We start from the raw sequence: 144,179 nt of genomic DNA, 5'->3' as shown, positions 1-144,179 counted from the left end.
GAAGGATCCCAAGAAGTACAAGAAGAAGGCCATGATGGCTACTTGGAATGGAAGTGATGAGTCAAGCTCTGAAGAGGAAGACTCAAAAGAATAAGCCAACTTGTGCCTTATGGCATATGAAAATGAGGTAAACTCTGAAACTCCTGTTGACTTTACCTTTGAAGAACTTCATGAAGCCTTCTATGATTTAATTGATGAACTAAAGAAACAAGGAGTAAGGAACAAAGAGTTAAAATCAAATAATCAATCTTTACTGAAACAAAATGAGAGCATTTCAAATGAAAAATCTATCCTGCTTCAAGAAAATCTGAACTTAAAGAATAAAATTGCCAAGCTAAAATCAATAGTTAAAAAATTTACTTTAAGTTCTAATAAACTTAATATGATTCTTGAAAATTAAAAGGCTATTTATGATAAGGCTGGTCTTGGTTACAACCCCTTAAAGAAATAAAAGTTTCTAAAAAATATCTATGTAAACTCTTCAAACAATAAGTTTTCAAATATTATTTGCTTCAAATGTGGTAAAGTAGGTCACAAGTCATACACTTGTCTCTCTAACAATTTCTTAAATTCTAATGCAAAGAAAATATGAGTTCCAAAGGGAACCATTGTGACTAACTAAAAATGACCCAAGAAAGCTTGGGTACCTAAAGTAAAAACTTGACTTTTGCTTGCAGGTGTGTCTAGCATCCCAAGGAGCAAACCAAAAATGGTATCTTGATAGCGGATGCTCGAGACACATGACTGGTGATGAATCCCAATTCATCACACTTGATGCTAAAAATGGAGGGATGGTCACCTTTGGAGACAATGGCAAAGGAAAGATCATCGATATAGGTAACATTGGTATCACTCCCTCCAAGTATATTGAAAATATTTTATTAGTAGATGGTTTAAAATATAATTTATTAAGCGTCAGTCAATTTTGTGATAAAGGATACAAAGTTATTTTTGAATCTTCTATATGCATTGTAACTAGTCCTGCTAATGAAGGCATTAAATTTGTTGGGCATAGACATGGCAACATTTATATGGTAGATTTGAATGATCTATCCAAAATAAACATGCAATGCTTAGTATCCTTAAATGCCAAGATTAATAAGACTAGTTGGCTTTGGCATCGTAGGCTTGCACATATTAGCATGCACTCACTTTCAAAACTCATTAAAAAGGAATTGGTTATTGGTTTACCCAAATTAAACTTTGAAAAGGATAGAATTTGTGATGCATGCCAACTAGGTAAACAAACAAGAGCTTCATTCAAATCCAAAAATATTGTTTCAACTTCTAGGCCATTAGAACTATTGCATATGGATTTATTTGGACCTACTAGAACTACTAGTCTAGGAGGAAAATGATATGATTTTGTAATTATTGATGATTTCTCTCGTTTTACATAAGTTTTCTTTTTGGCACACAAGGATGAAACTTTTCAAGTTTTTTCTAAATTTTATCGAAAAGTCACAAATGAAAAAAATTTTTCAATTCAAAATATTCGAAGTGATCATGGAACCGAATTTAAAAATCATGATTTTGAAAAATTTTGTGATGAAAAAAAAATAGGACATAATTTTTCGGCACCCAGGATACTCCAACAAAATGGAGTAGTAGAAAGAAAAAATAGAACTCTTGAAGAAATGGCCCATACCATGCTATGTGAAAGCAATCTTCCAAGATACTTTTAGGTGAAAGCAATTAACACAGCATGTTACATATTAAATCGTGCTTTAATTAGATAAATTTTAAAGAAAACTCCCTATGAGCTTTGGAAAGGAAGAAAACCAAACATTGCATATTTTCATGTTTTTGGTTACCGATGTTTTGTGTTAAATAATGGTAAAGAAAGACTAAAAAAAATTGATGTAAAATCCGATGAAGCAATTTTTCTTGGTTACTCCTCTTCTAGTAAAGCCTTTAGAGTTTTCAATAAAAGAACCTTAGTAGTAGAGGAGTCAATACATGTTGTCTTTGATGAAATTAACGATCTTCCTTCAAGGAAGAATGAAGGTTTTGATGATGCAGATCCTCTAATAGAAGGAATAAAGGAGATCAATCTAAAAGATTCAACAATTCAAGATGATGAAGAACTTGAAGACAAACAAAATAAGGAAGGTGAAGAACGACAAGAACAACCTCAAGGTACAAACAATCTACCCAAAGAATGGAGGTATGATCATAATCACCCCAAGAAACTAATCATTGGTGATCCTACACATGGTGTAAGAACTCATTCCTCACTTAAAGATGCACTCAATCATTTTGCTTTTGTCTCTCATCTTGAACCTAAAATTATAGACGAAGCTGAAAAAGATTATAATTGGATCAATGCAATACAAGAAGAACTTAATCAATTTGAAAGAAATAATGTATGGACCTTAGTATCAAGACCTAAAAACTACTCAATAATTGGCACAAAATGGATCTATAGGAATAAATTGGATGAACATGGAAATGTGATAAGAAATAAAGCAAGATTAGTTGCAAAAGGTTATAATCAAGAAGAATGAATTGATTTTGATAAGACTTTTGCAGCCGTTGCTAGATTAGAGGCAATTAGACTTCTACTTGCTTATGCTTGCTTTATGAAATTTAAATTATTCCAAATGGATGTCAAAAGTACCTTTTTGAATGGATATATCGCTGAAGAAGTTTATGTAGAACAACCCCCAGGTTTTAAAAATCATACTTTTTCTAATCACATTTTTAAATTAAATAAAGCTCTATATGGTTTGAAACAAGCACCCAGGGCTTGGTATGAAAGGCTAAGCAAATTTCTACTTAATAATGGTTTTTCAAGAGAAAATGTAGACACAACTCTTTTCATTAAAAGAAATCAAAATGATATATTAGTTATACAAATATATGTGATGACATTATTTTTGGGTCTATTAATGAAACTCTTTGTCAAGATTTTGCAAAGCTCATGCAGGGGGAGTTCGAGATGAGCATGATGGGAGAACTCACATTCTTCCTCGGACTCCAAATCAAACAAATGAAGGAAGAAATCTCCATCATTCAAATCAAGTACACAAGAGAATTACTCAAAAGATTTGGAATGGAGAACTCCAAAGCAATTGGCACACCCATGAGCCCATCATGTAAGCTTGACAAGAATGAAGAAGGTAAAAGTGTAGACTTAAAATTTTATAGAGGCATGATTGGTTCTCTATTATATTTAACTGCTAGTAGACCTGATATTATGTTTAGTGTTTGCCTATGTGCTCGTTTTCAATCAAATCCAAAAGAATCACACTTGAATGCAGTTAAAAGAATCCTTAGATATTTAAATGGTACATAAATTCTAGGATTATGGTATTCTAAGAACTCATTAATTGACTTAATAGGATATTCTGATGTCGATTTTGCTGGATGTAAATTAGATAGAAAAAGTACTAGTGGAACTTGCCAATTTTTTGAAATTAACCTAATCTCTTGGTTTAGCAAGAAACAAAATTCGATAGTTCTGTCTACAGCCGAGGCTGAATACATTGCAGCCGAAAGTTGTTGTGCTCAAATCTTGTGGATTAAGTAACAACTCGAAGACTTTGGTATCAAACTTAATGAAACTCCTATAAGATGTGATAACACTAGTGCTATAAATCTCACTAAAAATCCAATTCAACATTCTAGGTCAAAACATATTGAAATCAGGCATCATTTCATAAGAAAACATGTCCAAAATAAAGACATAATTCTTGACTATGTTTGCACTGAAAAATAATTAGCTGACATCTTTACCAAGGCCTTAAGTGAAGATAGATTTTGCGAAATTAAGAGAGAACTATGAATCCTTGATCCATCTACTTAGGTGTCTCTCTGATTCTAAGATATTAATGCCAAAAATTCTTTTAGCTTAATTCTCATCTTTTCTTTTGAGCTCAAAAGCCCAAAAGTATCATTTTCATAATCAATTTTTGGGTAAACATCCTTCTCCTAATATTTCAAATTTTTTCGAAACTGTTTCATCATTTTTCTGAATTTCTCTGTGCCATGAGTCGACCCCTAGGGTCGACCCTAGGGTAAACTTGTAATATTGACTAAATCCTTCGGGCGCTTTCTTTTTGTTGGAAAACCTCCCTTGAGCCGACCCAACTCCTCATCTTCTTCCTTCCACCAAGCCAAAAGACTCCCTCTCTTCTTCCTCAAATCCAAGTTTTTCCCAAAAACTCTTCTCCCACCATCTCTCACCCTCTAAATCGCCCTCTTGGAACCCAGCTCCTCCCTTTTCTCCTTCTTCATTTGGAGCGAGTCGAGCTTGCCCTAGACTCTACCCGTCTTCTCCAAATCGACACTCCTCTTCTCCAAAATCATTATCCTTCCCCTAAAAACCTTTTATCTCTCCACATATTTTGCTCTCCTAAGTTCCTTGCTAGCTCTGGTTGTGCAAGTGGCTCTGAAAATGAAGCTTCCACAGAGGAGAAAATCAGTTCGTGGGTTGGAATAAAGTGTGCGGCGGAAGAGACAAACAATCGAGACCACGTCAGCTTCAATCCCTGCTCCTGCATCTGCTCCTGCTACAACTCAGTCTCCAATCAGCTCCAGTAAGGTACCCCTTTCCGATAGGAAGGTAGAAACTGGCAAAAACATTGATTTAAGATTTTTTGAAAAGGAAGGGTTCTCTATCAGATCAAAAATTAAGAACCAAGGTTGGGAATTCTACTGCTCCCTAAAAGAAAATACCTATGTGGATCTTGTTAGAGAATTTTATCTGAATTTGGGATACAGCAATGAAACAGTAAAATCCACAGTAAAGGGTATAGAAATTAACCTTGATCCTATGCTTTTGGAGAAAATTCTTCATTTACCCTGTGAGGGATACACAAACATGGAACTCCCAGTTAAGGAGGAGGGAATAAATGCTATTCTAGGAAGAACCTTCACTGGAAGCCTAAACAAATTAGAGGCTAAGATTCTTTCCATTAAGATGAGGCTGCTACACCAAATGGTAACTAAGTTATTCTTCCCTAGAAGTGGTAGACATGATCTCCTCTCTGATCGGGATATCTGCATTATGTATCATGTTATTACTCAAACCCCCCTGAAGCTCCCGGCATTGATGATTGAGGCTATGAGAGAGACCTTGAATAGGTCCAAGCCACATTTGCCTTTCGATATGGCTCTCACTTTAGTATTTAGGAGGTTTGGAGTTAGCTTTGAGGGGGAGGCAGTAGCTAGACTTTCTCACTCCGACACTATCAACTGCCATACTCTACACTGCATGAGATTTTCCAAGACTGATGGTGGTTGGACAAAGGGTGTGGAAGAGAGAGCTGAGGACAGAGCAGAGGAGGAAGGACCATCATCACCTCTCCGTGATCACAGGGCTGTATCTCCAGATATTCAGTTTGTTTCTGACCATGAGGTTGGGCCGTCAGAGTCTGCGAGGAGGTACACTTCAGTTCAGCAGCCGGATAGCAGAGCACATCCTTCAGAGATCAGATTGGCTGATGATCAGATAGAGATGATATCTCAGTGTGTAGCTTCCATAGAATCTCGTCAGATAGGTACTTCAGCTTTTGCTCAGGGATCGACATCTCATGATGTATCTGATCAGACACTGATCCCCCACATCTCCACTATGTTCCAGATGATTTCTGATCAGTCAGTATGCATCGAACAACTTGAGAGTTGTATAGTGAGACTGACTGGCAGAGTATTTGACTTGCAAAGGCAAGTGCTAGCTCTGGCCCATCCACAGCCACATGAGGACATCACTGAGGTCTCAGACCTATCTGCGGAGGCAGCCAGACTGCGAGGAGTCTTAGAGAGTGATTTTGACTTTCTGAGGAGAGAGATCAAGGGCTCTAGTGAGCATGCTTCCACTCAGTTCACTGCACAGCTACAATCTGTTTCGAGAGCTTTGAACCTTCTGGACACCATCAGACTCTCTCTTGTAGCTCAGTCCTTTGCATCTCAGGCTTCAGGATCTTCTCACCCCTCCACTCGTGCTGGCACCTCTACCCGTGGCAGAGGCAGATGCGGTCAAGGTCGAGCTCGTGGATATGATCCTTCATCTCCTCATCCCATCTCTGATTCATCAGACTCCGATCCATCCAGTCATGATATCTATTAGATCCAGTGTAGTCTGTCTTTTCCTTAGTTTTTGTCTAGGATCTATCTTATGGGCCATGTAATGTAATGATGACTGATTGACTCTTGGATAGCTTCTATCCATGTCTTTTGTACTCTAAGTCAACACTTATGTATTGAAACATCTATGTTTTCAGTCATCTTTTGGAAATATATATATATATACACTTTGACTTTTAATGAATATCTCTGATCACATGAAGTTACTTTTAAATTCTGAAATACTTGAATAGCAATATCTTTTCAATGAGCAAATTGATATATATTTTTACGATTGCTATATTGAGGAGGAGTAAAACAATAAGCAATAAAGAAGGAAGCTAAAAATGTAAAATTGATTCCATCAAAAGGAAGGAATAGAGAAAATATATTCAAAAAAAAAAGAGGGAGTAGAGAATCTCAATTGATGCTGTCAAAAAGGGGGAGTAGAGAATCAAGATTGAGATTGAGCAAAGCAATAAGAGCAATAAAGATTGCACATTAAGCACCAATTCAAAAATCGAGAAGAGGATTTTGATTAAGCAATAAGAGCATTAAAGAATAAACAACACATGTGTCATATGCCAAAGAATCAAAATCAGTTTTTTCTTTCCAGGCAAATGCACTTATAAACAAATTTCAGATTTACAGCAAATTTCAAATTTATTCCTTAAACTACTTATGATGCATCTTGTTCCAATACTTGGTTATAATATCTAAGTGATGCATCTTCATAAATTTGAAATTAATGTTCAATGCTTTCTATATACTTTTGCTCAAATATTTTGTCATCATCAAAAAGGGAGAGATTGTTGCTCTTTGAATTGATTTTGATGATTACAAAGTATTTGAGGGGATTACTAATGATTCTGACTTAGAAAAATACTTATTGCATTTCAGAAGCAAAATCATAATTTTATCAAGACCTGATTCTGAAGCCTCAAGAGCAAGAACTGAAGACGTACAATCCATTGGAGGAAATTTCAATATTTTTGGAAGTATATTTTGTAAGAAAATCAGAATTTTATTTTTGAGTCGACCCCATGAGTCGACTCATGGCTTAAAGGGCTGAACGGCACGCTGAAATTTTGGCTGGCACTCTTTGTGAGTCGATCCCATGGGTCGACCCCTTGGCATGAGTCGACCCTATGAGTCGACCTCTGCTGCTTTGCAGGCCAAAATTACAGAACAATCATTTTCTGTTCTATTCCACAGAGGTCGACCCTATGAGTCGACCCATGAGCATGAGTCGACCCTATGAGTCGACCCCTGTGACGGGAAAGTTTCGCAACGGCTAGTTTTTAACCCGTTTCAATTACATTTAATGCTCATTTAATATGCTCTAACGGCTCTATTTCAGCCCAGATTACTCTCCACCATTATTTGAAGTTATATAAAGAGACTTAAAAGAGGGAATCAAACATAAGAAGAAAGAGAGAAGGATTTTAAAGAGGATTTCAAGCATTCTTTTCAACCCTAAGCAAGAGCCCACTTAAAGCATTCAAGAAGCTTTTAATTCAAGTTCACCAACTCCTCAAGTGCTCATTCAAGTCTCCAACTACCTTGAAAAAATCAGAAAAAACTTCTTTCAAATTATGTAAAGTGTATTTAATACCTTATTCGCTTATTCAAGGAGCTTCTTTTGTATTTCTGTGCTGTTAATTGTAATACTCTTTTTGAGTCATTATTTTTATTTTGGAAGGGTTCCAAAATATGGGAAGGTAGATCCAAACCTTGAATCGGATTGTATTTGGTTGGTTTGTATCCAAGAATCAAGTGGACTAGCTTGGGATAGCTAGAGTTGGAGTTTTCGATGAATGTATTCAAGTTGAATACAAGTTAGTGGATTGAAATTCTCAAGTAGGACCTTGGGGAGTGGATGTAGGTGCAAGGTTGGCACCGAACCACTATAAATCCTCTTGTTTGTGTTGTGCTTAATTGCTCTCCTTTTTAACTTCTTTATTCTCTTGCATTTCTGCATCCAACCATTACCCGTGCATCAATTACACTCTCCTTACTTATCTTGCTTTTGTTAAATATTCTTCATAAGCTGTAAGTTAAGTTTAAATTTTTAGAAACCCAATTCACCCCCCCTCTTGGGTTGCATAGCTGGGCAACACCTGATCTCTCTTCTCAAAAAGTCAAATCCACTCTCTAAAACTCCTTGAAGTCTAGCCGCCTCTGTAGATAGGTCTGAGACCTCCGTGATATTCTCTTGCGGCTGGGGATGGGCTAAGGCTAAAACTTGCCTCTGTAAATCTAGAAGTCTGCCCGTCAGTCTCAGAACACATCTCTCAAGCTCCTCAAGTCATACGGACTGAACTGTGAGCATCTAAAAAATAGTAGAGATATGAGAGATCAAAGTCTGATCTGAGTCATCCTGAGATGTCGACCTCTGAGCAAAGACTGAGGTGGCAAACTGCTGAGATAAAATAAAGATAACACGCTAGGACATCAGCTCAATCTGATCATCTGCAAGTCTGAACTCTGAAGGATGTACCCTGCTCCCTGATTATGAAATTGAAGCATGCCTCCTCACTGACTCTGAGGGACCAGCCTCGTGATCAGATACGAACTGAATATCAGGAGATGCTCTGTGATCACGAGGAGGTGAAGACGGTCTCTCCTCCTCTGCTCTCTCCTCAGCTGGCTCCTCTGCTCTTTCCTCGACACCCTTTGACCAACCGCCATCAGTCTTTGAAAAACCCATGCGGTACAGTGTGTAGTTGTTGATGGTGTCAGAATGAGACAACCTAGTAACTGTCTCCCCCTCAAAACTAACTCCGAACCTCCTAAAGACCAGGGTGAGTGCCATAACATAAGGCAAGTGAGCCTTAGACCTGTTCAGGGTCTCTCTCATGGCCTCAAACATCAAAGCAGGAAGATTCAAGGGGGTCTGGGTGATCATATGGTACATGATGCAAATATTCCTACCAGATAAGAGGTCTTGTCTGCCACTCCTAGGGACAAACAGTTTGGTTACCATGTAATGTAACAGCCTTATCTCAACAAAAAGAATTTTTGCTTCTAATTTATTCAAACTTTCAATAAAAATTCTTCCTAAGATAATATTAATTTCTTCTTTAATTGGGAGATCCATATTAGTATAGCCTTCATAAGGCAAGTGCAGGATTTATCTCAAATACACTGGATCAAGAATAATATCAACACCTTTTACTGTAGACTTTACTGTTCCATTGCAATAACTCAAATTTAAGTAAAATTCTCTAACCAAATCAACATAAATATTTTTCTTTAATAAATGGTAAAACTCCCATCCTTGATTTTTAATCTTCAATCCAATAGCGAACCCTTCTTTTTTAAAAAATTTGAAATCTATATTCTTTCCGAATTTTACTTTTCGATCAGAAAGAGGTACCTTGCTTGGACTGATTGGGGACTGTGTAGAAGCTGAAGCAGGACCTGGAGCTGGGATTAGAGCAGGAGAGGGCTCGACTGCTATTTTTTTTCTACGCACCTCTCTTCCAACCTGCGGACAGATTTTTTTCTTTGCAGTAGCTTCATTTTGGGAGCCATTTGGACAAAAGAGACTTGCAAGGAGCTTAGGAGACTAAATAAGAGGTAGAGAGGAAAAGATTTTAGAAGAAAAAGCAAGAATTTTGGAGAGGTAAACCCTCAGTTTGGAGAAGAGAGGTAGAATCTAGGGCAAGCTCGAATCGCCCAAATGAGAAAGAAAGAGGAGACGAAGTTGGTTCCTAAACGGACGATTTAAAGGGTGAAAATCGATGGGAAGAGAGATTTGAGAGAAATCTTTGGTTTGAGGGAGAAGAGAGGGAGAGCTTTTGGTTCGGTGGGAGGAAGAAGAAGAAGGGCTGAGTCGGCTCAAAAAAAATTTCTCAATAAAAAGAGAGCGCCCGAAGGGTTTTGACAGAATTACAAGTTTACCCTAGGATCGATCTTGGGGGTCGACTCATGGCACAGAAAAATTCATAAGAATAATAAAAAAATTTGAAAAAATCTAAAACTTTGAGAGAAAAGTGTCTACCTAGAGATTGATCATGTGAAGTATAGTTTTGAGCATTTAAGAGAAAAGAAGAGATGAGAATTGAGCTCAATAAATTTGGTTCAATGAATTTTTGGCATTAAGAACTTAGAATTAAAGAGATACTTAAGCTGATGGATCAAGGATTCCTAGTTCTCTTCTAATTTCACAAAATCTATCTTCACTTAAGGCCTTGGTAAAAATGTCAGCTAATTATTTCTCAGTATATACATAGTCAAGAATTATATTATTATTTTGAATATGTTCTCTTATGAAATGATGTCTAATTTCAATATATTTTGATCTAGAGTGCTAAATTGGATTTTTAATAACATTGATAGCACTAGTGTTATCACATTTTATGAGAGTTTTATTGAGTTTGATGTCAAAGTCCTCAAGTTGTTGCTTAATCCATAAGATTTGAGGATAACAACTTCCGACTGCAATGTATTCAGCCTCGGCCATAGACAGTGCCACCAAATTTTACTTCTTGCTAAACTAAGAGATTAAATTAACTCCAAGAAATTGACAAGTTTCACTAGTACTTTTTCTATCTAATCTACATCCAGTAAAATCGGTATCTGAATATCCTATTAAGTCAATTGATGAGTCTTTAGAATACCATAGTCCTAGAGTTTGTGTACCATTTAAATATCTAAGAATTCTTTTAACTGCATTCAAATATGATTCTTTTGGATTTGATTGAAAACGAGCACAAAAACATACACTAAACATAATATCTGATCTACTAGCAGTTAAATACAATAGAGAACCAATCATGCCTCTATAAAATTTTAAGTCTACATTTTTACCTCCTTCATCCTTGTCAAGCTTACATGATGAGCTCATGGGTGTACCAATTACTTTGGAACCCTCCATTCCAAATCTTTTGAGTAGTTCTCTTGTATATTTGCTTTGAGTGATGGAGATTTCTTTCTTTGTTTGTTTGATTTGAAGTCCAAGGAAGAATATAAGTTCTTCCATCATGCTCATCTCGAACTCTTCCTGCATGAGCTTAGCAAAATCTTGACAAAGAATTTCATTAGTAGATCCAAAAATATGTCATTAACGTATATTTGTATAACTAAGATATCATCTTAATTTCTTTTAATGAAAAAGGTTGTGTCTATATTTTCTCTTGAAAAATCATTATTAAGCAAAAATTTACTTAGCCTTTCATACCAAGTCCTAGATGCTTGTTTCAAACCATATAATGCTTTATTTAATTTAAAAACATGATTAAGAAAAGTATGATTTTCAAAATCAGGAGGTTGTTCTACATAAACTTCTTCAGCAATATATCCATTTAGAAAAGCACTTTTGACATTCATTTGGAATAACTTAAAATTCATAAAACAAGCATATGCAAGTAAAAGTCTAATTGCTTCTAATCTAGCAACAGGTGCAAAGGTCTCATCAAAATCAATTCCCTCTTCTTGATTATAACCCTTTGCAATCAATCTTGCTTTATTCCTAATTATATTTCCATGTTCACCCAGTTTATTTCTATATACCCATTTTGTGCCAATTACTGGATAATTTTTAGATCTTAATACTAAAATCCATATATTATTTCTTTTAATTTGATTAAGTTCTTCTTGTATTGCATTTATCCAATTGTAATCTTTTTCAGCTTCATCTATAGTTTTAGGTTCAAAATGAGAAATAAATGCAAAATGATTGTATGCATCTCTAAGAGAGAAACGAGTTCTTACTCCATGTGTAGGATCACCAATGATCAATTTTTTAGGGTGATTGTGATCATACCTCCATTCTTTAAGTAGATCATTTGAGCCTTGAGGTTGTTCTTGTTGTTCTTCACCTTCATCTTCTTGTTTGTTTTCATGTTCTTCTTCATTTTGAATTATTGAGTCTTTTTGGGTGATCTCCTTCATCCTTTCTATAAGAGGATCTGCATCATCAATACCTTCATTCTTCCTTGAAGGAAGATCGTTAGTTTCATCAAAAACAACATGTATTGACTCCTCTACTACCAAAGTTCTTTTGTTGAAAACTCTAAAAGCTTTGCTAGAAAAGAAGTAACCAAGAAAAATAGCTTCATCGGATTTTGCATTAAATTTTTTAGTCTTTCTTTACCATTGTTCAAAATAAAATATCAGCAACCAAAAATATGAAAATATGCAATGTTTGATTTTTTTCCTTTCCAAAGCTCATAGAAAGTTTTCTTTAAAATTGGTTTAATTAAAGTACGTTTTAATATGTAACATACCGTGTTAATTGCTTCTGCCCAAAAATATCTTGGGAGGTTACTTTCACATAGCATGGTACGGGCCATTTTTTCAAAGATTCTATTTTTTTTTTTACTACCCCATTTTGTTGGGGTGTCCTAGGTACTGAAAAATTATGGTCAATACCTTTTTCATCACAAAACTTTTCAAAATCTTGATTTTCAAATTCGGTTCCATGATCACTTCGAATATTTTGAATTAAAAAATCTTTTTCATTGATGACCTTTCGATAAAATTTTGAGAACACATGAAAAATTTTATACTTATGTGCCATAAAGAAGATCCATGTAAAACAAGAAAAATCATCAATAATCACAAAGCCATATCATTTTCCACCCAGACTAGTAGTTCTAGTGGATCTAAATAAATCCATGTGCAATAGTTCTAATGGCCTAGAAGTTGAAATAATATTTTTATATTTGAATGAGACTCTTGCTTGTTTACCGAGTTGGCATGCATCACAAATTCTATCCTTTTCAAAATTTAATTTGGGTAAGCTGATAACCAATTCTTTTTTAATAAGTTTTGAAAGTGAATGCATGCTAATATGTGCAAGCCTACGATGCCAAAGCCAATTAGTCTCATTAATCTTGGCATTCAAGGCTACTAGACATTGCATGTTTATTTTGGAAAGATCATTCAAATCTATCATATAGACATTACCATGTCTATGCCCAATAAATTTAATACCTTCATCAATAGGACTAGTTACTATGCATAATAAAGATTCAAAAATGATGTTGTATCCTTTATCACAAAATTGACTGATGCTTAATAGATTATATTTCAAGCCATCTACTAATAAAATATTTTCAATATACTTAGAGAGAGTGATACCAATGTTACCTATATCGATGATCTTTCTTTTGTCATTGTCTCCAAAAGTGACCTTCCCTCCATCTTTAGCATCAAGTGTGATGAATTGGGATTCATCACCAGTCATGTGTCTTGAGCACCCGCTATCAAGATACCATTTTCGATTTGTTCCTTGGGATGCAAGACACACCTACATACAAAAATCAAGTTTTGACTTTAGGTATCCAAGTTTTCTTGGGTCCTCTTTGGTCAGTCACAATGGTTCTTTTTGGAACCCATATTTTCTTCACATTAAAATTTTTAGATTTGTTAGAAAAATATGTATAGGATTTGTGTCTTACTTTACCATATTTAAAGCAAGTAATATTTAAAAATTTATTGTATGATGAGTTTACAAAGATATTTTTCAGAAGTTTTTATTTCTTTAAAGGGTTATATCCAAGACCGGCTTTATCATAAATGACCTTTTGATTGTCAAGTATCATTTGAAGTTTATTTAAACTTAAAGTATACTTTTCAACCATTGATTTTAACTTGACAATCTCATTTTTTAAGTTCAGATTTTTTTGAGACAAGATTAATTTTTTATTTAAAATAAACTCATTTTTTTTAATAAAGATTGATTCTTTAATTTTAATTCTTTATTCTTTACCCCTAGTTTCTTTAGTTCATCAATTAGATCATAAAATGCTTCATGAAGTTATTCAAAGGTAAAGTCATTAGGAGTTTCAGTGTTTACCTCATTTCATGTGCCATAAGGCACAAGTTGGCTTGTTCATTTGAATCTTCTTCTTCGAAGCTTGACTCATCACTTTCACTCCATGTAGCCATCATAGCCTTTTTCTTGTACTTCTTGAGACCCTTCTTAAGTTATGGATATTCAGACTTAAAGTATCCCGGCTTCTTACATTCATAACAAATAAGGGGTTGCTCCTTATCCTTCTCTTTGCTATGTTTTCTTTTTGTAGGTGGCCTCTTCCTCATTCTTTGTCTTCTTTTCTTCAAAAACTTCTTAAACTTTCTAGTAATGAAGGCCATTTCTTCATCCTGCTCTTCATTTTTCGTATCATCAGATTTCTCATCAAGTTGAGCAGTAGATTTGAGGGCGATTATCCTCTTCTTCTTGATGTTGTTTCATGCTTAGCTCGTGTGTCATTAGCGATCCTAGAAGCTCCTCCAAGGATAAGATATTCAGATCTTTAGCTTCTTAGATTGTGGTCACTTTGGCCTCTCAAGTCCTTGGTAAAGACCTAAGAATCTTTCTCATGAGATCACTGTTAGAATAAGACTTATCAAGATTTTTTAGACCATTAATAATATCAGTAAAATAAGTAAATATTTCAGTTATTGATTCATCATGCTCTATTTTAAAGAGTTCATATTTATGCACAAGCATGTTAATTTTTGATTCCTTCACTTGATTAGTTCCTTCATGAGTTACTTCTAATCTATCTCATATTTTTTTAGCTAACATGCATGTTGAAATACGATTGAATTCATTAGCATCTAGAGCACAATATAAAATATTCATGGCTTTTGCATTAAGTTGAGTCATTTTCTTGTCAACCTCATCCCATTCTTTTTCGGATTTGGTTGATTCCACACCATCAATTATTTTAGTGGGTGTGTGTAGTCCATTTACTATGATACTCCACATATCATAGTCAAGTGCTTGAATAAAGATTTTCATCCAAGCTTTTCAATAGATATAATTTGATCCATTGAAAAGTGGAGGTCAGTTTATGGACTGCCCCTCGGTTAGTGAAGCACCAACTTGAGTTGCCATAGATCTTTAGCTCTTTGATGGTTAAATCAAAGTAGGGCTAGAGCACCGAGCTCTGATACCACTTGTTGCCCAGCTATGCAATCTAAGAGGAGGGGTGAATTGAGTTTTTAAAAATTTAAAATTAATCTAGAACCACAAGGATTAAGTAATAAAAGGCAAGTTAGTTGAAGTGAGTGATTTAAGCAAAGTGAAGATATTAGATGCAAGAGTGTCAGAAGAAAAAAAAAATAAGATAGAGAACAAGTAAGCACACCATAAATAATCAAGATTTATAGTGGTTTGGTGCCAACCTTGCATCTATATCCACTCTCCAAGCTCCTACTTGGGAATTCAAATCCATTAAACTGTATTCAACAAGAATACAACGTCGATACCTCCAACTCTAGCTATCCCAAGCTAGAACACTTATTTTTCAGGTACAAGCCAATCCAATACAATCCGATTCAAGGTTTGGATCAATATTTTCATATTTTAAAACCCTTCCAAAACTAAAGATCAATTCAAAAATAGAGTATAACAGTTAATCATACAAAAATATAAATATAGCTCCTTTAATGAGCAAATAAAGCTTTAAATATACTTTACACAACAATGAAGAAGCTTTTCTAATTCTCCTCAAGGTTGTTGAAGACTTGAATGAGCTCTTGAGGGGTTGGTGAACTTGAAATGAAAGCTTCTTTAACTTCAAGAAGGCTCTTTGCTTAGGACTGAAATGAATGCTTGAAAAATCTTATTTATTCCCTCCTTTAAGTGCCTTTTATAGCTTCAAATGATGGTGGAGAGTGATCTGGATAGTTTTCAAGCCATTGGAGATCATTAAATGAGCATTAAATGTATCAAAACGAGCTGAAAAACTAGCCGTTATGGAGTTTTTTCGTCGCAGGGGTCGACTCATAGGGTCGACTCATACACATGAGTCGACTCATGCGGTCGACTACTGTAGCACAGAACAAAAAATGATTATTCTATAATTTTGGTGTGATCGACTCATAGGGTCGACTCATGCACAGGGGTCGACTAATGGGGTCGACTCAATTGGGTGTGCCAGCCAAAAAACAGCATACCGTTCAGCCCCATTTGACATGAGTCGACTCATGGGGTCGACTCAATTTTATAAACATTATTTTCTTTCAAAATATACATCCAAAAATTATAAATTTTTTTTAATAGATCATAAATCTTCTGTTCTTGCTCTTGAGGCTTTCGAATTAGGACTTGATAAAATTATGATTTTGCCCCTGAAAAATAATAATCTTTTTTCAAGTCAAAATCATTAGTAACCTCCTCAAATACTTTGTAATCATCAAAATCAATTCAAGGAGCAATAGAGGACATAGGTCCTCTATTCCATGAAAAAAAAAGAAAAAGAAGAAAAAAAAAGAAGAGAGAATTTTTCTCTCTTCCCTCTCTTTCTTTTTGGAGCTTGAATCCTCACTTTATCTAGAAGTTTTACTTTCTCTTCTAAAATTTTCTCTTTCTAGATTATGTGTCTCTTTTGATGAATTTCTCTCTCTAGAATTATGTCTCTCTAGAAATCATCTCTTTAAGATTGATTGAGTAACAAGATTTCTTTCAATGATAACCATGGAGAGTCCTAGTCCACGGTTATCAGATAGCATGTCAGTGCCCACTTTGATCTGATTTGAATACCATTAGATTCGATTATCTATAATTTTTATTGAATCATTTATATACCAATTCAACTATGACTTGATTGAATCATCTTGATTGGATCGATCAGGACATCGGGCAGTATCGTCTGATTGATCATATTTCATCTTGTCAACTTTTTTCTCCTCTGATATTCTCTCTCTATGTGATTTATAAATTGAGTGAATCTATGAGACACCCAATTTTTGATTCCATCCTAAGTGAGATTTTAATTTAAGATTTTATTTTGATTCAGTTATGAATTAAAATCAATATAAGAATATAATTTTGAATAATAGATTTTGAAGAATCTTCTTAAAGTTAATCGATCCATTCATTCAGTGTTCTAAGAAAAGTAAGTAATAAACTATTTTTTTGAGATATTGTATGATTTATTTTAAAAATAAATAATTATTCTTTGAATTATACAAAATTTATAAAACTATGCTTTGAATGAAAAATAATTTTTGAAATATCATAGTTTATTGATTTATTAAGGAATATGCATATGTTCAGTGAAATTATGATATCTATATGTTATATTGAATTAGTGCTTGATATGGATTGGATTTATGCTCTTAGTCTAACTATATTTCAATGGATCTTGTCGATGGAGATTATACATTGGTAATCAATGGGCCCCACCAATGGGATTATATATTGGTGCTTAATGGATCCTGTCAGTTGGGGCCGTGTGTTAGTACTCAGTGGATCTCATTAATAGAGATTATACATTGGTATTCAGTGGATCCTATCAGTAGGATTGTGCATTGGTATTTAGTAGACTTTACTAGTGGAGGTTGTGCACTGATGTTCAGTGGATCCTGTCAATAAGGGTTAAATATTGGTTATAATCAAAGACTGTCGAGTTATATATATTTTTGATTCGAATCGGATTTATGATTACACATCCATATGAGTATTAAAATTATTTGACTTATTTAAGTAAGCATAAAATATGTTCTTATGTTTATCCATAGCATTATTTTTGAATATTATATCTTATGATAATATCTAAAATATGTAGTTGAGATATTCATTACTTACTAGACTGTCTAACTCATTACCTCTCTCTTTTATTATTCAGATTCAGATTCTTAATTGCAGACATTGGTACTATTTTGAGAGTGAGCTAGAAGAGAGAGTCGACAATATAGATTTATTATGATATTTTTATAAAATTTTTATTTGAGATGTAATTGATATAAGATCGTCAAGTATTATTAAGATTTTGTGAGAGACTAAAATTGATTTTGGTTAGTTAGATTTTGGACTAAATTTATTATGAATTCCACTGTGATGTATTGATATTATTTTTGAAATGCCTTGCATACTTATGGAAAAAATTCTTCATAAGTATATGGCTGTTGCCATAACTCCTACACTCACAATCTCGGATCAGGGGCATGACAATTAATATGATATCAGAATATAAGTGGATAGGTATGACACATAGAATTCGATATGACATGAGTGTAGGTGGGTAAATACTAGAGACATTGGGATGTTAACTTATATTGATAGTGAAAACTTAGAAACTTAAATTTGGTACATAAGTACATTGATGGATTTAAATCAGAGTGCTAAGTGAAAATATAGTGGTTTGAATTATTTTCAAACTGATCAAAATAGTAATTTAATTAAAAAAATATTATGATGAAAGATTTGATTTTAAAATTAGAGGATAGCATGATTTAAGGTAAAAGTAACCTTGGATTATTGAGGACTTAGGTAAAAAAAAATCAAGGATGAAATTTCTTCTTAGAAGGGAGAATATGGTATCCCCAAATCTTTCACAAATCTTAAAGTATGGAACTAAAAAAAAAAAGATAAGCTAGCACATGCAATGCATGTGTTGGAAAAGATGCTAGGGAAGCCACGGGCATGAACTAAAACTCCTGAAAGAGTTTTGTTCTCCATTTGAAACTCCTAATTTGGATGAGAGTTAGTTTTTTCTGACCTCTAACTCCTTTGATCAACCCTCTATTTAAAGGACTAACCTCTCCCTTGAAGCAACCACCAAAAACACCATCGAGTTTTATCGGACCCTCTTTCCCTTCCGTTTTGTGCTACTTGTCATTGTCTTCTTTGCCAAAAATAAGAGACAAAGCTCACTGGAAACAAGGTAAACAGCCTTTCAATCCCTTATTGATCTTCTTCTCTACTATTATTAGCCATTAAATCACTATTTCTGACTGGCAATCATCGGATTTTTTTGAAAACTATGTTCTAAAATTTCTCCTATTTTTTTGTGCCTAGTTTTTGATCTTTCGGCACCATTTTACCACTGCCAATCACCAGACCTTCATCGTGGTCGCCACCGAGGTTTGCCCTTCTAACCATGAGTGCCACCAACCGGCTGGGAGACTCCCTCATGTCGGGAACTAAGGAGATCAAAGGATCTCCTGTTCCATTAAGGAGAGAGGAACAAGAAAGAGGACATAGGTCTTCTATTCCATGAAAAAAAAAGGAAGAAAAAGAAGAAATAGAAAAGAAAGAAGAGAGAGAGTTTTTCTCTCTTTCCTCTCTCTCTTTTCTGAGTTTGAATCTCCACTTTCTCTAGAAGTTTTATTTTCTCTCTCTAAAATTTTTTCTCTCTAGATTGCATCTCTCTTTTGATGGATTTCTCTAGCTAGAATTGTCTCTCTCTATAAAACTCATCTCTTTAAGATTGATAGAGTAAAAAGATTTTTTTCAGTGATTCTGATTTAATCTTAGTGAAGAGAGTCCTAATCTATGGTCACCAGACAGCATGTCGGCGTCCACCTGATCTGATCTGGATACCATTAGATTCGATCATCTATGATTTTTATTGAATCATCTATATACTAATTCAACCATGATTTGATTGAATCATCTTGATTAGATCAATCAAGACATCGGACAATGTCGTCTGACTGGTCACATGCCACCTCATCAATTTTTCTCTCCTTTGATATTCTCTCTCTACATAATTTATGAACCCAATGAATCCGTGAGACACTCAATTTTTGATTCAATCCTAAGTGGAGTTTTGATTTAGGATTTTATTTTGATTTAGTTATAAATTAAATTAATGTAAGAATATAATTTTAAATAATAAGTTCTAAAGAATCTTCTCAAGGCTAATCGATCTGTTCATTTAGCATTCTATGAAAGGTGAATAATGAACCATCTTCTCGAGATATTTTATAATTTATTTTGAAAGTAAATAATTATTCTTTCAATTATGCATGATTTATAAAACTATGCTTTGAACGAAAAGTATTTTTTAAAATATCATAATTTATTGATTTATTAAAGAATATGCATATGTTCAATGAAATTATGATATTTATATGTTATATTGAATAAATACTTGATATGGTTCAGATTTGTACTCTTAGCCAACTATGTTTCAGTACTTTCCATCAATAGAGATTATATGTTGGTAATCAGTAGGTCTCATCAATGGAGATTATACATTGGTACTTAGTGGAAGCATCAGTAGAAGATATGCACTAGTACTCAGTGGACCACATCAATAGGGGTTATGTGTTGGTGCTCAATAAATCCTATCAGTAGAGATTGTATGCTAGTATTTAGTGGATCTTGTCAGTGGAGGTTGTGTACTGGTGTTCAGTAAACCCCACCAATGAGGGTTAAACATTGGTCATAGTCAAAGGTTGTTAAGTTATATATATTTTTTATTCGAATCGGATTTATAATTATGCATGCATATGAATATTGAAATTATTTGACTTATTTAAGTAAGCATGAAATATATTCTTATATTTATTCATAGTATTATTTTTAAATATTATATTTTATGATATTATCTAAAATATCTACTTAAGATATTTATTACTTATTGGGCTGTCAAGCTCATTTTTTCTCTCTCTTTTATTTTTAAGATTCAGATTCTTAATTATAGATATGGATACTGTTTTAAGAATGAGCTAGAAGTGAGAGTCAATAACATAGATTTATTATGATATTTTTATAAAATTTTTATTTGAAGTATAATTGATGTAAGATCTTTGAATATTATTAAAATTTTGTGAGAGACTAAAATTGATTAATTTTGGTTAGTTAAATTTTGGACTAAATTTATTATGATTCTGCTGTGATGTATTAGTATCATTTTTGGAATATCTTGCATGCTTATGGAGAGTTCTTCATAAATATACGGTAGCTGTCATGACTTCTAGACTCATGATCTCAAGTCAGACACATGACACCTGCTAACTTGAACATCGAAGGGTCTCCCATCGAAACACCCTCGATGAGTGCGGGCTTTTCTTGTAGGTTCTCCTGACATCCTGGATCCTAGATGGTGCCCTACTCCAACCACACAATGCTCTTCCAAATTCTTGTAGTAACAAATTAGTGCTAGAGGAAGGGTCCAATCTCTTTTTAAGAGAGAGAAGAGAATATAGTGCGGACGAGAGCATAGAACTCCATCGCATCCCATCAGCAATCCATCAGTTATAGCAGGAGCAGTGCTGCCCAAAGATTCATTGTGGTACAATATTCTCCAGCCAGGATAGATCCATTGGTGCTCGACGTCCTAATTCATCAAATCTAGATGTTGACCAACACTGTGCAGTGACTCCAAGTGATGGCAATGATAGTGCAAGGAACCAGACCCCCAAGTTGCTCCCTCCCATCATGATCGGTGATTTCACTCTTAGAGCCTGAGAATTGCCTCCTAATGGCATTCTTATCATTCTCCTACCTTCGCAGCTCGCTCCTCCTCCCCTCGAAGCTTGAGGGAAGAGGTATGTTCAAGGAGCTCTTCCTCCGCTAGTGATTCGGCCTGGGCCTACTCTCCTAGGCCTAGAAAATCTCGACAAAAAGAGGAGCTCAAGCAGAGAATCCAAGACATTGAGTGTCACCTTGGTGAAGTCTAGAATAGGCCTCATCGAAGCAATGATGGCCTTAGCTTCAATCCTCAGCTACCATTCTCCTAGATTATTCTGGATGAACTGATTCCAAGTCGATTCAAGGTATGTCAACTTGAGCCACATGATGCCTTCATGGGTCTCTTAGATCATCCACAAGACAACAGAATTTTAATGATGCTGCAGGGTACTTTAGATGCCCTCATTTGCCTCATCTTCCTGGCCACCCTTAGAAATTCGTTACGGACATGGTATTCAGGACTCCAACCTGGGTCCATCCATTTGTTTGAGCAATTTGAAAAGTTATTCATTGCCTATTTTGACAACAATCGAGTTCAACCAAGAAACTCTGACCTCTTCTTCTGCTAGCAAGAGAAGGGTGAGTTGCTGTGCGACTATATTATGCGATTCAATACTGCCATGCTCGACATGCATAATCTTGATGAGTTGGTGGCAATGTCAAGGGCTACGAAATGAGTGCCTCATCTTCTCTCTTGATAAGAATTTTTTAAAGGATTATACTAATTTACTAGTCCAAGTCCAAAAGTATATCCAAATGGAAGAAGCTTAGGTAGTGCGCAAGTAAGGAGGAAAGAAGACCTCTAGCAAGAAGAGGGGTCAAAAAGACCCTCAAGCACTCTTAGTCGAAAGGGAGTCTTCCCAACCACCAAGAGCTATAGATCCAAGAGCCTATCTCACTGGTTCGATAGCTACATCCTATTGTCCATCCCTCAATCCCAAATTCTGATGGAAATCAATGATCAAAGATATATGTGGCAGCCCGAGCTAATGAAATCTCCTTCGAAAAGGAGAAGCAAAAGAAAGTACTACTGCTTCCATCATGATGACCGCCATGATACCGAGCAATGCCACCATCTTAAGGATGACATTGAGACATTGATCCAGAGAGGTTATCTCGGTGAGTACATATGAGAACATCGAAATCAAACTTCCTATAAGAAAAAACAATGACAATCGATCGACCATTGGTGTCATCAACACCATCTCCACCTCTACCACCAGCATTGGGGGTAGGAGACCAGATTAAGGAAGAATAAGAGATAGTGTTTGAGGGGTATCATTTTCTTTTCTAATCTTTGAGGGAAGTACATTCTCTGTAATGGCACTATCATCGCACTATTGACGATGACCAACCATAATGTAAATACAACTTTAGTTTATAATAAAATTTGACTGACATTTCACAATGCTCTCTGAAGGATAATACTACCAGTTGACCCAAGAGAGGCAAGGATAGAGTTGGAGCGGAGTCAAATGAGGCTCGGCCCCAATGACAGTGCCTTTGGGGCAATTGCAAAAAGCTCATAGGGCTCGCGATGACCCAACCAAGAAAATTAGGTCCTTTGCTAGACCCCTTGTGCGGACAAACCCTCAAAACTCTAGAGGCTCGAGGACTGAAAGTGACTTGGCATCCAAGAAAGAACAAAAAGCTCTCTGAGGCTTTCCAAAATTTGGATCCAATCGACGGAAAGATCTGAGGACACCCAAACCAATGCTTTATCCTTCCAAGCCATATGGCACTTCTTATCCATGGGTAGGTTGAAGTGGAGGCCACCACAATGAAGATGAAGAAGCCAACCTTCTGAGCACCCTGCTAGGCCATACGGCGCTCTTTGTCCATGGGCAAGTCGAAGCAGAGGCAACCATAATGAAGATGAAGGGGCCAATCCTATAGGGACCCAGCCAGGCCACATATCACTCCTTGTCTATGGATAGAGGTCGAGGCAGAGGCCACCATAATGAAGATGAAGGGGCCAGCCCTTTGGGGACCCTGCCAAGCCACACATCACTCCTTGTACATGGGTAGGTCCAAATGAAGTCCACCATAATGAAGATGAAGGGGCCAACTCTTCGAAGATCTCATTCGATCCACTATAGCTGACATAGCCTATTGAAGCCAACTGGAGTTAACACTCCAGGAACCCCACTCGGCTCACTGTAGCCGACACGGCCTACTATAGCTGACATGGCCCATTGAAGTCAATCGGAGCTAACCCTTCGGAGACCCCACTCAGCCTATTATAGCTGATATGACCCACTAAAATCAATCAAGACTAACTCTATGGGGACTCCACTCAACCCACTATAGCCAACATGGCCCACTAAAACCAATCAGGGCTAACCCTTCAAGGATCCCACTTAGCTTACTATAGCCAACACGATCTACTGTAGCCGACATGACTCATTATAGCCAACATGGTCCACTGAAGCCAATCAGAACTAACCTTCCAAAGATCTCACTTGGTGCACTATAGCCGACATGGTCCACTATAGACAATAAGGCCACTAAAGCCAACCGAGGCTAGCTAGGGATCCATTCAGCTCATTGTAACCAATACAACCCACTGAAGCTGATGGGGCCCACTAAAGCCAACCAAAGCTAACCCTCCAAGGACCCACTCAGTCCACTGTAGCCGACATGGTCCACTGAAACCAACAAGGGTAACCCTCTAAGGACCCCACACTACTAGCAAAAGCTAGCATCAATGATTGTAGAGGATCACACCCACCTGAGATCCTGCCTCAAAGAAAGAGAGACCTTAGAAGATGCATGAAGAAGACATTGATAAAGGAGATACTTCATTCAAGAGGTTTGTGCATATTTCAGAAGAGTTCTATTACAAGTCAATCTCATTTGAGTAAAGCCCGTTAGAATAAAGGAAAAGAAGATACAAGGTTAAAGCTAAACTGGCATCATCGAATAGAGGACCGAGCACCATTTAAATCAACCTCGATGATCCACACAAAGTGGAGCCCTTTCTTGATGATCATCGACCCCCTCCAAAGGATCTAGGATGGTATAATTGATTTTCTTTCAAAAAACCATCCACCTTCAGGATATTCTTTCGAGGAGGGTTAGAAGGCTACATTGAAGAGACAAAAGATGGCCCCCTAGAAAGGTCAAAGGCCTTTCTATAGAGGACAAAGCATTAGCAGCCTCTAGGTGACTACCATCACGGCCCTGTAGCTGGAGCTATGGAACTTTCCAACACCTCCCATGACACGACTGAATGCTCACTGTTGCATTCATTCGAAGCACTCTATGATTGGCCAGAGGAGGAAGAAGACTCCTTCAGATGGAGAAGAGCTCCGACATTCCCTTGATGCCAGATAAGATGATGCCACCATGCCATTGCAGAAGATAAATAGGACAAGATCAACTTTGAGCAATAGAGGTCCTATTTATAAAGGAGAGACGAGCCCAAGCACATTCAAATGTCCCATTGATTGCATGACAAGTGTCACCACCCAAAAGATCCCAGAGACTATGCTTCCTGAAGAAAGGAGCTCCAAAAGTCCTTTCTTACCTACTATCCTTATTAGATGGTATAGTATTAAAGGCAAAGTCCCATCGAGTCTCTAGACCAAGCAGATTTCTCATATGTAATCCCTAAGACAGATCATCTTTCTTGATCCACGGAAAGCAATACAACACCCATCAATATCCAATGCTTGGCATGAAAACAAACTTGCAATTTTCAAAAGCTCACTCATCCCATACTGATGAAGTAGATGAATCTAGCAAGGTCAAGGGAGATCTTGGATTAAGCACAAGAACCAACCCGGCCAATCCATTTGAACCATTCGAGCCCTCAACCTTAACAAGAGCTAATCAACACAAACATCATAGAGAAACAGGAGACTTCATATGAAAAGTAATTTCAATGAAAAAGTATTTTTTTATTAAATAAAAATTTATTTATAGAATGATGCCAAAAAGAATGCACCAAAAATAAGTACAAAAAAGGAAAGAAGGCTTAGTTTTCATCCGAAAAAAATGCCCCAACTTCTTCATCACTATTCTCGGGGTGAAGATGTCTCAAGTCTAGCTTCGAGATTATCCACTATAAGCATACCTTACAGTTCTGGAACCCTAGATGAAGGTGGCTGAAGATGTCTCAATGAGCTCATCCTCAAAATACCGAAGCCTTGTACTCCATGATGCACTTGTACCTGACCTCAACAGGAATCTTTATTGCAGCCTCGACAAACCCTCCTCTACTTCTGAGCAAAGAAGGGTCTACTCTGAGCCTGGCCAATCCTCCAGAGAGAGGTTGGGCCTAGCTTGATAGAAAAGGAGCCTACAGTAACTTCAATGCAACTGACTTAGCTGCCCGTGGTGGTCCGACTACAATCGACTTGTCCCTAGTCTCCACCAAGGATTGCGATAGGTCAAGAATAGGAAACTTAGATTGCATACTTCTTGTCCTCTTGGATGAAGACTCCCCATCCGAGGAGCTCATCTTCTTCTTCACTGCTAGCTTAATGGACGATGGCGACAACTTTATGGCTATAAAACAAAGAAAAGAGAATCTTGTCTTGGTGGTTACAACGACAAAAGAGCGACTAATGGTGGGATGATAGAAAACTAGTCGAATGGCTAGTCTATTTATACAGATCACTGATAGTGCAGATTTAGTCATCAAATCATCAAATTTTGCCACTTGACCAACGTTAGAAGCAATGGATCTCATGACTCTTCATCGCACCTTTCCCCAATCGAGCTACGTGAAGCAACCTACGAAGTGCGCCACAGAACTTGCCATCACCTGACATGCGGCGAGTCTCGGCAAGTCTAAAGGATAATCCCTAGATTTTTTTTTTGGGGCATCACCCCACAGCTCCTCAAACTCCTTCCATAGTTATGGTAGAGCTGGTAGCAAAATGAGGCAACATTAGTTCTCAGAAGCTCCTTCCTTCAAAGCACAATGAAGCGAACACACCCATGGGGTAACCAAGTTGGTGATTCTACTATTAAGGCAATAACTTCCTTCACTTGAAGAAACTTGAAAGTGGGGGATATCTATTGGGGAAGTGACCCACTGACCAGATCAACCATCCTATAAGAGATGCTCAAAATGACTTGATGAAGCCACCCTAGATGCGAGCTCAGATCCCATACCCATTTCAAATCACCAACTCTATCAATCATCTAGGAGAAGCTTGCAGACTAGTGGAAAGATTTTTTTCCAATGCGAATGGCCAGAATGTGGCCTAATAGCCTAGAGAATCAAGCCCAATAAACCTACAGATTCCAGCTAATAGCCTACAGGCATAACCTCCATGTAAAGAGGTACCATAGAGACCCTTAGGTAAGGGACAAGCTAACTTAGAAAAATAAATAGGAGTGGAGAGGAAAAGGCACTGTTCTTGACCACCACCACCTCTCTCTCTTTCTCTCTTTTCGGCTATTCCCAAGCTCCAACTAACTAAAGCACCAAAGGATCCCTTGTCGAAACATCCCTGATGAGTGCGGACTTTCCTTGTAAGTTTTTCTGATATCCTGAATCTCAGACAGTACCCTACTCTAGCCATATCAATACTCCTCTAGAGTCTTATGGCAATAGTGGGTCACATCACCTCAATCTTTATTATCGACATTATCCTCGGCTAGTAATTGACGATGTCATCGGACTGTACCGATCCCATGGTCGGATTCCAGACGAAGTCTTGGAAATATTGAAGCTGTTACAAGAAGAACATGGATTGGTGTCATCTCTCTTAAATTTTGAATGGTTATGATGAAACCCCTAATGGTAACAACAAATATGGCATACAAATTAATTCCACTAATTGACCACCACCCACAATGACGTTATGGACCATGATTCTCCATGGCAGTTATTGGTTATCAAGGTCACATATTTTTTCTCCTCCATAAAAGAAAAACACAAAAGGCCCTTCGATAAGTTCTTTTTGAAACATAAAAAGGACATTCCCTTATCATCTCTCTCTCTCTATATTTTCAAAGTTTCAGCTAACTTAAGCATCGGAGATTCCTCCACCAGAGAATCTCCATGACCAAACTTTTTTTAGGGACAAAGAGTGTCCAACCATCCTCAGATTTTCTCTAATCACTGAGCTCCACTTCAGACACGTGCCGACCTCGGCTACTCCTCAGACCGGAGCCTTATAGCAACGCCAACCATTATTTTGATGCACTTTCTTCTCTATAATATGCTCCAAGTTAACTCCAATTATTATTTTTTGACTCCACCATGTTATTGATAGTATTTTGTAGTCTCTAGATTTTTAAATTAATTATGTTAAGAGTTTGCGCATCCACCACCTTCCAGTTTATTTCATTCAATAAAAATTTTGTGATAGCTAGTTATAGCAGCACTCAAGCTTAGAATTTCTTTCATGCTATGAAGACATGGATCGCACTATTTAGACCTTGTTGTAGGGATGTCAAGCTCAACATAGAATAAAACGCATCAAGCTTAAACTTGATTCATAGGCTTGAAATCGTTTGTAGCTAGGGCTAAAATTACTTGGCTTGATCAACAAAAAAAATTAGTAAAATAATAACGAATTCAACTTTATCAATATTACTATTAGAAGGTTCATGTTTGTGTTAACAGAAAAGTAAAGATATTAGAATGTTGGTTATTTTGTCACCTCCATTTAGCTGTATTAAGGATGTAAATGAGTCGAACTAGTCGCAAACTACTTGAGCTCACGACGAGTTGAAGTCAAAATTGTGCAGCTCGAATAATTTTTTGAGTTGAGCTTGAGTAGTGGGATACTCACCTCAAAAGCGTATAATCTATTCAAGTTTATATATATTGCTAACAATATTATTTTTATTTCTAATATATATACATTATTAGTAGGCTAAGACTCGAATTTGAGCTCAATATGATTCGGTTGATACTCGAGTCGAATCAAATCAATCTCGAGTTTTATTTTTTTCATTGAGCTGAGCTCGAGATTGAGATATTAAAGCTCGATCAATCTCAAATCAAGTTTCAAGCCTAAATATTTTGAATCAAGTCGAGCTCGAGCTCCTAACTACTCGGCTCGACTCAGCTCAATTACATCCCTAAGCTATACAATTTAGATAATCAAGTTATATTTTAATGATCCAATGATTAAATTTTCTAGTGTAACAAAATGATGCAAACATTTTCTATCTTAAAAATAAGAATTTATTTGTAGTAAAAGTTTGAAAAAATTCATTATTTATAGTAAAAATTTGAAACTCCATTCTTTTCTAAGATATCCATGCTAAATCCTTTTCAAAAGAAAATATTCATGGCACAAATATTTTCTTGATCTAAACATAAGCACTTTATTTTTTAAAAGCATCTATAAAATCCCCTCCGTGTGATCTATATCCTCAAAATTACTAAAACCTCCATAAGCCCCAAGATGCATTCACATTAAATGCATTTAGTTATGAAACTTCTATTTTCTTTTAAAATAATATTAGAAATATAGGGAATTAAGCATCCTACAAATTTCTAAATATCGATGAATAATATAAAATCCACAAATAAGTTAATCACCTATTTCCTTATGCTTAAGATTATGTCTTTATTTTCTACTGTAAAGAACTTACTAGGTCTTGGATATTTATTTTTATTTTTATATCTTACAAATTCATTTCCTTTATTTACTCATGTTATAAGGCTATTCCACTTGTTTCTACATTTGTGTAATTTATTTTTCTTATTTATTATTCTTAAGGCTACCATCTATCTAAAATCTAAGCAAACAATTAGTATTACATCATTATCTTAGTGGTACCATTATAATAATAAATAAATATGATGGAATAATAATAAGATGGTCAAAATGTTATAATAAAACTATCCTCGAATTACGATATACACATACCATTATTCGTCATTATAAATTTCCAAAAACATATTGCAAGTCATATCAGCAAAATAATAATTTACAAACTACTTAACAACAAGTAATAGTATGTGCAGTTAAATAGTAGTATTAATACATTATGATGACCTTTTATAACCCATCAATTTTAGAAAAATAAAAATCATTCAAAATGACCAACCCAAACAATCCATCATTTTTTCATATTTACTTGTATTTATTAGCCAATATACAACAAAAAGATGATTTTTCTCTATCATTGTCTGCCTTATCATTCGCTAAAGCTGTCATGATAGAAAAATATGAGATCCTAGAAATTTTTGAAATTTTTTCTTGGACATTATTGGAGGTGGAGCAAAATGATATGTAGCTAAAATTAACAAGGAGGATGGGGAAACGAGATAAGGTCCGATTAGAGATCTAAAACTCATTTTAGATGCCTTTACTGGGGAAGAGGAAGGAGGAGCATTGGGCGAACTTGATGAGGAGGATGAGGAAATGAGGAATAAATAGGTTGAGAAGCATGGCAATGGGGATCTATATTGTCTAATTGCATATCAAATTAAAAACTTCCAAGTTTATACTAAAATCAACAACATAATATTTTAAAATATAAGTATACATGCTAGTTAGGTGGAAACTATCTTGCCTCAATTAAATTAATGGGCAAATATAATTATATACTAGTGGAAATTATGTCATCCCTTAAATTAATTGGTTGTCAGGGTCTCCGCCCGATGCTATTTTAGAGTCTATTTTAATGTCTTTAGTTTGGCTAGTGAGTAGACGTTATGCTCTATAGCCTACTCCTTCCTCATTTCCTCATCCTCCCTCTAGTTTGGCTAGTAAACTTTTTCGTATACTAACAAAGTGGTATTTTAAAGATGAGATGTGTTCAAAGGCAAAATCATCTTTTTCATAGTACAATGGGCGAAGGTGCAAGTAAATATTAGAAAAAGTCGATTACCAAAAAAAAATATTAGAAAAAATCTATTTGGTAAATAAGATATTTTGGTGATTTGTTACATAACTTTTCTATAAATTTTATGTGACTTTCTTCATTGGAGAAAGGAAAAAAATAGAAGAAACCTTCATTAGGCATTCTTTTTGTTTTTTTTTTTGATAATACTTAGGCATTCTTCATTATCATTTTCTTTCTATTTATTCAAAAATTAATAATTTTTTAAGCTCAATCAATACTGAACCACATTCTTAAACATAATTATTGTGAGTCGTCGTTGTATAACATTTAAGCATTATAAGACAAAATTCTTACTTTTGAATATTATAATTGTTTGGTTATAAAGGCTACTTTTACACAGCATAATTGTATATAATGGTATGAACAATAAAAATTAATGCCATGAATATCTCATATTTAATGCATAAGTAACATTAAAGCCCTTTTTTTAATTATTTACTAGTGGAGTTGCCAACTTTTCAATTGCAGATGTTATGTCCTATATGGTATCACTTTACATGATTACCATCTTGTGGATACTAATTTGTATGCATATCAATTGCTCTAAAGTTGTAGCTTCTCTTAAAGGTGCATCATTTCTATTAGGGATGTCACTTGTTAGTTATACACTTTAGAGTCAAATCCTACCTTCATTGTGGTTTTGAGGTTATGGATATTCAAAGATGTGGTACCATCTACGTTGTATCTCGTTGCTTGTGAGCCTTTCTTTCTTTTAAAAAGGAGACCCATCTATACTTTGTATACATGCATATATGTTTGTGAGTATATATGTAGATATATAAGTCAATTTAGAGAAGAAATCAATTCTTTTAAAACATGAATCCAAGTGACTCGAGAATAATCATCAAGAAATAATAATAGATAAGATATCCATAATAAGCAGGTGTTCACAAGAAGGATGCTGGTGATGTTTCTCTTTAAACATCCCACAAAGAGACATGATTAAAGTTGAGGGATGTAGTTGTATGAGTTACAATGAGAAGACTATCCAACCATGAAATTTTACTCATTGTATCGAAGATTTATCCAACTATTTGGGGCTGACCCTGGGACCTAAGATTTGTTTTGGAGTTGCTATTGGATAAGGCTTATGGGTAAGAATCTAATTTAATGATGAAAAAGAGCTTAGAAGCAAATCATTGTCACCCCTCCTACGAGAGAGTGGAAGGACAAGATGAGAGGGGTGCAGGCACCTAGCGCTCCTTTGACGTTCTTCCCTTCTTATCAAGTGGCTAGTGGATAGGATTAGGGATAGGGTTTTGAAATGAAGAGAAGGAAGGTGGTGAGGACTAAGAGAGGCTCAAGCAAGGTAGAATTTCCATAGGAATTTCCGAATTCTTCCTAATGGTATAAAGCCCCTAGGCAAGTTATATTCAGCTAGTTCCCTTATTACAAAAAGTTTAGTTCTCCTACGATGGTGCAAGCTAAAAATGATGGATGGAAGAGAGACAAGGTAAAATTGCAACCACTTGTCACCAAAAAAAAAAAAAATTGCAATCTCTTTTGATGTCATCTTTAGCTAATAGACAGAGGCGAATAGGGAAATCTTGACGGAAAGGCAATAATACAAGTCATTTACCAAAAAGGGTTATTACAACATTTAAACAAAAGCTGAAAATTATGCATGCCCTTCCCAAATAACATGAGCAATCTGTGTGTCACAACAATAGGATCCCCTCTATGAAAGCTTATGCTTCAACTTCATCAGTAGCGGTTGACAGTATGATCATCACTAAAACTTCTTACTATTAGACATACAATAGATCCTTTAAAACTGGTATTCACATCCACATTATATTTTACACCAATCATAAGGAAAGGAGATGGGATCAGAGTACCTCCTGCTCAATAGGCCAAGGCTAATGTGATGGATCATATCATCCAAATATGGAGCTATCTAGAGCAGGTTTTGCCATCAGAACTAACGAGTTTCTGTGTACATGCAGGGGGTGAGCATTGCCACAAGCAAAGGATTCTTTCCCTGCTGAAGCTTTGGGTTTGTTCTCAAGTCCGGTGGAGAAAATTGTTTGGACGATCCAGCTGATCATTGCGGATATCTTCATTTGTTACAATGAAGCCATAGCGCTTGCCGCTGCTAGCCACAACTAGATGCACCATCAACATTCTAGGGCTAAACTATAAGCCAGTGGTTAGCACTGCGTTGCATCACCTATGAGACCTCTCTCTTGCATGCCAAGCACACGCTGATGATAAATGGCCTTCTGCCCTGCAGAAAATATGCACAGATATTAAGATACCTCAGGGTGATGCCAATAACAATTTGTAGTGCAGGAAAACTTGATATTGTACAGCCAGTAGAATAAAACAAGTGGTATTGCCAAAAAAAACAGCTACATCACAACAGCAAGCTATCCAGAATCTTAAAGATTCTCTCATAGAACACCTATATTCAGTTATATGGACCATCATGAATGCTTTTTGCATCATTTGGACGACCTTGCCATTTTATTATGCTCAGTGACGATTCATTCTCAGCTTAGGAATTGTGACTAACTGTCATGATGCGATATTATCTTTCCAAAATCATAAGATAGCTAACATTCACATCAGATTGCACAAAGAATACATCAATACTGCAAGATAAATTTCTATTCCACAAAATTCAGCAGAATAAATGATTTGGAGAGGTAGGTCTAAGAGCTGGTATTTTCAATTGATGAGCAAAGGGAAGGGGATAGACGCACAGGGTTCATAGTATGAACTTTATAGTGTTATGGTTCTTATGAAACCTTGCAAGGTCTTCTCAGATGACTCATGGCAATCAAGCTTTGGAAAAAAAATTGTAATCTATAAAGATATAGATGCTTTTATTGGGCCTCAATCATTTCAAAAAAAGATGAATAGATCATAGCCTCTAATCCAAGATGCACAGATTGCTACATCTTGGAAAACTGTGCACCTATATGTTGGGGGCAGACATGGTAATTTTCAAAGTGTTCTAAATTAAGTCTCCTTCTATAACTAATACCTTTCTTTTTCTCCTTTTGTTTTATTTACCTCTTAACAACTTCATGGGATGTTGATATAAAGATTCCACATGACAGCCAAAAGATCAGTTATTTGTCCAATCTCAGGTTATCACAGAGGTGGCCAAGTTCGGGCCTGGCCTCCATCCATGATGCAAAACCCGTTTCACTTGGAGAAGTGCAGTAGAGGTAAGACCTGAAAGTGATCAGAAAGAAGTATCGCCTGCAAATGCAAAAAAGTAGCAGCAGTTAAAAGGTGGCATTCTGAAAGGACATCTGAATATACAAGAATACAGCTGAACAACATAAACATAATATTGCGATCATAAGATACACACATGGTGGAAGCTTCAAAGGAGTAATAGCCAAAATCAATTTAAATTCCAGATATTTTAATTTGTGGTCTCAGAACTACTGCTGAAGAAGATAGAATCTTCTGTTTGATGATAATGCAGCATTTTCATTGAAATTTGAAAACAATAAGCTAAGGCAAGGCCGCAAGGCATTAAAAACCGCATATTCCCCATAAATTAAATACCTGAGCCCCAGCCTTCGCTGGGTTCATGCATCATTCATCTCAATCAACAGGGACATAAGCCTTGTGCCAATCATTTATTGCACCACACTGAACCATCACCCCATGTACACCTACATCATAAATAATGAATCATCGTTGCTCCCAGAGCTCCTTATGAGAATTAAACATGGACTTCTCCAAATGGCACATAGTAACCACATACCAATTGTTTGAACCTATGGTCCCAGATGGTGATTATATGTGATTTATATGATTTCCATGTTCATTTCATGGTAAGAAGCATATTAAATAGATGAATCTTGGTCCTTCAAGCCTACAGAAAAGGGGTGGAAACCGATGAAGTATTGGATAGAGATGTGAAAAAAAGAGTTGGTAAACCTTCCAAGGGAAATATGACCCAAAAGCAATCAGCATAGCAAGCTAGTGAGAACTGTCTGTTGCCTGATGTTATCATGTTTGAAATACTTACATATCCAACTTTAACCATGCAATTAAACACTCAACCTAATAAAGTAATTAATAACAATGAACTCCCAATGCTTCTTCATGTATCTCCATCCAATAATGCCTTCTTTGTCCACATTTCCGTTCCTATAGTGTTCTTGGATCATGCCCTCACAGACCAGTTTACCGTTATAATCTCAAAACCTTGTGAACTCACCAAAATTCTTGGAAAATCACTAAATGAAAAATATGGGTGTTTGGAGCATCTGAACCGGAAACGAACACAAATCATGGATTTACATGTTTTTACTCTATTTCTAACTAATTTGAAACAATATCAGATTCAAATGATACACATCGCTGTTGACAAGATCACTTTGCATAACATTTGAAAATTGTAAAATAGGATAGCATGGAGCTACTAATGTCATTGTCCATGTTTCCATTTTAAGTTAATATGTTTTTAATTTCTTTTGAAGAATAATGTATGCATGAAAGAGTGAACAAATAACCACAAACACATGCATGCACGAGAGAATGCATGTTAACATATTACTCTTAAATACGTTTGTTACTGGATACTTCGGTTCTAACATACACCACAGGCATACTAAAAATATATTGTGTTAAAATTGTCATAATTTTTCAGACTTTTAATGTCTTAGTTACCTTTACTAATTTTGTTATTTAACATCAACTTTGAAATATCCATTTTCACTGGGGCTCTCTTACTTCAATAGAAAAGAGTTGAAAAGAAAATGAAAAAAACATTGAAACTTTTTGAACTATCACTTGGTCAGAAAATATCCTAGATTGATATTTAAACTAAACCAAGACATCTTTGCCTTAATCACTATATTTAAATATAAATGTTTTCTATGGATGTTGCTAATATTTTCCCCAACATGCAAAACATGTTTACCTCTGATTGTTTGCAGGACCTATTACCCCTGCATCCACAAAAGAATAAACTCTCTATTCTCTCCAACATGTTAACCATGTTCACCCTCCGAATTCCGTAAACATGATCTCTCTAGTCGACCAAATGACATATCAGAGATAGTTGTCACCTTTGCATCCACCATTGAATTTCTTGCCATAACTGACTAGAAGAAATGATGTGAAGATTCTTGTAACATAAGAAGACAACACACATAGGGATGACCATTTAGTAAAGACACTGCTTATTTAACTCCATGTTATTGTGTCATAAATGTAGTTGTAGAGGACATCACTTATAAAAGATATTCCAAAGTTTGGGGACTAGAATATGTTTCCTGGTATGTTGCCAAGAATTAGCATCATTGCTGTCCTCTTGTTTTGTGCCACAGGCCTATTCTACATAGGTGCTGAAAAACCATTTTAGGTTCATACAGTGGTTTATTCTTGAGTATGTCAAAACGAGCCTATATCCATTTTAGGCACCTCTTTAATGTTTAGAATGCCAAATTAAAGCTCATCATGGTCCAAGATTGGACCTAAACAAAACTAAACCAACCAGCCTGGCATGATTTTGGCAGGTTAGGCAAGGATTTTCAGCCCATTGAGCTATACTGGATCCTAATTTCTAAGCCCAATTACGATTCTGATCGAACTCAAGCTAACTCAAAACTATACTAGCTAGACGTGAACATAAATTAATTAATAAATTATACAATATAAAGTATAGCCTTTACTCTACATCCATGCTGGGGAAGGCATGCACTGGACCTAATCACCCCTTCACCGTTGCCCCTCTTTGTTGAAAGCCGAAACAACAGACCACCTCTCCTAGCAGACAGTCCCAACATCATACATCCCTCCCACCTTTGGCCTTACCTCAACATTGATTGACATCGGCATCTTCCAACTATTGTCTCCTCTTGTTGTTCATCATCACCTCACTATCAACATTCCCATCACACCCCTCTCTCTCTCTCTCTCCTCTTACCTTGCCATCAGTCAACACCTAACAACAAATCTTCATCCCATCTTCTCTCTCCTGCCACCTTACCATTGATTGACACCACTCCTCCTCCCTTAATCCCCTATGTTTCTTTATCAATGGAGAATTAGGATTTTGGTCTTTATCAGGCCAAATTAGGTTGGACCTTGGCCTAGGATTTGAAAACTGAGTCAAGTTCATGCTACAGATGTTAGGCCTATATTTGAGCCAGGATGAGCTCAAGCCAGCCTATTTAGCCTTGATACCTAATCTTTGTTTGGTACAGTAAATGCTAAGATCTAGGGTGAGCGCGCCATGGAAACGAAAAAGAATGATACAGAACTTATTGTAAAATGCAAACAAAGAATTATTAATTCTATTTTTCACTTCTTTAAGTGCTCCAAATCTGCAATTATCTTGAGATTTTTGAGGAGTAATTATGCTATCTTAAGAACCATTATAGTTTCAACAGTTGTTGACTAGGGATTCCATTGCCTGCCCCCTATCAATTCACCAACTTCACCAGCCTTCAGATATTGGACAGGCATGATCCCCCATGTATGGCCTCACAACTTTGTAGAGACCAACATTTGTGGTAGACATTTACCTGGACTTGGTTGTTCATTGCAACCCCCTCACTGAGAAGACACCTTTCAACCAAGTTAAGAGGCTATCATGGCATGTTCGCACCTCTTGGTATTGTCTCCCTACCCAACTTAGTTTTGGGCCTAAATAAGGAGGATACATATCACAAAGCCAAAATTAATAACCATGTTTAGTAGTTGTGATAGAATACATCTTGTTTATCTTGATGAAATAGAGTGATATTCATCACAATGCCAAAAACATCTACCATGTTTGCTACTTTATTACTGTCCTCTTGGGGAATGTTGGAGGGCTATGGTTATCGAGTATAAGTTTTTATTTGCAAAAATGGCTAGAGTTGGGTGGATAGGGATGAAAGCTTCAATCTCTTGTGTGTATTTATGATAGAGGGAGAATAAAGGGAGCAAGGATTCACATCAGATGAGAGGATGGGAAAAGACAATGGTTTGTCTCCACTAGCAATACCTAATGGTCTCATGAATGTACTAGAGCCACACTTGGAATTTCTTTTTTCATTTGTTTTAGTCCTTCCTCTTTTTTATTTGATTTTTGTTCTTATTCCTTTTGGAAACATTTATTTTTGTCCTCCCACTTATTTGATTTTCATCTTTTCCTTCGTTTGGTGCCGTTTTCTTTGGGCGCCTAGTTGGCAAAACAAATTTCAACTTTATAATATTTACAATTTTGCATTGCCAAATTCCATATTAAAAAATATTTACTACAACCTCAAAAATTAAATTTATTACTCGTACCAACATTTGTGTTGAGTGGCTTTGTGGTTACAAAAATAAAATCCTGATTCTATGAGCTATGAAACTTGCCCAGTTTGCCAAGTATATGAAGATACTACTAATAGAGGTCTTCGACCTTGGGGTGTAATACTAGCAATACAAGCTAATTTTGGCACAATCTTTTTTGATATACTAATCCCCTTCCATCAAGCACTACCTATTCCCATAGTTTTCTCATTTGATGAATAAGTAAGGACATTCAATGTTTCTTTATATCCAATCATGTCCATGATTCGGTTTGATTCTCTTTACCCAGCATCTATAAAAGCCAATGTTTCACCTAAGTTACTAAGGGTGGAAAATTTAAAGACAGATTTAACACTTGCACTAAATAGTCAGAACTTAGAATCCTAGTAAACTAATATTAAAATAGTCCAGGATTTCTTGAACCATTATTCTAATAACTAAGATGCTAAGCATTGAAACATAAATATATTTAAGGCCACTTAGTGTAATCTATGAGATTACTGTGGAGTGTGGCTGTCATTTATATACAAAATACTTAAGATTCTACCTAATGTGGCGATCATTTTGCTTTGAATTATTATATTCATGTAAATATCTCAATCCTATATAAGAACAAAACTATATGGAAGCAAATGTACAAGAATGATTTTAGAAAGGCATATATCTTTTTTCTTCATAAGAGGTTGAAAAGAAATGGATTGCTTGAACTTAAAACTAGATTACCATAATCTCTTCTTCTGTTCGCATCTTAGTGGCTAGGAACTTTTGCTTTGGATGGTGCAGAAGCTCCAAAATCTTGCTACCAAGGTTCGCCGTCTCGATACTGGACCCCGTACTGATAAAATCTTGCTATAATGTCGGTACATGATTCAGAAATATCAGTACACTCCGAGACGGCGTACCAGTACGAGACCGGTATAGTATGGTATGCCCGATATGGGGTGGTATGGAATGGTACAGTATTCCATGCTTGCTACCATACTTGCGCTCCTAACCAACATTCAAAGTACGTGGTCATACCACCCAAAATCAGGTGGACTATCCTATATAAGTACCACTAATACTTGATGATCCACCATACTAGGCATACCAACATTGTACCATGGTACAAGTATGAGATCTGATAATAAAATTGCAAATATTGCTCCTAGCCAACTTTACCCAAATCATGCTGAACTGGTCATTTTTGGGCATATCGAATTAGACCGACCAGTTACTAACACGATTCAGCCGATAGGTTCAAGATATAAAGGCTGCACCGCTTCCCCATTCAAAGCTCCCCTTGCTCTATTTTGAAGCCCTAATCCCCAAAGCCCTCCATTCCCGTCGAGTCGATGACCATGCCCGACAACAGCGACAATGATGAGGTCCCTGACTAGGTGGGTCTCTCTCTTGATCCCCATGGCTAGATTTGAAGCTCTCAAAGTTCCCCCATGATGGCTCGAACCTCTCTCTCGACCTCGGTCTTCCCTCCCCCTCCCTCTCTAACTCTCCCTATTCCAATACACCCTATAATGGCATGGTACGGACTTATACCGTGCTGAACCAAGCATCAGCCAATAAGAGCTCCAATACCAATTCAGTAGACCTTGCTCCTAACCCTATTGCAATCAAGCAATCAATAATCGTCGTTAGTTAGTAAAAGTCTCGATATTAGTTCAATAAGAACCTTTGTTAAGTGCCTTGAAAGTTATGCGTGGAGTTGCAATGTGTGCTCGAGTTCTGTTTGTTTTCTCCATCCATAATTGATGTGGAGGGAAAATACATCTCTGATATATTAAGAGTATCCTCTTAATTTGTAGAAGCAACTTGGATCAAATAAAATTCTATGCTATTGTGAATTCCTTATCATATTTGATAAATTTTGTATTAAATATTTTGTAGCAATGGCATGGAAATGGAAAGAACAACAATTTTCTAGCTAAGGTAGACATTATTAGATAATCAAGAAATCCAGTCCTGATTCTTTAGTGGAAAGAATTTTGTTTAATTTGATGCGTTAGAAACGGATATATTTTTAGGTCAGTACATTAGCCAAAGTATCTCCATAATGGAAATATTTCATTATTTCTTTTCGAGCTGAGGGCACCAATATTATTGTCTTTAGGTGGGTAACCTTCCATTGAAAGAATTTGGATGAAGCTAACAAGTAAGAAATAAATATTACTATCTTTATAGATAGATATTACCCCAAAAATAGTCTTGGAGATAAATGCTAGAATTGAGATCAAGAAAGAATGCTTCCAAAGGATTCAAAGCTAAGTTTCTAACTCATAACTTGGGTGATGATAAACAGTCTTAAAGAAACAAAAATGAAAATCTGGTTTATACTCTTGAGAAACATGAGTGCAACCAGTCTAAAGAAGTTTGTCATTAGTAGGTAGCAGAAATGAATGATTCTAGTGGTTCATTCACATAAGACAAGTTATGTAGTAATTTGTGTATGAGTTGTTATTCAATGTGAATTCTACTTCAACTATTAGAAAGATACATGGTCTTGGTGGTGATTTGACGCTAAACAACACTTTGTTTCTGCTTTGTTGCAACTGCCTTGGAATAATAGTTAGTTGCGTACCACTAAAGTACATTCTCAAGATGCTGAATGGTGGTAATGGTCCTAAGCAACTAGCTAGTGTTGTGAATTGGAACAAGAGACATTCTGCTAGCCACCTTTTAGTAGAAAGAGAGAATATTATTACATGGCATTGTGAAAGAAAAGGCAATTTTGTTAAAGAGATTCTGCTAATTTTAAAATCTGAAATGTCTTAAAACATGGAAGGCTCCATCAAAACTTTCCTGGAGTCCTCAAGAGATGTAAGGAAACATCTCTTGGCATTTATGGTTGCATAGTGTTACTCTTGCATTTTAAAATGTGGGGGTGGCATTGACCTAATGTACAAAACAATGTCAAACTAAACCTTCTCCAAGATTCATTTGTGGTAGTTGCTTCACTTTAAAGGAAGTCCACATTTGGAGTTTGGACTTGATTGAGTTTGCCTACACTTCATGTTTTAGGAATTGCATAAAGTTTACAGGAAGTAATGGCATAGCCTTACTAATTGGGATATTTATCAAACTAATCTTAAAATCAGCAGTCCAGTGTTTTGCGCCTGCTTGATCTGGCTGGAACTATTTATGGTCAAGTAGTCAGTTACAAGTTCAACAGTTCAACCGGTCGAGCCCAACCATAAGTACATAATCTAATACAGAATACCTAAATTCATCTATTCAGCTAACCTCCCTCTCAAACCTTAGAAGACTAGAGAAGGATCTTGATCTTCCATCCTAAGAGGCCCTCGACTGCATCATTAGCCGACCATCTCCACCACCTCCCTTTCATAGACCCTAGCTCCATACCAATGCTCGCTTATTTGTACCACCACTAGACATGGTCTCCAACACCTTGAAAACAGATCTAATACTAGTATATCCATATTTGTGTCAATATCTCTTCAGCAGATAAAATAAGAGATACAGATACTAAATGGATGCGGACATTAGTATCCATATTTGTTTTGAGCAGAATTCAATAATGAAAACTAACATAATGACATAACCATAAAGGACGGGAACCAGATCCATTATCCAGATTGTATGCGACGCACAACTAGGCAAGGATTTAATGCATAGTTAAAGGTCTAGGTCAATGGTCTAATTGGGCTTATATTAAAATTAATATTAAGAATATTTAAAATAAGATATACAATATAAAAATGTAAATAAACTTTCTATATTAAATATCACCGCAAAATCAAAAAATAATCATGAATCATCTATTTTTTAGAGAACTTATAGAGAAGTTACATAGATGTAGGAATATGTCGAAGTTATTGATATTTTTTAAATATTCTGAAAAACAAAGTTTTTGAAATTATCATAAAGAATTTTATTTTTTTATCAAAGGAACGGAATTGATTTGTATAAAGAGGTTTAAGAATTAAAACATGAAATATCATAAATACTCAAAATAACTATCTAGTGGCAATCATCATAGAACAAAACTGAATGCTACCCCTATGGCTTAGGAGTTTTCAAGTTCATTGATTCGATTCCACATGCAAGTGCTGTTCAAATGTAAACTTTTCACCGAACATCTAGATTCAGATATGAAAAATCTTCAAAATCCAGATTCAAATCTGTATTTAAAAAAAAGATATCATCCGAATCTGTATTCGGATCCAATCATATACAAGAATTCCCAAAAGCTAGATCAGAATCCGTATGTGGCAAAATTCATAAGTATTCGAATCTATATTGAGATCCAAATCCAATCTAAATCAGATAACTTTAAAATCTGGAACCAAATATGTATCTAGCAAAATCTGCAAGTATCCTAATCTATATGCTGATCTGATTAGATACAGTCAAGGTTCGGGGCTAGACCCTATGCCAATCAGCTGGGGGTATGGTTCGGTGCACCCCCATACCATTCCATACTGGGCCATAACCGATGCAACAAAGAAAACGAGGGAGTGGGAGAACCAAAGAGAGGAAGAGAGAAAGAAGGGAGGGAGGAAAGGAGAGGGAGATGCTGGTGATAGCACCAGAGGGCTGTGGAGGCCCTCGGATGACTGGAGCAGGGATCTCCGAACTGAGAGACAGAGAGAGAGAGGGAAGGAGAAGGAGAGGAAGGGGAGGCCAGTGGTGGTCGTCGAAGGGCTGTAGAGGCCACTCCCCACCCTCCATCGGATTGAAATAGGGACGACCACCTTTCGATCGCAATTCCATTTTTTTTATCACGATCCACAGTGAAGTCAGCAATTCTATTGCTGGACAAGATTGTCAACTTCACTGTGAATCATGAAAAAAAAGGAATCATGATCAAAACAGAGGAATCCCGCCCTCTGAGGACCTGTACAGCCCTCCAACGGCTGCCACGGGCCTCCCCACCCTCTCCCGCTCCTATTCCTCTCCCTCCTCTCTCTATCTCCCTCTATTTTTCTCTCTACGGAGGGCAGAGCTTTGAGGCCTCGGCGGGCCTCTAGTAGTCTCTTCGACATTTTCCTCTCCTTCCCTCCCTTCCCTCTCTTTTCCTCTGTTCCTCTCCTTCCTCATTGGTGTTCCATTTTTCATGTTGGAACCTACTGGTCAGCTGCCAGTACAGTTCAGCATGCCTTGAACCAAATGGTTTGGGACAGTTTGACAAATCCATACAACAATTTCAATCCAAACTAGATAAGAAAATATGTACCATCAGATCCATTTTCAAAACTAATCAGCTACAAGAATTTTTGTCCGAATTTGATTTGAATTGGATGAGGGAATGTATAAGGTCAAATATTATTGGACCCATTTTCAGCCCTACCAACATTTTTAGCACGGTCATGCTGACTCCGACATCCATCAATTGTCTAACCTTTTTCTATCAAGAGGTCCTTTACCACCCTAGCTTTGCTATGCTCACACAATAACCCCCCCCCCAACCCCCACCATTATGATTGGATCTGGAGGTACGGATGGGTTTGGGTTAACCTGAGAACCAAACCAAACCAACATTGTTGGTTCAATATGGTTCAGGACTTAAAGAAGATAGTTTTAGTTCCAATTTCTCTTTGGGTTAACCTGAGAACCAAACCAAACCAACATTGTTGGTTCAATATGGTTCAGGACTTAAAGAAGATAGTTTTAGTTCCAATTTCTCAAAACCCAATTAGATCAATTTGCATCTAGGTCAAAGGGTTACTTGAACCAACTCAAATTGATCCATATATGTATTATATATATATATATACACACACCAATCTATCATATAAATATACAACATATAGTATATACAATATTATGTTTTATTCAACATTGTTTATGCTTGCATTAAACATTTGGATGATGATTACTCTTCTTCCTCTTTTTTTTCTAAATAATTGTATAGGTTCTCCCCAGACTTTTTTTGTATTCATAAGACAATTGTGGTTAACTTGAAGGTATTGAATTTGTTGCCTTTTTTTGTTTCAAATACAATTTTAATAAATCAATACTTTGTTTCAGTTCTTTGCTTTTTTTTTTTAAAAAAAAGATAACCTAAGTAAGAACCAATACAAACCAACCCAATCTTGATTGTGCTGGGTTGGGTTGGTTCCGACATTCATTAGTTTGGTTCCATTTCCAAAAATCAAGAACTGATACAGATTGGGTTGGTTCTAGTTTAATCTCTAACCTGAACCAACCCAACCCATGTGTACCCTTAATTAGATCTTTGGGGATTAAAGTTGGGCAGTGTTGGAAGAAGAGAGTTGCCAGCATCCAAGGAACCAGAGTAAAAGTGTCTATATTGGTGCTCTAGCTGTTATAGCTGACATGGCAGGGGAGATCTAGCAATGATGGTAGCAGAATTTGAGGGATGAAACAGCACTTTAAGCCTAATGGAGTACTGAATATCTTTGCTTATGTCTTTTCCTCCTTTTTTAAGCTAAATGTGTAAACCATGTGAAGATTAAAGTAAACTAGATCAAATGGTTCAAGTGATGGAACCATTTGGTTAAATGGATAAGCATGGATTTCTAAAAAACTCTAGCTCAACATCTAACCCAACCCATACATATTAACAAGCTGATAGGCCTTGTCCAATCCAAACAAGTTTTGAACCATTCATCCCATTCATTAAAATGTATGTTGGGTCTTTGAAACAGTTTGAATCATTTCAATATTTCTACTTTCATAAGAGGTCTACAATTTAATATTATATAGCTTTAATATATTCTATTTTCATTTCATATAGTCTTCATCTCCTCATGAATACTCACTTATAGATATGCTAACTGGTCGGCACAGAAGCTTTAAGAACATGAAACTAAAAGCAACAATTCGTTCCAACATATCTTACTGGTATGTCTCAAATATTTGACAAAATACTTATCCTTCTTCATAATCCTCATGGATGCATTACAATATGACTATTTTAGTCATTCCCCATAAAAATGGCAATATTTATCAGACAACATTTATATAAATCGCTCTTTTCCCTTTCTATTTGTTTGAAAAAAGTAAAGAACCTAAAACTGGGATAGGCCCATCCCGTGGTAATTAAAACCAAGCTATATTATATTGACGCATGATGTACCGTAGTGTACCACTTAGGTATCGGGATCACCTAATCTAGGGGTTTCATAAACAAATCTAGGGGGATAGGGGAGGGAAAGGAGGCACATGAGTCTAGCATTCTACCAGCATGAGTCAACGGTGGGGTTGGCACCAAGACCAAGGCGATCAAGGGCGAGGGCCTGCTAACTATCAGATGGCAGTGAGGGCCTTGAGATAAGGAAAGCTGGTGGAGTGGGAATGGGAGACAGTGGAGGTGGTGGAGACAATCTTTGAGGTAGAGCAATCTGATGATTAGAAGCTCATGCTTTGGAGGGCATCATTGAGATCATCTGACGTGGCTGCAACTAAAGAAAGGTGAGGAGAGAGAGGCTTGGATCAAGATCGATAGGTAACACCGTAACAGGATAGGATTGTTATAAAGAAGGGCCAATTCCATGAAGGTGCATCAGGTTCAGTACTCCCTGAAATCAGATGGAATTGGTTAGATCAGTTTGGCCCACTTCGCCCCCTACTTGGTTTCGAAGGCCCGAATCATCCCAGTTTTGGCTCAGTTTCATTTGATATGCCCCAAAGCAGATGGTTCAGAATCGTTCAGTGAACCTTGGTTTCAAGAGATATCTATGTTGAATAACATCATCTATTTTTAAATGTTATTCCTATTCTATTCAATTGATATTGGCTATTCTATAAATGTAGGTCATGGTGAACAGCAGGTTAACATATTTGTAAGTCATCAGAACCTTATTCTACCTGCTATTATTTGCAAAAAGAATGACTCTAACTTGATAACCATTCCAATGTTCAACCTATCCTATAATTTCTGTCTTTATCTATTCCAAACATTTGATAGTTTAGACTACAAGAAGTTGCATGATAGGAGGCTTTAAAAGCAAAGTTCGCCGCCATGATATCAGACCTTGTATCGGTATCATTCTATTATAGTACCGATATCAGTATGCAGTTCGATATGATACAAAATAATGTACCGAGTGTTGGTATAGAACAAGACAGCATACAGGTATGGTACCAGTATGCTACACCCTATACGGACGGTATGGGGCGGTACAATGGACCATGTTTAAAAGAAAATAGTTTTAGGCAAGATTAATCAAACCGATACTATGACCCGTATCGGTCAGCTACTGGTTCCATACAATACCATACCAATATTATACTAACATGGTATGGTGTAGCATGCCAATTCCAAACCGGCATGTCTTTTTTTTTTGTTTTTTCAATTTTTTAAGATTTAATGAAAAGTAATCATTTTTTTTGAATGATTTTAAGTCTAATTTGATATTTCTTGACATCCTTTGATGTTTTTATCACCTTGTACACCTTAAATGATGCCTTTTAACATGGAGTGATTTTTCTGCATCACCGTGGTATTTCTCTGAAACAAGTGCATTTGAGGTCATAAACAAGCGCACGTGTTGCATATGCAAATGTCAAGGCATCATGTTAAATATATTATGTCCTTCACCATAGTGTGATGAGAAATTTGCTGCAGAATGGCAGATTCAGAAGGTTTTTCTTGTTTTGCTTTTGTTACCTATAAGATGGAATTGTATTTGTTTCCATATGTTTTCTTTGGCTAATATCTTACAACTCTTCATAAAATGACATGCTCTCCTTTGTGGGCCATCTTGAAGACATAATGTTTCTATCTGCCTCCTGTTACCGTATGAAGATTTATTTAGATGCTAAAATGTAAGAATAAATGTGGCATGAAGTTTTGGAATTCAATCTTCTAACAAGCCCTTGAGAGGAATGCTATTGTACATGGTGCATCAAAGACTACAAAAATTAATGGTTTGAATAAAACATATTATCACATTATAGTTGGTCATCTTGTAATCAAGATAGCCACAGGTTTGCAGTCATGAATGGAGATACCAATTTCTAATTGCCTTAGATTGTCATGGCATGGAAAGATATAACAATTCCTATAGAGTGCGTTGTGTCTTGCATACAACAGATACATGCACAAGCATGCATGCCACACACATGTAGAAGTATATGACACTCGCATATGCTAGCACCCATTTACACTCCCAAGGGGCATTACTTGATAGGACAGTTGACTGATGTTATCCTCATATGCAGTGAGTTCTGATTGTAAGAAAGGATGTGTCCATTGTGCTACAAAATGTAGACTCGTGAGTCATGACACAATCGACACCAGATTCTAGAGAGAGGTGTAGCATGGCATAGTCAATGGTATTCATAACAATCACTGGATCCCACAACACAATGTGCTTGTTTAAATTTCTAAGTTCTAATGTCAATCTGGAGCATCTGATTGAACTAGGGACAGTCCTTAGTTACACTTAGCAAACAACTGAGATCATAAGACCCCTGAATGTGATATTTGAACAATAGGAAGTTCAAGGAACCACCTAGCAAACTTTATTCTTCCAAAGCATGATGTAATGGTGACTCGTTGGACAGGATTGTCTGATTTGAATGCCAAACTCACATACAAGCCAAAATGCACCCCAAACATCAATGAACTTTCTATATAAGTTGAACAATTAAACAAAAAAATTTCAATTAAAGCAGTTTGTTATATACTGAGTCTACTCCACAAGGATGCAGGTAGTTTCCACTCCCATGGGCCAACATATATCAGAATTCTTTGCAGGATATAGAGCATGCCAGTTTCCTGGTGATTGGTTAGGAACCTCAAAATGCAAGCATTTGGTCCAAGGGGAAAAAATCTAAAAATATATTAAGCCATATTTCAAGCACCAAAGACTTGAGATTTGACCATTTGGTAGAGCACAGGAATGACCCAGCAGCAAGATGATACAGTGAAACCTTGAATTTGCAAACTAAGACTAACCTTAGAGCTTTAATTCCCAATTCCATGAGGTAGGACCGTCTCTCATCATCTTCACCTGGACATTTCTCCAATTCGTTTCTATATTGTAGAATTTCTTCTCGCAAATGACCAGCACCTGCACACCTTTTGAACAATTGGAGCAAATCTGTGGTAAGAACTAGTGGATAAAATATGGAGGAGCATGAAAGGAATGGGATAATGTACCCTTACAAGCATAATAAATCAAAGTTGTCCTAAATGAGTCATTTAAATCAAATATCAATATAAAAAGCAAAAATTATTAATGGAAGCGTAAGAAAAAAAAGAAAAAAACACATAAACATGTGTGCAAGGAAGAATGACATATGACATGTAAGATTTCAACCATCTAAAAGATGATATATACGAAAATGAGTGAAAATACAGAACCTAATAAAAGTTTAAACTTGCTGAGTGTGGTCGACTCACTCTTGATCCTCAGAACCAAGTGGATTAAACTGTATCATTGTCCAACACCTCACAAAATGGCAATAATTTTGTTTAACATGGACAAGGAGAGCTTCTCAGAAAACATGAGAAAAGCACATAAACTGATAAAAGACCAAACAAGGATGATAACCCAAGGAGTAAAAATTTAACAAACAAGGTTTTAAATCTCCTGAGATGGAGCTGTCCCGCTTTTCCCATGGAATGGGATGCACTGCCATCATGCCCCATCCCGACATTTGGGACAAGAGATGTCCCAAGATGAGCCGATTGGAATGCTAAGACGATGGTGGGATGGTTCCTATTCCGACACATCGGATGGTACCCCATCCCAGTATCCTATGGGATGTCCTATCGGGACTTGAATCCCTACAATTTCTTGCAAATTGATGACAATCAACTATCCATCCTACATGAATAATATTGCATGTGTTCTCAAATGGTACGTGAAATTTGCAAATGAGCACAACATGGTCAGCAAGAGGTTATTCATATATGTAGGCAAACAGGGTTTACGCATAGACAATTTGGTCAGATGAAGTATACAAACACATACAGACAGAAAGAAGGAAAAAATGTGAGGAACAGCTTGCTTGTCAAACAACATAATTCATCACGAAATGTTAAGTTTTATATAATGCCTTTTCTAATTATTAAAGTTTAAATTTATTATAGGCAATCATTTTCTAATATATGGAAGTACAAGTACCTCTTGAAAATTTGCTTTTTATTGGGAAGTAAAAATCGAAATAGAGTGTGTGAGGACATAAAGATATGCATCGGACAAGAGAAGTAGATATGATGAAGGCAGAACATTGTTAAAGAGGCAAGGATGGTTGTCCATGAAGAAAAGAAATTTTAGGTGATAAATAGTTGAGAAGATTGGATATCTAGCAGTCCTAGGACAGGAGGAAAATGGCTGTGAATGGTCAGTAGGTAGTAGGATAGGCAAGTGGCACTGGTGATAGAGGATGGGAGGCCAGACCAGGGCTTATCTTCTTACATGAAAAAATCCTGCATATGGTCAACAAAAACACCATTTAAATGCATTTACGCAATACTAAGCACATGATGGAATCAAAAAAGAATATAACTGTTGTTGAGAAGGGGGGTTAATAATTGTACAAGCTATAAAAATCTAAACGAATTTGGTCTAGTCAGATGCTGTGGACCCATGTAAAATGCATCTTCTTAAACAGTGGGTCAAAATCCAGATATAAACTATTTCATTGTGACAATATTCTAAAAATAATCATAAAATTCTTGAATTATTTTACACTCTTTCCATAGTCAAAAGTTTTCCAAACAATTCTCGAGCCATAAATTTAAAGAGAATTTATCAATGTTAATGGTTTCTATGAGTTATCAAAAATTTCCAGTATTAATTCAAGAACTTATGAATTACAAATTGATGATGCTATGTGTAACTTGTGACGGCGATATTTTTGCTATAAATACTGTCTCTACCATGCTTGCTTTTACATGAGGAAATTTATAACCATATTAATTTGTGTCTGTATTTCATTCTGAACCTGAGTAGCTTGAATCTTCTTCATAGGGTCACTGGTGCGGACACCAGAGCCATAAAAAATCGGCAACATGATTTAAGTTCGATTTGGATTGAAGAAGCCTCATTAGATTTATTCTACTTCAGTTATTTATTTTCAGTCAATAAATTTTTAATGCATTTAGCTTTGGGTCCGTAGGGCCATACTTGGATTTGTCCACGTTACCTTTGAAGCCACCACTCTTCACATGCCAAGAGAAGAAATATGCATGCCAGCATGTGTCGTGCTCATGCCAAATTGTGTCAAGCATCAAGCACCCACATGGAGTTCCATTTCTTCCTTAGAATTCCTTAAGAGTTCTTGGCTACTTATTTTATTGAAGGCTGATTTCTTTTCCATGGTAGATTATAATGCTTTACTTTTTTGTGGAGGGTTGATTTTTTCCTTGTAAAAGATAAGAGATTCCTAAACAAACAGGACCCTTAGAGTCCTATATAAATCCTTGTATCTTCCATGAAGAAGACAATGAATGATTTTACAAACTCCACAAATACTTGTGTCAATCGCTCCGAGAGAGAGGGAAATCGCCCCACAAGGGGAGGGTGTGAGGCCCACTTTCTATCCTACTCCTACTTAAGATCCAGTATTCCTGCGACTCTGATCGACTCCACCATCTATCCACGCAAGCCTATTCCGTCAAGAGAAGATCTGTCTCCTCCAAAATTTTCATCTGTCGTGCTGAGAGAAGGAGTGATTTCTTATTCTACAGATCATATGCTGTTAAGGACCTTCGTTCCTTAACAGTTAATCTTTGATTTTTTTTTTTTAATCCGATATTGGTAAAGACCTAATTCTTTATCGATGGATCTGTTTGGTTAAAAGATTAAGAGCCCTAATCAGAGTAGTTTCTTAACTACCACGATCCGGATTCTTATCATCTTCTTGGATTTTCTCACGGGTTTAATGTTTTATTTTTTCTCGTTCCATTCTTATTTCTTTTTGCATTTACTCGTGAGCATGTTTAATTTCTGCTATCTGTTTATGAAATTCTCTATTACTAGTTGTTTACTGATCTCTCGAATGGCATTCATCTGTATCATTTAAATTGATCTCGCTTTAGTCTCGTATCAATCAATCACGCCTCCTGAGCAGAGTATAGGCAACTATACTGTCTGTCCTGGGAATAATGAGCCCCTGGCTGGACGTGATTTGTTGTTGATGAACAGAAGAGAGCTTGATCATTAGGATTGATTTTTTTCTCTCTTCTTTAGGGTTGTCCTGCATCAATTTGGTATCAGAGCCGATTGATTAGGGCTTTAGTTTAAATTCAGCAATTTAAATTTCCGCAAGTTAAATTTTCACACTCTAAATTTCATACTTTACTTTCAAGCATTTTAATTTTTATTGTACCTTATTTCTGTATCTTAGAGTTGCATGACCACTAGATCAGGTACCTGATACCAACATCCTACTTCTCCACCCAACACCAATATGGATCCCAATATAGCAGCCATCATTAATGCTCTGATTGAAAAGTTTGATGACATGAAAAATTTTATGAAAATCATGGATGAAAAAATAGTGGTATTAGAAGAAGCTAGGCAGAAACAACCTGAACCTGAGTTTTCCCGACTACCTATAGGACAAAGAGGTAGGAATCTAGAACTTGATCGACCTATAGGGGCACGCCCGCACCATAACCAGTTCGATCAAGATGAGCATATTCTTAGGAATGTGAAAGTCGAAGCCCCAAGTTTTGATGGTTGTCTAGATCCGAGAGAGTACCTAAATTGGAAATCAGGTATGGACCACTATTTTGGATGGTATGAAATGTCTGAAGCAAGGAGAGTTAGGTTTGCTAAGATGAAATTGGTGAGGCAAGCTCGACTTTATTGGAAAAGTGTTGAGCGTCTTCTCAATCAGAGAAGACAAGATCCGATAGAAACCTGGGATGAGATGAAAGAAAAACTCAGAGAGAAGTACCTCCCCACCTCTTACCAACCAAGACTTTTAGATCAATGGCAGAGGCTTACTCAAGGGAATAGATCAGTCACCGAGTATATCATGAGATTTGATGAATACCTCATGAGATGTGGAGTAGCCGAGGATAGGGTTGTTACCTTATCTAGATTTAGAACTAGATTACGAGAGGATATTCAGCGTGAGCTCTTTTTGCGAGAGATAACCACGTTGGAACAAGCTTATCAACTTGCCTTAGATTTTGAGATATTTTCTAGATATTCGACTCTCCGTCGTCCTGAATCCAGCCGAGTAACCCTTTCTGGATCGAGACCTAATATTAATCAAACTTCTAGTAACAAACCTCCACTTACAAATCCTATTGGGAGAAAAGAAGATAAAGAAAAAGGAGCTATAGGAGAGTTATCAAAAGGAAGTAGTTCTCGATCCCATTGCTTCAAGTGCCATGGTTACAGTCACTTTGCTGCACAATACCCCAACCGATCATTATTCGTAGATGAATTAGAAGGAGAAACTCTAGAAAATATTGAGGAAGTTTATGAAGCTAATCCAGATTTAGCCGAGCAATTTGAGAGTACTGAGGACATCCTAGGTTATGCCGCACCCGAGTTAGACCTTAGGCTTGAAGTCGTTAGGTATGTCCTAGCACAAACTAAGAAAAGTGAAGACTGGCGTAGGACTTCTATTTTCCATACCTTCATAAAATTTGGCGATAAAATTTGTAAGATGATCATTGATAGCGGTAGCTATATCAATGCCATCTCCACCGACACGGTTAAGCGATTAGGATTAACTCCTGTGGATCATCCCTGTCCATACCGTGTGTCTTGGATTGATTCATCCTCTATTTCCATCAAATTTAGATGCTGTGTGTCCATCCAGCTTCATTCCTACCAGGATCATGTGTGGTGCGATGTCTTACCCATGAAAATCGGAAGTATCATATTAGGTCGGCCTTGGCTATTCGACAATGATGTTACGATTTATGGCCGAACCAACTCCTGTAGCTTTACTCATCAGGGTAAGAAGATCACGATTAATCCTTTCCCACCTAAGGCTACTAATAGAAAGATAGGCGATGGATCAAAAAAAAATCTCAAGAAGAAAAGCCTCCATCTGATAGGTGCTAAAGAATTAGAGACGACCATGAGTGAAGGATCACCAGTTTGGATGCTTGTTGCTAGAGAAGTTCGTGAGGATTCTAAGGTAGATTATCCTAAGTAGCTAGCCTTCTTAATGAGTTTCATGATGTCTTTCCTGAGAATCTTCCAGATTACTTACCGCCTATGAGAAACATTCAACATACCATTGATTTAGTTCCTGGATCTACCCTACCCAACTTGCCCCACTATAGGTTGAACCCTAATGAGCATGCCGAGCTACAAAGACAAGTTGGAGAGCTGATAAAAAAAAAAATTGTGAGGGAGAGTTTGAGTCCTTGCACGGTTCCTGCACTACTGACTCCAAAGAAGGATGGTACATGAAGAATGTGCATAGATAGCCGTGCCATTAACAAGATCACCATTAAGTACCGCTTTCCCATCCCTAGATTAGATGACATGTTAGATATGATGGTCGGATCCACTATCTTTTCTAAGATCGATCTTAAGAGTGGTTACCATCAAGTAAGGATTAGACCGGAAAATGAGTGAAAAACTGCTTTCAAGACAAAAAATGGTTTATATGAGTGGATGGTGATGCCATTTGGATTATCTAATGCCCCTAGTACTTTCATGAGGTTGATAATCCAAGTACTACGATCATTTATAAGAGTATTTGTAGTCGTATATTTTGATGACATTTTGATCTATAGTCGAACTAGGGAAGACCATTTAGATCACCTCCAAAGAGTGTGTCAAGTTCTTAAAACAGAAAGCTTGTATGCTAATCCTAAGAAGTGCGCTTTTATGACAGACCATATCATCTTTTTAGGTTTTGTTGTTACCCCCAATGGTGTATCTGCTGATCCTGAAAAGATTAGAGCAATAGTTGAGTGGCCGGTGCCCAAGAGTGTGCATGACGTGCGGAGTTTTCATGGATTAGCAACCTTTTATCGTAGGTTCATAAAAAGGTTTAGCACCATAGTCGCTCCCATCACTGACTGCATTAGAAAGAAAAAATTTAAATGGACTAGAACAGCCAATATAGCTTTTCTAGACATTAAGGACAAGATGACTCATGCCCCAATCTTACGTCTCCCTAATTTTTCTAAGGTTTTTGAAGTAGCGTGTGATACGTCAGGAGTTGGGATTGATGGTGTCCTTAATCAAGAAGGTCATCTGGTAGCATACTTTAGCGAGAAACTTAACGATTCTAAACTCAAGTATTCTACCTATGATAAAAAGTTTTATGCGGTAATTCAAGCTTTAAGATATTGGAGGCATTACCTACTAACGCAAGAATTTTTTTTGTACTCTGACCATGAGACCCTTAGATTCCTGAATTCTCAAAAGAAATTGAATCATAGACACGGTAGGTGGGTCGAGTTTTTGCAAGCCTATACTTTTGTTTTGAAACACCGTGCAGATGTAGAGAATCGTGCTGCTGATGCCCTGAGTCGTCGTCATACTTTGCTGTCCACCGTTAGTATAGAAGTTGTTGGTTTTGATAAGGTTAAAGAAAATTATGTGTCCAGATTTTGGTGACATACCGCTTTACGTAAGGGACCATCTAGAGAATGTAGTGAATATATCCTTCAGGATGGTTACCTATTTAGAGAAATTAGGCTGTGTATCCCCCGTACATCTTTAAGAGATTTTTTAGTTTGAGAATTACATGTTGGAGGATTAACTGGACACTTTGGTAGGAATAAAACTATAGAGTTGGTAGAAGCCCAGTTCTTTTGGCCAAGCTTGAAAAGAGATGTCGCCCGAATTATTGCCCAATATAGAACATGTGCCGTGGCTAAACAGAGAAAACAAAATACCGGCTTATATACACCCTTACCTATACCAGACTAGACTGTCCTTGGCAAGATGTTAGTATGGATTTTGTTTTGGGATGGACAGCTAGGAAGCATGATTCTATTCTAGTGGTTGTAGATAGATTTTCAAAAATGGCCCATTTTTTGTCCTGTTGCCAAACGTCTAATGCGTCGAAAGTTGCAAGGATATACTTTGATGAGATTATTAGACTACATAAATTGCCTAAAATCATTGTTTCTGATAGGGATGTTAGATTTATGAGCTACTTTTGGAAAACCTTATGGCACCTTTTAGGCACAAAACGAAAATTTTCTTCTGCCTATCATCCGCAAACAGACGGTCAGACCGAAGTGGTTAATAGGAGTCTTGAAAATCTTTTGCGTTGCTTGATTGGGGAACATATGGGTAACTGGGATCTTTTGCTGCCCCGAACCGAATTTGCATATAATAGCTCTGTTAATAGGTCCATTGGCATGAGTCCTTTTGAAGTAGTTCATGGATATCAACCTAGAAAACCAATAGACCTCATCCCACTACCCATGCATGCTAGGATTTTCGAATCTACAGAGTCATTTGCACAGCATGTCAAGAGTCTGCATAAAGAGATCAGTAAAAAAATTAGTATGAGCAATAAAGTTTATAAACAGAATGCAGATTCTCATCGATGTGTTCAAGAGTTTGTAGAGGGAGACAATGTGATGGTTCGATTGAGGCCTGAACGGTTTTCTCCCGGAACCGTGAAGAAGTTACATGCCCGAGGAGCAGATCCGTTTAAGATCATAAAGAAAATCGGATCAAATGCGTATGTTGTGGACCTACCTTCTGATTTTGGGATTAGCTCTACTTTTAACATTACAGATCTTATCGCCTATAAAAAACCAACTCGGATACCTAGTAAGCCATTTGAGCCTGAACCAACCTTTGAGAGCGAACCTATCCCTGAGTGTCCACCAGCCAAAATGTCAGCAAAACACGATCAGATTGAGAGAATTTTGGATGAGCAGATCCTTTCCACTTGGAGTCGAGGCTATCAGCGGTATCTGATCAGATGACGAGGTCGATCGGAGTCTAAAGATATCTGAATCACTCGAGAAGAGCTGCAATGCATTGATCCCGATCTACTTCAGCATCACCAGAGCGTCACCAGAGCGGAATCGACCCACACTCGACAGGATCGAGTTTTTCCCACCTCGAGAGAATTGATGCGGACACCAGAGCCATAAAAAATCGGCAACATGATTTAAGTTCGATTTGGATCGAAGAAGGCTCATTAGATTGATTCTACTTCAGTTATTTATTTTCAGTCAAGAAATTTTTAATGCATTTAGCTTTGGGTCCATAGGGCCATACTTGGATTTGTCCACGTCACCTTTGGAGCCACCACTCTCCACATGCCAAGAGAAGAAATATGCATGCCAGCATGTGCCGTGCTCATGCCAAGTTGTGTCAAGCATCAAGCACCCACATGAAGTTCCATTTCTTCCTTAGAATTCCTTAAGAGTTCTTGGCTACTTATTTTGTTGAAGGCTGATTTCTTTGCCATGGTAGATTATAATGCTTTACTTTTTTGTGGAGGGTTAATTTCTTCCTTGTAAAAAATAAGAGATTCCTAAACAAACAGGACCCTTAGAGTCCTATATAAATCCTTGTATCTTCCATGAAGAAGACAATGAATGATTTTACAAACTCCACAAATACTTGTGTCAATCGCTCCGAGAGAGGGAGGGTGTGAGACCCAAAATCGCCCCACAAGGAGAGGATGTGAGGTCCACTTTCTATCCTACTCCTACTTAAGATCCAGTATTCCTGTGACTCTGATCGACTCCACCATCTACCCACGCAAGCCTATTCTGTCAAGAGAAGATTTGTCTCCTCCAGAATTTTCATCTGTCGTGCTGAGAGAAGGAGTGATTTCTTATTCTACAGATCATATGCTGTCAAGGACCTTCGTTCCTTAACAGTTGATCTTTGATTTTTTTTTTTTTAATCCGATGTTGGTAAAGACCTAGTTCTTTATCGATGGATCTGTTTGGTTAAAAGATTAAGAGTCCTAATCAGAGTAGTTTCTTAACTACCACGATCTGGATTCTTATCATCTTCTTGGATTTTCTCACGGGTTTAATGTTTTATTTTCTCTCGTTCCATTCTTATTTCTTTTTGCATTTACTCGTGAGTATGTTTAATTTCTGCTATCTGTTTATGAAATTCTTCATTACTAGTTGTTTACTGATCTCTCGAATGGCATTCATCTGTATCATTTAGATTGATCTCGCTTTAGTCTCGTATCAATCAATCACACCTCCTGAACAGAGTATAGGCAACTATACTGTCTGTCCTGGGAATAATGAGCTCCTGGCTGGACGTGATTTATTGTTGATGAACAGAAGAGAGCTTGATCATTAGGATTGATTTTTTGTCTCTCTTCTTTAGGGTTGTCCCGCATCAGTCACCCACCCTCTAAATCTTTCTGGAACCTTGAAACCACACCTGCTTGTTAAGGGCTTCCTCACTAAAAAGTTTCTAAAGTATCCAACTCCCTGCACCCGGTCCCACACCCACTCCTAATTTTGTCAACTAAGTTCTGAACTTTCTAGGCAAATTCTTCAATTTTTGCCAAATTTTAGATCTTTAGTTCTGTAGTCTAGACAAATTGTTTTTGCATGCCAATTTTGCAATTTTCATAATATTCAAAGCTATATACCTCATAAATTCTAGACTTGGTTAAAGAGCTCACATTTCAGTCATATTCTAAAATTGTTGTAAGCCCAACACACCCTGCCACTATGGAGTCTGAGGGTCAAATGTATGCAGTCTTACTCTCGTGTGAGGAGAGGTTGTTTCCATGTTTTAAATTTGTAACACCCAACTCACAATGGAACAATATTACCATTGTGCTAGCCACCAAAGCTCACCCTCTACCAAACACACCCAATGAGACACCCAATTTCTACTCCAGAATTTGGACTATCTAGTATAAATATGGTATTCTGTACCAGCTCGAACCAGCCGATACATTCCGTACTGTACCGTACCAGTGAGAAACTGATCGGTTCAGGCCGGATTTTTAGAAAATGGCTTGAAAGGGACCGAACCAGTCGGTTCGGTACGGTATCGGCCTGTACCGCTTGATACTGGGCAATTTGGTCCAGTTCGATATGGTTCGGGACCGGTTCGGTCCGGTTCGGCCTGATTTTTTTTTTCTTTTTTTTTTTGTGCTGTTGGGTGGGATTTTTTTTTGATTTTTTTATATCCGGTATGGTACGATACAATACCATACTGTACCATACTGATCGGCAACCGGCATGGATTTCGATATCGAGTCCACGAACCTTAAGTGCCAATACTCACCTATCTAGCCAATGGGAATGGGAGGAATGAACAAGGAGGGCAAAGAGTTTGTTTCTTTCTGATCGAGCTCCCTCCCTAAATTAATGAACTCGTAAGATAAAAAGATGGTTTCTTTTTCACCTTATAGATGAACAGCTTCTTTTTTTTTTTTCTTAAGTAGAGATGAATAGTTCCTTCTTCTTGAACATCCCTCCTCATTCCTCTTCCTTTTTCCATCTTTGTTGCCTTATTTGTCAGCTGTCTACTAAACAGCTGCTCTCCTTCTTAAGTAGAGATGAATAGTTTTTTCTTCCTGGTCTTATTCCTCTTTCTTTTTTCCAACTTTGTTGCCTCAATTGTCTGCTCTGCTTTGCTGACACCACCACTTAGAGACAATTCTTTTGTCAAGAAGGAACAACCTTTCCTACTGGCCTTATTCCTCTCTCAGGTTCTACCTTGGGTGTCTTTTGTATGCCTTGTTCTCCTCCTGCTACAACTGCTACCCCTTTGCAGACTCATCCTCCTCTTGCTACTGTTATTACTACCACCACGACTACTATAATACTACTCCTGCTACAGGTCCTAGTACTGCTGTTATTGCTACTTGCTGCTGCTGCTGCTCCCACTGCTACTAGTAACAGAGTATGCCAAGAATCAGATGTTAAGAACCTTAATTGAAAGACTTCTTAAGATGTTCTTTTTATCATTTAAGCTGTTAGGTCTCATTTTTGAGTGTCTCTGACCTACAATTTGTTTAATAGCACATGTTATGAACTTTAATGCATATCTGTAAGTTATCCATGAAAAGAACCATACAAATACATTATTTTGCTAGTATTTCAGGTTGATTACCTTTCAATAACAGTGTCAACCTCTTCTTTGCTCTTGGGGCCGCAGACCAATACTCTAGTAAGGCTTAGTATGTCACGATAATCACCCTGTCTGATTTCATCTTCATGAGAAGCTTGATAAGGAAACCTTCCAGCAGGTGATGTTGATACAAAATGTGTTTCCACTGTTTGCTCGGTTGCAAACTTCAAATCAGCACCTAGCCCAAGACAGGTAATAGCCATAGCATATGCAACACTACCAAATCCTGTGTGGGAAACAAAAAGATAATACCTAGCAGATCTGCAGAGAAGAACTTCAGTTATATTCCATAACAAAGAGTGGTGAGACAACTTTCCAAAGACAATCATTAATTTGATACATACTCATCTCTACAATACTGGATTGCATCGACATCTGTAGCTAATGCTTCTCTTTCTCTTGTAAACGGTATCCTCTTGTATTCAATATTGTAGCCTTCTGCTTTCAAGGCTGTATATACTTCAGTAGGTGTCTGGACATCATCCAGTGAAATGTTTTCCCAATAACCAATCACACTTAATTGATTTGTAGAGGGATTAAATTCTTCTCGATGCAAAAGCATTCGGCCACCTGATTGTGTTACCTCAGCAAATATATCCTCTTTCATCCTTGCTTCCATGTGTTCAACCTGCATAAATGACCAGATGGGAATTGTGAGTATAGCTAATGGTTATTGTGGTATGGGTTTCAACAATCTACCCACCAATGGGCCAGTGATTCCAACATGTTTAAGTGTATCAACAGGTTGATCAAGTTCTCTGAGAACAAATGGTGTGCCCTTGATGTAAACAACAGCTTCTTCTCTCAGATCTGTTACCACAACTTTATGAGTAATATTTGTGTTTGTTGTATCTTTAGCACCTAAATAGGAAAGCACTTCTCTAGCACCATCAATTGTTGGAGTTGCCATGCTATATACAGGATATGCATCAACCTGAAAGACAATGTTTTAGGAACTAAGGGCCATGCTGGAAGATGAAAACTTATTATCAAAACATAAATTCTCAGAAATATGTTCAGTAAATTACATATTAAGAAGTCATATGCTAATTTTCTTTATAGATGATCAGCAAAGTGAGGGAAATTTAAAGAGATGAACTAAAAGACATAATTGAACACAGATTATCTAATACAAAATAAAATTTTCACAGCAAAGCTGAACAACAGAAATCATATAAATGCTGCATGTGCATCTTTTAGAAAAAAATGTTAATTGAAAAAGGCCTAACCGCCTAAGCAATGTTTGCATCATTTCATGCCTAGGCCTTAGTTGCCCAGAATCAAGAGTGTGAGAATGGGTGCAGGTGCAGGTGCAGGTGCAGATGCAGGAAAGTGAATTCTTCAGAAACACTTTTAGTACAAAAGTGCTCAGGAAGCAGGTGTGGGTTCAAGATTCCAGGAAGACTGAAGTGGGTGGATTGCCGTAACTAGAAGTTCTGGCTACAAATGGTGAGGCATTCCTAAAATGCCTTGAAGTGCACCAAGGAATTCTTTGGATACCTAGATCAGAACAGATTTTTCCTCTTAATCCACTGAATCAAATTAAATTTGGAATCTTGAACTGCATTTAGATTCTTCAAATGCAGTAGGCCTTTGTCCTCTAAACCCACTAAGTCAATCAAATTCAAACATCCTATTATATATATTTAAACCAAGGAATTTGTTATTACAAATGGTCCTCTGAGTCCATAAAACAGGTCAGATTGGATCTGGAAGTGCTCTTCATATTTTCAAACTTGTCCAGAACATTCAAAGTTTAGAAGTAAGACAATTGGATATGACAAGGGAACACTTAGTCCTTCAGCCCACTAATCAAATCAAAGTCAGAATCAAGTTCTCTTTAGATTCCTAAACCTTAATTTGATTTAACCTTCAAATTGCATCCACTTGCAAAATTAGAGCTGGGATAGAATGACAATTTCATTTTTCACCCCATTCTGTCGTTTTGTTCATGCAAAAGAAACCACATTCCCATTGGAATTACTATTCCCTCAAATAGAGGAATAGCAATTTCATTCCTACACAGAAGGAAGATCATTTCCAATCATTTAGGAGTGATTTGACACTTTTGGAATGTGCCAATTAGCAGCATTGATGATCTAAAAAGAAATAAATGGTATCTTTTGCCTACATATTAGTACCATCTATTGTATAAAATGGGAATACCGATTTGATTAAGTTGAAATTAAATTATATTACTAAACATTGTAACTATTTATTGGTCAAAGATACATTCTATAAAAGTAATATAAAATTGATCCATTTCAAGAATATTACTGACTTGGAATCACCACTCTTTTCTTGCACTCCATTTCATATCCAAACAATGGAATAGCAATGCCAATATCAATTCCCTATTTTCCATTTTCATCCATCCTAGTTGTCCTTTATTCCTATCAGCAAACATCACATTAAAGACTGGAAAACATGTCTAATGTAGTAACTAAATGTTTTCATCATATGACCAAAATCAAATTGAACTTAGCGTTTGCAGGTACTTAGATCCAACCGGACTTCATCATTTTTTTCATTGAATCAAAACAAATCAGGATCCAAAAGTAAGGTCCCGATTCCTAAAATCAAATACTTAAATATGGAAACTATAAAACTGCAAGTTTGGTAGAATACTGAAACAAGTTCTTATGCAAAAAATGTAACTCATGCAAATTAAATATTAAGCTTTGTTAGATACCTAGGGATCCTTGTTTTTTCCAAAATTAGATTTCCGGAAGACCCAAATTCTGATGGTATACTGCCATCCCCTTACATTATGTAGCTGAAAGCAAACAGCTTTTCATGTGCCTCCGCTTCTCTCTCTTCCTCTCCTTCTGTCCACCTTTCCTTTTTCCACGAATTTTTCCTCTTTTACCTCCATTTACCCTTCTCCCTTCCTCCTCCATCTGCCCCAACCCCTTCCCTCACCCCCTCCACTTCTTCCTACCCCCCAGACCCATGTCTCCACCCCATCCATTTAATCTTTTTCTCCTCTTCTTCCTTAACTCTGCCACCTCAATCTATCACATCCTACTCTTCCACTTTGTCATCCCACATCCATCCCCTTCTCTTCCCCATCTATCATCTTCCTCCTCCATCCATATCTTCCCTTTTCTCCTCTAACAAATCACATAACTTTTCATTTTAAAAATATAGTTTTGGTTAAATAGAAAGATAGATAATAATGCATATTACAAACTAATGTTAAAATAGACCTTAAAGTAGATCATGTAAAACTGCAATGAAGGTATTCAGAAGTTACTAATACAGTAATAAAACTTAATCAATGCAATCAACTTTATGAATTATTTAAGCAACAGAAATTCCCACAAAGTTATTGAGAACAGTACATATTTACAACAAATGACTGAATCATTTGTCAAAAATGATATAGAATTTATAAAGAGTAGTACCTTAAGTTGAGGGAATATATTACAAATGTGATGATTTAAAGAGAAATAAATAATTCTAAATATTACAATTGAAAGTATGTATCCATATTTCTGTATGAACACGATATAGTCCACAAACATTTTCCACTGAAAGAAAGCCAGATCCTAATCCATTACACTAAAGTCTAGCTACTAGTTATCATCTAACAAGATTGAACACTCAATTTAGCAGCTTTTCTTACTACCATTCTGAAATCACAACATTGCATTTTGAACACTTAAAATTTTTGCTATGAATCGATATTTTTAGATTGGATTCTTATTTACCTTGTTGATATAATTAACTAGGCTGAAAAATGTTTAGATTTGTTTTATATAGGGTTTTTTTGCATGTATACCCTCATAAATATCTCAAATTGCATGTAAATTTACAATTTGTGTATATACTCTTATAAAATATTCTTTTTACATGTATACCCTCATAAATCTAAAATATCACGTATACCCTTGCAAATTTACTATTTAACTGTACACCCTTACCCATAAATTGTTCCTTTTTGTGAACGTATCCTCACAAAACTACTATTTGCATGTATACCATTATGAGCTATTTCTTATGCTTACTTTCATTAAGTTCAAGGTATACAAGCAAAAAGAAATAATTTATAAGGATATACACGAAAGTTGTAAATTTGCAAGAGTATACACGAAATTTTAGATTTTTACAAGAGTATCCATGCAAAAAAAATAATTTAAAAGGGTATCTATGCAAAAAGCCCATATATATATATATATATATATAGAGAGAGAGAGAGAGAGAGAGAGAGCAATACCCACACCACATAATAGTGCATCTATGGATCTTCATCAATATTGTATTTTTTGACTAGAAGACCTAGAGCCAACTATCAAGCAAGGTTGGTATAGCAATACAAAAGAACGTATTAATCAACTACTAGGCTAATACAATATGGTACCATATCGACACACAGTACACAACATGGTATTGGTAGGTGTCTTTTGTCCTAACCTTAGATTTTAGAGAGCAAGAGAGAGATAGGGAGGATTGAAGGAGGGCAGCCACTACAAGGTTGGCCCAATTTTGAGTAGGGTTTAGAGTGGAGAGAAGTCCTACTAGTAGCTAGCAGAGCAATGGAGAAGATGGTAATGGTGAACATAGCAGAGTAGAAGGCTGGCATCCTACCAATGGCCCATGTAGAGTGAGATAATCATCTGCAGGAGCTCTATGGTGAGAGGCAAAGAGTCTATATGGATGAAGCAAGCAAGCAACCATAAGAGATAGCAATAGAGAGAGTCCAAGTAAGAGAGAGAGAGAGAGAGAGAGAGAGAGAGAGAGAGAGTGATCAAGTGTTGGGGTTTGAGGGGATCAACTCAGACTTGAAATTGCAGGTGCCAATAACCAAGCCAAACTGAGTGAGCCTTAGGGTTTCACTGAATTCGGACTTATGATCGTTGTCTCAAACCAACCCCTTATACCTACCGATTTCGCAGTTTGGTAGCTCGTGAGGCTCATAAACTTGAGGTCACATTCAAATCTTGTTGATGCAACATTGTTTTGTCAAATAATTATACTTTGGGTGTAATTTTGTCACCTATTATTTAATGACCATTTTTCCTTTTTTGGAGGGTATATATTGGTTTGCCATACTAGACCATATCGCTTCGTAATAGGCGCACCTTACAATCCCATAAGGAACCGACACTCCGTGGGAGGCATACTTAGTATTAATGCTAGGAAACGACCTATATCAACATTCTACCAGGCACCAGCATAGTACCAGAAAGGGTACATTGAGATACTGGACCAAGCTAGTGAGAGTTTACTATGAACCACCCTTGCTCATAATTGCTAATAGAAAGCCAGGAATACTTGACCGAGAGTCTGAGACAATTGGCCTATTATTGACCCAATCAAATTTGGGTCAGCCAACTTGACCTAGCCAAACTATGGGTTGGGTTTGGATTGAGCACCTAAACCTGGTAATATGTTGGCCAACTACCTGAAAGAAGAGAAAGGGGATATGAAAATTTTGAACTCAATGCATGCTCAAATCTCACATCTGACAAAAACCAAATAGTCCAAAAAACATAGGAAAAGGTCTTCTAAGTCCATCACTCTCGACATCATTATCCCATTGCTAATTTTTCAAAACCTACTAGCATGGTCCAAGAGTGAAATGACCAACCGAAAGGAAAGAGTTTCATTTTAACCCCACGGCCAAAAAGACCTAAGAGACCTAAAAAGAAAATAAGGGAGGCTCACCATTCATCTTGTGACTCCTCATCTCCCTCTTCTCCAATTGCTACTCGCATGTCCAGCTCCCAACTCCCAAAAGATGCACTCTCAACTAAATAAAACAAGATTTACCCAAAAAAGGAAAAGAAATGAAAACAACTTTATTTGAATAGGTAATAATTTTAGGTACAATTTATAGTATTTTTATTTAATCTTGTCATTTATTATTTATTATTTGCTTTCTTTTCATATACAAACAAAAATTATTTCTTTTCTCCAGCTCCCACGTCCCAACTACCAAAAGAAGCATCCTATCAACTAAAAGAAAAGGAGATTTGAAAAAAAAAAAGAAAGAAAGAAAAAGAAATAGATACTAGGGTTTATTTGAATAGAAATGTATGATATTTTTATCTTGTTACTTGTTATTTATTAGTTGCTTTCTTTTGAAATATAAACAGAAATTCGATGTCTTCTATTTGTTTTAAAATTTAACTAGGTTGACCCAAGCCGGACCAGGTTGGCTATGGGCTTATGTTTTTTTGACCTGCTCAAATCCAAGGCAAGTCAGAATAAAATTAAGCATTTGTTGACCCAATCCACGTTTAGTCTTACGTACAAACACCATAAAGCATGCCTGTTGGTATGAAGCTTTAGTATAAGCTATCATAAGAACCTCTTAGATATTTGAAGGATCCTGTGTTTGACATATGATATAGCAATTAACCTAAGGTTGAGCCAAATTGACAACTTCAAGCCTCTTAGATAGCCGTAGAGTAAGGAAGAGAGGAAGACAAGATCAAGCAAGGGCGAGAGAGATTACTAATTGGTCAAGTTAATTCCATGACACCAATTTGCCAAACACTGCTACCACATTAATGCCTCCTATGCCCTTGTTACGGTACAATAGCAACCAAAGAACAGGATGGAGGGCTTTTGGAGGGGAAAAGGCTAGTCATGGTTGGGGTTTGTAAAGATCGGGAAAAAGATCCGAGGTTTGAAATACCATGGTATAAGGGCATATTGTATTAATGCAGTATGAAATTCCATGCACCCTTGTATGTACTCATGGTTAGTCAGCACAGATGATACTTAGGGTTGATACAAGGCTGTAAACATGCAATATAGGATGACACAGTCATATTTTCATATCTCGAGAATTTGACATTAGGTTGAGACTTGAGATTAATACAAGCCAAGCTTGATAAAGCCTTGCCTCTCTGCATGCAAGGATAAGGCTGCATATATTTTGACCCTCCCCGAACCCTAATGGCAGGAGCCTCATGCACTAGGCTGCCCTTCTTTTAAGCCTGATAAAGCCTTGATTTAACAGCCATATTATTTAACCCTATGAAACCAATTTGTGTTGATGGTCCTTCATCTCAATGGGCCAACATTTATTGCAATTCTCCTTCCATAAGCTTTAGATGATCTTTTGAATAAAAAAATTCATCTACTTCTTCATTTTATTTATATTTTTGGCCACGCAGCTATAAATCCATTTTGGCCGAATTAACCACGTAAATTCAAAAGCTTTAGAGCTGTCAAGATGTGTTATTGGATCAATTTGTAGAATTTTTAATCCTTAAAGGATAATGACAAGAACAAAATATGTTATTGTAAATGATGGAGAGGATAGGTCTTAGCGATTATATTAAGCTCGTATAATGATACTCATGTTAGATTCAACCTATAAAACATACCTTGTAAACATGGGGCGTACCCTGGAACCGTATGCAGCTTGAGGTTCGTTGTCCAGGAAAGAAGTACATTTTAAGTATGGATCCTTTTCCTAGAACAGAACCATGGCGGGCTTTGATTATTGCTTCCATTACCACATCATCATGCTGAGATTCATATAATAACTTAGGTTCTTCCTGGAGACAATAAAACCATATTTACATCCACAGAAAAAAATAATATCAGACACCTTAAAAGCTTTGAAACAAGTTTTTTGAAATTCATGAACCAACAATGCTGTGACATAAACATACACATAAAAGACAATTCGAAAGCAGAGAAAGAACTTTACAGGTATTGTAAAAAATCTCCCAGGACGCAATCTTATGCTCCATTTCATTGTCTGAATCTCTGGCCTCCTGTGCAGCCACGTCTTAAACGAGATCTTAGTTTCCCCTTGCCCACAGAAACCATTAAATGCTTCACTTCCAAGATAGGCTGAGAAAGCAATTAACTTGAAGTAACGCTCCAAGTATTCAGCACCACGATTTAAGGCAACCCTCCTCACCCTCGGTTCTACATGTTGCTGATTAATTACCTTCCTGTAATGCAGTACTGCTTGACGTATGTTCTGCAAAGCTGAACATCTATTAATAATAGCATCCAGGACCTCTCTGCACTCAATCCCATTATCAAATAGTCTCGTTATCTTCCGTAGCAGAAGGATGTCATTGATTCCAAAAATGTGTTGTGGCTCCTCAGAGTTTCCAGATTTAACTACATTTAAATTGGGGGAACCATTATCATCTACAGCTTCTTCACCACTAGAGGAGCCAATATCCAACTCTTCATGATAACTACTAACATCATCCAGCTGCATTCTGATAGGTCTCCCATAATCAATTCTAAGTTTTAGGAGGCAGGCTATCACAGTGCCTGTCGTCGTTCTGCCTCGGCCCATCTGTAAAGAATGAAATGATCAAAATCAATATTTATTGGAACACATATACTTGATCAAATAATAATCCTGTGCCTATTTCAAGCGTCAAAAGAAATGCAAGTAACTACAATAACAGAAATTATACCTGGCAATTGAATACAAAAGCTGTATCCTTGGAAGCAGAGGCAATCTTTAATGCTATTGTGTCAAAATCTGAACTTTTGGGAGCTTTACCATCGGTAATCGGCACACGTGCATACTTAACAGGGAGGCCTTCAGCCTCCAAACATTTGTAGACCTCCAAAGGAGTTTGGATAGATTCAGCATTCACATGTTCCCATGCATCAAATATTTGGCCATCATCAGTTTCATGAATCACCATGATGGCACCACTATAGCGGTCTGCCTCCCGTAGAATATCCTCCTTTAACCGAGCTTCCATTCTCTCCACTCTCTCACGATCAATTCCCTGATCACCCAACACCTTCATATCATCAGTTTCTTTTTATGGTTTGATGGATGAAGATCATCAAATGTATACATGTCTCAGCAAAACAAAATCATATAATTGCAACAAAATTGCAGAAATATGTGATGATGATTTTCAAGGGGGAAATCAAATATATATGACGGATACCCTTTCCAATTCTAGAAATCAAGATGTCTTCAGCCTTAAGCTCAAGGATATGACATGTATTCTTCTAATTAACAGACAAAAATATTGAAAATTTACATAAAACAACATGAAATGAGTTTAAGAAAAAATACCGTATACTCTAGCATGTTCTTATATGGCCTTTCCACCTCACGCAGCACAAACGGCTTGCCATTTATATAGATAACTGGCTCTTCCCTCATATTGTGCCACAAAACCGGACGTCCACCCTTCTTACTACTTATATTCTGAATGACAGCTCGAATACCATCAATCGTGGGGTTTGCAACACCATAAACTGGAAATCCAGGTACTTCTCGAAAATTAGGAGCACCCTCCACTCTCTCTGGCAAACTATGATTCTGACAGCCAGGACAGTGATCACTTTTTAAAACAGTCTGACTTCCAAGAACTTCTCCATTTCTCATAGCAGCAACCACACCCATTTCGTATGGACGGCCATCAGCAGATTCAGCAATTTTCATTAAAGAAGGTTTCAAGCTTGAATATCCAAGTGCACCCATTGGGTCTCTCCTCAGCAACCTAGATGAAGATTATGTGCATGATACAGTCGCAACACAAAATATGTCATTGTAGAAGAAGTAAATTGCTGGTATAGATGGACAAAAATAGAATATAACGCAAGCTGAACTGGAAACTGGAAAGTGTAAACATGATTCTCATAACTGGTCTACCCAAACACAATTGATAGAATAAAGGTTCCAAGAAAAAGTGGTTGCATAATACAGCACAATAAGGCTATGTTTGGCATCACTGTCACTTTTTTTTTTTAAAAACATGTAGAAACAGGAATTTTATTTCTATTTTGTTTTCCAGATTTTTGACAACAGAAAACATGTTTGGTTCCTGCCTCTTTTTCTTTTTCAACAAGGAAGGCCGGCAATGTGACCGGCGACAAGGGAGGGGGGATGGTACCAGCGACGTGGTCGAGGACAAGGGAGAGCTTGACGTCGAGCGGGGTGGTAGTTGAGCGAGCGGCAGAGGAAAAGGAAGTGAAGATGGAACCGGCGATGCAGCCAGGGACGAGGGATAGCTCGGCAACGAACAGAGAGATGGCCGGCAAGGCCCGAAGAGATGGTGTGGTTGGGCAGGGGTGATAAGGCTGAGAGCGAGATTTGGTGGAAGAAAAGGGGTTGGGAGGAGAGGGGTGAAAACCCACTTTTAAAATAACTAGAAGTGAAAATTTTTCAGTTTCAATTTTTCCGGAAATAATGGAAGTATAAAAAAAAAATAACAGAAACAGGATAACCAAACATGTTTTCTGAATTAGATTCCATGTCTCTTTTTTTAAAAAAAAAAGAAAAAGAAACAAGAAAAAGGTGCCACACAGTCCCTAGATTTGTAATAGACTAGAAGAAAAAGGAAAATACCCTATCCATGAGCATGCCATTTTGTAGTACTTTGGCTTTTAAATTTAAACTTCAGAACTTAATATTAAAGGCCTGAGCGAACTTAATGAGGCCAGTTAGTAAGGTTACATCATGTCCATATGCTATTCTGATTTGAAGGTTTTGCAAGTTGCACACTAAAATGAAACTTATAAACATATCTCTGAATCTTACCTACGTAGTATGCTATAAAGTTCAGGCCTTGCTCTCATCCAATCAGAAAAACTTATTCGGTCTGATGACATGTCACGAAGAGCAGCTCTATCAGTGTGAACGTAAACAGCAAAGCAGATGAGGAAGTAGTAACGTTCCAAATACTCAACAAAGAATGAAAGTGATGCCTCTCTCTTCATCTCATCTGGTTGGCGAAGGATACTATTGCGATAAGTAGCTATAGCTTCACGCAAGTTCTGTTGAAAAGAACGTAGAGTAAGCTTTTCAGAAGATATCTTATTCTACTTTTATATAAATAACCTGCGATCAGAGCTCAAGCAGGAAGATGCTTGCCTAAGGACTATTTACAGATACAGGCACTAAATAAAAAATTAGACAATTATTTGAGAATGCAAATTATAGGTAAGCAGGTACCTGCATAGAGTCACATTTGTCAATGACTTCATCCACTTGCTTTTTACCCTCTGCCCCACCCTGCAAGAAAGATGCCTAAAAAAATTAAATTCTGTATTCTTGAGTGATAAGTTTGCGAAGCTAAAGGAAAATAAATCTGATGTTTTACCTCTAACACACGAATTAAGCTTCTTATGACAGCATATTCACCCCTGCGCACTGCCTCCTCAGAGTTTGGTATATTATCAGTAACGTCATGTCCAGACCCAAAGATTTTCCCAATTGAATTTGTCCTTGGAATACCTATTTGGACCAACCAACCAAGTATAATATAAGTTTATTTTCTGCACCTACAAGATGAAAACTATTGAAAGAAGAAAATGTACACCGAGGAAAAATAATACTGGTTTCCACAATCACATAGGATATTTAGCAAGTTAATCTAATAACTGGATCATTTTTTATCCACCAAGATCCAAATAGGTCATATAATAATTAATCTGTTAAAACCCCTTGGCACAGATTCACACCTGGCCATGTGACTTGTTTTAACATTAGGCTGTTATGATAACTCTCAAAGGTCATATGACCTGCTAAGGTGCCCATCGAGGATAAATACTGATGAACCATTTAGAAAGTGAAAAGCATTACCGGAAGCTCCTTTGCGATTGAGATAAACCAAAGTAGCTATCACCATTCCAGTAGTTGTCCTTCCCCGACCCATCTGACAGTTGAAAACTATTTCGGTATCTAGATCAACTTGAGAAATTCTATGTACCTGTGACAAATAAAGTACCAAGTCATCCAACAAGACCTTGGGTGTATAATATCTTTTCTTAAACTGATTGAATGTCAGCTTATCATCCAATAAGTGCACATAACTTCATAATGATAAAAAACATAAGACACGATCCTGACCAAGTAAACTTTTCTCCACATGGTACAGATTAGCTATTTGAGTAAAGCCTGCCTAAGTCTAGTCTAAGAAGGACCTGTTTAAATTTCACTGTATACAACTTGTCACATGGCCTAGCAAGCAAGGTTGTAGAGACAGGCCAGGCTGGCTCCATACCAAAAAGGTGACAGCATACCCCGAATGGGGAAAAAAAGGCCCAAACTTCACTAACAGCAGCAGATCAGCACCGGTCTGTTGCAAATTAAGCCCAAGTCAGTTGGCACCAACCAGTACCCAGCTGGACACTTCAAAAGGGCCTTTTTCCCCACCAATTGGAGATGGGAACAAAAAGAGGGATTGGAGGTGAAAAAAATGAAAAATCACACATGTCGAGCTTTAATTGCGGGATTTGGGACTAGAAACAAGCTTCTAGCTAAAAAGTGGCTTCACTCCCCCCATTCCATTTTCTTTTAAACAAAACCCTAAATAAAGGAAAAATTGAAGAAATTATGCAGCAATTATATTATATAGATTTAATAGTGTATAAGCACCAGATTCATGCCCTTTAGCATGAATCCTGGATCAAAAGAAAAGAAATTGGGAGTTCTGGGTTGAGCACCAAAACTTCCCCAAAATTCATGCGCATCAAAAAATAACCCAAGCAATTTGTGTTTATTTGTTCTATTATCAAATATGTTGTCAAGTAGGTGCCCATCTACAACCCTAGCAGAATTTTTTAATTTGATCTGTCTTTTTTTCTAAAGTTATATTTATATATAACAATTTAGAACAAGGAATACCCTACCAGTCAGCACCAATGCATACTGACTGCATTGGTCAGTACTGATGTGTATTGACCATACTGGTATGTGGTACAAGGGGCGTACCAATTGTCAGTATGCCCAACCAGCCCTCACACCAAGCATATCGATACAGTAATAGATTGGTACCAGTACGGATCCCAGTACCAAAACGGCATACCCTGATTTAGAAATTTAAATAACCAAGTTTTCAAGAAAATACTATATAGCATGCTACCAAAATAAACAAGTACTGAATCCCATTATCTGTGCTGTGCGAAATTTATAGCTTACTCATATTCATGACTTACTGCAGTATACAGAGCAAATGAGACAATAACATGAGTGATACCCCAAGCACATGACACTCCAACACTACCAGTGCTACCTCTACCAGGTACACAACATTAGCATGGTACCTGATGATGTATTTGACCCATTGGGTACTTGATGTGGCAATGTGGTGAGGGACTACATTCCTGATCTTAAAAATATGGTCCTTGCTCCTTAATAGTGTGGTAAATATATTCATTCTTTATTCATTTGTCAAACTAGTGATAGTAGTAGACTATTTCATCTAAAATGTTGATCATCTTTAGTATCATACATCAGATTTACTAATTACCAGTAATTACACTTCAATTGTTAATGCACAACTATAGTTTTTCAACAGAGTTTTAAATGTGATTTATATGGAACTATTTATTAAACTAGCAATAAAAAAACACTAGTATATAGTTTAAAATGGTTACAGCATTTAAATCAATAAACTTACCATATTTATGCAAAAATATAGCATTGAAATAATACAAAAGAGAGAAGCAAAAAAAAAAGGTTTAGAGCCAGAATAGGTTGTAATGAAGTTGTACATTTTGATACCATATTCCTCAATATTAAATCTTTGCTACCAGGGAATCTAACTTCCAATTGGTTCTCAATTGTTTTGCTTCTCTTTGCTAATCTTGGGTGTTAAGACTTTTCCAGTTATTCCTATCAAAAGCATTACTAAAAGACCTACCGACTAGTAATCAATACAGTATGGTACCGATTCGTACCGTATCAAGCTAGGACATATCGGGACCATGGTGAGGGAGAGGGAGAGGACTAGAGAGGAAGAAGAAGAGGGAGGGAGGGGAGAGAGAGAGGGGGAGACTTCGAGGTGCAAATCAATTTGTAGCCGCATCTCCCAAATCTGACGATCATAGCTGAGAAGGATGGAGAGTGGGAGAAAGGCCGAAAGGAGGAGGTGGGCATGGTCAGTGGTGAGTGGAGGGAGAGAGGCGAGAGTTTCTAATGCCCCAAATTCTTGGCACTCTCAACTAGGTTTGAGAGAGAGAAGAAAAGGGGGGAGAAAGCATAGATTCTTGGTGGAGAAATCCTCAATATCTTATCGAGAGAGAGAGAGAGAGAGAGCGAGAGAGAGAGAGACGGCTTGAAGGAGGAGGTGAAGGGGCTGGAGGAAGGGGGATCCATGATTCAGGGGGGTTGCGATTGCGAGTGCATCAAGCATCTGCAGAGGTTAAGGAGCCAGAGAAGGAGGGATCCACAATGAAGGGGGTTAGGCAATCATGAGCGGATAGGGCAGATCTCAGATTAGGGAATGGGTTCGGCCAATTTATTGAGCCGATAGTGCGAACCGTTGTGCCTCCTTGTTGGTTTGGTTCCATATGCCTGAATCGGATGGTTCAAGGTGGTATGGCGAACATTGCTCCCTATGGCATAGCCAGGTAAGGGGATGGAAAATCTTGATAAGCATAGTGTGTGATGAACCCATCAATAAGTATGCATGCATATAGTACACATATACATATGTGCTTTATATAAGAACCCTTCTAGCGAGCAAGACCCTGTGGAATGCTATACTTCAAATCAATAATTAAAAATATATGACATAAGTGCAAACCAAGGAATGCTGAACCCTGCCAAACCGGCCAATTTGGAGCATACAGAACCTGACCGGTCGATGACCACCATCGTTCATGCAATAAATTTGAGATGGGCACCAATTCAAGGTTTAGGGCTTCATTTCTTCCTTCCCTCACATATTCTCTCACACTCTCACTCTCACTGCTCTCACCCCTCTCACCCTCACCCATCTTGCCCTCATCCGTCTCATTGACCTATGATCGTCCCAAGTACACCGACCACCTCCTCCCTACCTCCCACTCCCACCCTCCCCCCTACCTCCCTCTCCCTCTCTCTAACCACTGCTTTAAGGGAATTCAATTATCCCAAAAGGTGAAGCAGCATGTTGATTCGACACCAGCTGAGACCACCACAGCTTTGACAGAGAGGACCCACAAACTACCGCTCAAGCTTTGATAACCCATCATCGCCGTCCACTACAACCTATGAGATTACAGCCATCCAATTCCTCCCTCCCTCCCTCCCTCACCTTCTTTCTCTTCCCCCCTTCTCTCTCTAAACCCCTCCCTCTTCACCATGTGGTCTCCTCAACATGTCTTCATTCTGAACTGATCCCCACCTTTCCCTTTTTTTTTTTATTTTCAAATTTTGAATTGAAGTCAGCAAAGATATGCCAACTTCATTTCAAAATTTAAATATAATAAGGTCAAAAACAGATCGGAACAACACCATACCAATACCGTACTGTACCATACCACCAAGCAACTGGTATGGGTCCTGGTACAATCAACCTTGCTGCAAACCTATTCTTAATTTCTGATATTAAAGTCAGTTTTTGCATCATTTATTTGTTCCTCTTAGTTTTGTTTTTTCTCTCTATGAGAAACAAAAAGGTGTGTACCAACCAAAACAAAAGAGGTTATCTGTATCAAGTTGCGTAAACATTGGACCAAAAAAAAAGGAAAGAAAGTTGCCACAGCCATGCATGCTTACTTTCATGTGCATCGCCAAGGCCCAATGGCAAAAAAAGGCTTGTGGTGATCCCACATGTTGCACATGCAGAACTAAAGTTAACATGGACATAAAAAACAACCTTGTCCCATATGTTAATTGCAAGATTTTTGAGCTCAAATTTTCACCTAATTCATATCCTAGAAGAACCCGATAATTTGGAAATGCTTTTTATGAATAATTCCTTTATTTTGTCCAATTCCATTTTAAAGATCCATGCCTTATCAAATAAATATGGGGAAAGCTTTCTAGATCCTACATTATGCCCAGTTCTAGTCCAAGGACAAGCCCTCTGAATGGGATAGGACCTTCAAATAATTTTTATTACTTTCATGCGGGTCTTCTTCGCTCTCACTTCACTTTACCAATTCTTCATGCTAGACTGAGACTTTCTCTAATGAGGCAATGACTAGCTTTCATTGCACATTGCAACACCATCTGAAATTTTTATGCTTTTATCAGTTCTACTTCTAATCTTCCAACAGCAGACATTCTTAAGTTTTAATCAAACTTTGCTAGTTTATGATTAAAGTGGACACATTTATCTTCATGCCAATAGTCATAACAAGCAACAACATCACTAAAATAAGTCTCAGAAATGAAGCATCAAGTTCAATTCCAAGAACTACAAAAAACTTGAGTTGTGATCTGATCGCGATTCTCTCGCATTTTTGAAAGGTTTCCTTTTAAACTTTAGGTAGCTATTGATTACCATAGGCTATAAGTTGCAGATCAAGTATGATTGTTGAAAACAAGAGTTCATTGACAAATTTAGCAAAACAAGGCAAAGGTTACACAAGCTAGGCTCCTAAATAGGGCTTTTATATGTGGATGTAGCGATTCAAAACAACAGCATTTCTTAACATATATTAATGGTCTAGTCATTGTAAAGCTGACCAAAACAATAAATTGGTACAATCTTTTGATTAAATGGGCAATGAAAATAAAAATGTAAAGTTTCTAAATATATGTAACTACAGATTGATCTGTGGAAGCAATGCATGAAGAATGAAAAGAATATAGACAAAAAGTGGGTCCAAGATCATGGTATGCCTCTGGAAACAGGAGATAGTAAGTTTTTGCAATTGAGGTGTTTTGACTAGTCTATCAAGTCATTAACATTCCTATCATGCCATAATTCCTATAGCCTGATGCTCTGCCCAGTACTGAATCACCCTACTCATGTCAGGAAATTGCCTCCTCTATCTCATTAACATGCAACAACCATACAACACCCAGGCACATCTTCATTTAATCCGATCCATAAGCATTCGTTTGGACACTCATCCAACCATCCTAAGATACCAATACTAGAAACAATATATAACCAAAACCTGTCTTTGCTGATTCCTTATACTAAAATATATATGTTATGCAGTATCAACATATAAACAAGTTGTATAAGCATTTACATATTGCAAACTACAAAACCATCAAAAGCATAACATAGGTGAGCAATTTTCATGTCAAATCAGACAAACATAAACTACAGATATTTATGATGGTTTTAAAAGAAAAACAAGTAGAAGACATACAAACGCATAAGGAAATATTTCTACAATATGTAAAAGCAAAATAGACTACAAGAAATTTGAAAAATTAGGGGTATGGGTCCTGAGTGTTTGGCAAGACAAGACCTTGTAACCTGGATGATTAATGCGAGTTAGCCAAACTTCTGAAGTATAAAATCCCAATATTTGAGTTTTCCTTAAAAGCTATACGATGATCATAAAGGACAATGAATCATTTTCATGTCTTGCACTACTATTATGGACCTTGAACTTACACATCAGTAAGAGATCATGTTTTGTCCATCTCTTAAGTTAGACTTGTTTCAAGTGTTCCAGAGCAGTATAACATGTTTACACCATTAGAATGAAGGTTGCAAATGAGCCAAGCTGAGCTGAATACTGAGCTGCTCGAGCTTAGGTCTTTGTATGAGGCAGTAATCAAACTCGAGCTAGGTTGAGAACATATACTCAGATATTTGTCAAAGGAAACAAGCTTGAACAAGATTTCATCAAGCTAAGCCAGGCTTCTACCTATTTTTGCAAAACCAAGGTGTTCAGGCTCAGCTAATTTTTGAGCCAAGCTCTAAAAGCTGTTCAAAATTTTGACTAGTTTCCTAGTTGAACAAACTCAAACGAGCCTGGTGTTCAGCTGATTCATCATTCATCAACAGTTCTGCTCTATCCTTTTTTTCTCTGATTGTGTGCATGATTGTAAAATTCCATATTTTTAGAAGACAAATTGGAGGTTGAAAAAATAAATATCCAAAAAAACAGATGGACAAACTAACCAAATCATCAAAATCCCCTTCTTTCGGGGATTTCTCATCTGTAATAGGAACCCGCTCGTAGTCAACAAGGTATCCTTCTTTCTGTAGCTCTTCATAAACCTAAAAGAAATTATACTGGTCAGTGAACTTAGAGTTTTCAGAAAATATGCAGGATATGACTCATCCTAATTCCCAATAATCATCCTCTAGGTAAAAGGACTGGCATCAACAGTTATACCTCCAGAGGCGTTTTAACTGAATCATGCATCACAGGTTCCCACTGGTCCACCATCTGACCATCAGGCAGTTCATCAGTTACAAGGATTTTATTTCCATACCTGCTAAGTCAAATTAGCAAATAAGAAATGCCTCTTACAACCATTTTCTAAAAGCCAGTTAAAGGTAAATGTTACATATGTAATCATACCGCACGGATTCCTGTAGGATATCTTCTTCTAGGCGGAACTCCATTTGTTCAACTCTATCCCTGTTGATTCCCTAAATTGACATCGAGAAGTAATTTCAAAAATATGAATCAAATGAAAAATTAAGGAACTCATAGTAATATGAAAAATGCAGTTAAGAGATCAATACATGATGAGTTGCTTTAAATTTGTAAGCTTCTTATTACTTAATTAAGAAAAAGTACACTTTCTTCACTTGGACAAATTGAAACGGGGAACAAATAAATACTAGAAAAAAGAATAGCATGAAGATGAAAGTGCCACAAGTTATACCCATGAAAGTAAAGCATGATAAAACTCAACAAACAAGCCAAGCCTACTTAGATTTATCTGTGTCAGTTACATGAATCGAGGTATAATCTCACAAAGTTTGAAAATATTTTAAGACCAACTCTTGATCTAACAAGGATTCTATGAAATAAACAATAGGTAATAATAGAATGAAAAACAAAGTGATGAGAAAAACCCTAGCACGTCACCAGCATCAAATTCACAGCGCTGGCCACCTCAACACAAAATCAAAATACTCTTAAAACTAGTATACAGATCAATATCCAAAGATTTCCTGTAAAAGAGGAAAGCTCCAGTGCTCCACAAGGATTCGCACTTATACTACCTTGAATCAAGAACCGATATTCTTATCCAAACTAGAGCTACCTCTATTGTTTTTGGATCAAAAGTTTCAGTCATATGTATCAGAGAGTGCATGTCAGATCATTCCCCACAACTAGATCCATCCAAACCTCCAATCCTAGCCATAAGAGGCAGAATTCAGCAAGGAAATCCCTGGATTTCAAGCTAGAGAGCTGGATTGCACCTTAGATCATTCCAAGTCTCTGGCTCCAGGGCTTCTAAGATTGGGATCGAGCACAAGGCTGCCCGCTTGAGAGGCAGAGACTGATCAAAGGAGGAGGTGAGACTGGGAGTTTAATGTATTTGAGATCAGAGGGGGCCACTTAGATTGCAAGACCCACCACTCTCGAAGGAGGAGGAGAGGAGGAAGAAAAGAAGATTTGGACTTCGAAACTCTCACATAAAAGAAAGCAGAAAGAAGGGGCTGAACTGATGTGTGTTGCTGAACCATCCTGACTGGGTGTTGGTTCGGTTCAATACGGGCTGAACAGCCCAATTCAGGTCAGTTCAATCCTTGTGTGCAATGTGAAAGACAGCTTTTAAGAAGAAACTTAGTGTTTAGTAAAAAGGAAAAAGGTTTGCGTAATGATTCCTAACTTCTACAGGAACTATAATATAAAAATTGTGTTATATGAACAAGTTCTGCAATGATGAACAGATGTTCAGCTGTTGCAGTGAAAATAAAGGGTTGAGATGGGGAGAAATTGGATTTCTAGGGGTAACAATGGATGGGAAGGCTTCTATTTATCTTAAGAGAACAAAAAAGCACAAACTAAATCAATAATAGATCCAGAAGTTATAGATCTAGACTCAGTTATTAACCATAGAAACTTAAAAGTAAGAAGACAGAATAATAGGAGAAAGGAGGTAGAAATAGAGTAAAGAGAGAAGAACTAAAGGAAAGAAGGACTTAGAAGAAAGAATAAGAGAGGACGAAGGAAGACAAAACAAATCTTCCTTCTTTCTTTAATCAAATCAACTCCAACAACCACCCTCACTAGTCATGATTATAACTTGTACAGATTTCCAATCCTAACAACTAAATTTTGACACTTGAGTGAAACTAAATCTTCACCATCAACTAAAATACAGGCAAAAGAAACCCTTAAAGACAATAAAAACCTGATTAGTTACAGCTATAATGCTGTAAACCTTGCTGTCAACTTGCTATACTAATGCTATAATTACTTTATATTAAAAACTCTAAACATCGGCAAAATGTGAACTGTTGGGATTTTGTTAGAGCTTTGGCACACATTAGTTACATGACCAATGCTCCTATGTCACATGGTTATTGATGCAGGACCATTTGAAGCACCCTGCCTATGATTGATGATGGGCCTCAAAGTGAATTATTTGGGGTTTCAAAGACCTAAGAGAAGAGCTTCGAGGTGTCTGCAATCTAAAACAGGGTCCCAAGGACTGATGTGAACACTTTCATAAAAAGGTGCACAGATTTCAGATGTTGAGGGGAGAAATGGAAGAAAATCAAGAACTAGTTGCTCTTAAGATCAGAAACTACATTCCAGGCATTTATGGGTTATCAAAAGATCAAAAGAACCATTGTTTTAAACTGTGGTGCAAATGACCAAATGCAGCCACACATGCAAATGCAGTCCCCCAACCATAAGACACCTATATGTTGTTACTTTACATGGTCATACCACTTATGAATCAAAATGTATTTGCCACAAGGCCGATTCTTGGATCAAAATTTTTCACAAGAATCTCAGCCTTGTGCGGCACAAGATGCCCTATCCAGTCAGCCTTCTCACAATCCCCACCCCAAAGATTGTAACAACGAGCCAAACAAAGACAAATACTTAAGGCACATAGAGAAATCACACGTATCTCTTTTATTCAATTTTCAAATAATATGAATACAAGAGACCCACCCAAAATCTCTTAATCTCACTAAAGAGACACTCCCATTGCTTGCAGCTAAGCGCCAGCAAACATGGATATTGTATAGAGGCGGTGGACAACTCTCCCAACTGCTAGGAACTTTCCAGAACTGCTGCCAACCACTGCCAACTACTCCAGGAAGTTTGGACAACTCCTTCAGGAAGTTTAGAACTGCTGGAAACCATCCAGTACCTGGACTTGATCCCGTCACCTGGGTCCCACATCCCATGCATGTCTGGCCACGCATCCTGTGGCGCACGCCCATACGTCCCACCACGTGCTAGGTCGTGCGTCGAATTGTGCGTGCCCTCACGTCTTACAGTGCGCGCCCATGCATCATGCTGCACGCCTGGTCGTGCGTCCCGTAATGTCCCACAGCGTGCGCCCGCACGTCCCGCTGCACTCCTAACCGCACATCCCACTGCGCGCCCCACAAAGCGCACCACATGTCCCACTACTGGCACTTGTGCATCCGACCAAGTGCCTGCGCAGCCTGTGGGTGGCCTGCGCGCCCCACAGCCACGCCCGCGCCCGTGCCTACACACCCGCGGCCTGCACATTCCGTGGCCTTGCGCCCCACATGCCCTATGGCTTGTGCGCCCTCACGCCCCACGGCCTAAGTCCTTCGGCTTGACTTGAGTGCACTTTGTCTGAGCCTGGCATGTGTACTCATTAGACTGGGCATGCGTCTGCTTGTGCCCAATCTTATATGCACCTTTTGCCAATAACCATACATGCCTTATGTTATCCGGCCATCAGCGCACCAGACCAACTGTTGATACCTTCTTATGGCGGAGCTCCAGCCACGCTCCTGCCCATCCCAAGTTGGCACAGCAAAGGCACCAACCCATGCCAACACATATAAACCACTAGCAAGGGTCTAACAAACCACCCCCACCCGAAGAGCCCGACGTCCTTGAAGAAAGATGTGACAGGTACTCTTAGATCTTCTCTCCAAACTATCACAATGTTGTCTCCTCCCAACTAGCCTCGCTATCTGGTTCTCTTTTTCTTTGTACCAGATATTCAATTCTTCTACTCTTTTTGTTTTGTCCCACTGTTCGGTGATCCAAAATCTTTTCCACCTTGTCTTGCTGGCACACCAGACCAGCCTTGACATAGGCCTCGATGTCATCCTCTATATTCAACCATATGTATGTACGGGACAAGAGAGCTATCACGTGCCCTCTTCCTGGATGACCAGTCGATTGGGAGTCATAAGACTTTCTCATCAACTGCCTCCTTTGTTCCCCCACCATCAGGGACATATAGTTTGCCACCTTTGGCCATCAATAGATCATCTTCGATCCAATATCTCCGAGCCACATTATCCTAGACTTGTTGAAGCAACTTGTGGTTCCCATGATCCGTCTGGGCAGCATCCCAACTTCCATCGATGAAGCCTGCTTCAACATTGGAAATGACAGCAATAGTCTCCATGACATCTTTCCAACTTAAGGCATCAGTACGAATGCTGTGCCCTACGACAAAGCAAGGCTTCTCATTTTCAATCAGCAAGCCAAATAAATGTGGTGATATAGCCACTTTAGCAACAACAAAAAGTCGTTGCTAAGGATCATGTTGAAGTCGTCCAATGGAACCACCATCAAGTCCATCTTACTATCCCACCTACCAACGACTACTTGGACGCCAAAGGCCATGCGCTACACGGCCTGTGATTGGAAATTGACAGCCTTGATCCGGCTTGGATGTTCCGCCACACTCAAACCCAAGGTATTCATCATCTTTTCAGCCACAAAATTGTAAGTGGCACCCATGTCCATCATTGCTGAAATCTAATATCCATTGATTTCCATAGATATGAACATTAGTTTAGGATGAATCTTGCCCTCCACCACATGAATTGCACCAAGTAATTATAATGGTGCAACTCTTTACGGACCATCTGAATCGAATTCATCATCTTTACCATCTTCCACTATAATGGCATTGAGCTTACTGCAATTGGGACAATTCTTAGACAAATGAGGTCCATTGCAAATATAACAACCAGGATGAGGGTTACCTCGATCATTCATTGAATGAGAATCCTCTACTTTGGCCTTCCCTTTGTCCACATCTTTGGTACTTTTGTCTCCGACATCTTTGTATTGTTTCTATTCTTTTGGTTCTTCTCCATAAGTCGAATCTTGCCTGAAGAAGAACCATTGCTGAGCTAAGTGATTCGAAGATCCACCAATCCATCGATGGCAACCACTACAGCAAACAAATCTTTGACACCTTGCCGTCGTAACTCGAATTGCACCCATGGTTCGAGACCAAATAGAAAATTGAACAACCTGTCTACCTCTAACATGTCCTTGATGTCCAGCATGAGGAAACTAAATTCTTTGACATATTCTCTCACCGATCTAGTCTACCTCAATTTTTTCAAGGAGTCCCTTACAACCTAGGCCTTGTTGCAAGGAAGGAATTGCTCCTTTAACTCCTATTTCAGCAACTCCCATGTCTCAATGGATGGTCTAGCAGCATTTTCAGTTCTGACTCTTCACCAGAGTTTTACATCCCTAGAAAGATACATGCTAATGATTGAGACCTTCTCCTCTTTAGGCATCCGAGTGGCCTTGAAGTATTGCTCCATATCCCATAGAAAATTTTTCAGATCTTTGGCATTCCGAGTACCATTAAACGGTTTTGGATCTAAGACTTTCATTTTGATAGAAGCTTCCCATGCAAAGTGTTCTGCATTGCAAATTTGATCAGCTTGATGTCGAACATCATTTCCTCCATCCATTGTTGTGTTGATTCGTGGGAGTCTCGGAGCAAAGCCACTATGGCCATCAGGTTCTCCACTCGTGTCCACAAGATTTCATCGAGATCAACTTGAGGCACCCCAATCATTGCCTCAAACCATGCCATCCTTTCTTTAAGCCCTCCATGTTGTTTCCAGCAGCCAGCATGAGCGTCGACCCTCTGCTCAAGCAAAATGAGACAAGAACTTTGATGGAAATCCTCCAACAGATGACCCAAATGTGGCTCTGATACCAACCGTCATAGGGTCAATTCTTGGATCAAAATTTTTCGCAAGAATCTCAGCCTTGTGCGACACTGGATGCCCCATCCAGTCAGCCTTCTCACAATCCCCACCCCACGGATTGTAACAACAAGCCAAACAAAGGCAAATACTTAAGCCACAGAGAAATCACACATCTCTTTTATTCAATTCCCACATAATATGGATACAAGAGACCCACCCAAAGTCTCCGAATCTCACTAAGGAGACACTCCCATGGCTTGCTGCTAAGGCCCAACAAACATATATATTATATAGAGGCGGTGGATAACTCCCCCAACCGTTAGGAACTTCCTAAAACCACTACCAACCACTGCCAACTGCTTCAAGAAGTTTGGACAACTCCAAGGAGTTTGGAACTACTGGAAACCATCCAGCACCTGGACTTGAGTCCCATCGCCTGGATCCCGTATCCCATGCACGTCTAGCCGCGCATCCTATGGTGTGTGCCCTTGCGTCCCACCACATGCTAGGTCACACATCCAGCCATGTGCGCCCTCGCATCCTGCAACACGTGCCCGCGCATTCCGTTGCATCCTTGGCCATGCATCCCGCAATGTGCAACCGCAGTGTCCTACACTGCGCACCCATGCGTCCCACTGTACTCCTGGCTGCACGTCGCACTATGCGTCTGGTTGCGCATCCTGTAGTGCGTGTCCATGCGTCCCACTATTGGCACCTATGCATCCGACCAAGTGCCTGCGCACCCTATGCACCTGCATGCCCTGTAACCTGTGTGCCTTGTAGCCTATGTGTGTGTAGCTTGCACGCCCCATGGCCTTACACCCATGGCCTTGCGAGCCCCGCGGCCTTGTGGCCTGCGCATCCCAGTGCCTTGCGGCCTATGCGACCACGCACTCCACAGCTTAGGTCCTTTGGCCTAACTTGAGTATACTTTGTCTGAGTCTGACATGTGCACTCATTAGGCTGGGCACACGTCTACTCGTGCCCAATCTTGCATGTGCCTTTTGCCAATATCCACGCATGCTTTATCTCATCCAGCCATCCGCATACCGGACCAACTGTTGATGCCTTCTTGCGATAGAGCCCCAACCACGCTCCTGCCCATCCCAGGTTGGCACAGCAAAGGCACCAGCCCATGCCAACCCGTAAAAGCTGCTAGCGAGGGTCTAACAGCAATCCACTTAATAATGTGCAGCAACATGTATGACTCAAAAATTTGGGGCTACATATGCAGCCACTCTTATGCAGGCCCATGAAAATGGAGTGAATTCAAGCTGATAGTTAGGTTGACTATAGGCTTTAGATGGATTGCATGCAGGTATTAGGAATGTTAATATGTTAATAATGTTATAACTATTGTTATTAGGTATTAAGCAGTAACACTGCTAGTTATTATTGGTATTATTGTTGCGACAACACATTGCAATTATTATTGCTTTAATTATATTTACTATATTCTATTCATTATTTATTTTGAATAGTTACAAAAAACTAACCACATATGCACCTACATATGTAGTCTGCACACCACACATGATGTATGCAGTCCCTTGATCGCCTGCATACTGCTGAAAAGAACAAATAAATTAGGTTCCAAAAAAAAAAAATAATACTAGGTCCAGCACGGATCTGATTTTCTCTGCAGATATTTATGGTTATAGGTATTGTAGTTACAGGAAAAGAACATATTCTTTATAAGCCCGCTGATTGAAGACATGACAGCAAATAGAAAAAAAGTGATCGATTGAAAGAAAGCCAGCAAAGAAAGGATAGAGAGAATATGAGGGAAGAAAACAGCTGTACCAGGTCTTTTTCTCTACCTCAAAAACAACTCCATGAACCAACCCCAACAGCCAGAAATAACCCTCTTACATGGGTCAATAATTAGACAATATATTGCCTATCCGAGTGCAATTAGGACTCTACATATAAACAGCAAAACCACTACCCGCTAGCAATTGTTACTGCAACATGTACTGTTTCTGCTGCAACGATGTGAACAGTAAATCTCCCAAGTCTTTTCCTGTCTAGAACCATCAACTAACAAAAGAAATAAAATACATAAATCAGAATTTGTAAACAATTTCTTCACCCAATAAAATGGCTAGAAGTTTCGACTTCTTCACTTTGTTGATAACTCAATCTCCAAGTCCAAATTGTTTTCAATTACAGTCTTAAGACACGGACATGAACCCAAAGGATGCCAACGTATGATTCACTTTTTTATTGCAAAAATCTCATTCTCAAGATCATCTAGATTCCTCTGAGAAGTTTGATCCACAATTGAGTCTTCCCAATCTAATGATAGAGGCACATGTAGGGATTTTTCATATCATCAGCAGTTGGTTGTTTTGGTACCTCCAACCAATAACCGTTAAGCTTTTGATAACTTGGTTAATCGTGTTTGCCAATGAATATTCATCAATTAGAAATTGCTTTAACATTGCACCTTTCAATCATTCACTCTTCTCAACTGGTTTCTCCCAGTCTAACGCATCTTCAATTACAATCTCTTGATCTGAAGGATTGCCACTCACGATTTTGCTTGAATATATCCTCGGTTGCAATATTCTCTGACTTTCATTTGTGTAAACGCATTATAGAATGCCTAGGGTTTTTGAATATGCTCGCAAAATAGCTTTGCTCGATGCTAGATTATTTCTAACACTTGTCATGTCATCATGCATCTGCCCGAAAACCTTCATCTCATATTTGACATTGTGAAGCCAATTGATCTTTAACTTTAACTCCTCATTCCATCAATCAATTGATCAATCCTAATCATGGTATTCCGTACCGGCTGGTACATCCCGTACGGAACCGTACCGGTGGAGAGCCAGTCCGATTCAGATCGAATTTTCAAAAAATGGGCTAAACCAGACTGAACTAGTCGGTTCGGTACGGTATCGGCCTAAACCGCCCAATACCGAGCGGTTCGGTCTGGTTCGTATGGTTTGGGGCCGGTTTGGTCCAATTTTTTTTTTTTTTTTAGTGTCGATGGATGAAATTTTTTTTATTTTTTTTAATTATCGGTACAATATGGTATAGTATAGTATGGTACAGTACCATACCGACCGACAACCGGCATGGATTCTAATACCGAGTCTGTGAACTTTGATCCTGATAGTTATTAACTTTAAGGCATCATATACAAACGATATCATACCTTTTCCTCATAAAATCATGTTCTATTTCACATAATTTTGTAGATACATTTGTTGCTCCGAGCAACACTCACTAATTCTTGTCCCCATAGAACTTTATCCACTTCACTTTGCATGCACTCAATTCTCGAGTCTTTAGAGTCCAGTCTGTAAATAGACTAACAACTCTTTCCAGTCTCTTTAGAACTTTTACCAATTCTTTCTTACAACATTTGAAGGTGTAGATGGCTGATGGAGGGCATGCAATTTAAAGGTTAACTTACCTGATTCTCATGATGCAAACTATTTAAGAAATCATTCAGTGATCCTATAGTACCATGGCATTCTCAAATAAAAAATCCAATGTTTAGGAACTTGATGCTTCTTTATCAATTCCATCTTCAATAGCCTAGTTATTCTTGAGGGTTGTCCATTCAAAAAGAATGATAGATCTAGATCTTCTGTTAGAAAAATATTAGTAATGCTCATGGTTCATTATTTCATTCTAATATACAAGGAAATGTTCGAGTTCCAAAGACTTGGGTATATATCATGAAATATTTTGTTAGTGAATTTCTAGACTAACATAGTTTTGCATGAGAAATTACTGTAAGATATAGTAATTTTTTGAGACCCTTTCTCCCTTAATTAATTCAATTTGAAAGTATCTAGTGATGTGCTAAAGTATATGCCAGATCATGCTTCCCTGTTGTCAACAAAAGAATGGTGTAGCTATAATAAAAGCACCATACTCTGGTACAAAAGTTCAGGACACTTCAACAAGAAATGATTCTCAGAGTTATAAGGCAATTCTTACTGCTTGTTAGCTTGTGACCTATATTTCTTGATGTACTTGATGGGACATAAATTTAAAGGGACTTGTTCCCAACTCCCAAGTATATGTTTTATCATCTTCCACCATAGACATTCTAATGTATGTTGTAGATTTAATCCTGTAGGCTAACTATTGTAAACACACAAACAATCATTCCTAAGCATATCCCTTTGGGGAAGGGGTGATTCCTTAAAACATGATCAAGAGGCCACATTCTACTGGACATGACCAGTGGAAGCAACCCAACCCATCTGGGCCTGGTTGAAGGCTCTTGGTATGAACTTCATGCTCTGATGATGGAATTTCAGTTTCCAAGATTTAATAACTTCCATTGTGTTTGAGATATGCTACAGTAAAGATTACAAAATGTTTAACAAGATTATCTCAACTTACTATGTTGTCAACAATCTCAAGCAAGTCCAAGACCCTTTTCATGGCCTTAGCTTTAGATGAGTCATAAGCCCCAGAATAGTTACAGATTTCAAATTATGCCTACAGCCTTCACAATATAGTTTACATTTAACTTGATATGGTGGATAGCCCCTTATTGTTTGCATTAATATGCTTCATCCTGACAATTGTGAGATTCTAGCCGTATATTAGTTCGCTATATTAACTCATTATGGAGCATTGTGAGATCCAGACCCCTGTGTAGGGTCTTTTGTACTTTATACTATTTTTGCATAATTGCATCCATATCTTTCTACCTTATCTCTATTAATCTTTTTATTATTACTCGATATGATTCAAGGAAGGATGGATCACTATTGGTACACTCTGAAAAAAATGAAGCTAGATAAAAAAGTTTAGAGATGAAACAAATCAAGCTTTACATGGTGTTGCTTTCTTGTCCATTACATACTGGAAGCACATTGTAACCCAAAATTTCAGAAAGAGAATACATTGAGTAATTCAACTATCCACAAATATGGATTAATCCTAGCTCTCATATCATGATGTAATCCTCAATTTATAAAATGAATTGCAATTTTAAAACTACCATATGGTTTAATATTATTTGAACAAGAATGTCAACATATTGAGTTTCTATAATTAACGCACTTCACTACCTATGTGTAAGAAATATCCAATGGTATAAGTCTAAAAGGCAGATGTATAACACCAGAAGCATGTATTCTTAGCTTTCGTTTAATATTTACTTACAAAAGCTGCTGATGGAACCAGCAGAACATTCATTGCACATGAAAATTAGTCAAACAGGTAGAATGGAGTCTAATAATAATAAAAAAAATCAATGCAAAAGATGAAACTTATGTTGATGCTAAAATGAGATCTACTCTCAACAGACCGTATACTCTAGATTGGAAAAGGGCCTTTCAACATCTCGTAGGACAAAAGGACGGCCGTTGATGTAAACTACCTGCATTCAACAATTTAAGAAAAGCAAGTAGTTATATCCACAAGTGTGAACACATAAAGATTGGGTAGCATTCCTAAAATCGAGCAGATAAAGTATAGTTTTTGTTCAATCCAAAGATATATGTTCTTTGTTTCATACAAAACCAGTTTTCAGTATCAAAATAATCTTACAGGTTCTTCTCGGAGATTGTGCCACAGCACTTTTTTTTGCTTCCCATTCTTTTTTGCTCCAATGTGATTTAGTACATTCCTTATACCATCAATGGTAGGTATCGCGACACCATGAACATGCAAGGAGCCAGCCTAAACAAAGAGGAGATGACCTTAAACAACTAACCGAATCATTATAAATAATAAAACAAAGCTAGAACAAATGTGAGGGACAATTTTTGCATGAAGAAGTAGTAGCCTCTAAATAAAAGTGTTACTTCTCAATTAGGCTGTCATGTTGTACAAGTCAAATAACAGAGGAGGTTATAAGGAAAAAGGCAGAATTTGTCTTTTTTTTTTATTGTGGCGCGGGCGTGGGGGGGGGGGGGGGGGTAAAAGAAAGGTAGAATATGTTGCCTTACATAGTCTACACTAGAAAAAGAAAAAAGTGAAGATAACCAAAATTGCTTCCTAATATTTCTTTTGTTAGAACGCATGACATTATCTGCACTGATGCATATGAAATAATTCCTCCTCATGTACAAGCAGAACTTATTATTTAATATTTTCATTATGCAACATAATTGTTATTATTTTTTCAATTTCCAGCATCATATCAAACATGTCATCCTTCTGCCTTGCATTAAAGAACATCCTCCATGTCTTTAAACAATTCCAAGGTCCAAGCATGCCAATAGGCGTACGATAATTAACTAAATGCAGGTGGTACTAGAGTTAGCTGCTTGATGTTACTAGTATTTTTCAAAGTTATAATTAAGGCTATCTACAATGAAGTTCTAAAGAGTCAAACTGGTTGTTTAAGCTCAAATTAAAAGATCAATGGACTATCTCTACTCATTTCAACAAAGACTTAATCCCAAACTAGTTGGGGTCAGTTACACAAATCCTTTTCCTCCATTCTGCTTTGTTTAGGGTCACACTCTCTAAATGATACAAAGATATCAAGTCCTTCATTACTACATCCCATGAAATTTTCAGTCAACATCTACCTATCTTTCATTTTACATGCATCAAAATACGCTTTCATACTGTGGCATTCCTTGGCCTATGTCGTAAATGTTCAAACTACTTGACCTATGTCGTAAATGTCCAAACTACTTGACCTATGTCGTAAATGTCCAAACCATCTAAGTCATCCTTCTCTCAATTTGTCCAAAGACTCCAAACTCTTTATGCTTGCCTTCTTTTTTCCTTTTCTTTCATTTTATATCTATTTATGACTCGAATAACACTGCTTACAAATAGATCTTTCTTGAAGAAGTTGGTTGATCATGATAACTTTCTTGTAATTTTCAGATATCAAGTATTTAAAACAAGTTCTATTTTCAGTTTGTCGATCAATGTGGTGGGATCCATGCAATGATTTTCTTCCTTTAACATGTGGACTCAATCACAACCCCTATAATTCTCTAGACCTTCTCTTTCTCCATACGACCTAAATCAGGTTTTTGGCTACAAGTAAAATGAATCTTGGCTTATACACTACATTATTATTTCCACGCTGGAAGAAAATACAAAAAACTTACAAAACATCTAGCTGTATAACATAGTGGTTGGAACCTTTAACTAAACCAGCAAGCTTAATCCCATCTAGAAAGATGGGAATATATTTGTAACTCCTCAAAAAATTTATATATCAAAAGTTAATGAATGCTCCAGATATTAATTTCATTAATAAAAGAAGAAGAAGCAGAAGAAGAATAATGCATAATTAAAAAGCTAATGAATGCTTTGGATTCTACTTTCATTAATCAAACCAATATTATAGATAAAATTCAGAAGTTTTGAAAGTTTTAATAGACTAATCCATTGAAAGCTATGCTAACTCCTTTGTTGATTAGGAGTACTATGAGTAACATGATATTGATGAATCATGATATTAAAGATTTATAGTTATTGACAGTTAAGATACGATATTGTCTTATGTAGTTGTCCTTGAACTTACAGGTATGAAGATGATACTTATATTTTGGGAGGAAGGTTGGGATAGTATGTATCAACTTTTGGAGTTACAGCCATGAATTCCAAACTCTGTACAGTGTTGGAAATAATGAGGAAGAGCTATGTATTTAGATGCATCAAACTATTAATTGTTGATACACTTTCAATTGGTAGAATGATGGCATGTGTCCTGTTGACACATTTTTGACTGTGTTGTGCCCATGCCATCAGCAGTGCAGAATCTTACCACACCAACTGATGAAAAGATGTACTAATTAGGCCAAAACTTTTTAAGGTGCATTTGTCCAAAGATTTTTCAACAGGTAAACTTGTTATACTGACATCTGTTTGTCATATGGAGTTGTTGACATGACATAATGTAGTATGTGTCTCATTCAGGAAAAGTTTTACCGTACCATGTCTTTACCAGATTATATTTCTTATCTATAAAGAAAACAGCAAGTGATATGCTAGAATATGTATCCAAAGTGTAAGATACAATATTCTGGGATCTTTCTGTGACCATGCATGAGAAGACAAGTTTAGGTGTGTCAGGTACATAACTCTGTTTCAACAATAGAATATGATAACGACATGCAATTCTTTGAACATTTCATTAAAGGATATCACAACACAGGTTGCTATATCATCTAGACTAATAATGTGAATTTACTCCATAACTCTTAACAGTGTTAAAAGGATTATTGATATTAAACTAGTACCTGAAAACATGACCTCAAAATTATGAAAAGATCCACGTGGAAAATATGGAACTGAATAGGTGAAAAGTGGTAGAAAAGAAAAGGAAGGAATTTATTTCAAGCAACCAATGTGTTAAAATTGAAAAAATATAATTGTTCAAGCGACTTCATAGCTTGACTGAGAGGCTAAGTGGTTACATAGCTTAGTTGAGAGGCTTCTCCCATTTATTAAGCAAAGAAATGATCTTTTTTTTTTTAATGAGGGTTATACGAGAAAAGGTGCTGATATTTCACATTAACAGATGAGATTACAAATAAGATCAGTGATTACAATGATATCTCCAAATTTGCATACGGCAGGGTGGCAAAGGATCCATTGACGTAGCAAGTAAATGGTAGGCTTTTTCACGGATTTATAAATCCTAAGTCTGATACGATAACCTATTTCCTTGATTGTTTGTTATCTCTTTGCTTCACAAGTCCTGCTTTATAGTTCTTACATAATAGCTAATAAGCAAATGCAAAAGGATCCAACAGTGCAACATTAAAATTAGGGGATCCTTTTATTCATTCCTATTTCTTTTGTGAAAGTTAGGATTCCCCTTACTATATAGTTCATTTAACAAGTTATGAAAAAGTGCACGCAGGGAGGGCATAATTGCCTCATCTTCCCAAAAAACTTGAGTAACCAGTGACTCACTTGATAACAGAAATTGACTGGCAGGAAAATCTATGCTATATATAACCACTTGCACACACAGGGCTGCATGCAAGCACAGAGGTACATGCAGGCATATACATCAATACATATATTTACATCAAAAGCATGCATATATGCATGTCTTAGTCGACTGTGAAAAGCCAAATTGCACCAATGTCAACCAATATCCCTTTCCACTACAGATGAAAGTTTAGTGCATTTTCAAAAAAAAAATCAAAGCAAGCATGATTGTATGCCTTGTTGTCATGACATCATAACAATATGAAGCTACAGTTCATGTATCATGATTGTTTCATAGAAAAAAAGGGTCGAAACCTGGACATGCAAATCATACTAAAATACTGGAACCATGTGGTCATCAAAGTATACAATATTCTCATACGCGTAACACAGCCATTTCTGTAAATAGAGCAGATCAAAGCTGAATTTGAAAGGTTGGGATGAATCCCACTTTCTATAATTTACCATAGACCAAAGAACCCTGTTATTAACACATATCTATAAAAGAACAAAATATAGAGAATCACAAAAAAAAAAAAAAAGAAAAAATTCAGTATGAGCACAATACTTTTTATTCTAACCAACAATCGTATTAACCTTCTCCTATTGTGTGTATTCTTTCTCTTCAGTTACTAATTGATAAAGGAATATCTCGATCATGTAAAAACATAAGTATAATATGCAACCACATCAAGGATAAGTAAATAAAATTTTAACAAAAGACCTGAAAAAAATGATATTCATGAAAGTAAAAGTTATACTTTATGCTCTATGCTGAAATCTTGCATTTAACCAACCAGAAACTTCATATGCGAGTCTATGTATTCTGTATAACTTTGATGGACCATAAATTGTGCTAATAGGTGAGGAAAGTAAATTTTAAATGCACATGATATATTGATGGCTATGTATGCTGCTGGTACAAAACAAAAGAACTCATGTGACGTGCCTAAATTCCCTGATCAAGAACCATGACATGGGTCGCAACAAGTTGCCATCATGCATGATTCTGGTGCACATTTTACAAGACACGATACGCCCTAGAGTAAGAGACGAATAGGAAAGATTATCACTACTGAGAACTGACCATTAAAATGATGGCATAAAAGATTCAAATCCTGAGGTCCTTTCCAGCGCAATGCTTTCATCACATTCTTGAAAAAAGAAATTTTACCACTACTTCGCTAAGATCTCACCGGTGCACTTAAGACAAATAACTAAGAAATCAATGAAGTAGCACGAAGCAAGGTACACATTTGTCGGTTAAAATGACCTAGTCACCAGATACATTTGGGACTGCGACTCCAGTCTCTAATCCGATGCTTGCTGTCATATTAATATTAAAAGTCATCTACATGCACAGGGTATCAGAGCAACTATTCTACTCTCGATTAAGAGAAAATGACGACATTGTGAGAAGATTGTGCATCAGTCTCTAATCAGTCCCCAAGAATGCGATGGATCTATCAAAGATGCGCACACTACTTTAGCAATTAGTGCATCTAATGCAAATGCTGCTCCGCATTAGTTGCAGTTTGCCTCGTCAAAAGAATCAAATTAAACAAAAACTTCAAAAAAAAAATCAAAAAAAAAAAAAAAAAAAACAGCTGGTACCCAAAATACCGACAATTTTCTATAACAAAAAGGAGAGAGATGAACGAGATGAGGATGCGGAAGAAGAAAAAGAAGAAGGGGTCGGACCTGGCGATAATTGGGAGCACCGTCAATTTGGGGAGTCAGACGCTTGTTCTGGCACCCGGGAAAATGATCGCTCTTGAGGATGGTTTTCTTGCCAAGAACCGACCCTCCCCTGTAGTTCATCACGTGGTCCGGCTCCAACGAAACGGCGGCAGCACCCGCCTCAGCGGACGGCGGTGAGTTCGACGACATCGCCATCGCCATCGCCATAGCTTTCTGTCTCTATCCACTCCAAAATCCAGCCGACAACGTCTCTTTCTCTCCCCACCCTCAATCTATTCCTGTGCCGATTTCCAATACCGACAGGCAAAGGCGCAGCAGAGAGGCAGCAATCGAAGGAAGAGGAAGAGAAGCAGGATGGAGGATGGTGTGTGTCGGTTTGCTTAGCGGGGGAGGGAAGAGAGCGGGGAAGAGGACAGTCAGTTAAAAGGTAAGGGGGAGTAAAGGGGATGGAAAAAGAAGGGAGCACCAATGGACGGGTGGAGGAAGGAGTGATAAGGACAAGCGACAGCAGCGAGTCGTTCTGTTTTGGGAGGATTGGCGGTGAGCAATCGGGACAGGTGTGCGAGCTGGGGCACCGGCACCCAATGGTAACATCCCTCGCACGCGGAAGGGGGAGAGAGAGAGAGAGGAGGAGCGTGCCGTGCGTGTATCACGAGAGAGAAGGAAGGACGCGACCTCTTGGTACGGACGGGCTGGATGAAATAGAAACGGGGAGGGATATTCCCATGGTACAACTGCATTATGCGATACCGCGTCGGGTGGCTCGTTGCACCCAATTCTCATTATCATCGTCTTAATCACCGCTAACAGAAATTTGTTGTCCGGGTAAACCTTTCTCGCGCGTACGTAACAAAATTAGATTGCAACTCTGGAGAGACCGTCAAACATTATTTTGAGCTAAAGAAGTTTGGCACAAAGCACTTTTTCTCTATATTTGTAAGATATGTATGGTGCTTATTTTCATGTTATCTTTCTATTATGGAATACAACCTTATATGGAACAATCCAAGATACCATCTAAAAAAAGTCTAACATCAGATCAAGAATTCAAATTCATTCAAATTCAATCATAAATATATTAAAAATCTAATCATAAACAACATAATCAACCTATTGTCGAACCAAATAAACTTGTGTTACAATGTCCTTTAGTACACATGACCATGTATTATTCCAATATGATTTATAACAACTCATGATTTCATCAAAAGAGCTAATTAAAACATATTATTTGAAATTTTTGATCTTATATAAATATTTTAAATTAATAATTACAAAGTTATTATACAAACTAAACATGTGTATAGGCCTTCGTATTGTGATAGCCGTCCTCAAAATTAGTCCTTCTTAACTAATTAGTACCATATTTTAATATTTATTATTTTGATAAAAATTTTAAGGATTAACACTTTTGAAGTGGCATATTAGTGACATATATATATATATATATATATATATATATATATATATTCTAAATATAAAAAAAGCAAAAATTTTTAGCTTATATTTTTCTGAAATTTTTGAATTCTTTTTAGACATTTTAGTGAAGAGATTATTTTGTTTCCATCTTATGCCAAATACTAGATCTCGAAGTCTAAATAAAAAAATTCAAAATTTTAAAGAGAAGGTTCCTCTCTGATATTTTATATGACTTAGTTCTTTTCGTGTGTAAGTTTTGCCATCTATCAACTCGACAAGTTTGGCATGAACTCCATAAAAAGTTTTAGATAAATCCAAATCTTTTATGGGATGGTCTTTCTTAACTTTTCCTCTCCATGGACAAGATATACATCATGCATTTTGTTTTATATTACCTTTTTGTTATGAACTATTTTCTTATAAGTGCCATCATCTAATCTTGTTTTTCTCAACCAAGCAATAATCATATCCAAATCTCTTTTATTTTAATAAAAATTTTTAGGATTGAGACTTTTGCAATGAACGATATGGATATGAACTATGAGATCTATACTTCTAGATGATAAACTTTTTTTTCGAATATCTAGATTTTCAAGCTTTCTCAAATTTTTGAGGGAGTACTGTTGAGAGACTAATATGGTATTTCATGCCTCCAGAGATGGGTCAAAACTTTAAAGAGTAGGATTCCTCTCTACTATGTAAAATTTTATTCTTTTCATGTTTGTGTGTGTACAACGATAAAGAAAAATTATGCTACAACCCTAAAGAGAAGTACCATCCCTACTAGATCAGCAAATTGGGCATGATCTCCATAAAACCTTTTAGATAAGTCTCAAAACTTCTTTCGTTAGAAATTCTGTTGGAATATTTCATATAAGGGTTGGACATGCACCATGTATGCATCTTCTTTATGTTACCTCTTTGTTATGGGATATGACCTTACAAAAGCATCTTTTAAACTATTTCTTTTCAATCAATTAATGACCCTATCTACATTATCTTTATTATTTTGATAATGTTTTAATGATTAGCACTTTTATAATTAGTGGTTTGCAATATGTAATCTACACTTCTAGATAAAAAGAGCAAATTTTCTGGATCGTATATTTTTCTAAACTTTTATAGTTTTTAAGGGAGTTTATTTGAGATATTACTTTAGATATTTAACACTATGCCCAACTCTAGATTCAAGCTTCAAGAGGTACAAAACTTTAAAGAGTTGGATTCCTCTTTAGTTTAATGTATAACATTAACATCCAATTCATTTATTGTAAGTTCGATTGTTTTTGAAAAAATGAAAAGCATTTCCTAATGTGAGCATGTAAGGCTTATGATTGGAACTCTTCTTTGTTTCTCGCTATCTTTAATTGTTTCATGATGGTATTATAGAGAAATAGATGTTCTAAAAATTTTGTATCAATGAATGCTCGTTTATTGGCATTTGATGAATTGAAGTCTTATAATCTTGTTGCCCCCGCTACATGATATTTTGTGAAGTTTATCACTTCCTCTTCTTAACTTTATTTAATGTATTTTGTTGAATACATTACCTAACTATTATTATTGGTTGATGCATCATGACCTGATGAAACATACAATACTGTTAACTCTTTTTCCCTTCTCTGTCATATTCTTTATCTTTTGCAGAGAGGTTTTATGGATTCATTTTGATGCTACTTAATGTCTGGATTTTGATTTTTTCTTTTTCTTTTTTTTTCCTTTCCAGGTTAGTGGAGGGAGAAGGAATGCAATCAAACCATAATGCAAAGAACCACATGAAGTCGTCATCCTGCTAGTAAGATTAGAATAGTATATATTTATGCCACCACCGCAAGAAATAATTATATTAAGATAATGGGCTACTCTCGGTACCCTATCCGATTAAACATGTATTTATTCATCCCATCAATTAGCAGAGGGAGAGTGAATGCACTTTCTTGCGCCTAGATTTTTATAATAATTTTTCTTCCTTTTTTTTTTTTTGGTAAAATTTTTTTCTTCCTTGTTAGGAGAGGGAAAATGAATGCAAGCCAACCATAACATGAAGAACCACAAGAATTCGCCATCTTGCCAGCAGGATTCAAAACGTATTTTTGCAACCACTGTAAGAAATAATGTCATCACGATAATATGCTACTCTTGTTACTAAGAGAATCTTCTCTCTTTGGTATTTAGAAATTATATGGAGGTGGTGGTTGGTTGCACATACTCGCCATAATAGAGATGGTTCCACCTATTCCCAAGGAGGTCCAAGGATCAAGAGGTCGGAGCCCATGGATCTCAGCTAGTGGATGACATAGGGACGTTGGGTACCTTAAAATTTAAAGCTCCATATGGCCCAAGGGTATACTCTCTGTTATGAGAAGAAAATTTGGTGTCCAAATTGAAGACGTTGACAAATCTTGGTCATGACCAACTCGAGGGTCAGCCGTAGATCTATGCATCGATCGCCGACTTACACATCAGCCATCAATCCTTATCATTGCATCCTCCATGCATCGAACACCGATCCAGACTTCAAATGCTGATTCTCATGTCGGCTACCAATCCGTGCATTTGCTACCAACCCCTATTTCCAATAGTAAGCATGGCAAGCCACCAATCCACATTCCCTCGAACTCCTACTTTGATCGATATATTTGAAAAAGTTAATAGAAGACTCTCGTATACTCTTTTTAAATTGCACAACCATTGGGAGCAGTTGGCCAAGGGCCAAATAAGGCAATCACAACTGTCTAATCCTAGAAAATTAGATCTAAAATTTCAAAACGACGCATCCGAAAGAGTCGGGATGGCCTCCAACTTTTCTCTTCTATGGCTCCCACCTTGATCTATAAATAGAGGTAATCAGAAGACCTCTAAGATATACAATTTTCTCTCTCATGTGCTCCTTTTAATCTGTTCTACAAATTTTTAATTTGAGCGTCAGAGGATCCTCCATCGGAGCCAACCCTAATCGGGGACGTATTTTGCAAGACTGATCACCAACTTTTTGTCGACCACCCCCAACTCCAGCAAATCCAGTCCAAGCCAAAAATCTGCGGTAATAAATTGACACTAAAAGAAGAACTTAAGCCTACTTTTTGGGAAGAAACATGAGATCTACAGCAATGCCACCTCGAAGAATCTTATCACGATGTTCAAATGCTACGGTGGGCCAACTGGCTATCAAGAATCATGCTCTGGCTCAACAGCCAGAGGTATCTCTACAACCATCCCAATTGGCTGTGGGGCTAAATCAGAATCAATTCAACATATTGGTCGTCTAAGTACAAATATTTGCTGCAGCAATCAATACCATGCAATAAACCAACCTGGTGCAGGAGGCACCTCAGCAACAACCACCTCAACCTCCCCCTCATAGTCCAAATCGAGGAAGACAGACGCCTTTAAGTCGACCACAAAGTCCCGAGTGGAGGAGACAATCTCCTACCTCTCACTCCAGTAAAGGATCTACCTTGGGCTAATTCCGATCTTACCACATGGAGGTCTATATGGCCCGTGAGGCTGACATGGACCCCAAACTCCAGGAGATGAATAAGCAAATCAAAGCATTGCAGCATCAGGCCGCAGATCGAAACGATCAGAGCAGCTTCTATATCTACTTGCCCTTCAGTGATAAGATCATGAGGGAACCACAGTCTGCCAATTTCAAGATGCTACAATTAGAAAGCTATGATAGATCAATCGATCCAGTAAATCACTTGGAGAGCTTCAAGGCTCTCATACTCCTTCATGGAGCTAGTGACGGAATTCTATATCGAACTTTTTCTTCGACTCTTAAAAAGATGGCTCGGAATTGGTACTCGGGCTTGAAGCTGAGCTCCATTTATTCGTTCGACCAGTTAAGCCAATTATTTGTAACCCACTTCATCAGTAGCAGGAGGTAGTGCCAAAAATCTAGTTTCCTAATGAACATTAAGTAGAGGGAAGGAAAATCCCTGCAAGCTTATATGAACCACTTCAATATGACCATCCTAGAAGTGCACGACCTAGAACGATCAGTCACTATGACCATCTTAGAGGATGGACTTTAGAAGAATTCTCTTCTCTTCTTTTCGGAGAAGAAACATCTGAAGAACTTTGCAAAGATGTTGGATCTAGTTGAGAAGTATGCCTGAGTTGATGAAACTTTTGAGAAGCATGGAACCTCGCCTGATGTTACCATTGAGGAAAATAAGGAAAATCCCAAGTTATCTCCAATCTGGGAGAATCCTCCAAGGAGTCGGCCATGATCCAAGACTTCATCTCAACACCAACAATCTAGACCCCCTCCTTAGGGCCGATGACCTAAAAGCCCCCAAAGATAGCGTCATCGAGGCATTGGTCACTGCAGAGGAGGTTTACCAACTATACTTCCTTAAACGCATTCCAGACTCAAGTATTCATGAAGATTAGGGAGCAGCTACTCAAAGTGAAGAAAATACAATCTCAGCCAGAATAATGCAACCAACGTAAATACTACTTCTACCATCTGACCATGGCCACGACATAGAGAACTGCATCCAACTCCAAGATAAAATCGAGAAGTTCATCTAGTGAGGTCGACTGAATTGTTTCATCCATCGCATAAGGATAGGGCCTAAGGAGCCACCAAAGGCATCTCACCATCCAGAATAGCTTCGGTAGGAGGAGCCAACCGAGAACCAACCCGTGGCTAGCATAATCAATGCCATTACTAAGGGACATGGCAAATTGAAGCTTGGAGAGTCCGCCAAAAGATAAAAATTTAAAGAAGTTATCACCTTCTCTTAGGAAGATGCGAAGGGAGTCTAATTTCTGCACAACAGTATGATAGTTGTATCTTTAAATATTATAAATTATGAAGTATGCTGCATCTTAGTAGATAATGGAAGCTTAGTTGATATTTTGTCTTATAATGATTTCTCCAACATGGGTATTCCTTTAGATCAATTGGACATACCAAATTCCCTCCCAGTAAATGTCACTGGAGATGCCATACTAATTGAAGGGGTCATTGAAGGGAAGAAAACAGTTTCCCTCCAGAATGCCCAGATTGCATCTAAAAATTTTTTCTAATATTCTACTTATTTAAGGATCAAATTCTTACCTGAATCGCAGTAGAACCAGGGATCAAATCCTAAATTATCTGATATAAATCTTCGTGGAGGCCTGGATATACAGATCCTCTACTTCGCATGCACGTCAGACGCTACAGGAAAGCAGGATGAACTCCAATCCAATTGGCTTCGTATACACAATCAATCGAGGAATGTGATGTGATAATATAACACCTCACACCAGCAGGTAGGATGCCCAAGAAGGATCCACGCCCAAGGAGAAGAGACAGCAACAAAGGGAGAGATGTAGAAGATGAAGGGCCTCTCTCTTCACACGCTTGTCTCTCTCTCTTTTTCTCTTCTCTCAATTTGATTTGTTTGCTATTCTATTCTCTTCTTTTATCCATAGGTAGAGACCCTCTCTATTTATAGATGATTCTCATGATCCAATGAGAAGAGGACTCTTTATTCAAATCTGATTTAAATTGATCCAATACTCATGAAAGAAGGACTCCTACATGAGATATAATTGCCATCATTTATGACATCCACTTTGCACCCACTCCCACACCCACTTGGGATGCCCCAAATAAGCACCAAACTAATTTTTGATCATGCTTCATGAGTGGATATTCTTAATGCAAGTAGGAATACTCATATCTCATCCAAAACAGGTTCGATTCGAATCCGATTCGAAGTAGATTCGAAATAATTTTGAAAGACTGTCAATCCTAAACTGTTTAGAACTTTTGTATCAAGTCTAGCTTGAATTTTGAACCTATTTAAGTCTAATTAATTCAAATCTAATCTGAAATTAATTAATATTTAAATCCAATCTTTCATATATTTCATGGATCATAGATAGAAATTATTCATTCCCTGGATTAAACCTGAACCTCATGTGTAGTGCTAGCTAGACATAGTCAACTCTTCAATCCCGTTTGACCCATAACTCAATTCTCAATCAAGTTAGCTTATATGTTCAATCAAGTCAAGTACTTCTAGATTGGATATATAAATATAGGTCAATTCCTTCCTACTTTATCTGACTTATGTGCATGACTCCATAGGTTCAGATACTAAGCCGGTAGCACAGGAACCAATTCTTGCACTAATCGAGATACTATCTAGCAATAGTTTTTGATATCCAGATAGGTCAAATTATCGCAAAAAAATATTTCAGAATCCATACTCATAGTTACTGCATAATTTATCCTTTTGACCCTGGATGCTCTAGGATGGTCTCAGGTTAACTGTCAACCGAGATTGCTTCATCCACATTGTATTTCAACCTTTCAAATCTATCTCATAGATTATCTTGGCCAAGGCTTTACTAAATTGAAATACAGTGATACATCAACTCCAATAATCTGGAGGGATCAATCCTATTTTGATCCACACACAGACTTCGTAAGTACTTGACTGTATCCAATAGCCTTCCGTCACTACATTAAAAATTCAGATAGTTCGACACCAAAATACAGTGAGTTGTTTGCAAGTCACTATAGTGATCTCAGATTTGAAGAATATTTATATCCATGTATTTCGCAAGCAGCTCTTGACAGCAGAATGCTTAGCAGATGAGTCACTTGTTCAGTGACGATGTACCCTTATATCTCATCTATATGCTATACCAGTGTCACCACACTCCTTGGTTAAGAGGACAACCAATCCATATGGCACACAATGACCTTCACTCGATAAATGTCATCATCTCGTAATGACATATCATTTGATCACAAACTTGTTTAAGAATTATACGATAAATCTTCTCTTTATCGTACACTAGCATAGTTATAGAAACTTCATCACAGTACAAGAGTTCAAAGAAGATGTCACTTTGTGATGAAAAATATCAGAATAACTATTATTCAATAATCAATAATTCATACACAAGGATGAACTCAATCGTTACACGATTGATTTTAGGACACAATTCCCAATAACTCCCACTTGGACTAAAGTCAATCGGAGTAGTATCTGTTAGATGTGTGCCCTAGATACCAGATTGGCTGACACATTTCTGTACAAATGTAAGGGCAAATTTATAATTTTGACTATAAATGAATAAAAGGGTTATTCTACTATCACATTGTGTACATTATGTCTGTGATACATCCTTTGAGTTAATAGGAATGTTAATTCATATTTTTGAGAGTTAGAAATTTAAGGTATGAATTTACATAACAACTCATAAACAGCTCCTGACCATAGAATCATCATGAGGATGGTGATCGATCCAGAAGGTTGGTGTACGATTGCTTCTTTAGAGTAGATGAGTTTTGAGTCTACGGTGTGGAGACATCAGAGCGAGAGTATAGATATTTGTTGAGAATAAGAGTACTGAGCGTGACCACCTCGAGCAGTCATAAGGAAGTCTATCTTCTCGTCGATGACTAGCTCGATGCTGCAGTTGTGTGTCTAGTTCTTTGACCTGAGGTACATCGACGGTTCATCTTGAGTGTGTTATAATTTAACTACACCATAACTCGATCTCCTAGCCATTCAGAATCCTGAGGTGTATGTTGGCTGTAGCATATTCATAATAGGAACCAGATTGCACCAAGATGGCATCTATCAATCTCGATAGATAAGAGGAGTAGTCCTATGATGATCGAAAGATTGAGTCCTTAAGCCCATGGTCATAGCAGAGTAAAATAATGGAAAAGAGTTTTTCATTAAGATTTCATATCGAACTTGGATCGATCGATTGATTCATATGACTGATGTTGGGTTTGATGAGTTCACCTTAACCCTAATTCAGTCGGGACTCATTATAGAAGAACTCAATCACACAGGTAGCTGCACCGAGAGGTTCGTCTTCATTTTTGATGGATTGCCACCATATACTGTTAGGTATCACTGATAGATTTTGAAAGCAATTAGAATGATCTTGATGATCGATCATTCTAATTGTCTGAATCAGAAGAGTTCTGATCCATCGAAAGAGTTTCGATGATGTCGATGATGAGATCATGACATGTCTCATTACCATACGAAAATGAACCTAACTGGATCATACAAACAAGAGTTAGGGTCTAGATGTCATCAATTGAGCTAGCCCAGTTCGATTGATTTGGATTAGATCCAATTAGGTTTAAGAAAATCGTGCTAGCACACGATTGAGCCTAACTTTCTCCTCGTGCAATCTTTTTCATCTCGACTGAGCCAAATGTGATGTGACTCATCCAGAGAACCTTGAGAAGGTTTCTCTCAGTTTGACTGGAGCTAGTTCAACTTCAAAAAGTTTTATCTTAATTTATGAGATGAATTTAAGACAACACCTGCCAAATTCCTGCCACTTGCCATTTTCATTTTAGGACATCGGTCAAACGTTAACTTATGGATCTTGAACTGAAGGCCACTTGGCAAGAGGTCATTGGAGAGCTTTTATGGAGTGTCCACCTGCTAAATTAGGCCTCAACGTGGATGCCAAGATCATATTGGGGTGTGCGCCCCAAGTGGATAAAGATAGAGTCCCATGAAATGAGGACTCTATGCCTTGATCGACTCAAACTGTTGGGCGCCAATCTCACTGTGTTTATCCAGTGTTGGCACCAACAGTAGGAGGATTTGGTGGGGTTCTTATCTGATATAATCAAATGATATCACTCCACCAATCAAATTTTTTTAGAATTAATTGGAATTTTCTGATTAATTGAATGATATGGCACTGCATGGTGCAGCAGGATTTATTTAAACCCTGTCTGCGCCTAGGGTTTAGAGAATTTGCTCAATACCAGCAAAAACTTGATATTCCTCCACTTCTCCATGCCCCTCTAGTACTCTCTCTTCCCTCTTCACATCCAAGAAGTTGGGCATCCATCTGGTGCTTGTCCAAGGTGTGGTGGCTCCCTGATCAGAAGGCTGCAGGGATTTATCGAGAAGCTGCTGCTCCAGCTTCAGAAGATCTTTTGAAGATCTTTCAAATCAGATCCAGATATGATTTTTGGAGTAAAAATTTACAAGGAGAAGACGATTCAAATCCTACTTGAGTGGATATTGGTAGAGATCAGACGACTGTGTGGCTATTTTAAAACCTCAGACATTGCTGCGATCATCTACAGGATAATCTAGTTACCCTAGAGGTATTTCTCTAATCCTCAAGTTTTAGATTTAATTTTAGATTAAATATCAGATAATAAGAATCAGATCTAATAGATCTTATATCTGAAATATCATAGGATAATTTTTTTTTAAATATTTTATCCCAGATCTCATTAGATCTGGAAGATCCTACAAGAAAAAAGACAGTTTTTTCTTCAGTATCTTATACCCATCTTCCATTTGAAGTCATCGAACTCTGATCCCGAGAGCTTTAGTGAAGGGGTCAGCTAGGTTCTCCTTTTCGTTGATCTTCTGAAGCTCGACGTCATCTCGGTTCACGATCTCTCACACTAGGTGATAGTGGTGTAGAACATATTTAGTGCGATTGTGTGACTTAGGTTCTTTCGCCTGAGCTATGGCACTGGAGTTGTCACAATACAGCAGGATAGGACCATCAATAGAAGGTATAACTCCCAGCTCGATAATAAACTTTTGCGACCACACCGCCTCCTTTGCAGCATCCGATGCAGCAATGTATTCCACTTCACATACAGAATCAGTCATAGTATGTTGCTTGAAACTTTTTCAGTAAGCAGCTCCTCCATTCAAGGTAAATACGTAGCCCGACATGCTTCTACTGTCATCACAATCTGACTAAAATTGAAATCAGTATATCCTACAAGTTTCAGATCAGAGTCTCCATAGATAAGCCATTGGTCTTTAATATTTCTCAAATATTAAGAATTGCTTTTGCAATCTTCCAATGCTTCTCATCGGATCTGACTGGTACCTACTCACTACCCCTAGTGAATAGGCCACATCGCCTCGTACATGTCATAGCTACATGATAGATCCCACTATGAAGCATATGTATTCTACTCATGCGCTCTCTTCCTCAGAGTTATCGGACAATCCTTCTTGGAAAGAGTAATTCCATGGCCTATCGAAAGATAGCCTTTCTTGGAATTATCCATGTTGAACCGCTTCAAAAGGTGTCAATGTACGTGGATTGGACAATCCAAGCAACCTTCTAGATCTATCCCTATAGATCTTCATCCCTAGGATGTAGGATGCTTTCTCAAGTCCTTCATGAAAACTGTGATGATAACCATAGCTTCACACTCTGCAAAGTCAGATGTCATTTTCTAGTAACAGTATGTCATCCACATACAGCACAAGAAAAATGACACAGAATCGAAGTCCATTTGTAGACAAGGCTCTTCTCCATTCCTAAGAAGCATACGTTTTGATACTTATCAAAATGCATGTTCCAACTCTCGATGCCTGCTTAAGTCCATAAATTGACCTTTTCAGCTTGCACACTTTTGACTCATCTGTGGATGTGAACCCTTCAGGTTGTATCATATACACCTCTTCTTCCAGCTCTCCATTAAGAAAAATGATTTTGACATCCATCTGCCAGATCTCATAATCTAAGTTGCAGCGACAGCAAGCATAATCCGGATGGACTTGAGTATTGCCACAGAGAGAACGTCTCATCATAGTCAATACCATAACGCTGATGGTAATCCTTAGCAACTAGATGGGCTTTATAGGTCTCTACCTTCCGTCCGCTCCTCTTTTTCTCTTGAAAATTTATTTACACCCTATGGGTTTATCCCTTCAGGATGGATCAACTAGTGTCCAGACACTATTGATCTCATGGACTCCATCTCGACTTCATGGCTCAAGCATTTTTGAGAGTCGGCCTTTGCATGGCCTCCATATAGGTGATCGATCTCATCGTTCTCATCAAGTTCAATAGGATCACCATCCGATCAAAAAATCATAGTATCTATCGGTTGATGCGGTACTCTACGGATCTCCTTAATGGTGCCTCTACTGGCTCGATTTGATTCACCAATCGAATCCAATTCTGTATGTGTCGGTCCTTCCACTCATGAACTTCATCAAGTTCAATTTTACAGGCATTAGCTCCTTCACCAAGAACTCTTTTCAAAAAGACTGTCCGCTGCTGACAAACACTTTTGTTCTGCAGCGAGGTAGAAGTAGTACCCTTTAGTTTTCTTTGGATACCCTACAAACAAGCATCTATAGACTTCGTCCAAGCTTATCTGTCTTTAAATGCTTGACATAAGCTGGACACCCCCAGACCCTAAGATGTGAGAGCACCGACTTACGTCCAGTCCATATCTCATATGGAGTTTTATCGACAGACTTGCTGGGCACCTTATTCAAAATATAGCAGGCAGTCTCTAGAGCATATCTCCAAAAAGATATTGACAGACTGGAAAAGCCCATCATGGATCGGACCATGTCTAACAAGGTTCGATTCCTCCTCTCGGACACACCATTATGTTGTGGTGTTCTAGGAGGGTCTATTTGAGAGAATCTCATTCTCTTTCAGATATGTCAGAAACTCACTGGTGAGTATTCACCTCTCGATCTGACCGAAGGATCTTAATACTCTTTTAGTTTTTTCTCTACTTCAGCACGAATCGTTTGAACATTTCAAATGATTCTGACTTATGCTTCATAAGATAGACATACCCATACCTCGATAGGTCATCTGTAAACGTAATGAAGTAGTAGTATCCTCCTCTGGCACTTATGTTCATAGGCCCACATACATCAGTATGTATTAGACCTAGGACATCACTGGCTCTTTCACCTTTTCTTTAAAAGGTGACTTAGTCATCTTACCAAGTAGACAAGATTCACAGGTAGGCAATGATTCACAATCATCTATCTCAAGGAACATTCTTGATCAACCTGTCAATCTATTCTTGTTCACATGACCAAGCCTACAATGCCAAAAGTAGGATTCGCTGACATTATCTATTTTAGGACATTTACTAGTGTGTACATTACACTAACAGCCATGATATTATGTATATGTCATGTTTTAATGTCCAGCATAATTGTAGTATCATTCATAATGATATCACAAAAATCATCTTTATTATAAACTTGTAATCAAGTTTGGCCAAAAGGCCTACAGAGATGACATTCATCATAAAGAGGACAATAATGACAATCATCTAACATGACACTACTGGACTCGAAGACAAGCTGCAAAGTTTCCAAGCCAGAACTGGAACAAGCTTCCATCTCCAACGTTAAGGAACCGCTCGTCCTCTCAAATTTTTACTTACCTGCAGTCCCTGCAATGAATTGCATATATTAATAGACTTTCGATATCCAATACCAGATAGTAGTATCACAAACAGAGAAATTACAAGTGTTATCATATAAATACCTTGTGAAGCAACCACTTGCCTCTTTCTCTTTTCTTAGGCCTGTTTGGTCAAGGGTGGCTATATAAGCAGGACAATTCCTTTCCAATGATCCCACTTCTTACAGAAAAGACTCTACCTGCTCTTGTCAACTTTTGATGGTTTGCTCTGCTTGGGATCGACGGCACAGGATTTTTGCACCTTTTTCTTCTTTTCTCTCCTAAAGGATCGACGCCCTGCAGATGAACCTCCCACTAAATTCACTGGCTCCTTTTGGAGCTGGTGATCCTTCTCAAAGTCTGCAGTAACCCTAGCAAACATGGTAGTTTACTGCAGGCTTCTCATTCTATAATGACTGAGAAAGGGTAGGTAGATTTCGTAGCGAATTGAGGATAGCATCCTTGCCTAACTATTCATAGCAATGAAAGCCAAGTTTGCTAAGGCTTCAATCTGCTCAATCATGTATAATACATGATCGTGACTGAAGCTCCCTTCGCATACGGGCATTGAACACTGCCAGGAGGTTTTATTCTCTCCGCATCCTCAGGGGTACGAAGGACTCATTCAATATTTGAATCATCTCCTAGCTGCGCATCCTCGAACTTACGACTAAGTTATCGTTCATAGCTCCCTCATCACGCAACGTACAGTCGTGCGATCATTGAGCCACTTCATGTAAGTGTCTCTCAGTCAGCACGAGGCATTGCTGTAGGTTCTTCAGGTGCCTGATCCGTAAGACATACAAAATCTCTCGTGCTCCAACACGATCTTCAACTTTCGATACCAGCTATCGAAGTTGGGTTCGGTGAGCTTGTCGCTGTCCAACAGGAACGGAGGATAGTGTGTTGGCATAACTGAAAGAAAAAATATTAGCCTATTAGTATATAATATTTTTTAATCCTGAAGATATGACTTTAGTCTAAAGGTCTCCCACTATTTTATGCAATTGGTAGCCTCTACCTCCAACTCAAGAATTACATAATTCTTAGCGGTACTAGAATCCACACGGACTGCATTCGGCCGAGTGTGGCTCGGCCAACCCTAGGCATCCATGGGTAGGTTCATAACCAATTGTTTCTCCAAACAACTTCTAGCATTGGTTTTGCCCTAGACTTCCTTCAGCAGGCGTGTGGCCCTCCACTGAAAATTCGTTAGGTCCAACCATTAACATGACACATCAAGTGCATCCAACAAATGGATTCCAGGTCCGAGTGTGGCTGACCAACCTGAGCATTGATCTGAAGTACATCATGATGGTCATATGATGAATGACAATTTCAATACGTAATAGACACCAGGCTGTGGCGCCTCCAATGCCTATTTGAATATTGGACTCATTATCACACACCTTAATGGAGGCAATACCAAGTTATCTCATAACTTTATCACTTTATGGACCTAATAATTTAAGAATTATTTAATTGATTAAGAATAAGAGAAGAAGTCGACCTGCAAGCTGCAAATCCTCCACTGACTTCACCAAGTCATTAAAGGATTAACACAACTGGTCTAAAGACACCTAAATCATCACACTGATCACCTAATGGATGGTCTCACGAATCGATAGTGACTAATCAAAACATAATCTACATGTTGCCAGATAAGTAGATCAGCGGGAGGATCTGCCCTTAACTCACCATAGACGCATCTAGTGAATAGCTCCAATTAAAAAACTTGATCGAATCTGCCAAACTTACCTTAGACACCAACTGTTAATTAGTTTCGATTTGGATCACCAAAAGATTCGGCTCAACCACGGAGCCATGATCATGGTCCATTTATTAGGGTCAAACACATGACTTGATCAAACTTCAACTATTGAGATTGATTTAGAGAAATACTGACCTATCTAATTCAACACTTGATTAGATTTAATCAATTTCTCTACTTGTCCATATGTTTCTAACCCTAGGTCTAACCCATTAAAGGACTGATTCATGCTAACCCTTTGCCATCATATTATGTGGTTCTTAATGATCTTCAATTCTCAATCTAGATCATTCAAACTTAATTCAAATTAAGTGTGTGAAACGTTGTTTTCAGTTGTAGAACTATTCTACAAGATTTCAGTGAAGCATACCATATTTTTCAATACATAAAAATAATTTTATAATATATTTAATAATTAAACATACATAGGTATGATCTAAACTTCATTCATACATCTCATGTATCATGACAACTTTTAGATCAATACCAATTACATCATATTAACATGAATTCAGATCTAAAATAATTTTATATCTAAATTTTATCCTATTATAATAATCATAAATATTTAGATCTAATCTAAATATATTATGATCAAAATAATATATAAAAATCTTTATTTTTTTCTTTATGAAACTGATCACAATACATCCCTACACTCATAAGAGAACCCATCGAATAGGCAAAAGAGAGATTAATCTCTTCAATCTCTATGATCGGATGGTCTGTGATCTCATCAATCAATACTAGCTACTAAATCTAAATCTAATTTCATATATAATTACATCAACATGCAATTATTGACAAAACTATTTTATGTCATGAACATATCCTTGATCTATCAATTATGTTCTTCATCTAATCAATTAGATTGATGTATCATATACATCATATCAAATCTAAAAATATCTTATACTATATAAAATATTAATTTTAATTTATATCAAATAAAAAATAATTAGATAAATATGAATGCATAAGAATTAATTTCTGTAAAATCTATTTTCGCATACTGAATTATGATAGGATTCAGATCTAAATATCCATCAAAATGATCAATTTAAATCTAAAATAATCTACTTTATAAAAAAAATAAAAAATTAAAATTTATTAAAATAAATTTAAAATAAATTTTAATTCATATTTTATTTCATCAAAATTCAGCAATAGCAGAATTCTTTATAACAATTATAACAACCTCAATCAACCATTGATTAGCACCTCTAATCCAATCAAAATCAGATAAAAAATTTTATATAAATAGATTTAAATAATTTAATATCATAAAAAAATTTTAATATCTCATATAAATTAATCATCAAAAAATTTATTATCATGTATATATTTCAGACCTGCTCTGATACCAGTTGAAGGGAAGGAAACAGTTTTCCTCAGAATGCCAGGTTCATCTAAAAATTTTTTCTAATATTCTACTTTTTAAGGATCAAATCTTTACCTAAATTAAGTAGAAACAGAGATCAAATCTTAAATTATCTGATATAAATCTTTCGAGAGCCTGATATGCAGACCCTCTACTTCGCATGCACGTCAGAACTGCAGGAAAGAGCATGAACTCCAATCCAATTGCTCCAACCAATCAATCGAGGATGAGATGTATGATGTGACACCTACACCACATAGAATGCCCAAGAGGATCCATCCCAAGGAGAGGAGGCGGCAACAAAGGGAGAGATGTAGAAGGATGAAAGGACTCTCTCTTCACCACGCTTTCTCTTCTTTTCTCTTCTCTCAATTTGATTTTGTTTGTTTTTTCTATTCTCTTCTTCATCCATAGGTAGAGACTTCTATTTAATATTTCATGACCCTAATGAGAAAGATCTTTATTCAAATCTGATTTGAATTGTCAATACTATGAAAGGACTCCTACATGAGATAAAATTGCCATACTTATGACATACTTTCCCCCTCCACACCCACTTGGATCCCCAAATAAGCAAACTAATTTTATCATGCTTATGAGTGCTATTTCATCAAGTAGAAACTCATATCTCATCCAAAAAAATCGATTCGAATCTGATTCGAAGTCGGTTCGAAATAATTTCGAAAGACTGTCAATCCTAAACTCTTTAGATTTTTATACCAAGTCTAACTTGAATTTTAGATCTATTTAAGTCTAATTAATTCAGATCTAATCTAAAATTAATTAGTACTTAAATCAATCTTTCATATTTCCATGGATCATAGATAGAAATTGTTCATCCCTGGGATTGAACCTGAACCTCATGTGTAGTGCTAGCTAGACATAGTCAACTCTTCAATCCGTTTGACCCATAACTCAATTCTCAATCAAGTTAGCTTATATGTTCAATCAAGTCAAGTACTTTCAGATTGGACATATAAACATAGGTCAATTCCTTCCTACTTTGTTTGACTTTGTGTGTGACTCGATAGGTTCAGACACTAAGTCAATAGTGTTGGAAAATATGTCCTAAAAGCCAATCTCAACTATTGAGGTTGAGCAACTTGTATTGTAATTGATTTGTTAATAAATAAAATATATTTTTGATTTTTCATCATAAGTTTTCATCTTCTAATAAACTCTTTGTTGTGATGAAGTCCTTAGGACTATTTAGGTTCGATAAAGAGAGGATTTATCGATTAGTCTTAAAACTGTTCACGACCAAATGATAGCTGTTAATAAGGATGACAGCTTTCTATGAGCATAGGTCGCTGTAGGCCATATGGGTTGGTTGTCCTCTTAACCAAGGAGTGTGGAGAACTGGTATGGCATTACAGGTGAGATGTAAGGGTACATCATCATTGAACGTGATCAACTCCAGAGCATTCTGCTGTCGAGAATGTCTCTGATGGGATATAGGTATAAGTGTCCCTTAGACCTGAGATCGCCTCAGTGACTTGCAAGCAACTCACTGTGCTTTGGTACTGGACTAACTGAATTTTTAATTCAGTGACGAAGGCTTCTGGCACAGTCAAGTACTTGCAAAGTCAGAGTGTGATCAGATGGGATTGACCACTCCAAGAGTTGGAGAAGAATGAGTCGCTGTATTTCAATTTAGCAAAACTTGGCCAGGATAATCCATCAGATGGATTTGATATTTTGAAATACAATGTGGACAACCTGATCAGAGTTGACAGTTGAACTCTGAGGTATCTATACATTTTGGTCAAGGGATGAATTATATGAAACTATATCCGCATGGGTTCTAAGGATGTTGTTCTACACATTCGACCTATCTGACCGTCGGGGTACCATTGCTAGATGGTCACTTCGATTGGTACAAAAATTTATTTCTATACTACCGACTTTAGGTTTCGGACCTATGAGGTCACATCATTAGAGTTCATGATCTGATCGGATGGTTGATCAATGATTAAGAATCGTTCTAGGTTAAATGATCAATACGATTGACATTTAACCTAGTGCAAGTGTTGCAGGAGGATCGATTTAGCAATTGATTGCTAATTGGCTTAATTTGATTAAGCCAATAGGACTGAGATTAAGTCTAATTGAATATGATTTAATTAGATTTGTTTGGCTTGATTGGATCAAGTCCAATTGATTTATTGGATAAGCCAAGTGCAAGGAAAAAACTAGTCCTAGTTCAATTAGGACTTGGGTCAACTAATTTCTAATTTGATTAAAAAATTAAATCAGATTTAAATCTAATTTAATTGATTAAATTAGATTCTTAATTAGGTTAAGACCTATTTAATTGGTTGATTTATTTTGGTTTGATTTGAGTTTGAGAAACCAAATTGAAACAAGACATAGATTGAATCCTAGTAAGACTAGGATTCCACCTTGCGCCAATTTAGCCCCCCATCGCCCACTCTCTCTTATTTTGTGTGACAAAACTTCTCTCCCAGGTCTTCACACATGCCAAAACTTTTCTCTCTTTCTCTTACATGGAAAGTGGTTGTGGATCAAGTCAAAGTAGGAATTAGTTTGGATTTCAAATTCTATGAGATAGAGTTTTAGGAAATCCAAAACTCTTTCCTTATGGCACTGATTTTATCCAAATTTTTTTTAAATTTTCATGACTTTTATGGCACATAATATGTGCCCTTTTCTGGTGTCCATGTACAAAAAAAAGAGGGGCCCCAAGAGTTGGGCACCCCTTGTCTTGCCATGTTTGGATAATCCTTGACTAGGTATTTGACCTGACAAGGACTCTATCATATCTCTCTATTTAAAATAATTTTTTTCAAAAATTTTTTTGAGAAATAGAGAAGAGAGACCTTTGGGCATACAAAAATTAGGAGAAAAAATTTGGGCATGGAGATATAATAGACACAAGACTTAGGTGTCTAGGTGAGAGCAAAGAGAAGAAGAGAGGGTCTTCTTCTAGGGTTGCTGTGTTTCACCTCTTCTCTTCCTCCATCTTGAGTTTTCTGAGAGTGTCTCAATCTAAAACTCCTTCTCCTACTTTTCATCTTTGAAGAGTCCTAATCAAGAAGAAGGAGGCATCTGATCGACCATCGAAGAAGGATCACGCAGTACTAGCATACTGTGCTGATTTTTTGGTAGGTTTGATCGGATTCTGGGCTCGTGGATGATCCTAGAGGGATGTGCGGCTTGCAACATCTCCAAGCTGGATCAAAGTTAGAATCTAACTTCAAGTAATAGATCTGATCTATTTTTTTACATACATTAGATGTAGTATAGAACATGTTGATATGATAACATTAGTTCTTGCTCTTTATATTTAATTTTTGATTTAATACCATATAATAATCATGTAAATAGAATCTTAGATCTAGAGATTTCTAATTTTATAAGATAAATTTTGATTTATTTTAGTCTTCCGCTGCCTGATCTTGAAAAAGTTTCAAGATCTAACCCTGAAACCCTAGATCTGGTTCCTTCAATTGATATCAGAGCCTAGGTGTTTATTACATGATTATTTATACATACTTAGATTATTTCTTAGATTAGATCTAATTTATAATCTGATTGTTAAATCTGAAATTAAAATTTTTAGATCAATCACAAACTGTAGGTTATCCTGCTGTAAGGTTTACCCCTTACAGTGCAAAAGGTTGTCCTAGTTCGTGTAGATCTATCTTTAATCATAAATTTGTTAGATGTGATCTAGATTAAATTTATGATTTATTAGATTTAAAAGATATTTAAATCTAAAATAAAATCTCTTTGTTAATAATTTTTTTGCAAAAGAACCATCATATTTTGTTTGAAAATTTGTGAGTTTAAAGTTGAAATTTTTCAATTACATGAACCTGTTTAGATTAGATCTAAAGTAGTTTCATATTTTTTTACTTGATTTTGATTATGAATTAAATATGAACTTGGTTGGTAGAACCATGTTGTAAAAATATTTTACAAATATGAAAATTATTTTCAAAAAGCGAACCCCAACCCTCAGCCCAAAACTTAATTGAGAATTAAGAAGTTGTTTGATTAGGTTCTAGATTGTGAATTGAAGAACCTAAGACACAAACCATAACACATTGGGTTAATGGGTTAGTGGAAATTAGGTCCATTAATTGGGTTAGACCTAAGGTTAGATTAAAGATGGACTTAATTAGAGAATTGACTAAATCTAATCAATTGTTGTCTTAGATTAGGTCAAGGATTCTCTAGATCAATTACAATAGTTGTAGTTGGTCAAGTCCATGTCTTTAACGAGAACTAAATGGACTTGATTCTTGGCTAAGCGGTCTAGCACGAACTGTTAGGTTGATCTAATCAAACTAATTAAATCAGTTGGTGTCTAAGGTAAACCAGACGTGTTTTTAATTGGCAGCCCGCTTACCTGGCCATTTCTGATGGTGTCTAAGGCAAGCTTTGGCAGATCCTCCCACCGATCAAACTTACCTGCCTCTTGGTGAAATTATATTTTGATCGGATCACTTGACTATTCGAGCTGACCCATGTCAGCTAGGTAAATCAGTGTGACTGATTTAGGTGCTCTAGACCAGCCCTTTTAATGGTCTCCCTTAAGCTGACTTGGTGAAGCCAGTGGAGGATCATGATAAGCTGGTTCATCTGACCTCATCTTCTAAATCAATTAAATCTTCTAAAAATTATTAGTCCTTAAAATGAAATAGTTATGGTGATAACTAGATCATAGCCTTCCATTAAGTGGATGATAATGGGTCCATCAGTTGGATAATCATTGGAGGCCCAAAGGCCTGGTGCTTATCGGCTGATGAGAATTGTCATTCATAATATGATTTCTTGACTGCATCTTTCTAAATGGTGGTTAGGTTGCAACCAAAGTTGGGCCTAATCATTCATTGGCTAGATGGGCCAAGTATGGTCATGTTAATGGTTGGACCTAACCAGACCTTTTCAGTGGAGGCCAAAGCCATGATTAGGGATTGGGGGAAAAAATTAAAATTATTAAAAATTATTTAAAAAATAATTGGTTATGAACCTACCCTTAGATGTACATGGGTTGGCCAACCAAAGTTGGACTTGTGTGCAGTCTAAGTGGATTCTAGTACCCACTAAGAATTAGGTAATTCCTCGAATTGGAGGTAGAGGCTACCAATTCGAATAAAATAGTGAGAAAATTTTTGATTAAAGTTCAAATCTTTAGGTTTAATGAATCAATTACTAATTAGGTTATGATTTTTCTTTTGTAGATATGGCCACTTTCCTATCGCTCCGATCATTGTTGGACAATGATAAGTTGGTGGGACCAACTTCGGTAGCTGGTACCGAAAGTTGAAGATAGTCCTGGAGCATGAAGGATCCTATATGTGATAACGGATCCTGCACCTGAGGAGCCAGCTGCAATGCATGTGGAACAGTCAGAGATACTTACCAGAAGTGGCTCAGTGACGGACCACGGTGCGCTGCATCATGCTGGCTGCCATGAGCAACGAGTTCAGTCGCAGATTTGAGATGGCTCAGCCAAAGGACATGCTTCAAGTGTTGGAGGATGCCTTTGGCACACCCGATGATGGAGAGGCACAAGACTAGTTGTGCCATCTTCAAGCCAAAATGCGGGATGGTGCCTCTGTCACTGATCATGTATTGTACATGATCGAGCTGATGGAGCATTTGAGCAAGCTCGACTTTTCTTGCATGAGCAGCTTGGAAAGATGCAATACTGAACTCCATGCCCAGTCTTATCTCCCATTCCTCACTCATTATAGAATGTCAAAAGGCCTGAAGTAAACTACCATGGTTACTGGGGTTGCTTCAGAACTTTGAGAAGGATCACCAACTCCACAAGGAGTCGGTGAACTTAGTGGGAGGTTCGTCTTCTGGTTCTCGACCTTTAAGAAAGGAAGAAGAACAAGAAGAAGAAAGTGAAGAAGGTGCAAGTTCAGGCTGGGACATCAGTGCAGGGCCAGACCAGAAAGATCAAGCCCGATAAGAGTCAAGCTGAATGCTTCTTTTGCAAGAAGCGGGGGCACTGGAAGAGGAACTGTCCTCAGTACATTGCCTCTGGACCGAACAGGCAGAGAAAGAAGCAAGCTGTTGCTGGGCAAGGTATTTATATGATAACTCCTTGCAATTTCTCTATTTGTGATATAACTGACTGGGTATTGATACCGGTAGCCCTTACCATATTTGCAATTCGTTGCAGGGGTTGCAGGTCAGTAGGAGATTCGAGCAAGAGAGGTTCCTGAATGTTGGAGATGGAAGATCAGTTCCAGTTCTAGCATTAGAATCTTGAAACTTGTATTTGAGTCCCATACCGTTGTTCTTAATGATTGTCATTTCTGTCTCGTTTCTTTTTAAATGTTATTTCTGTAGGCCTTCTGGCCAAAAATGATTATGAAATTTCAATAAAGAAATAAGTTTGTAATATCATTATGAATGGTGTTATATTTTTGACATTTGAACAATGGTGTGTATATGTTATCACAACCTGTTAACGTAGTCTATTCTACTAGGCAAGCACCCTAGATTAGATAGTGTATCAGATATCTACTTATGGCACTGTAGGCTAGGTCATATAAACAAGAACAGGATAAACAGGTTGACTCAAGAGAATCCTCGAAGTCAGTGATTGTGAATCACTTCCAACCTGTGAGTCCTGTCTTCTTGGTAAAATGACCAAGTCACCTTTTACTGAAAAAGGTGAGAGAGCTACTGAGCTCTTGGGCCTAGTACATACTGATGTATGCGGGCCCATGAGCACAAGTGCTAGAGGTGGATATTTCTACTTCATCACTTTCACGGATGATCTATCCAGATATGGATATGTCTATCTGATGAAACATAAGTCGGATTCATTTGAAATGTTCAAACGATTCTGAAGTGAAGTAGAAAAAAAAACTGAGAAAGTATTAAAACTCTTCGGTCTGATCGAGGAGGAAATACTTTCTGGTGAGTTTCTCACATATCTAGGAAGAATGGATTCTCTCCAATGGACTCCTCCAGGAACACCACAGCATAATGGTGTGTCTGAAAGGAGAAATCAGACTCTGTTAGACATGGTCCGATCCATGATGGTTTTGCCAGCTTGTCGATATCCTTCTGGGATATGCACTCGAATCACCTGTTATCTGTTAAATAGGATTCCAAGTAAGTCTGTAATTAAGACTCCATATGAGATATGGACAGGACGTAAGCCAGCACTTTCACACCTTAGGGTCTGGGGTGCCGGCCTATGTCAAATGGTTAGTTACAGATAAACTTGGATAGGTCTGACAAATGCACATTCATAGGGTACCCAAAGAGACAAAGGATATTTTTTCTACCATGCTGATGAACAAAAGGTGTTCGTCAGCCTTAAGGCAACCTTTTTAGAAAAAGAATTCTTTGGTGAAGGAACCGTTGCCTCTAAGGTTGAACTTGATGAAGTTCAACAGGTAGAAGGACCGACACCAATAGCTGAACCTGAGTCAGATTTGATTAGATCAGATCTGGAGCCCAATGTACCTGCACCATTAAGGCGATCCGGTAGAGTACGCATCAGCCAGACAGATACTACGATTTTTGGTCCGGGATGGTGATCCCATCGAACTCGATGAGAACGATGAGGATCCGATCACCTATATGGATGCAATGCAGAGATCTGATTCTGAGAAATAGCTTGAAGCCATGAAATTTGAAATGAGTCCATGAAGGTCAACGATGTATGGACATTGGTTGACCCACCTGAAGGGGTTAAACCCATTGGGTGTAAATGGGTCTTCAAAAGGAAAAGGGATGCAGATGGAAAGGTGGAGACCTATAAAGTCCGTCTGGTTGCCAAGGGATATCGTCAACATTATGGTTTGACTATGACGAGACGTTCTCCCCTGTGGTAATGCTCAAATTCATTCGGATAATGCTTGCAATAGCTGCCCATCTGGATTATGAGATCTGACAGATGATGTAAAGATAGTTTTTCTGAATGGAGAGCTGATCGAAGAGGTGTATATGATACAACTAAGGGTTTACATCACAGATGAGTCCAAGGTGTGCAAGCTTCAGAGATCCATTTATGGATTGAAGCAAGCTTCTCGGAGTTGGAACATGCATTTTGATAAGGTGATCAAAACGTATGGCTTCGTTAGAATAGAGAAGAGCCCTGCATCTATAAATGGGCAAATGATCCAGTTGTGGTATTTCTTGTCTTGTACGTGGATGACATTCTCTTAATCGAAAATGACATCCCCGCACTATAGGGAATAAAAGTTTGGTTGTCATTGCAGTTCTCCAAAAAGGATGCTTGGGTTATCCTAGCCACATACATAGACACAATGCTGAAGAAGTTCAGCATGGAGAATTTCAAGAAGAGCTATCTACCGATAGACCATGAAATTTTTCTCTCTAAGAAGGATTGTCTGATAACTCCTGAAGAGAGAGAGCGTATGAGTAGAGTCTCATATGTTTCAACTGTGGGATCTATCATGTATGCCATGATATGTACGAAATCAGATGTGCATACTCATTAGGAGTAGTGAGTAGATACCAATTGATCCTGAAAGAAATCACTGAAAAGTGGTTAAAGCAATCCTTAAGTATTTGAGAATACTAAGGACCAATGGTTGGTTTATGACGAGTCAGATCTGAAATTTGTAGAATTCATAGACTCTAGTTTTCAATCTGACCATGATATGACAACAGAAGCATGTCGGTTATATCTTTACTCTGAATGGTGGAGCCATCTGCTGGAAGAGTTCCAAGCAGCATATTATGGTAGACTCTATTTGTGAGGGGAGTACATCACAGATTGGATGTCGCGAAGGAAGCTGTGTGGCTGAGAAATTTATCATCGAGCTCGAAGTAGCACCCTCCCTCGATGGTCCGGTCCTGCTCTACTGTGACAGCACTGGTGCCATAGCTCAGGCGAAGGAACCCAAAGCACACCAGCGGATGAAGCACATTTTGCATCACTTTCATCTGGTCTGAAAGATCATGGATCGAGGTGATGTCGATCTTTGAAAGATCGAAAGAAAGAAGAAACCTAGCTGACCCCTTCACTAAAGCTCTGACAATAAAGGAGTTCGACAACCACAAGTCGAAGATGGATTTAGATACTGTGCCGAGTGGCTTTAGGACAAGTGAGAGTTGTTGGAAAATATGTCTCAAAAGCCAATCGTCAAGCTGTTGATGGTTGAGCAATCTTGTATTGTAATTAATTTATTGAATAAATAAAATATATTTTTGGCATTTTCATCATAAGATTTCATCTTCTAATGAACTCCGTTATTGATGAAGTCCTTAGGACTATTTAGGTTCGATAAAGAGAGAATTTATCGATTAGTTCTTAAAATTGTTCACGAGCAAATGATAGGCTGTTAATAAGGACGACAGCTTCTATCGAGCATGATCGCTGTAGGCTATATGTTGGTTGTCCTCTTAATCAAGGAGTGTGGAGATATTGGTATGGCATACATGTGAGATGTAAGGTACATCATCATTGAACTGATCAACTTCAGAACATTCTGCTATCGAGAATGTCTCTGATGGGTTATAGGTATAAGTGTCCCTTAACCTTAGATCGCCTTAGTGACTTGCAAGCAACTCACTGTGCTTTGGTACTAGACTAACTGAATTTCTAATTCAGTGACAGAAGGCTTCTGGGCACAGTCAAGTACTTGCAAAGTTAGAGTGTGATCGAGATGGGATTGACCACTCCAAGAGTTAGAGAAGAATGAGTCACTGTATTTCAATTTAGCAAAACCTTGGCCAGGATAATCCATCAGATAGATTTGATATTTTGAAATACAATGTGGACAACCTGATCAGAGTTGACAGTTGAACTCTGAGGTATCCTATGAGCATTTTGGTCAAGAAGATGAATTATATGAAAACTATATCCGCATGGATTCTAAGGATGTTATTTTACACATTCGACCTATCTGAACGTCGGGTACCATTGCTAGATGGTCATTTCGATTAGTATAAAATTTATTTCTATGCTACTGACTTAGGTTTGGACCTATGGAGTCACACATATTAGAGTTCATGATCCAGTTGAATGGTTGATCAACGATTAAGAATCGTATTAGGGTTAAATGATCAATATGATTGATATTTAACCTAGTGCAAGTGTTGCGGAGAATTGATTAGCCATTCGATTGCTAATTGACTTAATTTGATTAAGTCAATAGGCTGAGATTAAGTTTAATTGAATATAATTTAATTAGATTTGGTTTGGGTTTGATTGGATTAAGTCCAATTGGTTTATTGGATAAGCCAAGTGCAAGAAAAAACTAGTCTTAGTTCAATTAGGACTTGGATGAACCTAATTTCTAATTCGATTAAAAAATTAAATTAGATTTAAATCTAATTTAATTTGATTAAATTAAGTTCTTAATTGGATTAAGACCTATTTTAATTGGGTTGATTTAGTTTTGATTTGATTTGGTTTGAGAAACCAGGTTGGAACAAGACATAGATTGAATCCTAGTAAGACTAGAATTCCATCTTGCGCCAATTTTGCTCCCACGCCCACTCTCTCTTATCCCACACCCACTCTCTCTTATTTTGTACGATAAAACTTTTCTCTCAGGTCTTTACACATGCTCAAAACTTTTCTCTCTTTCTCTCTTACATGAAAAGTGGTTGTGGATCAAGTCAAAGTAGGAATTAGTTTGGATTTCAAATTCTATGAGATAGAGTTTTAGGAAACCAAAATTTTTCCTTATGGCATTGATTTTATCCAATTTTTTTTTAAAATTTTTATAACTTTTATGGCACATAATATAGGCCTTTGCTGGTGGTCCACACACAAAAAGAAAGAGGGGGGCACCCAAGGAGTTGGGCGCTCCTTGTCTTGCCATGTTTGGATAATCCTTAACTAGGTATTTGATCTAGACAAGAATTCTATCATATCTCTCTATTTAAAATAAATTTATTCATAAAAATTTTGTGAAAAATAAAGAAAAGAGAGACCTTTGGGGCATGCAAAATCAGGGAGAAAGAAGGTTGGGGGCGTGGAGATACAATAGACACAAGACTAGGGGTCTAGGTGAGTGCAAAGAGAAGAAGAAGAGGGTCTTCTTCTAGGGTTGCTGTGTTCACCTCTTCCCTTCCTCCATCTTAAGTTTTCTAAGAGTGTCTCAGATCTAAAACTCCTTCTCCTACTTCTCATCTTTAGAAGAGTCCAAATCAAGAAGGAGGCATCTGATCGACCATCGAAGAAGGATCAGTGCAGTACTAGCATACTGTGCTGATTTTTTGGACCAGAACTTCTGATCGTGATTCATGGGCTCGTGTGGATGACTCTTAGAGGCTGAACATATGTGTGGCTCACAATATTATCCTCAAGTTCAGATCAGTAAAGTTAGAACATCTAACTTGCTAGGTAATAGATCTGATCTATTATATTTTACATACATTAGATGTGGTATAGAAACATGTTGATATGATCAACATGTAGTTCTTGCTCTTTATATTTTAATTTTTGATTTAAATATCATGTAATAATCATATAATAGAATCTTAGATCTAGAAACTTTCTAATTTTATAAGATAAATTTTGATTTATTTTAATCTTTCACTGCTTGATCTTGAAAAAGTTTCAAGATCTAACCCTAAAACCCTAGATCTAGTTCCTTCGGGTAGCACAGAAATTATTTTCTACACTAATCGAGATACGATCTAGCAATGATTTTCGATGTCCAGATAGGTTGAATTATCATAAAAGAATATTTCAGAATTCATACTCATGGTTATCACATAATTCATCCTTTTAACCTTGGATGCTCTAGGATGGTCTCAGATTAACTGTCAACCGAGATTGCTTCATCCATATTGTATTTCAACCTTTCAAATTCATCTCATGGATTATCTTGGCCAAGGCTTTACTAATTGAAATACTGCGATACATCAACTCCAATAATCCAGAGGGGTCTATCCCATCTTAATCCACACACTGACTTCGCAAATACTTGACTGTACCCAGTAGCCTTCTGTCACTGCATTAAAAATTTAGGTAGTTCGGTACCAAAGCACAGTGAGTTGCTTGCAAGTCACTATGGTGATCTCAAGTCTGAAAGATATTTATATCCATATATTTTGCGAGCAGCTCTTGACAGCAGAAGCTCAGCAAGTGAGTCACTTGTTCAGTGATGATGTACCCTTATATCTCACCTGTATGCCATATCAATATCATCACACTCTTTGGTTAAGAGGACAACCAACCCATATGGCACAAACAATCTTCACTCGATAAACATCATCGTCCCATAATGACGTATCATTTGGTCGCAAACTTGTTTAAGAACTATACGATAAATCCTCTCTTTATCGTATACTAGCATAGTTCTAAGGATTTCATCACAGTACAAGAGTTCAAGGAAGATGTCACTTTATGATGAAAAGTATCAAAATAATTATTATTTAATAATCAATAATTCATATATATGGATGAACTTAATCGTCACACGATTGGTTTTAAGACATAATTTCCAACAGTCATTACTTTGCCAGTCATAGCTGATCGAGAGCCCCAATAGTTGACCACCCACATCGACTTTCTAGTTGTCCGGGTGCCCTCAACCAATAATGCTATCCTAGGACGGCCAAGGTCGAACACTCTTGAGCTATGGTGTCGACCTACTATCTGCTAATGAAGTTTTCGGCTAAGCATAGGGTCGATGAGGTCCACAGAGATCAAGCACTTGCTCGGCACTGCTAGACAATTGCCCTCCAAGTGATAAGATTACCTAATACTCTTTCTTTTGAAGGACTCGACACCCACGATGAATTGATCGAAGAGAGGGGAGAACCAGTGGAAGACCTCAAATCAATTCCTTTGAACAACAGAAATGATGGGCATATGGTTTGGATTGAGGTGAACTTAAATGAGGTAATCTGAAACCAGCTAATTTTCCTTTTATAAGAAAACGTAGATGCCTTTACCTGGTCGACCATAGATATGTGAGGAATCATCTCTGAAGTCATGATGCATTAGTTGAATGTAGATTTCCTACACCGACCTATCAAGCAAAAGAAGCAAAGTTTCATCTCGGAACATCAAAAAGCTATCTCCAAAAAAGTGGACAGGCTAACCGATGCCAGCTTCATCAAGAAGATGATCTATCCAGATTGACTTGCAAATATGGTCTTTGTCAATAAGGCAAATGAGAAATAGTGAACTTGCATAGACTTCACAAACTTAAACAAAGCCTATCTAAAGAACAGCTAGCCCTTACCTCAGATCGATCAACTAGTGGATGCAACATTGAGCCACGAGCTCTTCACTTTCATAGATGCCTTCTTCGCCTATAATTAGATATCGATGGCACCTAAAGATAAGAAAAAAATATTTTTTATAATTGATCAGGGTCTTTTTTGTTATAGGGTCATACCGTTTGGTTTGAAAAATGAAGATGCAACTTATTAGCGGCTAGTAAACAAAATCTTCAAGGAGCAAATCAGTTGAAATATGGAGGTATATATGGATGACATACTAATCAAGAGTCAAGCCTTAGAGGACCATGTTGCTGACCTCAGGAAAACTTTTATCATCCTCCGCAAATACCAAATGAAGTTAAAATCGACGAAGTGCACTTTTGGGGTTGCATTGGAAAAAGTTTTTTGGCTTCATGGTCTCACACTGTGGTGTTGAAGCCAATCTTAAACAAATCAAAGCTACTCAAAAAATGGTTCCCCAAGATCAATATAAGAAGTATAGCACCTCACAAGCAGGGTGGTCACCCTTAATCAATTTATTTCTTGATTAGCTGAGCATTGTCTTCCCTTTTTCAAGATTTTGAAGTAGCCATAGGACTTCAAGTGCACCGAAAAATGCTAGCAGGCATTCGAGGAGTTAAGGAACTACCTCAGCATGGCATCACTACTGAGCAAAATTGAGTCGGGTAAAGAGTTGAATATTTACTTAGCAGTATTACCAATAGCAATAAGTTCAGTGCTCGTCCACGAGGAACACAAGATTCAAAAGTCGATCTACTATGTTAGTAAAATCTTTCATGATGCAGAGACTAGATATTCGATGCTCGAAAAGCTGATCAATGCCCTTATCATCTTGGCTCGAAAGCTTCGACCATATTTTTAGACCTACATCATTGTACTTTTAACTGATCAGCCCTTGAAACCTATCTTATATCAACTAGATACATCAAATCAGCTATCAAAGTGGGCAATCAAACTCATAGAGTTTGATATAAAGTTCTGACCTCATCCTTCCATCAAGGTGCAAATATTGGCCGACTTCATCTTAGAATGCACCATACTCGAAGAGGACTCGAAGGAAGGTGAGCCACCGAAGGAAGATCCATCTGAAGAGGAGCCCAAAGAATTGTAGACCATGCATGTGGATGGATCATCAAACACTGTTGGATCAAGAGTGGAGCTTATCCTCATCAGATCAGAAGGAACCATCATGGAGTATGCCTTGTGCTTCGACTTTCCAATGACTAATAATGAAGCAAAAACTGAAACTCTTACCGTCGAACTGAAAATCACAAGGGAGCTAGGCATACAAGTTTGAGAGCCTACAGTGACTCTCAGCTGGTGGTGGGATAAGTTCGATGGGACTATGAAGCCCGAGAGGAAAATATGAAAAGCTACCTGCATAAGGTAAAAAAACCTAATCTCTATATTCACTAGCTTTGATATTCAATAGGTTCTGAGGTCAGAAAACTTTCGAGCCAACCTGTTATTCAAGTTGGCAACTTCAGCACCAGAAGACCTACCTAGGGAGTCTTTTTTTGAAATAATGAAAGAGTCCAGCACCAAAGAGCCCGCTTTAGTTCTGCAGATGAATAGCAAGCCAAGTTAGATAGATCCACTAATCTTCTTCCTTAGAGATGGGATGTTATTGTCAGATCCAAAGGAAGCTCAGAAACTCAGAAACCAATTGACCTGCTACGTCCTACGTGAAGGCAAGTTGTATAGAAAATCCTTCTCTTTACCACTCCTTAAGTGCCTACACCCCTCTGAGGCTGATTATATCCTATATGAGGTGCATAAGGAGATATATGAAAATCATCTAGGGGCAAGTAGCTAGCATACAAAGTACTCCAACAAGAATATTATTAGCCTATTATGCAATAGGATGCGATCGATCTAGCTAAATGATGTGACAAGTGCCAACGAAATGCAAATATTCAACACTGACCTACAGTATCACTAACTCCCATCAGTGCCCTTGGCCTTTTGCACAATGGGAGATGGACATCCTCGGCCCATTTCTTCAAGCATCGGACCAATAAAAATTTCTACTCATTACCATCGATTACTTCACCAAGTGGATGGAAGCCGAATCTCTGATCCGCATCACCGAAGCTAAGGTGAAGGATTTCATATGGAAGTTTATCATTTACCAATTCAGTCTCCTGTAAGTGCTGATTATAGGTAATGGTTGCCAGTTCATTGATGCTCGATCTGTTGAATTTTGTCAGGACCTAGGCATCTCGCACCACCTCACATCAGTAGGTCATCCCTAGGCCAATGGGGAGGCTGAAGTGACTAATCAAACTTTTTTATAGGGTTTGAAATCTAGGCTAGATCATGCTAAGGGATCGTGAATCGATGAGCTTCACCACATATTTTGGGCTTACTAAACTATACAGAGAATACCCATTGGGGAGATCCCTTTTAGCCTCCTTTTTAGAACGGAAGCAGTCATCTCTATGGAGATCAGACTTTTATCTTTACGAGTTAAAAGCTACGATGATCAAAATAATTTGAAATGACTCTAAGCAAACTTAGATCTACTCAAAGAGTAGAGCTGTCAAAATAGATCGGCCCAGTCCTAACCCACGTGGGTTGCGATTATGTGGGCTGTGCCGAGCTCGACCTATTTATTAAAAGGGGCCATAAAAATTCAGCCTGACTCTAGCCCATGTGGGCTATGGGTTAGGGCCGGGCCAGCCCACATCCTTTTTTCTTTTTTTCTAGGGCTAGAGTCTGCTCTCCTGTTGGCTGTCACCTCTCGACGCCGCATGTCTGTTAGAATTTCTATATCAGGACATGCATATATGTTTCAATTTTTTTTTTTCTAAACATCATAGTAGAATAAAAGATTAAAATATCTTTTAATCTATATCATACATGCATAAAATATAAACCACTAGGATCTACTTTATATACTGAAATTGAACATATGCTGAAATTGAATATGTGATCAAATGACATATCTGTTTCGTAATTTCTTTCTTCAAATCTGGATCTGAAAGAGAAGAGGCTCTCTCTTAGTCATGCAAGTATTCGACCTTTATGGACATCCACTCAGGATCAGTCTGGAACAGTCCTATTTAATATTGATTTTCTTCTCTAAAAAAAATTAGTTTGCGAATCTGAACGAAGCCTGGATTGCGATTAACTGTTTGATCCTTTTTTTGATCTTCTTCTTCTCTTTTTCTCTTGCTTTTTTTTTTCTAGATTATGCAACAACTAGAGACTAAAATCCAACAAGCAATAGGGGATGCCCAAACACCTTTGGGTGTTGAAGATGGAGGACGCCCAAGGTATGGGCATTGGACTCCAAAGGAGAAGAGAGGGAGAAGAGAAAGAGGGGGCGTGGGCTATTCAAGGGAGGCGTGGGGTTGCTGGTTGAAGTACCTAGAGACTTTAGGGAAGGCTCTTTTAAATAGCATAAGGTTTGAATCTTATTTAAAATCAAATAATCACTTAATACAAGTCCTACTTACATTAGGAATCTTTATTTCTTTAGTTATTTGACTCCCTTTAGGAGATCCTTTGGGTGCCAACTATTAGGTGCCAACTTTAAATACACCCAACATGGTACCCATGGGACTCCCCATAATGTTTTCACACACCATCTAATAGGTGGACACGTCCAACTTGATCAAATCAAGTGGTGCCCAATAAAAATTATCAAAAAAATTAATTAAGGACTTGAACCCTTAATTTATTTGGTCTAAAACCTTAAGCACCCAACAATTGGAGCCCAATGAATCTAATTCATTTAGATTATTAATAGGTAATTAAATTTGAATTAAATTTATCAAAATAGAAATTCAAATGTAAAGAAAAAATTAGATCCAACTATGTGCTAGCAAGGTTATCCTGAACCCAGTAGGATTTCTCTAAATCCAATTAAGATTTCATAAGCCCAATTACTTATTCCAGATCTAATCCCTTTGTTGTGCGACCCCATAGATTTAATTCTATTTGGTAGTGAGATATACAATGATCTCTATCATGGTATCATTGAAACACTTTTCAATGGATCAGAATAATTCTATTCTAACTCATCAAAGATTGTCGATCCTGAGCAATCCAAGTGAGTTCTCACAATCCACTAGTAACACCTAGCAGTATGTAATGACGTCCTAGTAGAACTAAAAAAGAATCTCAAGATATATTTCACATATGATTTAGTCTCTCTATTATGAGTCCCGACTAGATGGCAGGTCATGGATAAATCATCAAATCTTATTATCAGTCATATGATAGACTCGACCAGCTCAAGTTCAACTGTGATCCTTATGGAAACTCATTTTCATGAATCACATTATTGTGACTACAGACTCTCGAACTTAATCTCTCAAATTTTATAGGGCTACTCCTTTCTATTAAGATCGATAAATTTTATCTTGATGCACACCTTACTCCTACAGTGGACCAACTGTCGCCAACATCCACTATAAGGGCTCATTGAGATCATATTTATGTGTCAGTCAAACTACAACAGTCTCATAACGAGTAATCGTACCATCACAGATCAAAAAACTATTCACACAACTACAGCATCAAGACAATCACTAACGATTGGGTAGAAATCAAAGTTATCTCTCGTATGGTCACTCTTAGTACTAGTTATTCTCTAACAACTATCCGCACTTATCGTTCAGTATTTCTATACTGTAGATCAAAGACTCATCTACTTTGAAGGAAGCGATCTATGCATCAGTCTATCCAGATCGATCACTATCCTCATAATGATATTATGATCGGGAGTATTTAAAAATTAAATACATATTTCTAATTCTCAACACTTTGAGAATATGTGTCAAAATGTTAATTCCATGGACAATTCAAGAACACATCACTCTTGAATAAAAATTAAACTTGTCCTTTTATTGATCAAATCAATGTATTAAGTACAAAATTATGTTCTAGTTTTATTACAATGTATCAGTCATATTGGCTTTTATAACATACATCTAACAATCTCTCACTTGAACTAAAGCCAATTGGCCACTAATCTAAGTCTCATCCTCTCAAGGTGAACTTTCATTTTTATCTGGCTCAATTGCTTTATTAGTGGGTCTGCCACGTTGTCTATGGAGTCTACTCTTCACATCTTGACATATTTTTTTTAAAGTAGTCGCGTATAATATGATACCGCCATTCGATGTGCTTTAATTTCTGATAAGATCTCGACTTCTTAGCAAGTGCTATGGCTCTATTGTTGTCATAGTAAAGTGGTATGGCATCTGATGTCATAACTCCAAGTCCTGTAATAAATTTTTTAAATCAGAAGCCTTCCTTTGCAGCATCTGAAGCAGCGACATATTTAGCCTCTGTGGTTAAATCTGCTATGATGGGTTGCTTGAAATTCTTTCAGCTAACTGTACCACCATTATATACAAACACATATCCTAATATAGATTTTCTATCATCAGGATCAGACATGAAGTTTGAATCAGTATACCCCTCGACTTGTAACTCAGAACCTCCTCCAAAGATCAAGAACAAATTCTTAGTTCTTCTCAAATACTTAAGGATGTTCTTCACAGCTATCCAGTATCTTCATCTGGATTCGACTGATACCTACTTGTGACACCTACAGTAAGGACAATATCAGGTCGAGTACACAGCATAACATACATGAGGCTTCTTATGGTTGAAGTATAAGAAATCCTACTCATACGCTGACTTCCTCAGACGTGGTTGGACACATCATCTTGGAAAGATGAATACCATGCCTAAGAGGTAAAAGTCATCTTTTAGAGTTTTTCATACTGAATCTCTTCAGTATTTTCTCTATGTACAACTTTTATGACAGGCCTAGCATTCTTTTAGATCTATCCCTGTAGACATTTATTCTAAGAATATAAGATGCTTCTCCTAAATCTTTCATAGAGAATCTTTTGGACAACCACCTTTTGACCGTGATCAACATGGGAATATCATTCTCAATAAGGAGAATATCATTCACATACAATATGAGGAATATTATTATGCTCCCACTGATCTTTTTATATACACAAGATTTTTCTTCATTCTTGATGAAATCAAATGATTTGATCACATTATCAAAATGATGATTCCAACTCTGAGAAGCTTGCTTTAATCCGTATATGGACCTTTACAGCTTGCAGACTCTATAATCACCATCACCAGATATGAAACCTAAGGACTATTCCATATAGATATCTTCCTCAAGATATCTATTCAGAAAAACAGTTTTCATATCCATCTATCAAATTTCATAATCATAATAAATTGTAATAGTAAGTAGAGTGTAGATGGAATTCAGTATGGTTCTGGATGAAAAAATTTTCTTGATAGTCAATGCCCTCGCGCTGGCTATAACCTTTTACCACAAGCCTAGTTTTATAGGTCTTTACTTTACCATCCACATCTATTTTTTTTTTGTAGATCCATTTATACCCAATGGGTACTATACCCTCAGACGGATCCACTAAGGTCCATACTTGGTTCGAATGTATCGAGTCAATTTCTGACTTCATTGCATCTAACCATTTCTCGAAATCGATGTCAGACATCATCTCGTCAAAGGTATGGAGATCATCACCATGATCCTTATCTACCATAAGGAACATTTTCTTTACTTCCTCCGTAAGCATATCCATGTATCTTTCAGGAGGTCGGGAGATTCTACTAGATCTACGAGGTGGTAGAGAAACGTCATCTATTGGCTTATGAATAATGGGTTCCTGAGGATCTATAGCTCTTTATTCTTTAGAGATCTTCTCTTCGAGCTCAACTAACCTCCCACTACCACTATCTTGGATAAACTATTTTTCTAGAAATATGGTATTCCAACTCATAATCATATTGTGATCTTGTAAAAAGTAGAAGTAGTATCCCATTGATTCTTTTGGATACCCTATAAAATAAGCTATTATATATCTATCCTCCAATTTATCAGTCATTTATCTCTTGACATAGGTCAGATATTCTTAAGTCTTAAGATAACTTAGACTCGACTTCTTATCATACCATATCTCATAAGGTATGGTAGGAACAAATTTTGATGGAACTCTATTCAATAGGTGAATGACAGTTAATAAGGCATATCTCTAAAGATATAAGAATAGATCAGTGAAGCTCATCATGGACCTGACCATATCTAATAGGGTCCTTGTTCCTCCTTTCGGATATCTCGTTGAGCTGAGGTGTTATGGGATGAGTCCATTGAGAGACTATGTCATTATCTTTGAGATATCTCAAAAATTTTCAACTAAGGTATTCACCTCCTCGATCAGATCGAAGAACCTTAATAGGCTTACCTATTTATTATTTTACTTTATTTTTGAATTTTTTGAACTTTTTAAAGGTTTTAGATTTGTGTTTCATCAGATACACATATCCATACCTAGATAGATCATCGATAAAGGTAATGAAGTAGCTGTAACCACTCCTGATCTACATATCAAATGACCCACACACATTAGTGTGTACCAGGGCAAGTAACTCAGTGGCCCTTTCCCCATATCCTACAAAGGGTAACTTGACCATTTTTCCTCAAAGACGAGATTTGCAAGCTAGATACGACTCTAGATGAAGAGAGCCAAGGATCTCATCCTTTTTCAGTTTATTTATCATGTTCTCTCTAATGTGGCCTGGTCTATGATGCCATAAGTACTTCTGGTTAATTTCATCTCTGGATCTCTTTTGACCTACAGCACTCACTATTTGCTCATTCAAATTCACATTCGCATCAACATACAAGTGATATAGACTGTCAATTAAAAGACCACGTGCAATCAATTTATTTCATAAATAAATGAAATTAAATTTTTTATTGAAATTAAATCCAAAACCTTCCTGTGCTAGCATAGACACAAAAATCAAATTTTGACTAGCTATAAGAATAAAATAATAATTTTTTAAATCTAATCTAAATTCTAATGGTAATTGAAGAGGATAAGTACCAACAACTTCTGCAGCAACTTTTGCTCCATTGCCGATCTGAAAGATCATGTCACTTTTTCTCAACCTCCTACTTTCTGTTAGACCCTGCATTGAGATACATATATGAGCATTCGAACCAGAGTCTGACATCCAACTAGAAGTAGAAGAAATCACAAGGTTAAATTCAATTACGAGCATACCTTCTAAGGGTTTATCACCCTTCTTGGTCTTTAGGCTCTCCAGTGGCCTTTAGCATCACAGTGAAAATACTTTCTCTTTGCTTCAGCCTTCTTAAGAATGTCCTTCTTTGGCTTGCTCTCTTTCTTCTACTTCTTAGCAGATTTTATCTTCTTTTTCCAACTAGACTTTCTCTTGAAAGAAATTCACTCCATAGTGAGAACAATGCCCCTTGAATTCTTTAAGGTTTCTTTTGTAGTAACCAACATGTTGACCAGTTCGAATATAGTGCAATCAAGTTTGTTCATATGAAGATTTACAATAAATTGACTATATGAACTTGTAAGAAATTAAAGGATCAAATCCATCTGCAATTCTTTTTACATATCAAGTCTGAGCTTTTCAAGCTCCTTAATATCCTTGATCACCATTATATAGTGCTCATGGACTGACTACCCTTCATGCATCTTCAAATTGAAGAGCCTCTTAGATACTTTGAAGCATACTGTACGGCTCTACTCACCATACAATTCTTGTAGATGAGTGATCATAGCCTTGACAGTGGGTATATGCTCATGTTGACAATGCAAATCATTTGATATAGATAACAGCACATAGCACTTGATTCGACTGTCTTCATCCATCCACTTTTCATAAGCAGCTCTTTGCTTAGCAGTAGGATGATTTGGTAACATTAGAAATTTTTGATCGAGTACATGATCTAGTTTTTTAGAAATCAGGACAATCCTGAGATTTCTTAGCCAGTCTTTATAGTTTGTTCCGGTCAAATGATTTGATTCAAGGATGCGGGCTAGAGGGTTTGAGGCTGACATTGTTTAACTACGAGAGTAGAGATTCAAGTTAGACTTTTATACTTCTAAAATTATATTTACTTTTTAAGACTTTAAGATGTAAACAATGACTCCTACTAATTTTTTAGATCCCTTCCCTCTCCGATTGAAAAATGAAAACCCTAACATGATAAATAATTTTCTAGTGGGTGCTGCGGTCCCATCGATACCATATACCTCATCTAATAGTTATTGGTAATATGTGTTATGATCCAGATAGTGTGCCCAAGGCCCAGGGGACCAAGGCTAAGGCCAAGGTCCATCATTCATGAGGGCTTCATGGAGACTCTAGGGCTAGTTGGGCCCTAGGTTGAAAGGCTGTGGGCCTTTCGGGTTCTTGAGGTCTAGATTATGTGGGCCTCAAGGGACCAACTCTTTATGGGCCAGGTCTGGACCCAGAAGAAGTGAGATTAGATCAAGTCATGGGTGTACATGTCTCCCATAGAGTTGGTCAAGGGAGTTTTAGGTTTGGGTCACTTGACCCGGTGTTTATATATACATGTACTTGTATAGGTTTGATTAAGCCAAAAAAATAGACGACTCTTTCTCCCAAGTCTCTCTCTCTCTCTTCTCCCTCTCTCTCCAGTAATCTTCCATGCACCAGGAGCAAGAAAACCTAGGGTTTCTTGCCGCCAGTCCATAAAAGGAAAGAAAGGAAGGGAGGTGCTAGCCTCTTCCCCCTTGCAGTCGCCAGCCATTTCTTCTCTCCCCTCTCTTACAGTAGTCCAAACATCAGGTTCAGGATCTGAAATCTCTTGAGAAGAGGTTGGTACAAGTCTCTCTCAGATCTGGAGTTGATCTGAGGTCATTTGAGGCACGGGTGAGATCTCCATCAACAGATCTACAGGAAAGGCTGCAGCAGGATAGATCTGCGAGATCTGTCTCCATCTATCTTCTTTTCTATTTAAAACACCCTGATTCAAGATCTACAAATTGGAGGACCTTGGTCCAGGTCTGATCTGGTTGGGTACCAGATCTTGAAATTTTTAGAGGTGATTTCAGAGGCGTTCTTCATCTGGAACGAAAGGCTGACGAAGAAGACAGCAACCAGGCTGATTTCATCAAGGGCCTTGGATCGTGTCCAGAAGTCTCCAGATCTATTCGTTGCTGGTTCCACTACACCAAAGGTCTGTGGGAGGAGCCAGGATCATACTCCAATAGTTGGTATCAGAGCCACAGTGGTGAGGAAGCGGTTCCAAGTGCGAGAAGTTGAAGATCCCAGGTGCTGAAAATTTTCAGCGAGGTACCATCAAGGTATATTCTACACTTCTTGATTTTATATTGCTTGTTTAGCTTAGATCCAGTCATGGGCAGCAATATGAAGGTCGATTTCAAGAAGTTTGACGGCAAGAGAAATTTTTTCATGTAAAGAATCTGGGTGGAGGATCTTCTGGTGCAAGCAGATCTGGATCAGGCTTTGGATGAGAAGCCTGAGGGAATGATAGATAGACAGTGGGCATCGTTGGAGAAGAAAGCATGCTTGGTGATCAGAGGATGTTTGGCAGATGCGATATTGTATTCGGTGCTGGAAGAAAAGACCTCGAAGGGCCTTTGATCGAAGTTGCACACCATGTACATGGGGAAGAATATGTGCAACAAGCTGATGCTGAAGAAGAGGTTGTACAGTCTTCAGATGCAGGAGGGATCTGATGTGATTGGCCACATTCAGAGGTTCGACCAGTTGTGCATGGTGTTGGTGAATATCGAGGTGAAATTGGATGAGGAGGACAAGTCTCTATTGCTTCTATGTTCGCTGCCCGGATCATATGATTCTTTGGTGACTACACTGCTCTACGGCAAAGAGACTCTGGAGTATGAGGACATGGTCTTGGTGCTGAGGTCGAATGAGCAGAGGAAAAAGTTGACCAGAGATCGGGCTCCCTAGGAGGGTTTGGCAGTAGGGGAGAGGACAAGTAGAGGCAGAGGCAAAAGCAAGTCCAAGGGGCGGTCCAAGTCCAAGAAGGGAAAGAAAGAGGTGAAATGCTTCAAGTACAATGAGTTCGGACACTTCAAGCGAGAATGTCCATTATGGAAGAGCAAGAAGGGAGAAAGAAGTGGCTCAGAATCAGTGAGTGCAGTTGCTAGGCAGCAGGTGAAGGATGATCCACTTGTGGTATCAGATGGTCACAGGCATTACACAGAGGAGTGGATACTAGACTCTGCGTGCTCACATCACTACACACCACACAGGTCTTGGTTTGCGACATACACCAAGACAGATGAGGGATCAGTGACTCTAGGCGACAATCATCCTTGCGAGGTGGCTGGGATAGGGACAGTCAGGGTGAGGATGTTTGATGGGATTGTGAGGATATTGACAAATGTAAAGCACGTCCCGGAGCTGGAAAAGAATCTGGTGTCACTAGGCTACTTGGAGCGCAGTAGATACAGCTTCAGTAGTAGGGCTAAAAGCGGAGTACTGAACATCTCCAATGGAGCTATGGTGGTGATGAGAGGCAGGAGGTTGGACAATAACCTCTATCGCATGGAGGGATCTGTGGTGACTGGAGAGTCTGATGCAGCAGCTGCAGCACAGGACCAACAGGAGGCTTACAGGATGTGGCACTACCGTCTAGGCCACATGGGTGACAGAGGGCTGAGGGAGTTGAGCAGGAGAAGACTCATCTCTGATCTGGAGGATGGTGCTACAGGAGAGATCTGTGAGCCTTGCCAGATGAGAAAGCAGAGGAGAGTTCAATTCAACATCAGTACAGCCCGCAGTGCAACCCCTCTGGAGTTAGTACACATGGATGTGTGGGGACCAGCCCCAGTTTGAGCTAGGAATGGGGCCAGATACTTCATGACCCTGATTGATGATTTCTCAAGGAAGCTCTGGATTTACTTCATGAGAGAGAAGTCAGAGGTCTTCACCAAGTTCAAGATCTGGAGAGCTGAGGTGGAGAAGGAGAAGGGGAGGAGCGTGAAGTGTCTGAGGTCAGACAATGGTCGGAAGTACACTAGCAGAGAGTTTCAAGATTACTGTGAGGAGTGTGGGATCAGGAGATACTTCTCAGTTAGGAGAACTCCACAGCAGAATGGGGTGGCCGAGAGGATGAACAGAACACTTTTGAAAAAGGCACGATGCATGAGGTTGCAGGCAGGGCTTCCAAAGGAGTTCTGGGTTGACACAATTGACGCAGCGGGTTACTTGGTCAATCGATCACCTCACACCAGGTTGGATGGCAGGCTTCCAGAGGAGGTGTGGTCTGGGAGGACAATTGGGCTGGACCATCTACGGGTATTTGGGTGCACGGCCTATGTGCACATTGGAGCTGGTGAGCGGAGCAAGCTAGACGCCAGATCACGCAAGATGTTGTTTCTAGGCTATTCGCGAGGAGTCAAGGGATACAGGCTATGGGATCCCTTGGAAAAGAAGGTCATCATTAGTCGGGATGTGACTTTTGATGAGGAGTCAGTTTTACGAAGGCGAGCAGGCATGGAGGAGCAGCAGGAGTAGGAGGAGGTCCAGCAGGGCGCTGCTGGACAGCTTACCTCTTTTATTTTGCCTCTTGCAGGTACTATGGGAGGACATGACATTCAGATGGAGAACCTACCTAAGGTGTCTCCACAGGTGGAGAGGACTCGGACGGATGATCGAGGCGAAGAGGTCCAGCAGGAGTGAGCTAGATCGAGGACTGATATCGGTGTTGCCCTACACAAGCCCAAGAGGACCATCAGGCAACCGGACCGATATGGCTTCGAGGAGATGCTGTCATATGCCCTGGTGACAGTGAATGAAGACCCATATACGTATCAGGAGGCTATTGAGAGCCAGGACAGAGAGCGGTGGGTCCAGACGATGTCCGAGGAGATACAGTCTCTCCATAAGAACCAGACGTGGCGATTGGTGCAGTTGCCACAGGGGAAGAGGCCCATTGGCTGCAAATGGGTCTACAGTCACAAGGAAGGGCCTTCAGAGCAGGGAGGTATCAGATTCAAGGTGAGGTTAGTGGCCAAGGGATACTCTCAGAAGGAAGGCATCAACTTCAGTGAGGTCTTCTCTCCCATCGTCAGACACACTTCCATCAGAGTGTTGCTGAGCATCGTAGCTGCTCAGGATTTAGAGCTGGAGCAGATGGATGTCAAGACGGCATTCCTCCATGGGCATTTAGAGGAGAGGATTTACATGGAGCAGCCATCCGATTTCAGAGATCCAAAATCAGAGGGAAAGGTTTGTCTGTTGCAGAAGTCACTGTACGGGCTGAAGCAGTCGTCGAGGCAATGGTACAAGCGGTTCAACTCCTATGTGCACAGCATTGGACTTTCTAGGTGTGAGTTTGATCCCTGTGTTTATGTTCAGTCTCTTGAGGATGGTTCTAGGTTGTTCCTACTCTTGTATGTGGATGACATGCTTATAGCATGCAAGAGTAGGAAGGTTGTGCAGGATCTGAAGGCATCCTTATCTCGAGAGTTTGAGATGAAGGATTTGGGCCCTGCAAGGAAGATCCTAGGCATGGAGATTTTCAGAGATCGAGCCTGGAAGGTGCTGCATCTATCTCAGGGGGGCTACATAGAAGGTCTTAGAGAGGTTCTAGATGAAGGGAGCAAAGCCGATGGAGCTGCCACTTGTCGGTCACCTCAGACTCTCGAAGACCATGGCGCCACAGACTGAGGTGGAGGCTCAGGAGATGGAGAAGGTTCCTTATGCTTCAGGAGTTGGGAGCTTGATGTATGCGATGGTCTGTTGTAGGCCAGACATCGCTCATGCAGTGGGTCAGGTTAGCAGGTTCATGGCGCAGCCTGGCAGGGAGCACTGGAGAGCTCTGAAGTGGATATTCAGATATCTGACGGGTTCAGTTGGAGTTGGCATCTGCTACGGACAGTGAGGAGGTGCAGTGGGATACTCTGACATATCCATGGAGGCTCAGGGGCTGATTGGCGGTTATGTAGATGCAGACTTCGGTGGAGATGTGGATACCCGGAGGTCTACGACAGGCTTCATCTTTAGCCTATATGGAGGTCCTATTTCTTGGAGATCGAGTCTGCAGCCTATCACGGCCCTATCCACTACAGAGGTGGAGTACATCGGGCTGACAGAAGCAGCTAAGAAGGTAATTTGGCTGAAGGATTTGTTGACGAAGATGGGCCTTACTCAGGAGGCCATTAGAGTGCACTGTGACAGCCAGAGTACACTTCTATTAGCAAAGAACTCAGTCTATCATGCAAGGACAAAGCACATTGACATTCGGTATTATCGGATCAGGGAGCTTGTGGAGGATGGTGAGGTGGAGCTGGTAAATGTACACACCAAGGAGAACCCAGCTGATACACTTACGAAGGTACTTCCACGGGACAGCTTTCAGAGATGTGTTGAGCTGATTCGGCTGATGGACAGAGTGGAGCTGGTTGAGGCCTTGGGACACCAAGGTGGAGATTGTTATGATCCAGGTGGTGTGTCCAAGGCCCAGGGGACCAAGGCTAAGGCCAAGGTCCATCATTCATGAGGGCTTCATGGAGACTCTAGGGCTAGTTGGGCCCTAGGTTGAAAGGCTGTGGGCCTTTCGGGTTCTTGAGGTCTAGGTTATGTGGGCCTCAAGGGACCAACTCTTTATGGGCCAGGTCTGGGCCCAGGAGAGGTGAGATTAGGTCAAGTCATGGGTGTACATAGGCTTGGGTTAACCTAATCTCTCATAGAGTTGGTCAAGGAAGTTTTGGGTTTGGGTCACTTGACCCGGTGTTTATATATACATGTACTTGTATAGGTTTGATTAAGCCAAGAAAATAGATGACTCTTTCTCCCAAGTCTCTCTCTCTCTTCTCCCTCTCTATCCATCAATCTTCCATGCACCAGGAGCAAGAAACCCTAGGGTTTCTTGCCGCCAGTCCATAAAAGGAAAGAAAGGAAGGGAGGCGCTAGCCTCTTCCCCCTTGCAGCCGCCAGCCATTTCTTCTCTCTCCTCTCTTGCAGTCACCCAAACACTAGGTCCAAGACCTAAAATCTCTTGAGAAGAGGTTGGTACAAGTCCCTCTCAGATTTGGAGTTGATCTAAGGTCGTTTGAGGCACGGGTGAGATCTCCATCAACAGATCTACAGGAAAGGCTGCAGTAGGACAGATCTGTGAGATCTGTCTCCATCTACCTTCTTCCCTATCTAGAATACCCCGATTCAAGATCTACAAATTGGAAGACCTCAGTCGAGATCTGATCTAGTTGGGTACTAGATCTTGGAATTTTTAGAGGTGATTTCAGAGGTGTTCTTCATCTGGAACGAAAGGCTGATGAAGAAGATAGCAACCAGGCTGATTTCGTCAAGGGCCTTGGATCATGTCCAGAAGTCTCAAGATCTATTTGTTGCTGGTTTCACTGCACCAATGGTCCGTGGGAGGATCCAGGATCGTGCTCCAATAATATGCACACTGATGCATAGATAACTCTTTGTTCAGATGCTTCTCTAAACATGTTGCAGCTGAAAGAACCAGATCTAGGGTTTCAGGGTTAGATCTTAAAACTTTTTCAAGATCAGACAGCAGAAGACTAAAATAAATCAAAATTTATCTTATAAAATTATAGAATCCCTAGATCTAAGATCCTATTATATGATTATTACATGGTATTAAATTAAAAATTAAAATATAAAGAGCAAGAACTATATGTTGATCATATCAACATGTTTCTATACTACATCTAATGTATGTAAAATATAATAGATCAGATCTATTACCTTGCAAGTTAGACGTTATAATTTTATTGATCCAGATTTGAGGATGATGTTGCAAGACACATACACATTCGGTCTCTAGGAGTCATCCACACGAGCCCACGAATCATGATCAGAAGTCCTGGTCCAGGAAATCAGCACAGTATGCTAGTACTGCGCTGATCCTTCTTCGATGGTCGATCAGATATCTCCTTGTTCTTGATTTGGACTCTTCTAAAGATGAGAAGTAGAAGAAGGAGTTTTAGATCTGAGACACTCTCAGAAAACTCAAGATGGAGGAAGGAAAGAGGTGAACACAGCAATCCTAGAAGAAGACCCTCTTCTTCTTCTCTTTGCTCTCACCTAGACACCTAGTCTTGTGTCTATTGTATCTCCATGCCCCAACTTTCTTTCTCTGTGATTTTTGTATGCCCCAAAGGTTTCTTTTTTCTCTATTTTTCATGAAAATTTTATGAAAAAATTTATTTTAAATGGAGAGATATGATAGAGTCCGTGTCTAGGTCAAATACCTAGTCAAGGTATATCCAAACAGGGCAAGATCAGGGGAGTTGGGCGCCCCCTCTTTCTTTTTTTGCATGGACCACCAGAAATGCCATAAAAGCCATGAAAATCTTAAAAAAAATTTGGATAAAATCAGTACCATAAGGAATGAGTTTTGGTTTCCTAAAACTCTATCTCATAGAATTTGAAATCCAAACTAATTCCTACTTTGACTTGATCCACAACCACTTTTCATGTAAGAGAGAAAGAGAAAAAAATTTTGGATATGTGTGAAGACCTGAGAGAGAAGTTTTATCACACAAAATAAGAAAGAGTAGGCATGGGATAAAAGAGAGTGGGCGTGGGGACTAAATTGGCGCAAGGTGGAATGCTAGTCTTACTAGGATTCAATCTATGTCTTGTTTCAATCTGGTTTCTCAAACCAAATCAAGCCAAAATTAAATCAATCCAATTAAAATAGATCTTAATCCAATTAAGAACCTAATTTAATCAGATAAAATTAGATTTAAATCTGATTTAATTTTTTAATCAAATTAAAAATTTGGTTGACCCAAGTCCTAATTGAATTAGGACTAGTTTTTCTTTGCACTTGGCTTATCCAATAAACCAATTGGACTTGATCCAATTAAGTCTAAACTAAATCTAATTAAATTATATTCAATTAGACTTAATCTCAATCCATTGGCTTAATCAAATTAAACTAATTAATTATCGAATTGCTAATCGATCCTCCTACAACACTTGCACTAGGTTAAATGTGAATCATATTGATCATTTAACCCTAGAATGATTCTTAATCGTTGATCAACCATCCGATCAGATCATGAACTCTAATATGTGTGATCTCATAGGTCCGAACCTAAGTCAGTAGCATAGAAATAAATTTTTATACCAATCAAAGTGACCATCTAGCAATGGTACCCGACGGCCGGTAGGTCGAATGTGTAAAACAACATCCTTAGAACCCATACGGATATAGTTTCCTTATAATTCATCCCCTCAACCAAAATAGTCATAGGACACCTCAGAGTTTAACTGTCAACTCTGATCAGGTTATCCACATTGTATTTCAAAATATCAAATCTATTTGATGGATTATCCTGGCCAAGGTTTTGCTAAACCCAATTAAGACTTCATAAGCCCAATTGCTTATTCCTGATCTAATATCTTTATTATGTGACCCCATAGGTTCAATTCTATCTGTTAGTGAGATATACAATGATCTCTATCATAATATTATTGAAACTCTTTTCAATGGGTCGGAACAATTTCACTCTAACTCATCAAGAATTGTCAATCCTGAGCAATCCAAGTGAATTCTCACAATCCACTAGTGATACCTAGCAGTATGTAGTGACATTCTAGTAGAATCAAAAAAAAAAAATCTCAAAGTATAGTTCACGTGTGATTCAGTCCCTCTATCATGAGTTCCGACTAGATGGCAGGTCATGGATAAATCCTCAAATCTCATCATCATTTATATGATAGATTCGATCAGCTCAAATCTAATTATGATTCTTATAGAAACTCTTTTTCATGAATCACACTGCTGTGGTCACAGACTCTCGAACTTAGTCTCTCAAATCTCATAGGACTACTCTTTTGTATCAAGATTGATAGATTTCATCTTGATGCACATTCTACTCCTACAGTGGACCAACTATCGCCAACATCCGCTACAAGGGCTTGTTGAGATCATGTTTATGTATCAGTCAAACTACAACAGTCTTACTGTGAGCATTCGTACTATCACAGGTCAAAGGACTATTCACACAACTACAACATCGAGACAATCACTGATGATCGAGTAGAAATCCAAGTGATCTCTCGTATGGTCACACTCAGTACTAGTTGTTTCCTAACAACTATCCGCACTTGTCGCTCAATGTCTTTACACTGTAGACCAGAGACTCATCTATCTTGAAGAAAGTGATATATGCATGAAACTATCCGGATCGATCATCGTCATCATGATGATACTATCATCGAGAGTATTTAAGAATTAAATATATATCTCTAATTCTCAACACTTTGAGAATATATATCGAAATATTAATTTTATAGACGATTCAAAGACACATTACTCTTGAATGAAAATTAAATTTATCCTTTTATTGATCAAATCAATGTATTAAGTATAAAATTGTATCCTAGGTTTATTACAATATGCCAGCCATATTAGCTTTTAGGATATACATCAAACAATCTCCTATTTAGACTAAAGCCAATTGATCACTAATCTAAGTCCCATCCTCTCAAGGTGGATTTTTATTTTTGGCTGGCTCAATTGCTTTGTCAGTGGATCTGCTATATTATCCGTGGAGTCTACTTTTCACACACCGACATATTTTTTTTCGAGATAGTCGCATATAATGTGATATCGTCGTTCGATGTGCTTCAATTTCTGATGAGACCTTGGCTCCTTAGCAAGTGTTATGGCTCCATTGTTATTGCAGTAAAGTGGTATGGCATCTGATGTCATAACTTTAAGTTTCACAATAAATTTTTTGAACCAAAAGTCTTCCTTTACAGCATCCAAAGCAGCGACATATTCAGCCTCTATGATCGAATCTGTTATAATGGGTTGCTTAAAAATCTTCCAACTGACTGCACCACTATTGCATACGAACACATATCCTAACATAGACATTCTATTATCAGGATCAAACATGAAGTCTGAATCAGTATACCTCTCGACTCACAACTCAGAACCTCCTCCAAAGACTAAGAACAAATTCTTTGTTCTTTTCAAGTACTTAAAGATGTTCTTCACAGCTATCCAGTGCTCCTCATCTGGATTTGACTGATACCTGCTCGTGACACTCACAGCAAGGATAATATCAGGTCAAGTACATAGCATGACATGAGGCTCCCTATGGCTGAGGCATAAGGATCCTACTCATGCGCTGAACTTCCTCAGACGTGGTTGGACACATCGTCTTGGAAAGATGAATACCATGCCTAAGAGGTAAAAGTTCTCTTTTAGAGTTTTTCATGTTGAACCTCTTCAGTATTTTCTCTATATACAGCTTTTGTGACAGACCTAGTATCCTTTTAAATATATCTCGATAAACCATTATTTCAAGAATATAGGATGCTTCCCCTAGGTCTTTCATGGAGAATTCTTTGGATAACCATTTTTTGACCGTGGTCAATATGAAAATATCATTCCCAATGAAGAGAATATCATCTACGTATAATAGAAGAATGTTATTGCGCTCCCATTGATCCTTTTATATATGCAAGATTCTTCTTCGTTCTTGATGAAATCAAATGATTTGATCGCATCATCAAAATAATGATTCCAACTCCGAGAAGCTTGCTTTAATCCGTATATGGACCTTTGTAGCTTGCAGACTCTGTGATCACCATCACTAGATGTGAAATCCAAAGGCTCCTCCATATAGATATCTTCCTCAAGATATCCATTCAGAAAAGTAATTTTCACATCCATCTGTCAGATTTCATAATCATAATTAGCTGCAATAGCAAGCAGAGTGCGGATGGATTTCAGTATGGCTATGGACGAAAAGATGTTTTGATAGTCAATATCCTCGCACTGGTTATAACTTTTTACCACAAGCTTAGCTTTATAGATCTCTACCTTACCATCGGCACCTATTTTCTTTTTGTAGATCTATTTACACCCAATGGATACTATACCTTCAGATGGATCCACTAAGGTCCATACTTGGTTCGAATGTATCGAGTCAATTTCTAACTTCATTGCATCTAACCATTTATCAAAATCGATGTCAGACATTGCCTAGTCAAAGGTATGGAGATCATCACCATGATCCTTATCTCCCATAAAGAATAATTTCTTTACTTCCTCCGTAAGCATACCCATGTATCTTTCAAGAGGTCGGAAGATTCTACTAAATTTATGAGGTGGTAGAGGAACGTCATCTATTGGCTCATGAATAATGGGTTCCTGAAGATCTATAGCTCTTTACTCTTCAGAAATCTTCTCTGCGAGTTCAACTAACCTCCCACTGCCACCATCCTGGATAAACTATTTTTGTAAGAATATGGTCTTTCGACTCATAATCACATTGTGATCTTGTGAAAAGTAGAAGTAGTTTCCCATTGATTCTTTTGGATATCCTATAAAATGAGCTATTACAGATTTATCCTCTAATTTATCAGCCATTTGTCTCTTGACATAGGCAGAACATCCTCAAGTTTTAAGATAATCTAGACTCGACTTCTTACCATACCATATCTCATAAGGTATGGTAGGAATAGATTTTGATGGAATCCTATTCAACAGGTGAATGATAGTTAATAAGGTATGTCTCCAAAGATATAACGATAGATTAGTGAAGCTCATCATGGACCTGACCATATCTGATAGGGTCATATTCCTTCTTTCGAATACTCCATTGAGCTGAGGTGTTTCAGGAGGAGTCTATTAAGAGACTATGCTATTGTCCTTGAGATATCTCAAAAATTTTTGACTAAAATATTTACCTCTTCGATCAGATTGAAGAACCTTAATGGGTTTATCTATTTATTTATTTATTTTATTTTTAAATTTTTTAAACTTTTTAAAGGTTTCAGATTTGTATTTCATCAGATACACATATTCATATCTAGACAGATCATCGATAAAAGTAATGAAGTAGCTGTAACCATCCCTAACCTGTATATCAAATGGCCCACACACATCGGTGTGTACCAGATCAAGTAACTCAGTGATCCTTTCCCCATATCCTACAAAGGATAACTTGATCATTTTTTCTCGAAGACAAGATTCACAAGCTGGATATGGCTCTGGATGAAGAGAGCCAAAGATCCCATCTTTTTTTAGTTTATTTATCATGTCCTCTCCAATATGACCTAGTCTATGATGCCATAAGTACTTTTAATTAATTCCATCTCTGAATCTCTTTTGACCTACGGCACTCACTATTTGCTCGTTCAAATTCACATTCACATCAATATGCAAGTGATATAAACTGTCAATTAAAAGACCATGTGCAATTAATTTATTTCATAAATAAATAAAATAAAAGTTTTTATTAAAATTAAATTCAAAATCTTTCTGTGCTAGCACAGATATGGAAGTCAAATTCTGACTAGCTACAGGAATAAAATAATAATCTTTTAAATCTAATCTAAATCCTGATGGTAATCGAAGAGGATAAGTACTAATGACTTCTGTAGTCACTTTTGCTCCATTATCGATCTGAAGGATTATGTCACCTTTTCTCAACCTTCTACTTTTTGTTAGACCCTACATTGAGATACATATATGAGCACTCGAACCAAAGTCTAACATCCAACTAGAAATATAAAAATCTGTAAGGTTAGATTCAATTACAAGCATACCTTCTGAAGGTTTATCATCTTTCTTGATCTTTGGGCTCTTCAGGTAGAGTGAACAGTTTCTTCTTCAGTGGCCTTCAGCATCACTGTGGAAACACTTTCTCTTTGCTTCAACCTTCTTAGGACTGTCCTTCTTTAGTTTACTCTCTTTTTTCTATTTCTTAATGGATTTTATCTTCTTCTTCCAACGAGACTTTCTCTTGGAAGAAGTTCGCTCTAT

At 37.8% G+C, this 144,179-nt stretch overlaps 1 protein-coding gene across 2 annotated transcripts; it reads right to left on the bottom strand.

Moving 5' to 3' along the window:
* Nucleotides 1–31,608: 31,608 nt before the first annotated feature.
* Nucleotides 31,609–93,006, bottom strand: LOC105032984 (uncharacterized). Of its 2 annotated transcripts, none has more exons than XM_010907594.4 (20): nucleotides 92,610–93,006; nucleotides 87,546–87,677; nucleotides 87,304–87,375; nucleotides 76,444–76,514; nucleotides 76,255–76,354; nucleotides 76,038–76,136; nucleotides 69,818–69,944; nucleotides 69,336–69,469; nucleotides 69,188–69,247; nucleotides 68,774–69,009; nucleotides 67,304–67,733; nucleotides 66,681–67,004; nucleotides 65,948–66,556; nucleotides 65,619–65,792; nucleotides 58,979–59,209; nucleotides 58,620–58,903; nucleotides 58,258–58,536; nucleotides 47,202–47,324; nucleotides 33,080–33,271; nucleotides 31,609–32,288 (listed from the first exon to the last, which is right to left on the bottom strand). In XM_010907594.4, the coding sequence occupies exons 1-19, from the start codon at nucleotides 92,814–92,816 to the stop codon at nucleotides 33,139–33,141; spliced, it is 3,825 nt and encodes a 1,274-aa protein (XP_010905896.1). In that variant the 5' UTR covers nucleotides 92,817–93,006; the 3' UTR covers nucleotides 31,609–32,288; nucleotides 33,080–33,138. The 2 variants fall into 2 exon arrangements, with proteins under 2 accessions (XP_010905896.1, XP_029117014.1); XM_029261181.2 differs by lacking the exon at nucleotides 31,609–32,288 and adding an exon at nucleotides 33,587–33,696 and having other exon boundaries at nucleotides 33,138–33,271; nucleotides 92,610–92,997.
* Nucleotides 93,007–144,179: the final 51,173 nt, after the last annotated feature.

Source organism: Elaeis guineensis, chromosome 4 (assembly GCF_000442705.2).
Source record: "Elaeis guineensis isolate ETL-2024a chromosome 4, EG11, whole genome shotgun sequence".
In the NCBI taxonomy this organism is placed as follows: Eukaryota; Viridiplantae; Streptophyta; class Magnoliopsida; order Arecales; family Arecaceae; genus Elaeis; species Elaeis guineensis.
The sequence above is the reverse complement of the archived record's forward strand: the minus strand, read 5'-3'. Positions and strand labels throughout refer to the sequence as shown.

Coding starts and splice junctions, on each gene's coding strand:
- LOC105032984 (XM_010907594.4), bottom strand. CDS start 92,816: ATGGCGATGGCGATGGCGATGTCGTCGAACTCACCGCCGTCCGCTGAG. Junction 76,137..76,254: donor CAGTTAAAACGCCTCTGGAG/GTATAACTGTTG, acceptor AATTTCTTTTAG/GTTTATGAAGAGCTACAGAA. Junction 58,537..58,619: donor ATCCAGTATTGTAGAGATGA/GTATGTATCAAA, acceptor TCTTCTCTGCAG/ATCTGCTAGGTATTATCTTT.